This window comes from Neophocaena asiaeorientalis, unplaced genomic scaffold, assembly GCF_003031525.2.
Source record: "Neophocaena asiaeorientalis asiaeorientalis breed wild unplaced genomic scaffold, Neophocaena_asiaeorientalis_V1.1 scaffold119, whole genome shotgun sequence".
Taxonomy (NCBI): domain Eukaryota; kingdom Metazoa; phylum Chordata; class Mammalia; order Artiodactyla; family Phocoenidae; genus Neophocaena; species Neophocaena asiaeorientalis.
Genome location: NW_020175821.1, coordinates 8825677 through 8938431, shown reverse-complemented (window position 1 = coordinate 8938431; position 112755 = coordinate 8825677). Strand labels below are relative to the sequence as shown.

The 112755-nt window shown below is 41.1% G+C and overlaps 2 protein-coding genes across 4 annotated transcripts; both read right to left on the bottom strand.

Moving 5' to 3' along the window:
- Window positions 1-10711: 10711 nt before the first annotated feature.
- On the bottom strand, window positions 10712-64021 carry SCG5 (secretogranin V). 2 transcript variants are annotated; one of them, XM_024732514.1, is made up of 6 exons: window positions 63926-64020; window positions 62213-62445; window positions 25466-25615; window positions 21660-21772; window positions 15155-15208; window positions 10712-11290 (listed from the first exon to the last, which is right to left on the bottom strand). In XM_024732514.1, the coding sequence occupies exons 2-6, from the start codon at window positions 62436-62438 to the stop codon at window positions 11195-11197; spliced, it is 639 nt and encodes a 212-aa protein (XP_024588282.1). In that variant the 5' UTR covers window positions 62439-62445; window positions 63926-64020; the 3' UTR covers window positions 10712-11194. The 2 variants fall into 2 exon arrangements, with proteins under 2 accessions (XP_024588282.1, XP_024588283.1); XM_024732515.1 differs by having other exon boundaries at window positions 10911-11290; window positions 21660-21769; window positions 63926-64021.
- A 2673-nt stretch (window positions 64022-66694) lies between these two features.
- ARHGAP11A (Rho GTPase activating protein 11A) lies at window positions 66695-88970 on the bottom strand. 2 transcript variants are annotated; one of them, XM_024732630.1, is made up of 11 exons: window positions 88905-88970; window positions 87021-87117; window positions 86235-86488; window positions 85397-85560; window positions 85084-85230; window positions 76671-76745; window positions 75712-75876; window positions 73001-73130; window positions 72422-72530; window positions 69629-69767; window positions 66695-69227 (listed from the first exon to the last, which is right to left on the bottom strand). In XM_024732630.1, the coding sequence occupies exons 3-11, from the start codon at window positions 86297-86299 to the stop codon at window positions 67642-67644; spliced, it is 2580 nt and encodes an 859-aa protein (XP_024588398.1). In that variant the 5' UTR covers window positions 86300-86488; window positions 87021-87117; window positions 88905-88970; the 3' UTR covers window positions 66695-67641. The 2 variants fall into 2 exon arrangements, with proteins under 2 accessions (XP_024588398.1, XP_024588397.1); XM_024732629.1 differs by lacking the exons at window positions 87021-87117; window positions 88905-88970 and having other exon boundaries at window positions 75748-75876; window positions 86235-86395.
- Between the last annotated feature and the right edge of the window lie 23785 nt (window positions 88971-112755).

Genomic DNA, 112755 nt, shown 5'->3' with positions numbered 1-112755 from the left:
AATACTAGCAAATAGAATCCAACAACACATTAAAAGGATCATACACCATGATCAAGTGGGATTTATCCCAGGGATGCAAGGATTCTTCAGTATACACATATCAATCAATGGGATACACCATATTAAAAAATTGAAGAATAAGAACCATATGAGTATCTTAATAGATGCAGAAAAAGCTTCTGACAACATTCAACACTGATTTATGATAAAAACTCTTGGGAAAGTGGGCACAGAGGGAACCTACCTCAACATAATAAATGCCATATATGACAAACCCACAGCAAACATCGTTCTCAATGGTGGTACCTAAGGAGACAAAAGACCTGTATGCAGAAAACTATAAGACACTGATGAAAGAAATTAAAAGATGATACAAACAGATGGAGAGATATACCATGTTCTTGGATTGGAAGAATCAATATTGTGAAAATGACTATACTGCCCAAAGCAATCTACAGATTCAATGCAATCCCTATCAAATTACCAATGGCATTTTTTTACAGAACTAGACAAAAAATCTTAAAATTTGTATGGTGACACAAAAACCCTATGGAAGCTCCTTAAAAAACTAAAAACAGAATTACCATATGACTCAGCAATCCCACTACTGAGCATATACCCAGAGAAAACCATAATTCAAAAAGACACATGTACCCTAATGTTCATTGCAGCACTATTTACAATAGCCAGGTCATGGAAGCAACATAAATGTCCATCAACAGATGAATGGATAAAGAAGATGTGGTACATACATACAATGGAATATTACTCAGCCATAAAAAGGAATGAAATTGGGTCATTTGCAGAGTCATGGATGGATGTAGAGACTGTCATACAGAGTGAACTAAGTCAGAAAGAGTAAAACAAATATCGTATATTTACGCATATATGTGGAACCTAGCAAAATGGTACAGATGAACCAGTTTTCAGGGCAGAAATAGAGACACGGATGTAGAGAACAAACATATGGACACCAAGGGGGGAAAGCGGCGGGGGTTGGGGGTGGTGTGATGAATTGGGAGATTGGGATTGACATGTATACACTGATGTGTATAAAATGGATGACTAATAAGAACCTGCTGTATAAAAAAGTAAATAAAATTCAAAAAATAAATAACTTGGTCAAGGTCACTCAATATGGAAGTAGCAGAACCCAAGGTCAAATGTAAATTTAATTACAAAATTTTTGTGCCTAACTACTCTGATGAACTCTGATGGTACAGGGTCAAATACATAATAATAGTGTACAAATAGCTGAAGACTTTTTATTATTTGTTTATTTTGCTACAAAGTACATGAGGGAAAAGTCTACATCTTATACATCTTTGTATAAGAAGACTCCCAAATCCCAGAGTATGGCTCAGTATTTGGCACCTAGAATAGTTCCTTGATAAGTTACTGATGAAAGAATAAATGAATTAATAAATGAACGGTATTGTGATGAATACTACCAAGGAAAGTGATACTAAAAGATGACAATTCATATGATGGCCTGCTTGTGGTTTTATTAAATTGTCAGACTGGTTTTATTAAGATGTTTCTCACTCCTCATGTGTTCAATTGCCTCTACTAAGAGCTATTACAAATATTTTTCTCTTTCCTGTGTGTATATTTTTAGTTTCTGTTGGGAGGAATAGCTAATCGACAAGCTCTCCTGCCTCATCAAAGGCATCAAACAACAGAACATTCAGTCTGTTAGGATGGACTTCCAGGTCTATTTATCTCACCCCATCTTGTAGCAGTTCTTTCCTAAAAAACCTCTTTTCAAGGACCTGTTTCTACTAGAACCTTTGCAAACACCTTGCCTTTGCTTCCGAAGCCAAAGGGTGACATCCACAAATCTCTTGCTAGTTTTCTCCAGTGTTTCCTCTGTGCCCATTAGCAATGCAGTTTTCTTTCACTAGTTATGATAATTTTCTGCCTTCTTTTAGGGCTGAGAGCTCCCAGATCTGCTATCTTCTATACATTTTCTTTTCATTGCCAAACCCATGTGTATTGTAGGAGGAAATTTGATCCATCTCTTTCTGATTCATCTACAACTCAGTCACCAAACTGGGGAGAGCAGCCTGACAGCCACAAAGTCCTGGTAGAGTCTCTTTTTTCCTTTAGAAACAGGAAGTTATGGATGTGAAGAGCGAGCACTCCTACTAGGCTCAGGCTGTTGGTAAAACCAAGGTTTCGGGAGGCTTCAGGGAATGATACTTTCTCAAAATATATTCCTCTTTAAGTAGGGCTGGCTTTCATTATTTTTTGTGATGAATGTCTTGGGAGCTGCTTTTGAGGGGTGATGGAACTGACCCACCCTCCTGACTTCACCTTGGGGCTCCTCTGTGTGCTAAGCAAGCTTCCATGGATTGGCCAATGTTTCCCAAGGTCTCACTGTTCTAATTCCAAAAGCAGTTACGCGGCACTTGATATAGTTAAAGGCTGACATATGCTCTGTGTGCTGTCCACATGGCTACTGGATCTTCCCCTGGTCAGAGGAGCCCTGGCTGTTGAGAGGCCGTGGCACAACCTGATGCTGAGGCTGCTCAGAGACCCGCCCTTGTGGTAAGCAGGACCACTACACTGGTCTGGTCTATTTCCCTGATGATTAAGTCATGCACAGCCATCGTTTGAGTACAGCAAATAAAGGTGCCTGACGCTCCCCAGCTGTCGACATTTGGGCGGTGACTCAGGGAAGTAGGGAGCAGTCGTATCAGATGATTTTTAAAAGGACCTGACAATCGTATACACAGCTTATTGTCAATCTGTCAACCAATGCAAAGTAAGAGGTAACGCCAGTAATACCTTTCCTTCTTTTTTTTTTTTTTGGCTGCACCGAGCAGCTTGCGGGATTTTAGTTCCCTGACCAGGGATTGAACCCGGGCCCCAGCAGTAAAAGCGCCGAGTCCCAATGACTGGACCACCAGGGAATTCCCCCACCCTTCCTTCTTTATACATTGTCTAAGATATTCAACCTTATATGAATTTTAAAAACACTCCATAATATCCATTCACTCAGCAGTTATTGCATTTGTCAACACCTAGGTAAGTACCATGATAGAATGAAAAATAAGACATAGTCCATGGCCTCAAGGAGTTTATAACCCTGTAGAGTGAGGCAGACACATAATAAGCAAACAAGTATTGGGTAGCCGTGCGGTACAAGGAAAAGAGTATTAACTGCAGAGATGAAGAGACTAAAATTCAATTTCCAACTCTGCCACTTACTAGTTGTAGAGTTTTGGCTAAGTTTTGTAACTTCTCTGCCTCAATTGCTTCATCTAGAAAATGTAAAGCAGAAGAATTAAATGAACCACGTATACATAAACTGCTCTACATATATAGTAACTCTTATTATGCCCTGTTATAGGGACTGAGTGGAAGTATGTGTGGGGTCTCCTAGGAACACAAAGGGTTATAAAAGGGTCAATACTACTTGATGTTGCGGGGGGAAGAGGGACCTCTGACCTGACTGTATTTCCAGGTGAAAGTTGCTGGGAAGAATATCTACCCAGTATGTTGGAGTTCATATCCTCTTAGAATGAGCCTTAACTATTCTGACATAGTGAGGTGGAGATGGTACACTAGCCCAGCCCGGAGTCCGCTTAGCTTTACAAATAGCTCCCAGGCATCACAAGACCTGGAATTTCTATTTGTCCTGACATTTCAGTATTTCTAGTTCCCTTACCCCCTTCTCCTGTTTTTTTCTTGTCTAGATTATAAACTTGAACAGCCTTTGGCCTGGTCCATACACTATCACCAGCGATCTTTCTAAAACATGAACTTGGTAATGTCCCTACCGCTTATGAAATCCTCCTGGGACTTTTCATCCTTCGGGATGAAATCCATAATCTTTAGTGTGGCCCATATGGCTCTTCATGACTGCCTCTTCCTCCTCACCAGACTCCTCTCTCAGATTTCCCCTCTGTGTTACCCTTAAAACCATCACCAAACTGGGCTCCCTCCACACGCTATTGCCTCTCTCTCCTCTGGAGTTTTGAACATGCGCTCCCTTGCCTGAAATATTCTGCCTTCCATCTCCTTCCTGGTTTGAAGAACTCTTTTGAGACTCAGCTCGGGTGTGACCTTCTGGCTTCCTTTCCCAGTAGCCCACCAGGTGCCCCTTGCAGTTCTGATGGAGCACCTTTCCCTCTGAAATAGGTGTTCACTGACTCCCAAAGGGCTCCAGGTGAGGTCTGGCTTAACAGGATATAGCTAAACTTAGAGTTCTTAGGTGTCAGAGGAAGCGCAGTATCTATTTTCTTTTGGGTTGCTTTAATTTTGGGGGAATCATGAGATTACTAGAGTCTAGAAGTGAGGGCTTTTGCAGATATGGAATAAACGAGGCTCTGAACTGCAGCTGCTACAACATCCTGCCCAATCTCCCCGCTCCACCCCCAGCCCCAGCTCGGCTCCAAGACTCCATCATCTTTATTCACTATTCCACTTGACTCTGCAATGTCACCCCAATAGGTGGGTGTGGGCTTGTCTGAACCTTTGCATTGGCAAACCATGCCTTTGCACTCTGCATTGGCTTTATTGCTTTAGTTTTACTGCTGCTACCCTCCCATCTTTTAGTAGTGCTCCTCTCCACCCCACACACGTTATACCTAGATCGGTATTTTCTGTAAGTCATTTAATGGAGAATCCCCAGAAACAGGGCTTCTCAATCTTTTTCAACCCACACCCACTCCTATGTTTTCTCACTCTTTCTTCTGTGCATGCCCGCCTGCCAAGTAGTAGGTATCTTGTTCTCCTTGTGAGTGTGTTGGGGGAGAGGGTGGGGATCTACAACCATCTTCCTTTTTTTTAAGATCCTTGGTTGAAGCATTGTGGAAAAATTGATAGATCCCAGAGGTGAGGTAAAGACCCTTCCAGCACCCAGAAAATTTAGTATTTCTGCTGTAGATGCAGCCCAAACTCCACCAGGAGGAAATGGCCTTTCTGAGTCTATCTTTCTGATGGAGGGTCCCTTTCTTTCCTGCCTCAAGTCGTCATCCTCTTTCCAGGAGGATCTCTTCTCCTCCCAGGGACTCTGAGCCCTCACCATCCAGCTCACCGCCACCACCAGATTCTGTCTCCTAGGAAACCCCCTGCTACTTCCTTCCCCAGCACCCCAGGGAAACATCAGTCTCTGTTTTTGCTTCCCCACATTTTCCACAGCCTTACCCAGTAAAGCTTTATACCTTGTCTGACATTGCTATTTCACCATTAATTGTGGTTTTATTGTGGAAAATTTCAAATATACCCAAATGTAGAGACAGAAGTTCAATGAACCGCCATGTGCCCATGACCCAGCTTCAACAATTATCAATTTATGGCCAATCTTGATTTATCTATACCCCCAATTCCCTCCTTCACTACCACTATCATTGGATTATTTTAAAGCAACTCCAAGATATCTTATCATTTTATCTGTAAATAATTCAATATTTATCCCTAAGAAAATTGTTTTTAAAAAATATAGCCATATACAGAAGCAGACACATGGAGCAATGGAACAGAGTAGAGAGCCTAGAAAAAAGCCCACACACCTACAGTCAATTAATCTATGACAAAGGTGGCAAGAATATACAATGGAGAAAAGACAGCCTCTCTAGCAAGTGGTGTTGGAAAAACTGGACAGTCACATGTAAATTAATGAAGTTAGAACACTCCTTCTCACTATACACAAAAATAAACTCAAAGTGGCTTAAAGATATGACATGATACCATAAAACTTCTAGAAGAGAACTTAGGCAAAACATTCTATGACATAAATCGTAGTAATGTTTTCTTAGGTCAGTCTCCCAAGGCAAAAGAAATAAAAGCAAAAATAAATTAATGGGACCTAATCAAACTTAAAAGCTTTTTTACAGCAAAGGAAACCATAAACAAAATGAAAAGACAACCTACAAAATGGGAGAAAATATTTGCAAATGATGTGACCGACAAGGGCTTAATTTCCCAAATATACAAACAGCTCATACAGCTCAATATCAAAAAAACAAACAACCCAATCAAAAAATGGGCAAAAGGCCTAAACAGACATTTCACCAAAGGAGACATACAGATGGCCAACAGGCACATGAAAAAGTGCTCAACATTGCTAATTATATGAGAAATGCAAATCAAAACTACAATGAAGTATGGTATCACCTCACACTAGTCAGAAGGGCTATCATCAAAAAATCTACAACCTGGGCTTCCCCGGTGGCGCAGTGGTTGAGAATCTGCCTGCCAATGCAGGGGACACGGGTTTGAGCCCTGGTCTGGGAAGATCCCACATGCCGCGGAGCAACTGGGCCCGTGAGCCACAACTACTGAGCCTGCGCGTCTGGAGCCTGTGCTCCTCAACAAGAGAGGCCACAACAGTGGGAGGCCCGCGCACCGCAATGAAGAGTGGCCTGCCCTCGCTGCAACTAGAGAAAGCCCTCGCACAGAAACGATGACCCAACACAGCCAAAAATAAAAATTAATTAATTAATTTAAAAAATCTACAAACAATAAATGCTGGACAGGGTGTGGAGAAAAGGGAACCCTCCTACACTGTTGGTGGGAATGTAAATTTGTACAGCCACTGTGGAGAACAATATGGACATTCTTTAAAAAACTAAAAATAGAGCTATCATGTGATCCAGCAATTCCACTATTGGGCATATATCCGGAGAAAACCATACTTCGAAAGGATATATGCACCCCAGTGTTCATTGCAGAACTACTTATTATACAATAGCCAAGACGTGGAAGCAACGTAAATGTCCATCGACAGACGAATGGATAAAGAAGATGTGGTACACATATACAATGGAATATTATTCAGCCATAAAAAAGAATGCAGTAATGTCATTTGCAGCAACGTGGATGGACCTAGAGATTGTCATACTAAGTGAAGTAAGTCAGACAGAGAAAGACAAATGTCATATGATTTCACTTATATGTGGAAACTAAAAAAAATGATACAAGTGAACTTATTTGCAAAACAGAAACAGACTCACAAACATTGAAAACAAACATGGTTTCCAAAGTGGGAAAATTAGGGCTAATTTTAGGGATAATGAGAGATAATAAAAATTAGGGATAATGAGAGGGATAAATTAGGAGTTTGGGATTAACAGATACACACTATTATATATAAAATAAACCACAAGTTCCTACTGTATAGCCCAGGGAACTATATTCAATACCTTGGAATAACTTATAATGGAAAAGAATCTGAAAAAGAATATATATATGTATAACCAAATCACTTTGCTGTATACCAGAAAGTAACACAACATTGTAACTCAACTGTACTTCAATAAAATAAATAATAAAAAATTAAAATCTCATAATATCTCATAATACCTAAATACCACCAAATATCCAGTCATTACTCAAATTTCCCCAGTTGTCTGATCAGTGTCTTTTTCATTTGAGTCAGGATACAATTAAGACTCACACATTGTATTTGGATTGTATGTCTCTTAAGTCTTTCTAAATCTATAATAGTAGTTCCCCATCTATTTTTTTATTCCTGCCATTTATTTGTTGAAAAATGCTGGGTCGCTGGTCCTGTAGAGTCTCCCCGATTCTGGATTTTGGTGATTGCTTCCTAGTGGTGTGTTTAACCTGTTTCTATTAGCAGGGAGTTAAACCCAGTGGTTCAGGTAAGATTGTTTGGGCAAGAGTATTTCATTGACAGGGCTTCCTATTAATCACACCAGGAGGCACATATTATCTGTCTCTTGTTTGATCTGATTGACTAGTGGGTTCAGGTGCTGCTGGCCTGGTTGATCTATTAGCAATGAACTCTTTGGTCTTTCACCTGGTGGTTAGAAGCCATTGACGATTATTGGCCACGACAATTTTCTTTTGAAATCCACATAAGAGAAGTTACTCTACCCTCTTCTTTCTTTCTCAAGGGTCCCTCACGACAAACTTTGCTCTTCCTCAGTGATGACCAACGTAGCTCACACTACTGCTCTCAGCAGTGATTTCTAAACTTTTGTGAGATCACAGATCCCTTTAAGAATCTGGAACTTCTAAAGAAAAAAAACCCCACCAGGTATGCATGGGTATGCATAGGCATGCAGAATGCCAGTGTCAGAGGCTCTTGGACCTCAGATTCGCTTGCACTCTACAAGCTTGTGGGCAGCTTTGACCTCATACGTAATCTTACTCCCCTGACCTCCCCCTCTAACTCGAAGACTTTACCTCTCGCATTTAAGTGATCCTGTCTTTTGTTCTCTGACTTTACAATTTTTCTACTTCCTCAAGCCCATTGATCTTCAGCTCCACTCAACTCTATTTCCTGTAGTTGTCACAAAGGGGATGTCATTCATTGTCGCTCGAAATTTTTCCTTTGCCGAGAATCCAGACTCCGCTTCCCTCAGGTAACCAACGCTTTACCTTTCCCTCTTGTTTTCTTTTGTACCTATTGAAGCTTATTTCAAGCCACATCATTTCCGCTAATCTTCTGACCTTTCTCAGATCATTGATCCAACCCGACCCATTACAGAGCCTCATGTCTATAATGGGGCATCTCAGGGTTGCTTTCCCTCATGTTTTAGAATCTTGACTCCTTGGTGTTCTACCATGTGCCAATCTGTGGGGCCCACTCTCACGTCTGCCCTATCTGCCCTTCCTCCCAAGATGCTGACAGTGGATGGAGAAGGTTACTAAACTATGTTGGCAGGGTCCTTACGAATTCAGACTAAGTTATTAACTGGGCTCTCAGTGCAGTTCATGCACTTTCATTCATCCTCTCCTAATTCCCTCTTTCTTTGCAACTCAAGATGTTGCCCATGGGCTTCCCTGGTGGCGCAGTGGTTGAGAGTCCGCCTGCCGATGCAGGGGACACGGGTTCGTGCCCCGGTCCGGGAAGATCCCACATGCCGCGGAGCGGCTGGGCCCGTGAGCCATGGCCGCTGAGCCTGCGCGTCAGGAGCCTGTACTCCGCAACGGGAGAGGCCACAACAGTGAGAGGCTCACATACCGCAAAAAAAAAATGTTGCCCACAGACCAGCATCACCAGCATCACCTATGAACTTATAAGAAATGCAAAATCTAAGGCCCTTCCTGGAACTACTGTGTCAGAGTGTGCATGTTTAACGATATCCCCATGTGGATCCTATTACATTAATGATTGAGGAGCACTGTCCTCTTTGTTCTCCACAATGCTTGTTCTAAATTTTTCTCAGAATACTAAAACTTATCCTTGATTTCCCAAATGGATGACTGCATCAGTCAGGGACCAACCAGGAAAACAGAAAACACCCTAAAGATTTGAAACAGAAATAATTCAATGTAGAAAATGGCTTATACAGGTGATAGAAAGGCCAGGAAGCCAAACAGGAGTTGGTGAAATGACCCAGAGATTAACAATATGACAGAAGCCATGGCCTCCTTAGGCTGCAGGGACCAGTGGAAGAGGTGACATGACTGGGCCCCAGGGGCCAGGCTTACCTGGCAGGAGATGGAGCCTCAGAGAAGATGCAGCTACCAGGAGCAAAAATGAATTACCTTGTTTTCTCCCATTTTCTCACCTACTCCGCCCTCAGGGACCTCACATTAAACCCAGCCAGAAGTCAGCTGAGAAGGCAGCCTGTGAAACAGGGGAGGGCAGAAAAGGCATTGGACGGCGAGCAAGCCTAACCCAGGCACAATGACCTCCCCTTCTACTTCCTTCCTCATGACCTCAAAGCATGTCTTTAGCCATTTTCCTTCCTTCTGTCCAATCTTGGAGAAAGAGATGTCCTTTGTCCTTTTTCTAAGAGGACTGGAACTGGTATAAAATGTAATTAAAATGCCTACAAAACACAGAATCCATAAAGGAGACCCTCCCAGCTCTATACGTCTCTAGGACATGAGGGAACTCTCTCTTAACATCAGGTGATAATGATGCTTCTGGAATGACACTACGGGTTGTGGAGAAATTGCCTGGTGAAGCCCTCTAGGAGACATGCCTCCTGCCGTAAAACAGGGGCCAATACCTTTCTTGATTTGTATAAGTAATAACAGACTCACATGCTAACTAAATACGGACAAGCTATTTCTATTAGACAAGTCACTGACATTTGGATTTAATATGCAGTTATTAAAATTAAAATCAAGAATGATCTCTCTTCCCTGAGTCCTTTCTCACTGCTGTCTCCCTCTTACAGACAACGAAATTGAGGCCAATGATATCAAAGCCTGAAACCATCATCTCTTTTTACAGTGAGGAGGTATAAAGAGCACGAGAATAATCTCACCAGTGAACCGATTCCTGCCAGCCTTTCACTGATTTTTCTGACTTGGGAGGACTCGGCTGAAAGAAAATTGCCTGCCTCTTCAGAAGCATGTAGGAGAGCACGTCTGCGTCTGCCATTCCAAGCTTTGAAAGCAGCATGGAGCTGACTGACCTACTCAGAGCTCATGCATTGTATGCCTTGCTGCCTGAGGACCTGGCTGGTGTCAGTGTGAGTCCCCAGTGTGCCCCCCGCCAGAGCCCAGCCCTGTGCCTGGCACATGGTAGAAACAATGTTTGCTGAATAAAAACTCAGAGCCAGCAGACCTTAGTCCCCGAATACTGACTGTGCCATTTTCAGCTTTTCGTGGAAGCTGAGTCTCAGTCCCACCATCTGTAAAATGGGAATAATAATACCCCCCGCCATTTACTTCACCGTATTATTGTTAAGATCAGATAAGATCATATTTGTGAGTCTGTTCTAGTAAGCAAAGAGTTTTTATAATGCTCTAAATGAACAAGAAATTCACATACTCATGCTTGCATACACATTTGTTAAGATGCAGCCAAGTGAAATGTGTCAGCTCCTCCTGGGTACAATCTTCTTTATTGGTGTGTAATAATGCCCAAGGGCTGGATTAACTACATAATCAAAATCAAATGCCAGCCTTTTACAGACTTGGCCAAAACAGTGCCACCCGAAACACCATTTTAAACTGCAAGAAATCGGAGGACATTTCATTCATTTGCTTTTTATTGTTATTGACACATACATTTTAATTTTAATGCTCATTGCAGCTCCACATTTAAAGGAAAAAAGCTCTTATCCTAATTTAGCAGAAAGCAGAGCTATCAGTGTGAAGGACAATAGGATATCAAAATACAGCTGCTTTTCATCCATACTTGTCTAAATTAGAAACATGCTGCCATTCACAGGGGCTCTGACAACGAGTGCACTTAAGCAACGCCAAGGAGGTCTGACAGGTCAGGTCGTGTGGGTTTCCACTCAACATCTTCACTTTACTCTGGGTCCTTATCCTCACCTGAAAAATGAGGGACTGACTTCTTTGCCACAACATTGTCCAGTCTCTGTCCTTGCAGATATGGATTGACACTCTGAAAAAAAAATACATGGTTGGAGTCATACGTGGACATCGGATACAGACATCGCACAGAAGAAGTGAACGAGAATTGTTTCTGGCCTATTGGGTTAACAAGGTAACAGTGGTGCCTACTACCTACCAGATGATTCCTCCGGTGCATTAATCAATACCTCAGTGGCCAGAGAAACACTGACTGACAGATGTGCCTCTGTCTTTCACACAACTATTTCACACAGCTAAGTATCACATACAATTTGGTTCCATCCCCTTTTTTGGCATAAAGATTTGAAGTGAACCAGCTAAGAAACCCTCACTATTAACTTAGATACAAAGCCTCACATGAAACAGAATTATTATCCTATGGCCTTATCTTAGGGGAGAGAGAATGTGAACCGCATTAAATCATTTTACAAGAAGCATGTTCTAAAGACGATGACAGAGCAGGGCCAGATGGGGATTAGTATCTGCAGGGTGGTCACAGATCACCTGTTGCTGTGACTGATTCTTTCAAAGCAGTGTTCTACTTAAAGAGGACGCATCAGGGGCTCTAGCAACCATTTTCACCTTCCCTCAGTCAAATTCAAAACACGAAGAAAAGAAGGAAGTTATACAGAAAGCTCCTTTAGTTTTGACTCAAGACTCCACCATCTGAAATCCTTTTCAGCTGTTGGTATTCTGAATAAGTCAAGGTTTTTCCATTCCTTCCCTAATCCATATCTATGTTTTGAGGTTTGGATTTGAACTAGTAACTGGAGCTTTACAACACAGTATTTAGCAAGCAGAAAAAATTCAGAAGTTTTGGAAGATATCTGTTTATTGAAGTTGCCTGCCAATAACTGAACAAAAACATAAGAAAGAAGCTGTAGTTACAAATAATCAGCTATCCCATCACACCTCTAGTCCCCATGGATGCATGGAGGCATTTTGCAGGGGGTCTCTCTTGCCCACGGGACATTGTCTGCCATAACTTTCGAAGGGTGAGCAGACATTCTCCAAAAGACAAGGCCTGGAATCTGAGTTTAGTATTTAATGAATGTCCTTCCACATTCTGACAGGTAAAAGCATGAATGATGAAAGGTCCCACACATTCTGCAAAGATGCATCACCAACAAGCTGAGAATTACAAAGTATGCAATGTCCTCATATATCTGAAAAGTGATATGTCACCAAATAACAGTACTTTGCTGGGAAGCATCTTTAAAATATTTTAAATAACTAAAATACCTTTTTATATCAGGAATTGTCAACTGGAATGGCCTGGCCTATCCCAGGGAATCGTATCAGAATCTCTGGCTAGATGGAGCGTGTGTGAACTGAAAAAGTGTATTCAGGATTATAAATATTTTGATTGTTTTTTAGTAAAAATATATTTTACTAAAACTTCTAATATATTTTAAAAGGATATGAGATATTCATGTTATCAAATATGGGAATAAAAGGTTGATAAACTCTTTAAATAATAGATCTCAAAAATCAATAAGATACATCTTAAGAGTTAGTTTGCGAAGTCATTTAAAAGGTGAATTGACCTTTTACTCTTGAAGCAACTAGGAATTCAACCAGATTTGAGCCAGTATAGAAATTTGCATAAAACCACCTGAGGCTCTGTTGTAACTCTGGGGAGAATCCCTCCTGGCAAGGGACTGTCATGGCAGCAAGTCCTTTGGCCCAGACCCGGAACATGCCAAATGATAGAGGGCAGGGGAAAGTGAAGTAATGGGGAAGTAACAGGAGCAATCAGTTGAACTTTTTTTTTTTAATTTAAACTACAATAGTATTTTTAAAAAAATATTTATTTGGCTGCACTGGGTCTTAGTTGCAGCACGCGGGGCTTGAACTTTCTTGATAAATGTCTATGAGTATTGAATCCTACACATAAGAGTAATAATAATGATGATACTTGGTTTTAATTATCCTCTGAAGAACTCAAGGCACTTAGATATTTACCTTCTCCCTTGGGTGAGAGACTGGCTAGGTTACACAGAGAACATTATTGCCCCTTCACAACCGGCAGAACCATTGGGATGGGATCCCTGCTTTTAGTGACCTCTGGAAACCACAGCAGACGCTGAGCTCAGTTGGAGAAAGCCTTGATTTTTCACAAAAGCCCATAATTTCTTTATATTGATTCGCACACTTGAGGGAGTCGTTTCAAGTCTTCAGTCAAGGTGGGAACACCACCTGAGGCCTGATGACAGGGGAGGCAAGTTCTGTTTCTCCACCAGACCTGAAAGACCCCTGGTTTACGGCATGAGCGTGGATCTTTGTATCAATAGACGCCCAAGAGTAGGAAGAACTTGATACCTCTGGGTCAAAGTGATCGTTATTTTCATAAACTCTAAGCCTTTCCTATGTGGAGGAAGTTGAAGCCAAAGTAAAATCCTTTATAACATGTATTCTAGCCAGAGTCCTGAGTTTTGGTAGTCACTGGTCTCATGGAAAAGTGACCTAAATCATGACCCACAGTCATTAACTGAGTCAGGGCAGAAGGAATAGTGAGCGAGGAAGGAGAGGCGATTAAAGCTTCATGCTAAGTTACTCATTTTGGTACGGTCATTGGTCTGATTTGGAAATATCCTTGTTGTGCCATGGGGAGATGCTCAAGCCATCTTACTGGTAAATTATGGGTATTCTGAGCTCTTGGAATAGAATTTCTTGATGTTCTCTCAAGACCACATTATACCTTTTGGATCCTTCCTGCCATCATCTGCCACTAGAAACTGTAATCACCCAAGAAAAACCCCTAATAACATCGTTAACTCTCTGAAGATCTGTTTACAAGCAAAACTTTGTTTCTCAAATAGAAAACTGGCCACGGGTCTTCTGTATTTTGTCAGGGGCTTGGAATTTTCTGTTTCAGGTGACCTGAGGAATTAATGCTGAGTCCAGAAAACCCACACCTCTTAAAACATTCTCTGCCTGGATTCGGCAAAACTATTCAGAATGGCCACAATTACCACTGTCCAGATTCCCAAATTTTGCCAGGATCCAGGCACTTGCTATTCTAAATAAACAGTCAGTAGCCTTGGGTATACAGTCTGGTTTGTATATTTTAACTAAAACGGTGACTCCCTGGTAGCACTTTGCTATGTAATAAGCAGGACTTTAACTTTTTCCTCCATCTGATCCAAAACAAATGGCAGGTGGTTTTGTCTAGTAAGGCACCAACCACTGACCACTTGTTCAGTCTCAACACCATAAAACGCATTGTAAACCCAAAGCAAATTGACATCAGCTTTACGAGAGGCATCACTGTAGTGGGTAAATGCACAGCACCTTGGGCAGCTCAGAGACGGTTAATAACTAAGCCTGCAGTGAATTCACCAGTCAGCGAACAAATATAATGGATCTAGTGAATTTTTACATCAATCTGGCTAGAGCAAGGGAAAAAAGTATGTAGAAGGAATGAGGTTTGTTCATCTCATTTTCTGCCCCTACATTCCTTCAAAATTACTGCCTGGAGCAGGCAGTTCAACACTTCCTGGCTCCTGTCTAGAGTTTTTATATAATTGATGCAGAGGTGTGAGCAGTTTCCCCCAGTGGCCTACAGACCCTTTGAGGAAAGACATACCCTCCTGTACTCCCCACGTCCCTACACCCATGGTAGGGATGCAATTAACATTTTGTGAGTGCAATGGAGCAGGTAGAATTGCCACAAAACTTAGCATGCCACTAAAAATTACATGCTAAAGCTTGGGGAAGACATCGCAGAAACCAAGGGCAGACTTTTTAGGCATGGCCCCTGTCACTCGGGACCACTGTTCAGCATATGAAAGGATTCTGCTACTTTCCAACCACTGAGGCTAACAGCCTGTCAACTGCCCCCGCTCAGAAAGCTCCAGGCATCCCCACAGCCCGCCAGCCAGTCAGGCGTTACCCTCCGCTTGCGTCTCTGTCCTCCTTTCATCTTCTCATAAAGGAGCTTCTTGTTCTAGAGTGGGGAGAAAAGAAAACACAAATGCAGAAGCATGGATCACATTTGGTCAATGTCTATTTTACACCTGGTGTGTCCCCCTGGATATTTGCATACACACATTTTGGAAACGAAGCCAGGTGAAAGGAACGTCCTGGCAGAAAGATAGACCACAAGAGAAAAGCCAGTGGTTGTACAGTTTTTAATAAGGTGCTCTGCAATGCCCCGAGGCACACCAGTGTCATCAACAATCACATAAACAAGAAAATACGACATTCTAACACACAAGGGGCACTGGAGACCCATCTCCTCACTTTGAACAGGCTTTGTTTAAAACAAACAATTTTATCTTATTTTACTTTGGTATCTAACTTCCTTTTTATGAGCTGTACACATAAATCGTTCTCTAGAGTAGGGTCTGACTATTAGTAACAATCCTCTGTGTAAGCAAATGAGACACCTGACTTCTGTGACCCTTCCTCTTGTGGCTTGAGTCAGTGCCCCCAGTCAAGGCAATCGGAAAACCATTCAGTCTATAACATTTTTACTAGAGTGAACCTTTTAAAAACTGCCAAAAAACTTCTTGGCAGAAGGAAAGTTGTGTTGGGGCTGGGCGGTGGGGACAGGCTCCGTTACCACAGTTTGTGTAAGTGTTGCCTCACGTTGCCAGATTTCAAACACGTAGTGGACTTAAATGAGCTCTAGGATATCAGACGCTGAATAGATTTCCATTCTGTTGGGATTACAAGAGACAGAACACTTAACCCGAGGGAGAACGGGAGAAGGGGAATTGGGGTTCTTAGTTGTTGTTTTATTTGATTTTTTAATCAGAAGGGAGATAATGTATAAAAGAGGTGATTCATCTTACTCTAAATAAAATACCCTGACATTGATTGAAAAAAAAAAAAAAGGAGACGACAGAGTTCTGGTAAGGAACAAGTTTCTACAATCCTAGTATCTCCTGAGTTGTCTGGATATCAAAGTTTTTTTCATGATGGATTTGCAAATGAAAATGACAAATGCCAAGAACGAGCTTCATAGTTTTCATGTTCATTAAAACCTACTCCACCCACAATTTACAATGTGCATCTCTTGCCCAACCTCAACTATGCACGGAGGCTGTGCCAGGGCGTCAAGGAGCCTCCACAGCCCCAAAGGCCGGCCCTGGCCGCAGTCTCCATCTCATGCTCATTTGGAGAACTGATCAGTTTAATCTCAGAAGGGAGAAAAGACGGACTTGCAGATCATTCACTCGAGGAATGAGGATATTGCTGTGAAGCTCATTCCCATTGTCTGTACTTGCCTTTCTGTGGATGAAACAATTCCTGATGCAAGAGAATGTCCTGGGAGTTCGTGCTAAAGCTGGGGAAGGGGGTTGGGAGATAGGGGGCCAGGAAAGAGGCTTCTTCATGTGTAGCACCGGGATCAGCTGCCTGAGCGGGAGGGAGGGCACCGGGGCCCACGAGCTGGTACCATGGGGTGGGACAGACAATCAGCCATAGCAGAGGTCCGCTGTGCCGCCAGCAGGGTTAAAGACAGCAGCATTTTAGTTACTCCCCTTTAGAAGGTCATGGGACAGGTTATACTCATAAGAGCCTTCATTCAAAAAGAAATGCAAAGGTCTGTCAAGTCTTCCTCTCAAAGATGGTCCCTGTGTTTCCCTAAGAGCACAGGTTAGGATTAGCAGGATGTTTTCCAACCCCTGCCTGACAGTGGCCTTGGCATTCCCGATTAGCCCCGCTATCGTATGGATTTAAAGGCAGGGACTGGCAGGTGGGTGAAAGAAGTATACGAAAACGAATGAGAAGAAACCAGCCCCTCTCTTGACACCCATTCCCTGTAGGTGGGGTGGGGAGGGGCGAGCAGTGAGCCTGTTTTCCAGGTGAGTAGCAGGTTTGAGTTCATGGAGAGAGCTTTCCATGGTGCCATCCAGATTTTGGACAACTGCCCAGATCTTGGCTTCAAATTCCATTCCTAAATGGAACCAGAGAGGCTTCTTAGAGAAATGTCTGATTCTAGGGCTAGGGCAGGGAAAGTACAAGGATGAATTAAGTTGGGATACCTAATTGGGCCAGAAAGTAAGGAAGTACTCAAAAAGTGATGAGACATAGTGAAAGGAAAGAAAAGCCAGCCTGCAGAGACTCCCACTGGCTAAATCTAGGACAGTTTGAACAGCAAAATAAATAATAATAGGAAACAATGAATCTATACTGATAATAAATTTTAAAACAAATAAATAAATGGGGGAGCAGGGAAAAAGTCTTGCTTAGAAAAGAATGCCAACCAAGAAATGCCGAAATAGTAGAGTTTTAAAAAAATCACCATTTACAGCTACCATAGTTATCATTGATTCTGGTGAGCGTCATCAATGGATACTAAAATTGTTAGTTGAAAGTTTAATGGGTACAGAATATTTACACAGTCTTGAAGTAAATCCCCATAGATCAACGATTAATTTCGAAGGGAAAGATACTGATTTTACACTGGAGAAACTTGGCAGACACCACGTTGCCCAAGTCACCACCAATTCTGGGACAAACTGGCTTCATGGGCCTCCCGAGGGAAACACTAAGAACACATCAGAAAGGCATAGCTCATGTCTAATGACACGGAAACATGAGAGAAACCCAAACTGAAGAGCAGGTGACTCTTCAGACACACTGAGGGCATGAAAGATAAAGAAAGGCAGAGGGTCCTGTGTCTCATTTCTCCCATGGCTCAGGTTCATGGCTCCGTTCAACTGCATCCGATTAAAGACCTGAGCTGCTGATGAAAAGACGTGGAAAGCACTTGGAAAGGAGAAACGTTTGCTTTCGAGACAACTTTTGCCTAAGTGAGTAACACTCAGCAATGAATGTGTGGAGGGGGAGATGGCTGACATCTATGGTAGCCAGCCTTTGATATGGCCGCTCAATGCCGTGGATACACACATCGTCTGAAAGACAACCAGTCCTAGATAGGACTCGACAGGACCGCTGTACAGGACACACTATGAGCGATGAGCCAAGAAAAGATACGGAATTTATCCAGTTTTTACAGAACTCTCAGAGTTGAATGGTCTGGTTCAAATCCCAGCTCTGCCAATCATCAGCTCTTTGGTATTGGGCAGGCATTTCAAACTCCCTAAGCCTGCATTTTCTCATCTATAAAATGAGCATGATAGGGAAGGGCAGACTGAATGAAATAATTCATGTAAAGTATTTAGCATAGTGTCTGCCTCACAGTATGGTGCTCAACAAATAGGACTATTGACTATCTTAGTATAAAATACAATGACTATTATCATCGTCTTTGTATTTCCATCACCTAACACAGGGCCTGGAAGGCATATGATGTGCATTTAATAAATGTATCCTGATGTATTAACAAAGAGAGAGGAATGCAGGAAATTAGACAGACACTGATATTTATAATATGTGAATCACTGCTCAAAACCCAGCTGAGCTCCAGCTAATATCAGAGACAGGGAAACATTACTAGCAAATAAGGAATCAGGGTCTTGTGTGCAGGTCTCTTGTGAAAGATAATTCCTTTGTTAACTTAAAGGGTAGTGGAGCTTAAGACAAGCTTGAGACCATCATTCTTTATAAACACTAAGGAAAGCTTCGGGACCCCAGCTTGCAAAAGCAAGACATACTCAATTCACACCTCCATGCGAAGATCAAGCAAATCATGTTTGACTGCCGGGTGGTAATGAGAAAATAAATGAAGGAAACTTAAGTTTAAACAGACACATAATTACAGATGAGAAAGGTGTGTAAACATTGTTCCTGGTCATTGATCTGTAATAGTCCTAACTTCTAGTCTTTAGCTCTGATGTAGACAAAGAATGGGAGTGACTGAGAGAAAACAAATCAGTATTTAGAGAAGGAAGCAAGAAAAGAATGAGAGATGGTGGCTGGCCTTGCACTGGAGTGCTGGGAGTGAGTGGAACGTGATGAGAGAAATCGTTAAAGGTTTTCAAGAAGAGATGAGGAAAGTTGGCAACAGAGAAGTTTCCATCTCTCCCACTTCCTCAGTTGGGCTCTCTGCCCTCACTCAGACTGTTCTCCATTTCCCCCTTGCATCTTTTCCCTCATTTCAGGCCTATCAGTCACGCGAGGTAGACATGTCACCCTAGAATTCAGTGCTGCCCTTTTTTAGTGTCTTTGACGTCCTCAATTGTTATCATACAATTGACCACGTGAGTCCTCAGTCCTGGGTCTTCCTCTACCCTTCTCTTCCATTTTCCCCCAGTAATTTAACCTGGTATACTCATGCTATAGCTGAATCAGGATCAGGAAGCTGAACAGTGCTAAGTTGGGTTCATTTTATTTTCATGCAATTCATCACAAGATGGCAAGCTCATCGAAGACCACTACCATGTTGATGACTACTGTATATCAAGAACCTAGCACAGTGCCTGGAACAAAGCAGGTTCCATCCTGGCCCTTGCTTCAGTTTGGCAATACTTCTGCTCATCTCTTATGGATTGCTTCCCAGTGCTCTGCTGTCGTCTTCTACTTTTTCCTACCCTGTCTCTGCTTCCTTCTTTCTCTGCTACCTCCCTCTCTTCTTGCTTTCTTTTTTTTTTTTTAATTCCCTCAGAGGAAAAGTTCATACCTTCCATTTCTTATAAACCTGATATAGCTCTTTTTTCCTCCTCATGCTATGTATATGCCAAATACCAATTCTAGTCAGTTCCCTGGCCCCCTTTGAAATGTCTTGGATTCTCATTGTGTTGGTGAGATTCACTTAAATTCTCTATGTTCACAGCCTTCATAAATAGAATTACCTTCTCTGTTTTTTTCCTGCCTTTAGTCTCTTCTCTATATACTTCATCATTCTCTATGCCACCCTAATAACTTTTATAGAAGACTTTCATGATTTCAGTCTCCTATTCAAGAACCTATAGATGATTGCCTATGAAATTCAACATATTTAAACACTGCTAGTAGGCTTCAGGACGGCTCTACAAATTCTCCCTAACAGAACTGCTTATGAAAAAGAAGAGAAATAGAATAATGCATAATGGAAGAAGCAAAATTAACTTGTTGCTTTGTTGCTTTAAGACAGGAAACATGTGCATGTTGACAGGAGAGGGAATCAAACTGCTTGGATGATGGAAAAATGAAAGTGGTTATTAATGAGGAAGGACCTCTCTCTCTGAAACAATGTAAAAGGAAGTGAGAGAATTTAGTCCTGAGATCACAGTATTCCTAGTAAAGTAGGCAGCAAGCCGGCTGCCAGTAATGACCTGAGAAGAGACCTATAATTTTAGAGGGGCTTAGGCAATTAGGAGTATCTCCTCATTCCTCATTCACTCACTCCTTCCACAGACGTGATGACCACCTATGTATATGCAAACTAACACTTCTTAGTATTTTTCCACTTTGCTCACATGGCTTCAGCATTTGATTACATCATCCAAGCCACAGGAAGATAGATCTCTCTCCACTCAATTGTGATCTTGTTCAATTCATTGTTCCAGCTTGTTAGGATCTTCTTGAATCCCAACTCTGTCATTCAGTGCTCTCCCTTCCAACTTCATGTCTTTCTGAAGAATCTGATAAGTTCATGTTCTATAGTTTTTATTACAAACATTTATAAAAATGTGGAGTGCAATAGCGCTAAGACACACAGGATACCATGTGAAATCGCTCTCCCTCTTGACACGGACTCTTTAAGAAACTCCCTTCTGATAATTTTCTCCTGCCTAGGTTGTATCCCTCCACTTCCTCAAACAGGAGATCATGAAAGAGCTCATCAAACACTTTGCTGAAGTCCAAATGCACCATGCTCACTTCATTTCCCTCATCAAGCTGGCAAGTAAATGAATAATGCTGGCAAGTGGAAGAATACAATTAGATTGACAAAACTTGTTTTTTAGCAAACCTACACCAAATGGTCATGATTTCTCTTCTAAGTGCTTATAAACAATCTCCTTAACTGGCAGTTACAGATTCTTGCCTGGTATTGACAGCAAGTTCACTGCTACACATTTTGGAATTTATCTTCTCTTTCCATAGAGCAGGATTACATGTCTGTTTCTCAGCTTCTGGCATAGTCTTCCCTTATTTCTGAAGAGATCATCTCCCTCAGTCTAGAGATAAAACTTGCAAATTTTCTTAGTATCCTTTTTTTTTAAAAACAAAAATATCATATACTTCCTATAAGAGCTGCATGAAACACTGATAAGACTTTAGGACGTGTTGTGACACAGGCTATGGAGTAGACCAGAGTAGAAGCCTCTGGGACTACAGCCGATAAGACTGGTTCAGGTCCCTGACTCTTCAGATGGATTGGTGTATTGAGCCCTAGAGAGTGAGTGTGGTTTGGAATTAAAGTCCCTCTCAACCAGAGATTTCTGGAAAAAATCAGCTTCTAAGCAATTTTCCTTCTCTCTCCCCACCCATGTTGCTCATCTCTGCCATCAGTACCTTTAGAGTACCAGAGTATAAGACCTATTAGCAATTAAGATTGGACTTACCCACTTGCCCAAGCCTGGATAGTCATGTTCTGGATCAAAAAGGTGCTGGTGTAACTGGAATTCTCGACTGAACTCTGCTGTGTCAGGGGTGTTTTCTAGACATCCATCATCTACTGCAAACAACAAAAGGTTTTTGAGGAACAGCCACGACATCTACTGTTATTCTAAGAGTTAATTTATTAAAAACAACTAGGCACCCAAAGGTCAGAATCTATTCACATCAGTCACTCTAAGTCACTTTCCTTCTGGGATTTGCTCATCCCAGACTCCCACTCCTCTCCTACCCATGGCAGAGACTGGTCGGCTGCTCCCCAAACCCACTTCCTATTCCCCGTCGGCACATGGCTAATTTCCCAGCCTTGCTATGCAATCAGGTGGAGTCATATGCCTGGGTTTGGGCCAATGGAATGTGGGCAGAAGTGATGTACTCCACCTCCAGGCCTGACCCATAGAAACCTTCTATATGACCCCCTCTCCTTCTCTCCCCAACCCCCCGCCTTCTGTCGGTCTGCTTGCTACATGTTGCTGACCAGGGGAACTGTAGATGTCAAGTGCAAAGATGAAAGATGGCAGTCTGCGTTGCTGAACCATCCACCCCTACCACACCCTCACCCACCTTTGGCAGGACTTCACACAAACGAGAAATAAACTTCTATTGTGTTAAGCCACTATTATTTTTATCTGTCATAACGGCAAGCATTTCCTTCACTGGTATACTTCCATTCCACATGACTCACTCTGTTTTCTCTTGGGTGGGCTCTTTAGAAATGATTCTGGCTTCTTGGCAAAAGTCCATTATATAAGAACAATAATTATTAGACAGTACTTGATGTTGTGTGTTGTAGTGGTAACAGGGTAAGCTTGGAGTCAGAAAGCTAGACCCAAGCTCAGGGTTCAAATCCTAACTCATGAGTGATAGATGGGTTTAGTTTCTTGGGAAAGTTAACATAGTCTAAGTCCATTTATTCATCTATGAGATGGGAATAATCAAATCCTTACCTTATAGGGTAGCTATGAGGAATAGAGATGATCATATATAGAGCATCTGGCACATAATAGGTTTCCTCCATGTTTTAGTTCCCTTCTCACCATCTTTCTTTAAATGACAGTTCATATTATCAATGCTCTTTGAAATAAAGCATGTCTTCCATTCAAACCCAAGAAAGGTTATCCCTCTTGGCTGCTGCTTTTACCTAAGCCCTATCATTAATAGACACAATACTCTGAAAATAAGCCATTTTTTTTCTGTCTCTAATGTGTTTTAGACAACAGCTTTAAAAAGGGGGGCTGGGGGGCTTCCTTGGTGGCACAGTGGTTGAGAGTCCACCTGTCGATGCAGGGGACACGGGTTCGTGCCCCGGTCCGGGAGGATCCCACATGCCACGGAGCGGCTGGGCCCGTGAGCCATGGCCGCTGAGCCTGCACGTCCAGAGCCTGTGCTCCGCAGCGGGAGAGGCCACAACAGTGAGAGGCCCGCGTATCGCCAAAAAAAAAAAAAAAAAAAGGGGGGGGCGCTGGAGAGGGATGTGAATTTTGTGCAGGACTAGAATGAAAGAGACTTCCTTTCAAAGGGATAGGGAGGCATCAAAGTCAGTACTAAAGGGGGTCTAATACAATCAGTCAGGTAGTCTGGTCTCTTGAGACTGCTCTGACACCTTCCAGCAACTTTAAGCATCCAGTCTCTCAGCCCTTAACAGCATGAAGCTCCTGAGGAAGGCACTAGCATTTGGAACAAATCCCTAGTGTGGCTCTGACGTGGCTCCCCACTTCTCACTGAACTATTTATCTAACTTCATTTAGAGCAATTAACATGGAGGAAAGGGATAGCAAAGCAAGAGAGGTCAGGCAGTCTGCATATGGCAGTGTATGTTAGCTTAATGAAAAGACAGGGAAGGAAATGGCAGGTAATCTCAGACAAGAAAGGTCCTGGGAGCTGGGTCCTATTATCCAACTCTATCAGCCCACCCTGATTGCTCCATCTCGGAACTCCTAAGTACTCCTAATTATTGCTTGATCACATAGATCTATATATTGCTTTTCTTTCAGGATAAGCTAGGACGACACTGAATTTTTTTTTAAGGCACTGACTATGTCTTCATTTTACAGATGAAGAAACTGAGGTCCAGGGAAGTAAACTGATACACTATGATTAGGACAGAAACTCAGATCTCTTGGCTCAACCTCTGGTTCTCTTTCCATTCTCCAACAACAGTTCTCAAAACTTTGGTATGCTCCAGAATCACATGAAAGGCAGGTTAGAAGATGAATTTCTGGGTCCTATCCCCGGAGCTTTTGATTCAATATGTCTGGAGTAGGGCCTGAAAATCTGCATTTCCAGTAAGTTTCAGGTAATGCTGATATTGCTGGGACTATATATTAAGAACCACTGTATCATATGATATGGAATCAATTTAACCAAATCTCCATGGAGCCTGAATTGGCCTTCCTTCCTTCCCATCCAAAGTCCCACAAGCAAGTAAAAGGTGGCTGATTCAGATTTTCCTGTGGTCCTGGGCCAGCATCCCTGCACTAGCTTGGCCACATCCAAATACTCTGGTTGTTCCATCCCAGGATGAAGCCTCTGTCCCCCATGGAAAACAGAGATCTCGCCCTAAATGAAAAGAGGAATATCTTTCAGAGAGAGCCTGCATTGTGTTTTAGCAAAGCTGAGGGGCCAATACTGACCGAATTTTCAGAGCAAGACATCACGACATGGTGGTTGCATGCACAGTCCTGAATCAGGTAGATCCGGGTTTGAGCCTTGACTCAACTACTTGCTACATGGATAACCTTGGTGAAGTTACTTTCTAAGTTTCCTTATATGTAAAGTAGGGATAATAAATACTACCTAGTATTATTATTAGGTTGTGGGGAAAAGACTACTCTGTTGCTGGAAGCGAGTACAAGCCCAAGGAAAGAGATTCATTTCTTACTAGTGGCAAAGCTATTTATAATCAGGATGACATTTAATGAGTCCTTACTCTGTGCTGGGTGCTGTACCAAGTGTTTAACATGGATAATTTCATGTAATTCCCCAATAACCCCCATTTTGCACATAAGGAAACTGAGGTGCAAGTGGTTCACTAACTTGTTCGAGGTCACATATCTTGACCTTGGGCTTGAATTCCAGTAGTCGTCAGTCTAGAGCCACTACTCTGAACCACCAAGGTAAACTGCTCAAAGCCCAGCATAAGTGTAGCACACTCACCATTCATTCTCTTTGGAATTGGGTGGTAGGAAAGTGGGAGCGATACATGAGGAGCAAGGAAAGTTTCAACCTTCTCCCTTAACCAACTTCTTCCCTTCCAGGGCCCCCCCCTCTCATGCCGCCTCCCAGCCCCCAAAGAAATATTTCAGGATAGATGCTCACTGGTTACAACATAGTTGAGATATCGATTGTCAAGAGAAGGTAAGGAAAACAAATGAGCATGGATCATCCACATACTAAAAAGTTCCAAAGACACTAAAAGTGTGCAGCGATTGTATCATAGAAGAGGCAAAAAAAGAGAAAATCCGCCTCCCTTTTATTAAAATTGGAGCCAGTGCAGAAAAGAGCATCAACTCCCAAAGAGGGAGAGAGACAGAAGATAAAGCCTTGGCTAGGGGAGTCCTCTGTGGGTGTATCGGAACACCAGAACTCACCAAGGGTTCTAGAATCAACTTCCCTTTCCAACCCACATACAGATACACAGGGGCTCATCGGAATAGAAATACTATTTCTCTGAACGTGTGCAGCCAATGTTAGAATTTTTAATTTCCCCCCAAAGGCTCTACCTTTCATGAGAACCCAAGGGCATGCCCACTACCTGTTTTTCCAACTGGACAGGGATTTGGAGGGTCTGGGTAGCCCTGATCTTCACTGAAGTCCTTGGGAATGTTGTCACCGGTCAACTCTGCCACAATGTTTGGGATGTTGCCAAAGGGACCCAAGTGCTGAAGACCTTCATGAGCTCCACCTGCCAGGGAATCATAAGTAGTTCATTTCAGTGCAATGACATTCATTTCAACTAATATTTATTCGGGCATACCATACAGACAAAGCACTGTGCCCTATGCTGTGGAGAGAAAAAAGGAAATCCAACAGTTCCTACCCTCTAGGGGGTTAAAATTTTAGTTGTGGAAACAGACACATACTGCACATATATCATTTTCACACAGGGCACACTGTATATGTGCTATAATAGACATGTTAAAATATAGCATTGGGAGCAGAGTAAAGGGAGTGTTTCATTTGGCTGATAGGATGGGGAGGGCTTCTTGAATGAGTTGGAGCTTGAGTGGCACTGACACAGATGGGCTGGGGTTTGGAAGCTGGGCATGGAGCTCAGGGAAGAGGATGCAACTGGCATCCAGGTAAAAGAACAGGCTGAATGACAACCAATGACCACAAAAAAGGGAGATGAAGGAATAGGTCTTTGTCCTCCTGCCATTCTAGATCAACCACTTAAAACTGGGTGCATTTGCTTCAATTTTCTTCTCTGCACATCTTTTTATATCTAAGTGTTTATTGGTTTTCCACTTACTATTAAAGCATGTGGCTGCATGGTCTCTATGCCCTTGATAAATGAATATGTAGTCTCCTATCCAGTGGCTCTACCACAACATTTTAATCATTCCCACTTTGTGGGATGTTTAGTGTTTCCCAATTTACTCTTGGGCATTTAACTTTTTCCATATTTTGGATTCGTTTTCCTCAGGAGAGACTCCCAGAAGTCAAATTACTGGGTCAAAGGCTATAAATATTTTATGGCTCTTTATAGTGTCAAACTGTTTTCCAAAAAGGAGGTATCAATTAATAAAATATCATCAACAAAATCTGAGAATACCATTTTTATAACATCTTAACCAGCATTGGGTTCTACAAAAATAAATTTTTATGTTGTCTTTGCTAATTTAAAATCTTTTAGAAAAATTACTGCTTTATTTTGAATGTCTTTGATTACTAGCTCAAATATTTTTCCATGTGTTTATTTACAAGCTTTAATTTCTTTTCTGTGAGTTGTCTGTTTATGCTCTTGGAATTTTAGTGTTTCTCTTATCAATTTGCATGAACATTTTACATAATAAAGATATCAGGCCTTTGGCCATTACATTTCCTGCAAACACTTCCCCATGTTGTCTGACTGAATTCTGGTTATTAAATTTGTAATATCGATAGTTTGCTAACATAAGTTTTTAATATTTATTCACTCAGATTTGTTATCCTTTGTGATTTCTCCTCACCTTCTAAACTTACAAAACTATTGCCACTTCAAAAGTACTATCAACATTTAGATATTTCTTTCAGTTTTTCTGTTTTTAAAATTAACTCTTTGGTACAGCCACTATGAAAACAGGGTGGAGGTTCCTCAAAAAATGAAAAATAGAACTATCATATGATCCAACAATTCCACTCCTGGGTATTTATCCAAAGAAACTGAAAACACTAATTCAAAAATATATATGCAGCCCAATATTCATTGCAGCTTTATTTACAACAGCCAAGATATGAAAGCAACCTAAGTGTCCATCAACAGATGAATGGATAAAGAAGATATATATATCTTTATATATATATATATATTTTATATATATATATATATATTTTATATATATATAAAGAATATATCTACCTATCTATATCTATCTATCTATTGAGAGTCAGTGGAATATTACTCAGCCATAAAAAACGAAATCTTGCCACTTTTGACAACATGAATGGACCTGGAGGGTATTAAGCTAAGTGAAATACTGTATGTTTTCACTTATATATGGCATCTAAAAAGCAAAACAAATGAACAAATATAACAAAACAGAAACAGATTTGCAGATACAGAGAACAAACTAGTAGTTGCCAGAAAGGAATGGGGGTGGCAGGGGGTTGGGTGAAATAAATGAAGGGGATTAAGAGGCACAAGCTTGAGGTTATAAAATAAAAAAGCCACAACGATGTAACGGGCAGCATAGGGAATATACTCAATGATATTATAATAAATTTGTACATTGCATAACCTATAAAAATATTGAATCACTGGGACTCCCCTGGTGGTCCAGTGGTAAAGGATCTCCCTTCCAATGCAGGGGATGCGGTTTCGATCCCTGGTCGGGGAACTAAGATCCCATATGCCGCAGGGCAACTAAGCCCATGTGCAAAAAACAGAGCCCATGTGTTCTGGAGCCCATGCCACAACTAGAGAGAAACTCAAGCAGACTGCATGCTGTAATGAAAAAGATCATACATTCCTCAACAAAATTTCCGTGTGCTGCAACTAAGACCCAACGCAGCCAAAAAAAAAAGGAAAATAAATAAATATTTTTAAAAAACATCGAATCACTATGCTGTGCACCTGGAACTAATATAATATTGCAAGTCAACTATACTTCAAAAAAAAGAAAAGAAAGAATTAACTCTGTAATCTATACGCTATGTGTTTTAGTGCCTGTAAAATAATTAACCATTTTCGCATTTGTTAAGTGATTCTGTTCTTCCCCACATATTTCATTCCTTCAGCAAATATTTAGGTGCCCCATAGATACCAAAACCTGCTCTGAATATCAAGGCACAGCAGTGAAGACGAGCAACTTATGTTGTGTAACTTGCTTTACTTAAATATAATGCATATCAACTTCCGGACTCTCCTCTTGTAGCCTTAATATCCTATAAGGTTCAGGAACCCTTACTTTTCCAACCCTAGAGCAGCCATTTCAGGAATGAATTCCTATTTATTAACCTTATTGTGACACAGCTCCCTTGATGCACAATCACCCTGTACCTAGACCTATACACAAAGGGCCAAATCAAAAGGTTCTTGTTTGATGTGCATGAAATTAGAACAAAATCAGGCTAAGGTAACCATACTTCCACCGTCATGAGAAGAATGGTCTTGCCAACAGTTTATATTACCTAAGTCTAGCTGGGTGAGGCCCTATTTTCCCCTGGATGAGCTGAGCCAAGGTGTGCCCTCTGACACTTGCTTTATATTTTTCTCTTTTTTGGTTGAACTAGCTCCCCTTTGGATCAACACAATTTTTCTTTGGAAATATTAATATATTCAGTAGGATCATGGCTAGCTCTTAGTGTCCTGGGAATCATATTGTCTCTTTGAAGTGACATTGTATCTTTTTGTCTTAATTTATTATGTTTAACATTTATTCTTTTTTGTTTGTTTCTTTGTTTTTTTGACCTCACAGCGTGGCACATGGGATCTTAGCTCCCCAACCAGGGATCGAACCTGCATCCCCTGCAGTGGAAGTGCGGAGTCTTAACCACTGGATCACCGGGGAAGTCCAGATTAACATTTATTCTTAAAAGGATAATTGTACCTCCTTTAATTCCAAATTCCTCTATCTTCCAAATATAGAAACTGTAAAGTAACCGGGTTGTTTTGTTTACATTTATACAATATTTCACTGCTTTGTGAGCAAGCCTGCAAAATGTCTACATTTAAAGAAAAAGATATTATTTTTATAAATTTTCCTTGTGAGTATTTAAGATGTATTTTTATATAATCCATAAACATCTAAATACAGCCAAGGGCTTCCCTGGTGGCGCAGTAGTTAAGAATCTGCCTGCCAATGCAGGGTACATGGGTTCAAGCCCTGGTCTGGGAAGATCCCACATGCCGCGGAGCAACTAAATCCGTGCGCCACAACTACTGAGCCTGCGAGCCACAACTACTGAAGCCCACGCACCTAGAGCCTGTGCTCTGCAAGAGAGAAGCCACCACAATGAGAAGCCTGCGCACCGCAACAAAGAGTAGCCCTCACTAGCTGCAACTACAGAAAGCCTGTGCACAGCAACGAAGACCCAACACAGCCAAAAATAAATATATAAAGTAAATATGTTAAAAAATATATAGCCAATTATTCAACATTCTTAATCATATTCTTTTATGTCCTTATTCATATTTTATCTCTTTATCATAATCTGATGGCTACGTGTTAAAATCTATTACTACCAATAAGTGTCTGTCAGTATCCTTTATTTCTCACCGTTTTTACTTTAGCATTTTGATGCTATGCTAATTGGCATGTCCAAGAGTATAAATTCTTCATTTTAATTGTTATTAATGGGCAAAGTAAAAAATTAATGGACAAATCACATCTTATTTTTAAACATCTTTATTGGCGTATAATTGGTATTCTAGGAGGTGGGTCAAAAAGGATCTTGCTGTGATTTATGTCATAGTGTTCTGCCTATGTTTTGCTCTAAGAATTTTATAGTGTGTGGCCTTACATTTAGGTCTTTAATCCATTTTGAGTTTATTTTTGTGTATGGTGTTAGGGAGTGTTCTAATTTCATTCTTTTACATGTAGCTGTCCAGTTTTCCCAGCACCACTTATTGAAGAGGCTGTCTTTTCTCCATTTATATTCCTGTCTCCTTTATCAAAACTAAGGTGACCATATGTGTGTGGGTTTACCTCTGGGCTTTCTATCCTGTTCCATTGATCTATATTTCTGTTTTTGTGCCAGTACCATACTGTCCTGATTACTGTAGCTTTGTAGTATAGTCTGAAGTCTGGGAGCCTTATTCCTCCAGCTCTGTGACAAATCATATCTTGATACATATTTCTTCGATTAGCTTTGCCACTCTCATTCTGTTGTTTTGTCTGGTGAATCTTTGATCATTCTTTTATTTTTAACCTTTCTTTATCTCTCTGATGACTTTTCCAATTCACACTGAGGTGCCTGCCTTCAGAGACATTCTAGAAATTCACATTTATTAACTCACATTAACCCAAGACCTGCAAAAAGTTAGAGAGACAGATCAGTACACTTGGTATTGATATATTCGACGTTCTGTACAATCTTGGCATTAGAGCCACCACTGTGCTTGCTATAGGGCATGCCTTCTGGTGTGTCAATACATGTCTCAACTTTTGAAAGCACCCTAGCCTTAAGTGCCAGGAATTATCCAACTTGGCTTCAGGAAGAGTGCATATCTTAATGCTCCATTAGTAATTAATGAAAGAAGCAAACACAGTTTCCTTTATGGAAGACCTGCCAAGGCTCTGTTTACCTCTGTGTACCAGTGCCATTAGAATGAATGGCACTCTTGTTAGGAAGCAACAGATGTTTAGCACCAGGCAGATACATTATAACACAGGCTCTTTTAAAACTATATTTAATGACATCAAATCAAGAAATACTGAGGAACTATGGGAGATAGATGGAAGTAAAACCAAAAAAAAGCTATCCTTTGCTCTCCAAGAGCTTGAATTTTATAGACAAGTAACCACATATAGAAAATAATTAGAAAAAGATATAATTGAGTATACAATCAAATGCTAGTTATCTGGTTCAGTATAATGTTTAGATTATGCTGATCTATTGCACCTGAAACCAAGTCAACCAAACTGTTAGGATGCCATGGATGCTATTTGGTCCATTCGTCTCATACTCAACCAAACATATTTTTAAATCATTATTCAGTCAGCTTAAAAAACTATGTACTGAGTACATACTACACATCAAGACGTGGACTAGAGGGCCAGTGATGAACCAGGTAAATATGGGCCCTGCTCTCACAGAACTTACAGTCTGTAAGAGATACATAATGAAACACATATTTAATGATACAGATGAACTTATTTACAAAACAGAAATAGACTCACAGACATAGAAAACAAACTTATAGTTACCAAAGGGGAAAGGGTTAAAGAGGGGAGGGATAAATTAGGAGTTTGGGATTAACATATACACACTAATATATATATAAAATAGGCTACTCTATAGCACAGGGAACTATACTCGATATTTTGTAATAACCTATAATGGAAAAGAATTTGAAAAAGAATAGATATATATATATTATATATATATATATAGGTATATAACTGAGTCACTTTGCTATACACTTGAAATTAACACAACATTGTAAATTAACTATAACTCAATAAAAAGAAGAAGCACAGATTTAAGATGCAGAGTTGTGATGCACTTATAGTGTAACTGGGATACAGTGAGATGTCACAGGTGTGTAGAGAAGAAACATCTAACCCAGATCTAAGATGTGGAGGATTGCCTGCAAGAAGCAATGTACCAATGATTACGTGCAGTGCTGTAGAAGACACAAACATAGAAGACACGATTCCTGCTCTCTACTTGGTTCTTCATTCTAGTTGGTTGTTTAACACCAACACAATAAGCCAGTGGTACGTGATAAGATACATTCCCTGATATAATTCATTATGGCATAGACTATAAATGATGTAGACATTCAGGAAATAGGGAACCTTCCAGGAAAACTTCCATGGAAGAGGTGACACTTAAGTTGAATCATGAAAGGCAGGATCCATCCTTATAGGTGGCAACGAAAAAAACCACACGCGAGGGCACAGAGGTAGGTGTGAGCATGGGATATTTGAGCACCAGCGATGAGCACTGCTGGGGAAGGGAGAAGCTGGATGGGATAGGAGAAGGCCAATGCCAAGCCGAAAAGTATGAATTGATATAATAACATATAGCAACCAAAGCTTTCTGGGCAGGAGAGTGATATAATAATTGGATGTTGTATAGAACATTAATTTATCAACAGTTTAAAGCCCCCTTTCCTACCTCGGGGTGCACATCAGTATCACTTGTGGAGTTTTTCAAAATTCCAATGCCCTCTACTCCAGATCCACTGCACCCAAGCATCCTCCTGAAGACCACTGTACATAGGTAAATTGGAAGGAAGTTAAGAAGACCTAATAAAAGGCTATTGCTAACAACTCAGGGGAGAAGCGATAAGGATTGGGGTTGGGGTGGCCACAGCATGAGTAGAAATAAGAGAAATTTCAAACAGTGCACAAGGGAGAGATGAGTCAAGAGTCCATGAGGTTTCCAAAGTCTAGAGCCCCCTTGATTTGGGAAAATAACGCCATTGGCAAAGACAGGATCTTTCATTACAGCTTTTAAATTATTTCAGGCAATTAATTATTTCTATCCTGTGATGATACATTATTTGTTTCCGTCACAGCCACATGTTTCTAGAATAGACAGAAAATATTTAATTCTTGCCAAATAAATTATAAGCCCTTTTGCTTTTATAAACCTTGCTTTATACAATAAAACTGGGACCACCCAGCTGTTTATTTTCAAATTCTAGATATCAAATCATTGGTAGGTTTTCTCTGCATTGTTATGGCAATAACGTGCCAGTCAGTTGTGATGTTCAGAGGCAAGGGAGAGCAGGGAAGGGGAAGAAGGGAAAGAGACCTGGGTTGGTCTGACCTAGGCCAAGGCCCTTCAATCTCCTTCTTGGCCTGCACTGGAGCCCTCCATAAAAATCTGCCAAGGCTGTTTCCACATCTTGGGGAACTTCTCCAACATCTCTCAGCTCTTTCCTGCACTCCCATCCCTGCTTTGTGCTGGGATTCTCCCTCCTCTGCGTGTCCTTTTAGTTTGGCAATTCTGATGGGTGGTTGATCTTGTTGGTTTCAGACAGCTCTCTGGTCAGCCTCAGCTCCATGCTTTGCCACCTGTAGCCTTGGCCGGTCTCAACATGGCAGCTCCCAGCAAGACTCCAGAGGACCACCAGCCGGGAGCCAGCACCACCAATAATCACTTATCCAGGAAAAGGCACTCACTCTTCTAGTTAATTAAAAACTCCATTCAGTTTCAAATCCATTTTCCTGCCTTAGTGATTCTGAAGATCAGTTGTCATTATCTAGTAAATGAAAATACGAAAACTGAATACTACTTACTGATCCCTAAAATTTTACCCGGCTCTGGACAGTCATGGTTTTTTTTTTTGTTATAACAGTTGAATTTTTTAGCTGTTTAGTTATGCAGTAAATCTTCTGTATCGCACCTTATCTTGATGTCATCTCACTCTCCTAAATGTAGTGCATAAAAAACAAAATCTGAATAAGAACCTGCTGTATAAAAAAATAAATAAAATTCAAAACAAAAACAATAAAATCTGAGCGAACTGGGGTTTCCAATTACAGTAACGTCTCGCTTATCTCTTTACTGGAAAATGTGGTTTTCCACATAGTATCCAGATCACTGAAACACCCCCATGAACATCAATATTCATGTATTTAACCACTTTAAGGGGAAATTTTCACCATGAATTTTAGGTAAATACTGTAAACAGCAGCTTTGAAATATGGCTTTACCTCTTCTTGATAACGTGGGCCTAGTATTGGGAATAGCCGTGACTATGTAGTTTTGTAGCAGTGTGTTCTCAGGGCATCAAAATGCATATAGCAATGCAACTGTATTAGGCGGTCCCGGCTGCTAGGGCTCTTAAAGTTCTTTGTCTCCTCCCTCTTTGTAAGCTATTAATCCCAGTCATCCCCAGTGCTTTTCATAATAAAGCTCAGTGCGTAAATAAATAAACTGAGTGGGTCAAGGCCCTGTAAGTCCTGTCTTCAAACTGGCTTCACCACACACATATGCATCACACGAGGATCTCGTCAAAATGCAGAGTCTGATCAAAAGATGGGGTGGACCTGCCTCTGCCTTTCTTACGAGCCCCCAGGTGATGCCGATGCTATTGCTCCATTAACCCCACTTTCAGCAGCAAGGGCTCGAAAACCAGAGGGCCAGACTTATTCGAATCATATGCAAAATAAGAGTCAGCACTGAGAGAGACCTTGGAGTGACCACCTTGGTTCATGGAGTTTGTGACATTCAGCATGGCTGCTGAGAGGCTTTTTAAAAGTCACTTGAGGTTTCAGATAAGGGAGCTCTAGCTACAGCTGAAGTCCCTTTATTTAAGGTTGTATTTTAATTGCAGAGGCACTCGCACCCACTTCACAAGGAAAGGAACCCACTGCACCCTTTCCCATTCTAATTAATTCTGTGGGCACTGGAAGTAAAGACCTGCTCATGAAGCACGAAGGTATGTTCTCAGGGAATAAGCGACGTCCTCCGCGGAGCCCGTTGGTTCGCGCCACGATGCAAGAGCCCGGGGCTGAGGGGGCTGGTTTTGGTAGAAGTCAAGGTTGGTCAGAAAAGAAAAAAATGAACAGGGGCTGCACCACTCCCCCGCCTTTTTGTAACGCTCTGATTTCAACACTTTCAAAGTACTTTCATCTCCTTATTAAAACCATTTTCGTGAGGTCAGTGGGACGAGAGTTACTACTCATAACTGTGAGAAAGGGAGTCCTAGGAGATCGTTACTTGCCTAAAGCCGCTCAGCGAGTCAGTGCTATTGGGAGCCTGGGATCCCAGCGCTGTTTCCAGGCACGAGGAGAGCCCCCCGGGGCCTCCTGCCGTCCAACCAGACCCTTTCCAGCAGCGTCCATCATCCACAGATCAGCTCGTGCTCCCGAGCAATAGTTGGTAGCACGGCCTATCCGCATAAAAGGGGCCTCTCTCGTATTTTCTAGCTCACTCCGAGGCTCCAGAGTGTCAGCGACCAGGGCGGGGGTCGACGGCTCCCCTCGAGCCAGGCACCAGCGGGGTGACTCTAAGACAGGGCTCCAGCCGCGGGCCTCACCACCGTGGGTCCCGCGTGTCTGAGCGCCAGCCTCACGCCAGAAGGCTGACAGCGGCCAGGCACAGCCCCTGCCCGGCAGACTCGGCTTCACAATCCGGCAACACCCTGCCAAGCTCGCAGCCAGGAGTCTCACCCGCAGCCCCGCGCTGGGGCCGCCGGGGGGACCGTGCGACGGGGCAGCCTGGTGCCAGGGAGCCGGTCACCTTCCTCCTAAAGAAGGAGTTCCGTGAGGAGAGTTTGGCAGGCAGCGGGCACACTCGCCTGAATACCAGCCATTCGGCTGAAGGGAACGGATCCAGCAGTTTTCACTTATGTTACCACAAACAGCAGATGCTAAAAATACACTGCGGTCTGGGCCTTCATTCCAACCGCGTGTCTCCATATATCATTTATAAAGCGATGTCCAGCTTTCCTTTTGTTCACGGTCTGGGAGACTGAAGCAGCCAGAGAGGTGATCCCAACTAATGCTGCCCTCTTTTGGTTTGTCCCTTTGAAGGGGCAAAGGAGGGGGCAGCTGAGAAAGGGGAAAGAAAGCCGAAAGACAGCAAAGGCCCCCGGCGGGGGCTGAGGAGGAAGGAAAAGTGAAGCAGGCAGGGCCCCTCATATTGGTTTCCGAGGCCACAGGGCAGGTGTGGGTGCCGTGATCAGGTAGCCCCGGCTGGACATGAGGGGACAGAGGGGGCCTTAAGGAGGAAGGGCTGGCTGGCCCCAAAAGCTTGCGGGTTTTTCCCCACAACCTATAAACACACTTTTACAAAAAATGCCGTCACTTCTCAGCTTGGAGTACAACAAGCGGGCCTTGGGGATGTGGCGGGTTCAGTTCCAGACCACCACAATCAAGCAAATATCACAATAAAGCCAGTCCCACAAACGTGTGGGTTTCCCAGCATATATAAAAGTTATGTTCCCACTATACTGTAGTCTGTTAGGTGTGCAATAACATCATGCCTCAAACAAAATGCACAGACCTTCATTAAAAAACACCGTCTGGGGCTTCCCTGGTGGCGCAGTGGCTGAGAGTCCGCCTGCCGATGCGGGGGACGCGGGTTCGTGCCCCGGTCCGGGGAGATCCCGCATGCCGCGGAGCAGCTGCGCCCGTGAGCCATGGCCGCTGAGCCTGCGCGTCCGGAGCCTGTGCTCCGCAACGGGAGAGGCCGCAACAGTGAGAGGCCCGTGTACCGCAAAAAACAAACAAACAAACAAAAAAACGTCTTACTAAAAAGTGCTAACCATCCTCCGAGCCTTCAGCAAGTCGTAGTAGTAACATCAAAGATCACTGATCACAGATCACCATAACAAATACAATAACAATGAAGAAGTTTGACTTATTGAGAGAATTACCAAAATGTGACACAGACACAAAGTGAGCAAATGCTGTTGGGAAAACGGCACCGATAGACTTGCTCATCACAGGGTTGCCACAGACCTTCAATTTGTCAAAAACGCAACATCTGTGCTGTACAATAAAATGAGATATGCCTGCAACCTGTCACCTCCCGTACAGCCATGCGTTTCTCCTTAGCGCAGCGTTCAGGCAAGTTTCAGGCAAGCACACGACTGTCTGCACTGGAGCAAAGACAGAAGCAAGGAGAAAGGGCTAGAAAGAGACAAACAACTTAGCCCTTATTAACGGGGGAAAAACACCTGAAAGAAATGGCCAACTTAATGGGTGAGATTTTTAAATTTTTGATGTCTGACACTTGTTTCTTCTTCCTTCAAGCCCAATAATTTAAGTGGGATAAAAGGAAGAAATGAAAACAATTAAGAGTCGTTTCTGCAGATTCACAGACATAGAGAACAGACTTGTGGTTGCCAAGGAGGAGGTGGGGTGGGGGAGGGAAGGACTGGGAGTTTGGGGTTAGCAGATGCAAACTATTATACATAGGATGGATAAACAACAAGGTCCTACTGTATAGCACAGGGAACTATATTCAATATCCAATGATAAACCGTAATGGAAAAGAATAGGAAAAAGAATATATATGTATATGTATAACTGAATCACTTTGCTGTATAGCAGAAATTAACACAACATAGTACATCAGCTATACTTCAATAAAATTTTCTTTTAAAAGTAGCTTTCTGGGGCTTCCCTGGGGGCGCAGTGGTTGAGAGTCCGCCTGCCAATGCAGGAGACACGGGTTCGTGCCCCGGTCTGGGGGGATCCCGCGTGCCGCGGAGCGGCTGGGCCCGTGAGCCAGGGCCGTTGGGCCTGCCCGTCCGGAGCCTGTGCTCCGCGACGGGAGAGGCCACGGCGGTGAGAGGTCCGCGTACCGCAAAAAAAAAAAAAAAAAAGTAGCTTTCTGTACCTGTCCATTCTCAAAACTAACTCTGTGCATTAAGGCCTTTTTTGCTTTGATTCCTGGTGAGAAATGAGAGTCCTAAAATTCAAACATAGTTATGAAAAACAACTAATTTTCATTTACTAAGACCCACAGACAAGAGAGCACGTTTTATATAAAGAAGCTTTATAGCCTCCCTTTGTTCGGGCCCTGGGTTCAAATCCACATGCTGTCGCACATCTGGTGACATCCCAAACTCTTTTTCACTTGGGCATAATTTGCTAATTGCATAGCTAAGTGCCTGGAATGTAGTAAGAACTCAATAAATGTTAACTGCTTTCATTAACCAATCCATGTTTCCTAACAGCGCAATTAACAGAGCCCAAATTCACGATCCTACTTATTTTTCATTCTGATGCCCACAGTTCTGTATTTGGGGCAGTGAGAAACAGGGGCTCAAAAACAGTTGAACTTTTTACTTACAGCAGCGCCTCCTCATCCACTAAAAACTAAAAAATTAATGCTTGAACTCATTCTACTCAGTTTTTTCAGGGCAAGCACCCCTCTGCCTCAACCAGGCAGCATAATCTCTTTCTCAAGGCTTTGCCATCCACTTACAGGGGACAAAACACATCCACATAAACACATAGAGGTGCCAATTTCATGAAACAGACCATGAGCACAGTGGGGGAAAAGAAATACGTATCCTAGAATGAGAAAATGAGCATCTGATCATGTACAATTAGAGATGGATGTTATGTCCTCAACTCTCCTCCCTAGTAACAGAATGTAGTTTAGGCTGTTCAGAACGGTGAGGACTTATGTTGCAACATTCACATTCTCTAAACTCATGACAAGTGACCCCAAAGCACACAACATTTGGTAATTGAGAAAAACAAAGGAATGATTCTATCTATGCTGAACTGGCTTATTCATCGATTTGCCCCAGGGCAGGGGGCTGGTCCAGGCAGCTTGCTAAAGCTATCCTAATGCTCTGAGTGCGAGCCTGGTCCCTCAACAGGGACTTACCCACGTAGCCTGCATCACTGGCAAATGCACCCCATTTCAGCGGTATCATCCTATACATACCGGACAGATCTGAATTGAGTTGCGCCTGTTGGCAAGGAAGCAAAAATGAAACTCACTGTTGATATTTTGTCTTGAAAGGCATTTGTTTTCATGGCTTTTCTTTCTTCTTTTGCTTCCTCCCTCATCCTAGGATCTAAAAGACTCAGGCTCCTTTGGGACCAAAGGCAACATTATCAGCTTCTACTCGGGAGGCACGCAAACAGTGAAGGCAGAAAGTCGGGGTTGAAGTGTACTGCGTTTGTAGCTTTCACATCTCCATATGGTCCCAATTTAGGATCACAAGCAGAGTTGTTTATTTTAGAAAAGCTTTTTAGTTCACTTTTAAGGTATTTTGCTTAGGCATTGCTTGCTTTTCAAAAGGAGAAAATGTGTATTTTTTTCCAAAGTGGTGTTTGTTTTGGCTGTTTACTCATTTGCAAAAGTTCAGATTCTATTCTGTGAATTTAACTCATTTTCCTGCAGCCACAAGCCCCGCCCCTGCCCAACACATACACCCCAAAACTCCAAATTAAAGCAAAATACATTAATTTGAAAATGAGGCATTTTAAGGGTAGCTGTGAATTTTGTGGGTTTTGAAAAAATCATTTTAACAGGTAATTTACAGTAGCATTTTCAGTCCCTTCATGTAACTTCACTTGCTGCCTGAAATGAAGTCTCTATTTGGCAATTTGTATGGAGGCCAGGTATGTTTTTGTACTGAGGTTAAAACCCATTTGGGGTCCTTTAAAACCTGTAGTCTATGATTCTTGCTGAAATTATATGACTTAACTGGGAGGCAGTGGAGCTTAAGTTGAGGTATCAACTAATGTTGAAAAATGGGACATACAGACAAAATTGTGGGGGGATTGGTATTAGGTGAGGATATTGGTAAAAAAGTCAAACTATGAACTTGGACCCTCTAGCACCTGGTTCCATCCAGGAGTCCTGCTGTCTCCAACTATTCAAAGCCCCCAACTGCATCTTCCTTTCTGAAACTTCACTTACTGATGACATCCTCTGTCCAGAGCCTGGGCGTCATTCCTGACACAAATCCTGGGTGTCATTCCTCTACTAAGAAGTATGAATTAACACGTGGTACTCTGCTCCTGTATAATATATTTGCACCTTAGAGAATTCTTGGGATCATTATTTTAACTTAAAGTCATAACTCCACTGACAGGAGTTCCAGTCCCCCTGGTGTACCAGCTAGAGACAAGCAGGCTATGTCAGGTTCTCAGGTCAGGAGAAAGGACAATGGCAGTGACGATCCTGATAGGCAGGCAGAAATCAACGTAAGGAGGACATCAGAGGCCAAACCGGAGCCAAGTAAATGGCTGCAAGGTTCATGATTAGTGATTAAGCATCCAAGGAAATAGCTTCCAACACAAAGGGAAAAAAAGGAGGTCTGCAGAAGTGTAGAAAATAGGGAAGCAATGACTGGGTGAGCAGACAGGTGACGTCAACGACAAGCCATTTCGGATCGTGGAGGTGGTCCCCTGCTCCAGACTTAAAGCTCTTTGATAATTTCTTTCCCACCAGCTTGAGTGTTACAGGGGCAGCAGGTCACTAGGAACACAGGGCTGAGAAGGAGGCGTGAATAAGGGGTAGCAGAGGCCATGGCGGGTCCATTCTGGATGGGATGGAGATGGGAGGTGACAGGGCTTGGCAGTCATGTGCTCGGTGTCAAGAGTCTCCTTTCTGAGGTTCTGTACTGGCCAGAGGAGCAGCAACCTAGCCCAGAAGGTACATGCCCAGGAATGCAATCATTTCCTATGGCAGTCCCCTTGTCTGCAGATTAAGACAAAGGGACTCAATTCCGGTCAGGGAAGGCCTCTGGGCCATGACAAAGAACGATCCCACCTGGTCTTACCAATTGGTATCTGCATTATCAATCCCCTATTTCCCTTTCTCCATCCAAAGCTGCTGTAAGTAACTAAGCATCTTATAAAGAGCTAGCATAAACATTTGTTTTGGACAAACAGTGATCTCCTTATAGGACATTCTTTTCTGAGTTTCTAGCAGTTATTACCTTTTTTCTTTCTTTTTTGTTTTTGAATTGCAGCCTCAGGAGGAGAGGGCAGGTGGTGTGTGTGTTGGAGGGTTGGTGGGCAGGGGGAACACCGGGACTAAATCCTCCGCAAACATTTGGTATAGTTTTTCTGGCCTGTAGTTTTCCCATCTCACACACATATTCCCAACTTCTTCCTTTTGTAGCCACGTAATCTCTGCCTGGCGATGTTATTAAGAATAAAACAACATCGTCACACACTGTGGATGGGAATGTACTAGGATACAGCTGCTTCAGGACACAATCTGGCAGCTCTTCAGATGGTTCAACAGAGCTATCATATGACCCAGCAATTCCAGGTCTAGGTATATACCCAAGAGAAATTAAAACATACACCCACCCAAAACTCGTACTCAATGTTCATAGCAACATTATCCATCATAGCCAAAAAGTGGAAATAAACTAAATGTCCATCAACTTTAAAAAGGAATAAGACAACGTCAAAACCAACAAAAAATGCTTAGCTACTTACTGAGTATAAAATAAGTGCCAGGCACCATACCTGGAGCTAGGGGCCCATGGCATGCTGGAGGAGGCACAAAGTTGGTTGTCACAAAGCTGTGTGGAAAGTGGAAGCAGCTCCCACCAGGGAGGACAGAAGAAGGGCATATGCCATGCAACACTGAAGTCATAACTCACGCGTTTCTTCTGAACCTTGAAAATGGCAATCTTTCTTACCCACAAATGGTAACAGGAGTGAAGAAAGCATAATTCAAATTCATTCATAAATCCAGACTTACATTTTCAAATAGCCTTAAAAAATAATTTAAAAGATTTTTAAATGGCTTCAGCCTCCTCACCCACCTTACCAACCAAAATTTTAACTAGAACTACTGATGAGAAACAATTAAATTTCATTGTCTCTCTTTACTTGCAATAGTAGATAGCAGCTCTGTCCTATAGAAATATAACGAAAGCTACATAGGTAATTTAAAATTGTCTAGTAGTCTCATTTCAAAAAAATAAAGAGGAACAGATGAAGTTAAATTTAATAACTAGAAAAATGTATTCCAAACTATGCAAATTGCTATATCAACATGTAATCAATATAAAAAATGACTTATATATTTTGCATTCTTTCTTTCTTTCTTTTTTTTTTTTTGGTACTGCCTTCAAAATCTGGTGTGTAGTTTATATTTAGAGTACATCGCAATTCCAAGCAGCCATATGTCAAGTGTGTAGTAGTCACCCATGGCTGGGGTCTGTGTGGACAGCTCAAGTTCACAGAGGAGGTGAGGCATGGTGGGCAAAAGTGGAGGCTCTGCAGTCTGAATGCTTGAGTTTGAATCTTTGCTCCATCACACTACTGTATGACCTCATCTGTAAAATGAGAATACAAATAATGCCAATTTGAAGGGGTTGGTATGAGGATAAAATAAAAGTAAAATAAATAAATAATATTAAAAAATCAAATAAATTTTAAAATAATAAAATAATTTAACAAATTTAATTTCAAATTAAAAAATAAAACAAATAATAAAATAAAAATATAAAAACTAAAAAAATAAAATATAGACCTTGTGAGGTTTTTTGCATGGATCTTGGCAAATATTAAGTTGTTGTAATTTTACAATACATGTGCTCCATACTTAAAAACTTAATGTGATCCTGGACAAGTTATCTTACCCCTTTAAATATTCATTTTCCTTTTCTGTAAAACAGAGGTGATAATAATACTTCATTAAGAAGATTAACTTGTACAAACATAGCACTTAATAAATATTCGTTTCTTTCCCCTTGGATTCAGGTGTCAACAAACAGAGAAATAGTCAAAGGGCCAGCACAGTTGGAACAGAGGTAAACGGGCCTGGGTAATTGGCAAACTGGATCGTCACAAGGTAACTGCGACAGGCAGGCATCTAGATGGTTCCAGCCTACCTTGGGCAGTTTGAGAGTGCCCATGAGATGTGCTTCTTTTGTAGTCCCTGTACTAGAAGCCATCTAACAACAAGCAGGCTCACTGTTTCATAGACTGATGGAGGATGGATTTGCATCTTATATGATACGTCGTTATGTATGCCCAATTCAACAGACAGCCATTCGGTATTTTAAAGCTACAGCCATGACTTGGTTCTCTTGGTGTTAATAAGAAGAAAACCAAACTATTTAGTTACTATATAGTTCAAAATCTCTATTGGTAATGGCCTTGACTGCTTTCCTACTCCGAGCCTTGTTTTTTTCATATTTAATGTCTTATACGAGATTTTGAGAAGGAAAACTTAAAAATTTTAATTAGAACCATATCCTAAATATCCTTCTGCTCCTCTGCATATTTGTTTATTTTTTCTTGGGATTGATTTGTTAAGAGTTTTGGAATTACCGGAGAAGAGCTTTTGAGGATGTTTGAAATCCATGATTCAAAACAGGGAAGGTCACAAGAGTGATGGGATTGGTTATGACACCAGAAGGATCCAGCCATTCCTCAATCCAGGGGCTCAGAACACTCCACCCTGCACTTCAAGGAGATGTTGTAAACCCTCCCAAGGTTTTAATGCCCCTTCGTGCTTTAACGTTCCAGAAGGCTCATTTCTGAATAATAATAAAACTGCCACGAAAAACAAAGTGAGCTTTGGATGATACCAAGGGCTCAGCCATTTCTCCCACCAATGGAAAGGGAAATTTCGATAAGACACGAACAGTACTTGATTTTACCTAATGGGACTCACAGCTCTGACTCCTTCCTTCTCTAAGAATTCAATAAAACTAAGTGTAACAATAAAAAATGAAATAAAACAAACATCACAAAAACACCCTCCACTAAACTAGGTCCCCTCGTGACCCTAGATTTATCTCTGTAGCCATGTTATATCTTTCAGAAAGTGGCAAAAACCACTCTTTTTTTTTTTTTAAATACAGGAGTTAATGCTGATATGATCAATTAAATAAAACAGAATTGGGCACAGACAGATGCCTTACCAAAATGGAAATAAATATCCTGAGAATCTGCATAGAGATTATTCAAGATACTCATGTTATTCTAACTACTTCAGTGGCATCAGGCACAGTTTTAGGGAAAAGGGGCCCTGATGAACAAATGTACTTTTAATTCATTTAAAGGCAGTGATTTGAGATTTAAGGGACTTTGGGGTGAGTTGAGGAGGGGCGTGCAACCACAGAAATGTCATTTACACCATGAAAAGCTTTTCATCCAGAAATCCCAAGGGTTTTACTTATGTTGATGTCTATTCCCCACCTGATAGAGGCAGAAGAATGATTACGAGAGGAAGAAGGGTCTCTGAGACCCAAATTGGAGGCACAGATAGAGGCTGGGTTTCCTTAGGCATCCCCGGCCCAGCCCACAGTTGTGAAGAAATTGTTATGGATTTACTATTATGCTTTGGAGCCTCATCTCCTAAGTGAGACTGTAGCCTCCTTACCTCTCTCTGTCCCCTTCAGTATTTTTTTTGGCCGCACAGCTTGTGGGATCTCAGTTCCCTGACCAGGGGTTGAACCCAGGCCACGGCAGTGAAAGCCCAGAATCCTAACCACTAAGCCACCAGGGAACTGCCCCCTTCAGTATTCTTTACGTACAGCAGCTATTCAAGACATATTCGTTGATGGAATGGCCTCCGTTCTGTGAGACTGGAGGTAACTAAACGGTTCTCAGCAGGTTATGTGTTATTTATACAAACAAAAAATTCTAGCAGAACACACATGACTAGTTGCTATAACTGCTCCTAGAGGTGGATTTACAGTGAAGTGAATGAAGCTGAAGATTCAAAACCTCACATTTTCATAAACTGCTTCCAAGGCCCTGGACCTAATTTTGTAATTTGGTGTTATTTGCCCTAAAGAGGGTTTCCAAATTACATAAGCTTCAGGCCTCACAAAGCTTGGATCTTCTCTGAGCTGTTCTTAAAAGCCTTCCATGAATACCACTGTGGAGTTTTTATCTGCCATTATTTTAACTCCTACTTATCCAAAGCAAATATAAATCAATTAGCTCTGGAACCATGGACAAATTAGGCCTGGGTTTCCTCGCTTCTGAAAATGACAAGCAACTGCATAGGATTTTCCTCAAGTCCCAAAAGAGAGAGATGCGGAGAAGGTACAGTGGGAAAAGAAGGCCGCAAAGGACCTGAGCCCCCAGCCCCAGTCCCCGCTGCACTGCTAACAGCTGGTATGTGACCTTCAAGGAGGAACTTCACCTCTCCAGACCACAATTTTCTCCACTGTGAAACGAGGCAGGTGGACAAGATGCTCTCTGAAGCCCCATCTTGTCCTGTGCTTCCAATACCCTAATTTATGCCGTAGGCCACACCTCTCACCTACTCTCACCAGATGCTCACAAGAGCCCCAGGGAGTATTCAGTGGGGTATTCTGGTGAGCTTCTGGCTTCTAATTCAGTGTTCTTTCTGCTACACCCCACTGCAGACATTTGCCAGCCGAACAGTAAATAAGGCTGATGTCACCGGCTTTGATGGCCTTCAAAAAATGCGCTGTTGTCATGCCGAGTCAAAGATGACGCTCTGACATGAACCAGCCCCGTAGCGTGTGGACGTGGTGATCACAAGCGTGCAGCTCCCTTCCCACGAGAGGCAGTGGATTTGAAGCTGCAGCTGGTACAGCTGGTCTGCAGGGAAACGTCATTTTTTTTTCTCATGCCTCCATTCCAAACCAGGTTTCATTTTCTCCATTACTTGACTGTCCATTGCTGACAGCTGGACAATCATTGGAATCACCTGGGGCACCCAAAAAAAAAAATCCTCAGCAGCCCCAACTCCCCAGAACTACCAAATTCACATTCCTGGAGATATTGGGGGCCAGGGATCTTTAATTCTAAAAGCTTCCCAGCTGATTCTGATTACCCAGCAGGTGAGAATATCGCTGTTCTCGGTAGTTTTCTCTATCTTAACAGGCCTGGAAATGTCACAGCACTTGAAACAGTCTATCCCGCTACTCTGATGCCCCTTGTTACAAAGTCAGCTGGGGCAGTGTTGGCTGGGACAAGTAATAGCAGCCAGAGAACACCCCTATCACAAAAGACACGCATTGTACGATCCCGTTATATGAAGTGTCCAGAGTATACAACTCCATAGAGTAGATTAGTGGTTGCCAGGGGTTGGGAAAGGGGAATAGGAAGTAAAGGGAGGGGATGAGGCGGGCAGAGATGGAAGGAGTGGTGCTGGCTAAGGGGAATGGGGTTTCTTCTGGGGATGATAAAAATGGTCTAAAGTTGACTGTGGTGATGTGAATATGCTGAAAACCATTAAAATGTATGCCATAAATGGGTGAATTGTATGGTATGTGAATTATATCTCAATAAATATATAAGTAAATAACCAGCCCTGGGCTTCCCTGGTGGCGCAGTGGTTGAGAATCTGCCTGCTAATGCAGGGGACACAGGTTCGAGCCCTGGTCTGGGAAGATCCCACATGCCGCGGAGCAACTAGGCCCGTGAGCCACAACTACTGAGCCTGCGCGTCTGCAGCCTGTGCTCCGCAACAAGAGAGGCCACGACACTGAGAGCCCCACGCACCGCGATGAAGAGTGGCCCCCGCTTGCCACAACTAGAGAAAGCCCTTGCACGGAAACGAAGACCCAACACAGCCAAAAATAAATAAATAAATTAATTAATTAAAAGAAGATTCAACATTTAAAATAAAATAAAATAACCAGCCCTAACCTTCCCTTCCTCCTCTGCACACACACATAAACACACACCCACACACGTACCATGCCAACTTGTGATCACTGGCAGGTTAATCACAAACACCCAACAGGTGAATGTCCTCCGTGTTTGGCATTCAGCCGCCTTATCACCTCACTCACCTGTGACCACTTGTTATGACCCTCCTCCCACCCTCCCAGACCAGATCCCAAATTGTCCCAGGCCAATGGCACCACCTGGTGGCCAACCCAGGAAATCTCTGACTAGGTATTTCTGAGCTACCTCCTCTCTCATTGTCTGAGGACCTCAGGCATAAGCCATTCTCTCGTTTTCTCCTGCCAACTTCAGGGTTCAGTTAATTCTCATTTAGGTAATCTCCAATTTATACACAAGCATTCCCTTCCATCTCTTCTCCCAATCCTTTCCCAGAGTCCAACCCTTCAACTGCTGCTAAAAAGCTTAAGGAACTTCAGTTATAAGCCTTCACTGTGAAGAAGGCAAAATCTGAAAGTGGTTAGTCACAATCCGATCTAATAAAGAACAACGCACCTTATTAACAAATATTTTGGAGAATATGAAAAGCAAATAGCTACATAATAGATGGAAAGATGGTCAGTTTTGCTGGTAATCAAATAAATACAAGCTGAAACAATGAGTGTCATTTTTGCCTGTCAAAAGATTTTAAAAGGTAATACTTATAGTTCACAAGGGAGACAAGATTCCCACAAACAGAGGAAGAGAGAGCAGCCCTATTACTCCAACATTTACAGAAATCAATCTGACAGTAGGTAGGAAATGGAGCCTAAAAATATGCATGGAGCTTGACCCAATTTTTCTTTTCATAGAAATATATACCCTAGAGAATTTATCAGGAGTCTACACAAAGATTCATATGCAAATATGATCACTGAAACAATGTTTTTGATGGGGACAAACTCTAAATGTCCTGTATTTGGGGAATACTTAACTGAACGTGGGATAAACATATAATAGAATATAATTCAGTTACTAAGAATAATTACAGTGATTTTTAAAAATGATAAACAAAAAGGCTCTTGATATCATATTAAGTATAAAAATCCAGATTAAAATATTTACAGTATGGGGGGAGGGATAAATTAGGAGGTTAGAATTAATGCATACACACTATTACATATTAAATAGATAACCAACAAGTACCTGCTGTACAGCACAGGGAACTATACTCAGTATTTTGTAATAACCTATAAGGGAAAAGAATCTGAAAAAAAATATATATGTATGTATAACTGAATCACTGTGCTGTACACCTGAAACTAACACGACATTGTAAATCAACTATACTTCAATAAAAAAATATTTACAGTATGATTTTTAAAAATTACATATATATGCATAGAAAAAGAGACTGGAAAGAAGCACAATAAATGTTGAAAGTAGGTATCTCTCCGTGGTAAGACTGTAAATATTTTCCAAATCATCCACAGTGGCCTTTATTACTTTTTTAAAATTACTTTTATAATAAGAAAAATTACTGTAAATATAAGTAGTCCATACCACCTAGAGAGTCTTTAAAGGTACCCCAAATTTCCTTCTGAAATGTGCTGCACCAGGAAAAATAAAGCCTGCAGAGAAGTGGTTCTCCACAGGGGGCGATGTTGACCCAAAGATGACATTAGTTCTGGTCGTCACAAGTCAGGGAGTTCTGCCGGCATGTAGAGGGCAGGTGCCAGAGATGGAGCCCTCACAGCAGAGAAGTCTCTGGCCCAATGTCACGGGTGCTGAGAGTGAAAACCCTGCTCTCAAGTCAAACTCACACGATTTGAATCCAGACCTGTATCTGTATCCCCCTTAGCTGGTCAGTCCTGGCCAATTACTCACCAACTCTGCACATCAACTTGCCCTTGTGAGAGAGCAGCATCTGCATAAGATTTCTGAGGGCAAAAGTAAGCATGTATATATATATATATATATATGGTGTCTGGCACATAGTAGATGCAAAATAAACATTAGTTCTCTTCCCCTAGAACCACATTTAAAGGAAAAATACTATTACATATTCAATTTTGTGTTTCCTTTTGTTAGGTATTATAAAAAGAGAGCTTCTTAACCTTTTAACTAACCTCAATTACCTTTTTCAAACGTACATTTGGAGTCAAGTCAGCTTTGATGTGCTCTCCCCAGATTCTAGAGCTTTAATATCAGGTTGATAGGATGAAAAAAAGTGAATTCTTGAATCTACCAAAAACTCATGGAAGCAAATGTTCTAAGTACTGGGGCTAATGCAGGTGAAAAGCTGATCTTCTGTCCTGACACTGCCCACTGGGTCCACCCTGGGGTCTGGAGGGGGACACAGGTCACCAAAGGACACACAGGTGTTGCGTGTGCATCTCTGCTTAAATCGGAGGGAGGCTGACGGTCATCACGTGCTCTCCTCGGTGCTGTAAGTGGGGGTGAGGGATGAGATCTGACTCATCTTGGACCACAGATGAAGGCTCTGAAGCAGGGTGGGGAGGCCTGGGTGGGTAGGCGGGCTGCAGAGAGGGTTGCGTGGGTACCAGGTACCGATAGCTTACTCTGCTCAAGGCCTGGATCTGGAGAGCTGGGAGGAGCTGACCACTTCCTGCCTGCAGGCACGTCTTGCACAGCCCAGACCCCCAGGCTCCACAACTCTGCCTGTAAAAAGAAGCCAGAGGCGCTGACCTGGCTCCAGAGTGCTGTATACAGACCCAGTTCAATGAGAACCAACTGCCAAAAATCCTCTTCACTGACCCCATGTGAAAACAAAGAATCCTTCTGATATTAGTAAAATGCATCATTTACCGTCAGAAGAACTGCTCTTTTACCCTTCCCTTCGGAAACATGTTCAGGCAATAGCACCTGCACTGTTGCCATATTTTTGCACACTCCAGCGACCAAGGGCTATTCAGAGTCTGGACAAACTCAACAAGTGGTCCTTCCCGTCAAATGCTGAAGGATTAAAAAAAGAAGGCAGGCAAGCAAGAGACAGGAGAAGCGACCCGCTGGTTCAGTTCAGGAGACGGGTGTCTGCGGTAGTTTACAGCAAAGGGACTCCTCCCAGCAGGCCCAGCCACTCTTGCTGCTCAGGTGGAGAACGTGAGTCACTCACATCTCGTCCAAACCGTGCCGGGCTTGTTGACACAGGCCTGCTGAGCTCTCGGACCAGGAAGGTCCCCTAGGCCTCTACAGGGCAGGCCACTCTACTGGACTGACCATCTCCCCAGCCACAATCTGTCTCACGCAGATAAACTCGGACAGGCCTCCGGGGGAGATGGCCAGTAGTGCCCCGAGCCTGTCACCTTGGTTGTTTCCAGCCCTGGGGGGAGTATCACCCTGCTTTGCTCAGGCCAAACACCATGCCAAAGTTCTCACTGCACGGTGTGCCACACCCACTGGGCACCAGCGTCCTCTGAAGTGCTGGGAGGGGTCAGCCTCTGGCCACCTGAGAGCTTACGATCTAGTGTGTCCAACACAGAACAGGTGGAGCAGCTAGAGGAAAGAGCTGGTCCACAGACCATCCAGCCTGTGCTGAGGACGGTGGGAGGCACGCTCCCTCGATTCTCTCTCTGACGTCCACACGTGCTGAGTGACTGAAGCAACACCCACCTCCGTCCCCCGAGATCCCAATGGTGTTGGTGCCTGATGCGCACGTATCTGACCAAGACACAGAGAAATACCCCACCCACCTCCCACCTAAAACCACCACCACCGCCGTTGTCAGCCAGGCTCGGGGCAGCCTTTTTATCTGCAAGGAGACAGAGGAGGGTGCAGGACACTCTGCAGAGAAGGGGGACAGGCAGAGTCACACGCACCATGTACCCCTGTCCCCGGATGCTCTTAAGTAGAAAAACTCGGTGACAACCCTCAAAGTGACCAGCTGTCCTGTCACCTCCCCTCCACCCCTAACCACCCTGCACTCAACACATTCTGGATAAAATGTCTATTTCTTCCCGCCTCCTCCTGCCTGAACCTGAGTCCCCATGATCCACAAGATCCTTCCTCAGGGAAGCCCAGCTCAAGTTCAACTGACCTGCAGCGTTTTTTTTTTTTTTTTTGCGGGGTTGGGGGGTGCGTAGGGCAACGCCTTACCTCCCCTCGGAGCTCCTGCGTGGTGACTGTGAGAGCCACATTCTGGACTCTCAGCTCCTATCCCAGCGTGTGGAAAGTGTGCATTTCTGTTTTTATGTCCCTTTCCCTCACCTAGACTTCAAGCTCCTCAGACAAGGGCTGCTATAGTCACAGTTAAGAGAACACGGGCCCGGCCGCTCCCCTGCAGCTCCGCGGATACCAGTCTGTATCACACCCATTTAACTGACCCACTCCACTGGAGCGAGTGGGTGTATGAAAATACAGTTTATCATTCCTGATCTTGCGTGTGTTTTCTCATTCTCACCCCTCTGGAGCACTGACGGAAAATGCATCCGGGGATGGGGTGAGGGGAAAGGCAGTCTAGTCCTGTTCCGTCCCCGATCCTCGGGAAAACTACCCAATTCCTCAGGTCGGAGTTTAACTTTTACTAACAGGCTAAGAGAAGATAATGACTGACTCTTATTTCACAAAGATCCTATGTAAAAAAATTAGATGTGTGTTGGTTGGTTTGAAAATGTATCAAGGTTACAGCACCTGGCATGCGGTAGGCACTCAGTAATTACTTATGGAGTCAGTAAAAATGGAAATGTGTTAGATGATATTTTGATAGGATGCATGGTTCAGGGAAGCATACTGATCATGGCCTGCTAGTCACGCCAGCACGTGGACAGTCTGCTCTCAAGCGACTGAGAACACGCTTTCCAACCCGTCTGCACACCATTCTCACACCAGCATCTCCTACATGCACACAAGCGTGCTTCGCTCTTGGCTCGGCAGCTGACTAAACAGTCAGTCCTCTTGACTTTTAAGATGTTTCTATAACCCATGTCATGGCCAAACACAGGACATATAGTCATAAGGATAAGAAATAGAACAGAGCATGGTTGGGTACGGAAAAATTGCTATTTACTGGTTTTTAGGAAGCATCTCTCTTCACTATAGTCACTAAGAGTTCCTAACTCTTAAGGTCAACACTAGTAGAGCACTTCATAGGACTGGGGGTGGGGGGATTGGGGGGGATGGGGACAGTACTGGTTCCTCCAAAGTCTTACATGCAGCTATGGTGGGCAGTTTCCCCAGGCCAAGCCTAGGAGGACACAGGGAACAGGGAACATAGGATATGACCATAGACATGACCATCTTCCAGCCCTGAAGCCATTTATACCTAGAAATATACATGGTAGAATGAAACAGGTAATGACCATGACAACAATGCTTCCCATATGAGTAATATCTCATATTGTCCCAAACACTTTTATATGTATGATTTAACCTGACTGCTATATCATCCCTGTGAGATGGCCTGGGTAGCTTACCTCCATCTTCAGACTGGTAAACGAAACTTCATAGAGTTTAAGGGACTTGCTTAGTGCCACAATGGCGGGTCTGAGCCAGGACTCAAACCCCTGGGCTTCGAGCCTCGGTGCTTTTCCTGCTACACCACGTGATGTTCACGTCCCCCACCATCCACACCACGTGCCCCTTCTGCCACTCCAGTCCCATGGCACACCACGGGTAAAAGTCACACTTAGTTTTCATCGTGGTGCCAAGCTGTGGTCTGCTAAACCCTCCCAGCCGGCTTTCACAGCTTGCTTTATGAACCGTGGTGCCCAAGGTATTTGCATCAATTTGTTCCAAGAGGGCAGTTTGTCGGAAAATTTGCTTTCTGAAGCTCCACGTCCCTGAAACACCATCTGCCCCAACCCGCCTGTGGTTTACCACGACTCCCAGCATCATAACAGCTTCTCAGCTAAATATCACAGGATTAGCCAAGTCTACGGGGATGGAAGACAGCTGGTTGGAGAAATTCAGTCAAACCTAACACAGCTGGCTTGCCAACTAGATCGAAAAGCTCAAGCTGTGTGATTGTGGGCAACTTGACACTTTTTTTTCACTGTTAGAAAGGTTATATCAAACGAGACAGGGTTTGGGAAAGTAGTTTTGCAAACCATAAAGTATTATATAAGATTTTGTTACCACTATTCCATTTCCCATATGTGTGTGATCTGCTTTGTCCATTATCTGTGGAAATCATGTCCTGTGGTGACTCAGAACGCTGCTATTGCCTTGCCCTGTCTCCAGATGGCAAGTCTCAGGTGACCAGGTCCCAGCTTGAACCTGCTCTGGGCTTCAGATAGGGCAGCTGTGTCTGGGAGGACACCGGCCAGAAGCTATTTGCAGGAGGAACTGAGATGCCTCCTGGGGAAAAGCTCAAACCAAAGGAAGGAGGAGTCTGGCCCACAGACCCTGAGGCACGGATAAGTCCTGCCTTTGTGGTTAGTGGGCGGGGTGGGGGAGGGATTGTTAACCCCTACGGTGCCTGATGCCTAGTTAGGTTTCTCTCCCTGTGCAACCTCTCCTGTGATCTATGGAGAGCAAGGTGGGGGGCTGGGTGTTGCTGGAAACTGAGAAATAAAATGGAAAGCTCTGTTTTCCTAAAACTCTCCAGGGTTTAGGGGCACACTGACAGGGTACACTGACAGGGCTCCCCATGCCCTCACCACCCAACACTTTACGACAGGCTCCCTGAGGTTGTAACAGCTCAATGCTCTGTGTTCAGAATCATACGTGGATTTAGGGCACTTTGCAGGAGCTGAGGTCCTAAGTGAGTAGGTGGGAGAAGAGCCAGTGAATTTTAAATTATTAGGGTTAAAATGCTCGAAATAGGGAGTTCCTGGCGATCCCGTGCATCCACTGCAGAGGGCAGGGGTTCAATCTCTGGCTGGGGAACTAAGATCCCACAAGCCGCGTGGTGTGGCCAAAGAAATAAAAAAATAAAAATAAAATAAAATGCTCAACATATAGTTACAGGCTGGATGATCTTGACTGATCTAACTCTAGTTTCACCTGCTGGCATCTCAGAGGTCAATGGTGTTTCCAAAGAGCAAATACAGTGAGAGGTTCTTTCAAAAGATATTTTGTGAGCATCTATTATGTGCCTGGCCCTGTCTAGGCTCTGCAGATACAAAAAGCAGGGCAGACATTGTGTCTGCTCCTGCAGATCTTACAGTCTGGTGAAAAAGGCAAGCAGCAACCTCATCATAAATGCCAATTCACAGGCAGTCTATATAGAGCAGCAAATTCAAAGAAAGATCAATAATGAGCCCAGGAACAAGGATCATCCTTAAAGATAAACCTACTTCCCCAGTTTGGTCCAAGATCAAGCCTGTCCTCAACCACACCATTAATCAACTAGCGTAAGAAGTGTACACCAGGGTCCAGCTCAGGCTCTGAAACACATTCAAATACTAGCTGCAACCCTGGACAAGTCACTTCTCTGACCTTCTGCTTCCACATCTGTAAAATGTGGCAAAGAATGAATACCTGCCCTCCTTGCCTGAATCAAGGAAGCAAGTGTGAGGGGCAAACATGAACTTCACAGCATCCCGACATTACTTCTGCCTCTTCCCTTTTTTCCCAGCTGAGGAAAGACCTAAATCCAGGCCTCCATCTGAGCTCCCGGTTTCATCTCCCACCTCCCCAGGAATGTTCACCCCTCAGTCATCTGCTCTTCATCTCACATCTTTAACTCTCTCTTGGGTCTTGCCAATTAGCACTTCAACAAGTGCAAATCTCTAAAACAACCACCTACACAGAAACCTTCCTCATCTCTACATCACCAGCCCCCCAACCTTCCACAACTGTTACTCATTCTTCTCCCCACTACCCGACATCCTGGAACAGATGTTTATGTCGTGTCTTCTCTCCTGTTTCCTGCACTGTGGTTTCTGGCCCCGCTACTCTGCGGAACCCGTTCTGCCCAAGACCCCCGGGAACCGGGAACTTCCGTGTTGCTACACACAGTGCACACTTCGCACACCATGGTCCTTACTTCACACGGCCTCCCTGCTGACTTTGACAAAGGTGACCGCTGCCCTCCCTGACACACTCTCCTTGTTTACACTGCACATCACTGGTCCTCCTTAGTGCCCAATCGATCTTGGTTTCCTTCACAGATCCTTCTGTCTGGCCCTGCAGACTCAGTCGTCCGGGCCTTTTCTCAGGTGTCTGCTCTTTTTTTTTTTTTTTTTTTTTTTTTTTTGCAGTACATGAGTCTCTCACTGTTGTGGCCTCTCCCGTTGCGGAGCACAGGCTCCGGACGCGCAGGCTCAGCGGCCATGGCTCATGGGCCCAGCCGCTCCGCGGCATGTGGGATCTTCCCGGACCGGGGCACGAACCCGTGTCCCCTGCATCGGCAGGCGGACTCCCAACCACTGCGCCACCAGGGAAGCCCCTGCTCTTCTTACTTGATACCCACCCAGGTAATCTCATCCATTTCTATGGCATCAGCTGCCACTAATATGGGGATGACTCCCAAACCCCTTCCTTTACCCAGACAGCTCTCCTGTGTCAGATACATCTGAGTGCCTTCTGCACACCTGCACCTGGATGTCCCAGGGCACCTTAAACACAACAAAGTCATCATTTTCATCTCCTTATCCTCCCCCCGCCACCAGAAAAAAAAACACAGACCTCCCCCTATTCCTTTTCAATTTCTTATCACTATCCATGCAATTGCCTAAGACAAAACACTGGAAATCATCCAGGGAAATTTTAAGGATTTGAGTTCAGGGTGGTCTCAACGGAACCCCAAAGGACATGGGCCAAACTGGAGGCCCTGGTCCACTGAAAGACAACCCTTCAAGCCCATTGCTCTCATTGGCTCTCCCAGGATGAGGATAACCTAGAGAGATTTTAGTCAGGACACCCGGGTCAAGAGTCAGCCCCACCCCTTCCTCCAAATGCCGAGAGAGGCTAGCCTGAAACTGAGAGGCCCAGGTCGGTTGTTCAATGTTAACAACTCTTCCCTCCAACCTTCAAATGGGAAGCAACCATTGCCACCCTGTGGCCAAGTGGAGGCACTACGGCTCCTTTACGAGGCCAAAGGTTGGCCAAGTAGAGACTCCTTAGGATGTGCCCCTTCAAATAGACCTTATCTTACAAAGACTCTCCCCCGATATTTATTAAGAAAATAATCTTGGTTCTCTTTATTTTAAAATAAGAAAGATGAAGCCCAAAAGTTAGTGTTATAAAAAGGAATTTTGATATTTTTAGGTTTGGCAATACTGGTTTAAATTTAATCAGGATCCATCAAGTGGCTTGGTATCTGGGGTTATCGTGTGGTCTAGAATGGTGGGGAAAATGAACCAGTGGTATTGAGGAGACCCTCTTTTACCTGAGGCTGCTATTCTGAGGACTGAAGCACGTTTTCCGGTTGGATTCATCAAAAGCTAACATTAGTGTCAGCTGGCAGAGCCACTTCTGATTCCCACGCATCTCTATCCCATAGCTAATGGCTCTCTGAATCAATCCCTTGGAGAGCTGGTGGCTTTGTTTGTTTCTGAGGATAACAGCAGTAGCCATTTAGCTATGTCATAGGGACCAATGAGCCACTTTGAGCTTGGAGGGAGGTGGGCACTGCTGACATACAAGGTGCACTGAAACACAGCCGAACTGCACTGCTCGCTGGGGGAGTCACCCAAAATAATATCAGGGAAAGCCATTCAAGACTGGAAGCGTGTTCCTGACATCCACAGAGTGAGAGGAGGCAGGCCTACATTCAGTTACTAACGGAACCCACTTGTGAGAGCGGGCTGAAGCCCCACTATGAGAAAACCAGGTTCCAGAACAGTCGCTGAGATCACACACAGCTAATAAATAGTATGGTTAAGATTCAACCCGTGACCACCTAGAGGGCTGGGGTAGGGAGGGTGGGAGGGAGACGCAAGAGGGAGGAGACATGGGGATATATGTATATGTATGGCTGATTCACTTTGTTATAAAGCAGAAACTAACACACCATTGTAAAGCAATTATACTCCAATAAAGATGTATTTAAAAAAAAAAAAGACTCAACCCCGCTTTTCTTTACCATCCAAGCGTGTTTTCTTCTCTATAAAACAAGTTGGTGCCTGTTTGTCTTTACTTTATATTTTTGTTTTGCTTTGGGTTAAGAATTTACACATTTGATGACCATCCTTTAATAATATAGTCTCTCTCTCTTTTTTTTTTTTTTTTTTTTTTTTTTTTGCGGTACGCAGGCCTCTCACTGTTGTGGCCTCTCCCGTTGTGGAGCACAGGCTCTGAGGCCACGGCTCACGGGCCCAGCCGCTCCGCAGCATGCGGGATCCTCCTGGACCAGGGCACGAACCCGTGTCCCCTGCATCGGCAGGCGGGCTCTCAACCACTGCGCCATCAGGGAAGCCCTATAGTCTCTCTTTTTCCCCAGACAGAAGATGAGCACAAACCACAACTCTCCATTAATTACTTAATGGTTAGCAATTCTCATGCTAGAAGATGTTTCTCATACAAATTTTTTAACTCCATGATTATTTTCTCTACACTATATGCAAGGTTATGTAAAATCAGTTAATTTGGGGGCAAAGTATGATTAATCCTCACAATGTTTATAACATCATCAAAAATCTTTACAATTGTAATTAAAGGAATACATTTATTTATGAAGTTTCAAAAAAAGAAAAAAATAGAATTTACACATTTGAAAGATGCTCCTTACCAAGTCATGTTTAAGGTACCTACGGAGAAGTGAAAAATAACCTCCAACCTCTTAGGATGTTTTGGGCAAATGCTTCCTCCCCAGGGACCACTTAGAGCAGGTCAACCAGAAGGCTGGCTTAACAACGAGTGACTTAACAACCAGGAGGCTGTGTACCAGGTTTCAGGAATCCTCTATCTATTGCCTCAAGTCTAGTTGGCCCCCTGCTGGTTTCATTCCATAACTGCAAAAAGCCTTTCCCATTTCTCAATAGGCCCCTGTACAGAAGGTTCAAACCTTGCACCCTGGTGATCAGTCATAGTCAAAGTAAATAGACCTTTTGCCAAGCACATTATCACTGAGTTCCTGGCAGAAACCTCTAGGTAGATTTTTTGAAACACAGAACAGAAATGGAATATTTTCCTTGAACTGAAAGGAATAGAGTCTCAAAAGATCCAGAAGTCAAATAGAATTTATGTACTTATTGCTGCCAGATATACTTATTTTTAAAATATTTATTCAAATATAGATTCATTCTTCAAATATTTACCAAGTGCCTACTATGTGTCTGGGTATAAAGCAGTAAATAAAATAGCTATTGCCTCATGGAACTGCCATTCCAGTGGGGAGACAGACAATAAATAAGCAAGGAAACAAACATTCATTATAAATTTTTTAAATGCTATAAAGTTTTAAAAAAACAAAAGGGCTCTGTGGCAGAGAATGGGGGCCACTCAGAGAAGCCGGATAGGCCTCTCTGAGTGGATGACTTTGAAGCTGAGCCCTGCAGAGGAGGACAGGTATACGCAGAGTGGAAGGAACAGGTGAGAGCCTGGAGGAGGGAAGACACTGGTGTGGGTGTGGGGCTGCAGGGAGGTTGGGAGGGACGAAGGCAGAGTGCAGGTGAAACGGGCAAGGAAGTTGTTGGCCTTCACAAGCACAGCCTAAAAGGCATCTCAACATTAACCTGTGCAGGGCTTCCCTGGTGGCGGCAGTGGTTAAGAATCCGCCTGCCAATGAAGGGGACACGGGTTCAATCCCTGGTCCAGGAAGATCCCACATGCCGCGAAGCAACTAAGCCCGTGCACCACAACTACTGAGCCTGCTCTCCAGAGCCCGCAAGCCACAACTGCTGAGCCCGTGTGCCACAACTAATGAAGCCCACGTGCCTAGAGCCCGGGCTCCACAACAAGAGAAGCCATCGCAATGAGAAGCCCGCGCACCGCAATGAAGAGTAGCCCCCGCTCGCCGCAACTAGAGAAAGCCCGCGCACAGCAATGAAGACCCCACGCAGCCAAAAATAAGAAACAAAAAAAACAAAGAAAGTTCCTTTCCAGGATATCATGCCAATATCCTGGCGTCACCCCTGGCTCCTCTCTGTTTTTCAGTTCCTACCTCTAACCCACCGGCAAATCCTATTGGCTCCAACTTCAAATATATCCATCCTCTGACCATACCTCGCCACTTCTCTAGCTGCCATGATAGTACACCCCTCACCTGGATTATTACCTTAGTCTCCTAACTCATCTCCCCCATTGCAGTCCTCCCTCCCTACAGAGTATTTTCAAGACAGCAGTTGGAGTGGTCCTTTTCAAAGGAAGGCAGATCACATCACTGTCCAAAGTCTCCAGCGGCTTCAGATACACGCTCAAAGGAAAAGCCAAAGTCGCTGTAGGACTGTAAGACCCTATGACACGATCTGTCCCCACACACCACCTCCCACCTCCCCTTCCTGCCCTTACCCCAGTCTCATCTCTTCCTGCGCTCCTGAGTCCTGGGCTACAGCCATACTAGCCTCCTTGCTCTAACCTTATGGCTTTCGCATTTGCAGCCCTCTCCATCTAGAAGGTCATGGATCACACAGCTGACTCTCTCAACTCTTATTTTTGCCTGTCTTCCCAGTGAGGAGTCCCCTGCCCCTATTTTGTTTCCTCCATCCCCCTCTTCTGCTTTATATTTTTATAGCACTTATGACCATTTGACTTATTACATATTTTACTTATTTCTTTATGTAATGACTCTATCTCCCTTGTCCTGCCAATCTTTCAGGTTCATGTTCATTTCTTCAGTACCTAAAACAGTGCCTAGCGTTCAAAAAATGCTTGTTGACTTGACAAATGAGTGGTGAGAACAGTGGACTACAATGGACTAGGAGAGGACAGGAGGTCAGGAAGTACATTAGCATGTGTGGAAAGGCTGCTGTGGAAGAAAAATGGTAGAGTAACTCGAAGGGATATGGGATCAAAGGAGGAAATATTTTTTTAGCGGGATATATGACCCCAGTGACCTAATAGTAAGTTACACTGATGACTATATCCTATTTTAAAAGGAGAGTTTATAATGCTATGTTTGAGAGCTTATATACATCTTCAATAGTGAGATTAATCTAAGGATTATACAACTAATTAATCAGAGTAGACACAATAAGAGGAAATTGTCTTCCATGTGCCACTTATTAGACAATGAACAGCGCTGCATGCAAAGAATTGAAGAGTCCAGTAATAGTCACCTAAAATGACAATGATGATTCATTTAGAAATGATTTCATGGTAGAATAGCTGGAGTATGCTAAAACTTTACTTTTGTTTCTCTGAACTGGAATATTACCTGCTTGCAGGTGAAGAAATTTAAATCCTACCCCCAAGCTAAATGGAAGCTTCAAGAAGTAATTCACTCAAGGTCACGTTACTGATAAATGATGGAGCTGCCGGTTAAATCCAGATATCTTTGGGAACAGTTTATGTTAAATGTGCATTAAAATTGTGTGTGTGTGTGTGTGTGTGTGTATATATATATATATATATATATATCGTATTCTTTCTATAAAAATTAGAAAGAAAAACTTTCTAACTTGGTCCTTCATAACAAAATACTAAAATAAATGTTGAAGGGATATGGAAGATACCCCATGTATCTGTCAGACACCTGGGAATTAGCATGAATGAATGTCAGCAGAGACAATGCAAATAAATGGATGAGTTGAAACAATCCTACACTCACATGAGAAAATATTAGACCACCCAATAAATTAAATGCCAAAGTCCAGGACAGGGAAAAATCCCAGGCGTATTTTGTTTCCCTGTTAGCTTGCACCCAGCTGGCAGAATTCTAAGGTGACCCCCAAGATTCCCACCTACCGGTGTCCACGCCCTGCATAATCCTCTGTCTTTGAGTGTGGGTAGGACCTGTGGGCTATCACTCCCTTGAAAACTGACAAAAGTAATGAGATAGTCACTCCTATAATTATATTGTATTATGATTAGCAGACTAAAGGGATATTCTCCCTCCAGATTTAAGGAAGTAAGCTGCCATGTTGTGAGAGGGTCAGTGGCTTACAACCAACCTGAGAGTGGCCTCTGAGAGCTGAAAGGGACCCTGCTGACAGCCAGCAAGAGAAAGGGGACTTTGATCCCACAACAGCAACAAACTGAATTCTGCCAACAACCTAGATGAGTTTGGAAGAGGACCCCAAGCTCCAGCCAAGACTGCATCTCCTGTCAACACTGTGATTTCAGCCTGATGAGACTGAGCAGGGGGCCCAGCTAACCCATGCCTGACTCCTGACCAAAGGAAACTGTGAGCTGATCAATGGGTATTGTGTTAAGCTGCTAAATGTGTGGTAATAGAAAACCAAAACACAAGCCGATATTCATCCCTTCCACAGACACTGAGGAGACCCAGCATGGCTATGACGTCACATTACCCCAAGGTAATAATGAAAGCAGTTTTTAATTCTGAATTGTTCTAATCCATGCTCTTTCACACCTCCAATGCCTTTTCACTTGACATTCCCTGATGAATTCCTATTCAAACTTCAAAACCCAGGTCAAATGTTGCTTCTTCAAAACAGCATTTCCTTACAGACACCCCCATCAACTCCCAAGCAGAATAAATTACTGTGTTCTTTACTTCCATGGCAGCAGCTTGCCTGTCCATCTATCAAAGCACTGGCCATGATACACCGTAATAACTTCTCCCGGCTCCCACCCCGCAAGACTGAGAAACGTTTAGGGCAGAGCTGCCTCAGTCTCCTGCACGGTGGCCGGCACAGAGCCGGTGCTGAATAGCTGGCTACTGAGTAAAGGAAAGGAGGCTGTGGATACACGTAGGCTGTTGATGCCCAGGGAGTTGCTGTTTCTTTTCCACACAGATGATCAGGCCTCCAGTATTAATGGAAACCTAGAAAGCCGTCTCCATGACAACAGCTGGGTGACTAATCAAGCACTTTTACTGGTCAAAAGGGCAGATATTTACTGTCTTGAAAGAGCTGGTCTGAAATGGGTATGTGTATTTGAAGCCAGAGTTGGCAGCAGATGCTGGAAAGGGTTTAGATTCACCCCAGAAGGGGTGGTGTGAAGCTCTGTCTGATTTGTTCTGCCTCAAGCCCTGTGCTAGATTTGCATGCTTCTGATTCAAATCATCTGTGTTAATCCATTCCTGAAATCAAATGTCAGCCTAAATAGACAACGACTCCACAGAGTTAGTTTTACTCAATGGTTTAAAACTATGGGTAACAAGACAGAAATGAGAATCATATATCAACAATATCCATGGCATTCCCAGGACCCCCAAAGCAGATAGCTGTTTTAGAAAATTATAGACTCAGACAAAATTATACAAAATCAATGCACAGGAAATAGTATTTTCTGGGTGTGTGTTTTGACAAAACTCAGAGAAAGAATTCATGTTTTTCCTTAGGCCCCACTCCTGTGGGCAAACACTTGAAGTGCTCTTTTGTGTTCAGACTAAATGAACCATGCTACTGCTTTAGGGCTCCAACTCGGTGGAGAAAGAGAGCATTCAGAATCAGAGGGATACAAAGCAAGGCATGGAAATAAGGCACCTGCTCTTAAGAGCTGCTCATCACCACCTCATAAGAGCGATTCCAATTCTCTCTATAAGTAAATCACTAAACAAAAAAAGTATCACTTTCTAATAAAAGTATTACAATCATATTGCCAGAAACTTAGAGGAATTCAGGTGGCAAATGGTCTTATCACCCTAAAACAGTTAACTTAACATCTGTTATATTAAAAAAACTTTTTTTAAAGTTATTGACATAAACTCTTAACATCAGTACCTCTTTTGGTTCCCTTGGGTTTATCTGACATCATCCCTAAGAATCAAATCAGATCTTTTAGGTCCTATATTTTGAAGATCTTTTACAAATACTGGCTGGCAGTGGCTCAGAGGCAGCCAGCTGGGGACACAATTTCCCAAAGATCAGTTTGGGAGAAGACATGGGGTCTGGGTTCTAATCTTTTTTTAGTGATAATGCTAGATGCTCCTTCATTCACTTACTAAATATTAATGTACCAGATTTTGTGCTAGATGCTAGGGCTACAGCTGTGAATTAGATAAGGTCCCTGCCCTCACAGGACTTACATTCTCATGTGTATGTATGTATCTATATACTGTGTAGCATAAGAAGAAAGGGAAAACAGAAGGAGGAAGTAGAGTTTCTTCAATATGCATTAATTATTTTACTGCTAATGGAAACTGCAAACTGGCAGAACACAGTAAATACCTTCGATGCTCTGTGGGCCCACAAGGTTCATGGCCTGGTGAGCTGGATACTCTACCCGTGGCCTGGCAATGCCCAGCTGCTCCATCACACCATGGAGCAGCCTCTGGATATCTGTTTCTGAGACCCGGTCAGGGGTTCTCGGGCTATAAGCAGCTGTTGCAGTCCATCCAAATGTCAGCCAAAACACGAGGCCAGACAGCATGGTAGAAACCATCCTGGCAACCATTTTTAACCTGCAGAAAAAAGACCAAACATGTATCGATTGGCCACAACTGGCAATTGTGATGATACAATCATGTAATCACTCCAGGGAGTGATTCAAGGACCTCCCAGGAAGGGACTGCAATGAAAAATTCTTAAGGATTTGCTTAGGCCTTATGTGTCCACCCTAGCCAGGACATCAGCTGTGAGAAGGTATTAAAGAAACAGAATAGTCTGTCTGAGATAGACAATTCCCTCTGTCCCCACATTCTTGGGAAGACTAGACTATAATGGCACTTCTCACTCATTTTTTATTGTCCTTACAGCTCCCTGGAAGCTCTGCATTACGCCTACCCCACCACTCTCTCCCTCCCTTAAACCAACAAAAACAAACAACAAAAAAATTTGCCTCAATTTTGAGAAAGGGAGAGGGAGAGTGACATCTTGACTCTTCTAGTCCTGGTGAAGAAAAGGCTCAGGGGAAGGAGTTGGAAGACACAAATGGTAAAGAAGCATAGAAAGCTTAGGCGTGGTACAAGGGAACATCAATACACACAGCTCAGGCCTGCCCTCTAATCTGGGAAGGATTCTTGCTGCACCACATGCTGGCAGGGCGAACTTGGGCAAATGCAACTTCCTTCTCTGCAAAAAGGGATGAGAAAAGCATCCGTCTTATAGGGTTACTCTGAGGTTAAGTGTGAGGGCACATGTAAGAGGACTGAAAACAATGCCAGACACACAGCCACCCAGATTGCTATTATTATGTCGGCAATATTGCCTTACTGTTCCGGAGGATCGAATTTGGGGAATCGAAGGGTGATGAGAGAGAAAACAGAACAGGTGAAGGAGACTGAAGAAACCTAGTCTGGGGAGTCACCTGTCCTGAATGTTGGCTTCCACGCAACCAGAAGCCTGCAGAACAAGAGAACAAATATTCACGCAAATTCCCTCTGCAGCTGCTGAACGTTAGGGTGGAGACTGCAGGCAGTGGCTATGCAAACCCTCTTTTGACCACCCTTCTATGGGAGCGCGCGGAGGTGGGGGGTGGGGGGAGAAGGTGGTGGCGGCATGCATTTCTTCCCTGAAACCGAAATATTTATAATCCCCAATATCTACTTCTGTAAAGGAAAGGCTTTTTAAAAAGCCACTCAGATGTAAAACCCTGTACTACAAAGAGCTGAGACAGCAAAGCCTGCAAAATCTGACGAAAAAGGCCAGAGGCAGACACCAGCCTCTCCGGCCATCTCCATCTTTCCCTCCTCCGCTCTGAATGCAGGATGTCTTTGTTTCATTTACACCCCCAGCCAACAGCGTTCTGATTTGATCTCCTTCCTCGGTACTCTTTCCCTCTTATTTAGAGCCGAACCTCCGGTTCCCACACCCATCCTTTGTCTACCCCCAGCCTCCAGCTCAAGGATTTCAGCCCGACGCCCTCCCCCACTCCCGATCGTGAAGAGCCTGTTGGTCTGGGTGGGCGTCAGGAGGTCGAGCCGGCCTCAGCGCAGCACTCACCGAGCGGCAGCCGGAGGAGCCTGCTGCGGTCTGGGCCTCGGTGGGGGTCGGGCGCGAAGCGGGGAGATCTGGGTCTCTGGTGCGTCACCTCCCTCCTCGTCTTAGCCCCGCCCCGTCCCTCCTCCAGCAGGTGGAGGTCGCCTGGCCAGGACTCCCCAGAACTCAAACTCAGATGCTGGGGCCTTCCGTCCACGCATTCCACATACACATCTCACAGAGACCCTCTTCCTCTATCGACCCCTGTGTAAGTAATTAACCTTTTCTCAAGCAATTATCCAAACAATGTGCCAGATCGCCTCGCCATTTCTGTCTTTCGTTCTCAATAGCACACCTTCCAGCTTTTTAGAAGTGTTTTAGCTTGAAGAGAAAAGCAGCACTGGGGCAATAGAAGAGACAAAAGTTGAAGAGGCCTTAAGAGCTTTTAATGATGGCAATGATTAGGTAAATCATGAGGGCTTTCAGAAGCCTTTTCATTGAGCAGGAAACCTATGGGGATATTTAATACAAGCTGATAGAAATTTCCGTTAAAGTGATAAACCAAAACCACGTGAAAACCGCTAGGAATATTAGTTCTGAGAGCTACTTCTAAATTTCCACACCAACAACTATCAAGTAAGATTCCTTTTGCTGGAAGAGAAACCATACTCCCTGCACATTGCGGAAATGTATCCAGGTAGATCCAGAATACCTTCTGTAAAAGATTTATAGGGCAACTTTGAACATTTGAATTTTGTTCAAACACAAGAATTGAAATGGAAAACCATACAATGAATATAAGTACTTAAATTTCTTTCGTCAAGCCTGGGGATTGAGGGACTTCCCTGGCGGTCCAGCGGTTAAGACTCCCCCTTCCAATGCAGAGGGTGCGGGGTTCAATCCCTGGTTGGGGAGCTAAGATCCCATATGTCTCTGTGGCCAAAAAACCAAAACATAAAACAGAAGCAATATTGTAACAAATTCAACAAAAGACTTTAAAAATGGTCCACATTAAAGAAAAAATCTTTAAAAAAAAAAAAAAAAAAGACTGGGGATGAGTAAAGTACCTGGAGGTCCAGGAATAAGTACCTTGAGGAGGTTAGAATCCAGAACTCTGTACATACCCTAGCTCCATTCCCCAGATCCATTATCATCTACAGCAACTTTATGCAATGAAGAGGGGGCCTGCAAAATTCATCCATGGCCTTTTGGTTTGAAGCCAACCTCCTTCCTGGCACCTTTTCTTCCATGGATGCTCTTCCGTTTCCAGCTTTTTGTTTCAGTGCATGCTAAATCAGCTGGACAAATATTGTCTATTGGTTCTAGGCTCAAAAGACCATGCTGGGGTTTAATATTTATTATTCACACATACTGAGGTTTTATTCAATTCTGAATTTTAAATTAATGTTGTTTCACTGTTATATTCATTTTGTGCTTGGAAAAATGGAGAAGCCGTTATTACAATTTACCACCTTCGTGCTGAATGGAAATTTGACTGAAATACACTAAATTGTTTATGCTTCATATGAAATTTGATTTTCTAAAAACATCTATTATATGTCCTGGGCTTGATGATTTTCAAAATCCTATATCAAGTTTTTAGTGATTTTAGAAAATTGCCAAGCAGTCTATTAAGTTCTATGTATAAGTGTATTGTTTGTTGCTCATAATAATCAAATTAATATTATTAATTTATTTACTTGTAAGAACAAAGTAAAAATAGTTTTTGGAGTTACTACACATGTCCAGACACTTTAACTTTGTTAAGTATGTTTGTATATCATTTGATCAAATATCCCCATGAGATTGGTAACATTATCTCTATTTTTTATAAGAAAAAAATGAAAGCAGGAATATTAAATCAAGTCTAAAACTCAGCTTTCATGACTCTCCAATTACCTCATCTCCAAGGTTTGCACCTTCATAATCCTTTAATCTGTATTGCAGCTTTCAGCTAACAAAAAATGGGAGTGATATATGGGTAGTTTTCTTTTTTAAATAAATATCTTTCATTATTGATTAATGATTAATCTCTCAGAAAATCCACTAATTCAGGTGATTTGTACAGTTAATTTCCTACGACTGCTTACTGAATTAGTCTTCCAATTCAACATTTCACCTACCCCCATGGATATAAAAGGACACTGATGTATTTTTAAAAGTTTAAAAGCAAAGTTTAAAAAAAATGCTTTGAACCAGACAACGAACATCTCAGAATTTATAAATATTTTCTATATCCACTTACTCTTCGAAATACTATAAACATCTGAAATGCATACCCAGTCTACATTAAAAACCTGTTTTCATGTCAGATAAACATGATGTTTATATATCTACAGATTTTTAGTCTTTATATAAGTAAATACTTACGAATTCTGAGAAAGGGTCGATTCCTAGGTAGTGAATATAGAAACAGGAAATAGCTTTGAAATAAAACAGATGTACTGCTATTAGGGAGAACTTGGTAAAGCAAACCTCTGATGACTTTAAATTCCTCACACAAATTCATGCTGCCTGGTTGCTCCGAATGGTGTGCAGTGTGGTTCTATGCTGCCCCAAGCTTGAATGTGGCACCCTAACAACTGACCTGCAAAACTGTCTTTAGTGGTTGAGTCTGCATGCATATTCCTTCCTCCAAAACTCAGAGAATACCCTCTACTGTTGATATTATTCTTTCCTTAAAGATCTGTTATTTCTAATAATTTAAAATATAAATTTAGATAGATTTGCTTGACAATTTGGGTCAAATTCTAAAAGGTTATTTTGAATTTCATTAGAGTCTCAGGCAAGTCATTTTCCAGAAAGTTATCTTTAATGTCTTTGCTAAATAAATAACATTTACACACACGACAAAACCATCACAGGCTCCTGTAGGAATCCAAAGTGTAAGAATCCAAGGTAAATGTAGAGGTGCATCAACTATATCAAAGTCTAAAATCAAGCATCTGTATATAAGCAATCACTTTGATTAAAATCTTCCAAGCTTAATTACTCCCTCTTAAAACATTTTAAATTCTATATTGGACAAAACAGATATAAATGTACTTGTGCAAATTAACTTTAAAAAACATAGTATGGCTTTAAAGTCACAGTTACTTCTGCAGCATCATACTATATGAGCACACTTGAGTCATCATTCTGCATTAGCCATTATTCTTAGTTCAAGTGAACACACTGTCACATCTATAGACAATATATGTCTAATTACTCTGCACCCAAAAGGAATAAAGGATTAAGATGCTATTGAAACAAATTAATTTCACGGGACTTTGATAAAGACAATAAACATTAACGGAATTTGGGAAATAAGATTTGCAGGGCTTATCTCTCTCTCTCTCTGTGTTAGACATTTCTTAGAGAAACCTCATCTGATTTAGGAGTAACAGGAAATAGGCACAACTCATTCCATTCTTCTATCGCATGTTAAAAAATAAAATTCATGCAATTTTCAAAAATTAATTTCTTATAAACCCAGTCAACAATTTCTTTAAAAAAGTAAAGTGAAACCTCTGCTTTGAGAGATGACAATAAAATTATTAAGTTTAAATATTGCCATAATTAAGAAAAACAAAGTCATCATTTATACAAGCTTAAGAATTCAAGTTGCTTGTGCAATGAAATTAAAATTGACCACACACCAATCATTCTGAGCTATAAACTAACACATGATTACCTTGCAAGTCATATCACCAATTGCTAATTTTATTTACATTAATGACAAGTAGTATAACATTTACCAATTACAAGTCTACAGGTCTACTTGTTGGTAGTAGTTGAGCTTTTCCAATAGGATTTTTTGGAGAACCTTTATACCAGACCCTCTCTTTATCTGATGGTCTTCTAAGGACCCTGTTATTTATGCCACGAGAAAAGCCCATATCATTATTTACAACAGATTTTACTATATCATGATTTGTCAGATCATCCAAGGGAACCTTAATTTGGCCATTAGATATCACTTCCTGCTTACAAACTCTGGTGGACCCAAGAGAAGCATTTCCAGAGTTTGGGTGCCTCTTCATTTGTGAGAAAGATGTAGAAGTTACCTCCATGCTTGATTTTGAAATCGTATCAACATTCGACTGTTTGTATGATGTAGACTTCTGTTCTTTAGGACTTGACCTGGTACATGGAATAGAGGAATCTTTTGATGTACATTCTACACGAGAGGGAAGAGCACTATCACAGCTCACTGATTTAACCAGAGGAGAAGCAGCATCACCAAGACTTGCTAATTTATGTCTTGGAGATTGTCCACCATACAACAACAAAGAATTAATTCTTCTGACAGACTGACGGACAGGCATACGCTGAAACTTAAGAGGTGACTTAACTTTTGTCCTATTTGGTTCATTTAAAGAAAGATTGTTAAACCACTGTATGTGGTCTGAAACCTTTCCGTGCTCTGTCATTTGTAAATGTTCAGAAACCGTTTTATCACATGTTTCCACCAGTGACTGCTGTTTAACAATTCTCACAGGCCTAGGTTTTGACAGGTTTGCACTATTACACGTAATCTGCTCTGAGGAAGAGGCGCTAGCCACGTCCTCTCTAGAAGCTGCACATTTCAGTAAGTTCTCTTCAATCATATTTTCATTCTCCTTTAATTTAATATTTAGTGTATCCCTTGGGGACTCTTGTTTCTTTATTTGCTCATCACTGGACAATTCCTGCTTGCTTAAATAATCTTTTGGTATATTCGAATGAATGTTGTCTTCTAGTTCTATCTTCATCTGAGTTGAGTAACATTTTATAGTGGCTTCTCTACACAATTTTTGAGTTTGATGTAGTGAGAAGTCTCTTTCTGAAAAACTATTTTCATCTTTACTAGTGTGGTGTTCACTGGATTCTATCACAGTGAAATTATTAATTTCAAATAGATTTTTTTCTGTGCTACATTTGATAGAAGATGTTTCATTAAATTTTACTTTCCCTACATTAGTTAATGATGACTGCCTGTGATTTATCAATGCATGAAGATTACTTCCAGATTCAGAAAATGCTTTCTGAATTTTCACCACAGTCTCTGTGGTCAGGTTATTTTCATCCCCACTAAGAGAGCTGCCAGTTACGTTGTTATTATGCCTACTGTGTACATTAGAAGGGGTAAGCTCATATGACCTAACAGGTGACTTTTCAACCATCATATCGGGCTCCAAGGAAGAGTTTTCCATCTCAAGAACTGCATCTATTGGAGAAGCTTCATTTCCATCTATTTCTTGAAAACTTGAATTACTAGGTCCTGTCCAAGACATCCGGTAATTTCTTCCACCTAGTCGCTCTGGAGTTAGTAAGTTTTCCTCAGACTTACTGATCTTTTTTGAACCTAAAATAAAGCAGTTCAGTGTTTTTAATCATTTATATCTGACCTAGTTTTGAAATGTTATTCAAATACATGACAAATTAAATACTAAGCATTTAATTCCGATAAACTAGATTTGTGTTAAAAGAGATAATTTTTACCTATAAACATGTCAAACATCTTTATATTTACATTTTTAAAGATCCTCCAATTATTCATAGAAAAATACATTGCAATTCCAATATTTTCATTATTCAAACACGAATTTTCAATTTCTAGAATAGTAAATTACTTAATATATTTTATCATTAAAAACAACTAAAGGTTATATGTCAACTATATCTCACTAAAATGGGAAGAAAATTTTTAAAAAAACAATTAAAGTAGGCTTTTGGGATAAAACTAACAATATCATGTAAATATACCTTTTTTTGTTAATCTTTCATCAATATATGGGCTAAAAAGCAGACCTGTTTTTACAGATTCAATCCTATTTTTTAAACTTTGTTGATTTGCAAGTCGTCGACCAACATTTTCAGATCTATCGACACCAGAACACACATTCTGTACAGAACAAATTGAAAAAGTTTTGGTTAAGAAATAAACCTAGTTAATTCAAAATATTACTTTGTAGTTATCAAAATCCTCTACAGCTGATTTTAAAAGGTGTGTACATAATTGAGGAACAATTTTATAGCAAACACAATATACTTGCATGCATGCTGATGAAAATTATAAGCATTTGACTTGGCTATTAGTGGATATTTTATGATCTAAAATAAAAACAGCCTCACACATTAACTTACAAAACTTTTTTTGTGTGTGATGACTGTGCCAGTACCTGTTCACAAGAGTGAAAGAAAACAGAAAAACAGAACAAAATCTTACCTCATGGAATTTACATTCTTGATGGGCAGATTTAGACCAGAAGAAGACAGACAATAAACTATAAAGTATAATATACAATACATAAGGTGAAAAGTGCTAAGGACAAAAGCAAAGCAGGGTAAGGAGGATACGGAGTGGTGAAGGGTGGGGTATAATTTTAAACACAGTGAACAGAAGATGATTTGTGAGTAAAGAAAAATGAGAGCGACAGTCATGAAGGTATGAGGGGGAAGAACATTCCAGGACAGGAAAATGCCAGTGCAGCCTCTAAGGCTGAAGCAAGGTCTGGCACACTTGAGAAACTGCATGAGGCAAAAGTGAATGAAGCTGAGAAGGCAAGGGAGGGTGGCAGGAGGAGAACTCCAAGAGGGAGGCCAGGAACAGATCATGCAGGGCACTGCAGATCAGTGTAAGAACTTTGGCTTCTCTTTTTTTCCCCTCAGAGTGAAGCAAGGAGTCACTGAAGGGTTCTGAGCAGAGGAGTGACATGAGTGACATGATTTAACTCTGGTTTTTAGAGGATAATTTTGGCTCTAGTACTGCAGCAAGGTAGAAGCAAGTATACCTACTAGTAGGAACTTGTAGTAATCCAAGTTCCAGATAACATAACTTAGAGAAGGTTAGAAATGTAGTACTGGTGAGAAATAGTCAGCCTGGATAGACTGAAAGCAGAAGTTAGACAGGATTCCCTAATGGTTTCGACGGTACATGTGAGAGAAAGTGAGGGGTCAAGAATGTCTGCATGCTGTTGGTGGGAATGTAAATTGATACAGCCACTATGGAGAACAGTATGGAGGTTCCTTAAAAAACTAAAAATAGAACTACCATATGGTCCAGCAATCCCACTACTGGGCATATACCCAGAGAAAGCCATTATTCAAAAAGAGACAGGTACCACAATGTTCACTGCAGCACTATTTACAACAGCCAGGACATGGAAGCCACCTAAGTGTCCATGGACAGGTGAATAGATAAAGAAGATGTGGCACATATATACCATGGAGTATTACTCAGCCATAAAAAGAAACGAAATTGAGTTATTTGTAGTGAGGTGGATGGACCTAGAGTCTGTCATACAGAGTGAAGTAAGAAAGAGAAAAACAAATACCATATGCTAACATATACATATGGAATCTAAAAAAAAAGTGGTTCTGAAGAACCTAGGGGCAAGACAGGAATAAAGGTGCAGATGTAGAGAACAGACTTGAGGACCATTTCCTCTCCTTGGGGAGAGGAAAGTGTAAGCTGGCACGAAGTGAGAGAGCATGGACATATACATGGCATGGATATATACACACTACCAAATGTAAAATAGATAGCTAGTGGGAAGCAGCCGCATAGCACAGGGAGATCAGCTCAGTGCTTTGTGACCACCTAGAGGGGTGGGATAGGGAGGGTGGGAGGGAGACGCAAGAGGGAGGGGATATGGGGATACATGTATACGTATAGCTGATTCACTTGGTTATATAGCAGCAACTAACACAACAATGTAAAGCAATTATACTCCAATAAAGATGTTAAAAAAAAAAAAAAAAAAGAATGCCTGCATGGTTTTTGGCCTAAGTGATTAGAAGAATGAGTTGCCATAAGTGAGATGGTGAAGACTACAGGTAGAATAGAAGTGTGGGTGGAGGAGATGGGGAGGAGTGGAGAAATACCAACAGTGGAGAAGTGCATCTTGGGAGCTCTATTTGGGGCAGGTTACACTTGAGATATCAACACCTCCCTACTTGGGATCAACACCCAAGTAGGGAGGTCAAGTAGGTAGGTCGGTTAAACAGTCAAGTTGTTCAGGAGAGCATTTGGGGCTAGAGATATAAACTTGAAGTCATAAGTATATACATGATGTTTAGAGCTGATGATCACCCTGAGTGAGTGGAGTGAGAAAAGAAAAACCCAAGGGCAAATTTTTGGGCACTCCAATGTAAAGGAATTAGAAAACTAACTGACAAAGAAGGAAGAAAATCATGAGACTATATGTCCTTGAAGCAAGGAAAGAAAGTATGCCAGAGAGGAGCAAGTCATCAGCCAGGTTACATGCTGCTGACATATCAAGGCTAAGAGGACTGGTATGAGCAATGCTCAATTCATGAGTGATCTTATGAGAGCTGTTTCAGTGAGTGTTGGGGATGAAAGCTTCACTGAAATTGATTTCAGCAGAATAGAAAAGAAGGAACTGGAGATAACAACTCAAGTGTAAGGGCTGGTATAAAGAAGAGCAGAGAATGGGACAGTAAATGGAAGAGAGGCAGGGTTGAGAGAGTCTTTTAGCATCAAGTCTTCAGCTTTATCCTAATATAAACTTCAATGAAATCGTGAAAGGCACTTACTCCATCTTTGCTACTTTTCCCTAGATTAAATTTCAAACGAAGAGATCTTCGAACCTTTTCTTTACGGCTGATTTTAGGAGAGAAGCAGTCTGCTTTTCCTGATTCCACCCTAGAAAGAGTCAAATTAAAAACATCAGTTTATAGCATAAGAACTGGAATTCCTACAAAATAAAGTTTGAAAGTCCAGAGCAAATCACATTGTTAGTAATTGAATAGAGTAATCGTTTTTTAGGTTTAAGATACTATATAGGAACACATTGTATTTGCATAAAAAATACAAATATTTTATAAAATAAACTTTCCTGTTTATCACCAGTTTAGTCACTTATAAACCAGAATCATTAGGGTAGACTAGCTTTTTATATTAACAGGAAATTTAAAAATTACACACGTCAACATAAAATAGGATTTTAAGCAAGCAAAATGGATTCAAATTAGGAATCTTTCTCTAGAGGATATGCACTTGATTAATAAGACTATAAAGGCAAAGGGCATTTTTAAAAATTATGATTCTCAGTAGAAAGACACAAAATATTTTAACTGTATATACCAAATTTTTATCCAACCTGGATAAATTACCTGCAAACTTTTTTGCTTGCAAGCCTTTTACTTCGCCTTAGCACACCTGTACTGATCAAATGGTTTCCATTGACGGCGACAGGAGAGAGTGAACCCTGAGATGACCCTTCTGGGCTTGTATCAAAGTGAACTATAAAAATAACCACATGTGATAGACCACACATACTCATTTTCTTTTCAAAGTATAAAATATTAATAGCAATTAGATTTGAAGTCTTAATTTCCACCCCTAAACAACCACAAAATCACATAATTTCTGGTTAGAATCTTCAGGGGTCAAATAACCCAAGTCAACTGAAAAAAAAAAAATCTATTTCTTACTTTTTAGTTACCAATTAAAGGTCAGATTAAACATTATTTTTATATTAGAGTTTTGCTTTAAACTCTTTTAATACTACAAGGGAGAGGTGGGTGCTGTTGCAGATTGGATAAGGAGCAAGCTTTCGAGACAGACTTGAGTTTGTCCACCACTTACTAAATGGCTTTAGGCTCTAAAATTGGACTTCTATGGTGAATATAAATATTACTGTAACGTATATAAGATGTCTAGCACAGTACCTGGTACATAAGATTAATTAATGCTGTTATCAAAAATAAACTACTGAAAAACAATTTAGTATCTGAGTATCCAGTATGTACCTGCTAGCCAACTTGCTGTCTACCTGACTCTGGAGTGCAATTTGTCCAAAATTTTTGGCAAACAAACAAAAACCGATGATCTATAACATACACCTAACCACTTGGCTACTGCCATGTTCCATGATAACAACTGGAGGTTACAACAGCTCATTTTGATTAAGTTATTTAACACTATACCATGAAACCAACTATAATAAAAAATTACGGAAAAGTATAATAGTTATGAGCAAAGGCTCCATATACATTTGATTTGTATTTGAATATTGCCCAGGATACATTCAACAAACATGAACCCTCTCAACTTATCATTGGTATTGATAAAGAATTCACACAGGTCCCCAAACAGAAATATCCATGTTTTTTTCAATTACAAAACCAGAAAATAATACAACCATTACAGTGACTTTTTGGGTGCATTTGGCTAAAAAGAAAGCTTGGAGGCAATATGATATATCCAATGTGACATAGGTAGCTTTATTCTAGGGCTGCAGTCTAGTTATCTTGAAAATATATCAGTGGCGACAAGGAGGCACAGTCAGAATAGATGGAATAACACACAGTTACAACACATATTAGAAAAAAATTAAAAATAAGTACACTATGGATTGTAGATTAATATTGTTGCCTACATATATTAAAGAAAAGCATCATATCTGTTATAATCCAAACTTAGAAACCAACTCATTTTCAATTTTGCAGATGCAATTTACTGAACTGTGGCTAAGAAAGGGTCAAAGAAAAATGGTGAGTTAAAATAATAGAATTACTGATGCTGAACTTGTTAATTTTTTTATAAAAGAAGTTTCGCTAGTTAAGCAGGCTCATACTAATGTTACAGTAACATAATGTTTAATCTATTTTTGGGGAACTTGGAGAGAAGGAATCTGCAGGTTCATTTCTTGGGGAAGATGATGTATTGTCAATAAACAAAGGCAGGTAGAACTATGATTCACATCTGTCATTTGGAAGTAGTCCTCCAAAGCAGAAAGCCTTTAAATACTAAAAACACACTAAGTTACTTTAAAGGAGTTTAAGTCTCCAGCCTGTGAATACCGATAGAACTACAGACATAGCTTCAGAGTTCTTATCATTACACTTTAATGAACCACAGAGAACCTGAAGGACCATAGAGAACAAGTTGCTATTCTGTTCACCTTTTTAATAAAACAAACAAGGAAAATGTAAACCTTTCGGATAACAAAAGCGAAAGAGAGGCTTTTGGGAAGAAAAACTCATAACCCAGCTAACAAATTCAAACTGAAACTCTTATCATTGTGTGAAACCAAAGAAAATCTAAAAGAATCAGAGGCTACTCACATTTTGTCTAAATGTGACACAAATATGAGATGGAAGACTCTGGGCTTCTTAGAGTTTCAATTCATTTTGGGTTGACCACAGGTTAATACGAGCCAACTTGTATTCTACACATGCTAAAGGAGCCGACTCAATCCAAGATCACACTAACAAAAATTTGGTATTCAAATTAGCATGATTATATTTTTCTCTGAAGGCTCTGGTTGGCCACATTAGGAACTTGTATTTCATTTGGAATAAAATGGCTGGGCTGGTAAGGGATGTGGAAACCATGCCATAAGGATGGCTTTTTATAAAAGCCACTTGAGTATAAAACTTTAAAAATACCACCCTCCAAATTAACCCACAATGGTACTTCAATGGTAACACCCCTACTCTGTATTCAGAGATGCTCAAATGCTGGTGACCTCAACTCAACAAAAGACAGCAATCCAGCCACATCTACAGATCCAGAAGTAACTAAAGTAGAATTTAGGATGTTCAATCACGTAAAACCTGAGCACAAGTGCTATCCTATCCACAGTGACCCATAACTTTCAATAGGTATGGCAGTAAAACACACACACTCACACACACAAATTATACTGAACCACTGTCTATTTTAAAAGTTAGGGGACTTTATAAAATTCAGAGATCTGACAAAACAGAGAATAAAACTCTGGCTCCTAAAGGGTCATATTAATATGAAATAGCACTTTGCCCAGAATAGGCACTCATGTTAATGTTTATAACCCAATTATATAAATTCCATTTGTTACCTGATACTGGTGTAGAAGTGCTACTGAAGAGATTACCTGGCAACAACTCAAAGTTACAATTGTGCTTGATGGACTTCCTTTTCTTACTTGAGAAACCATGGGACTCTACCGGTAGTTTACGCTTAGCATTTGGTGTAAGAATCATTGGTGAAATGGATAGCTGGGCTGAAAAAAAGAAAACTTGTTTTTTCTCCCACAAAGTTGATAAAATACAAACACTTTATATAATTTCTTCTTATAAAGCTATTTCTTAGAACCAAAAATGGGGGGGATATGTTTACATTAACATTATCAAATATATATTATAAAACTAAATTAACACTATGCAATTACTGAAAATAAAAACAGTGAAGTTGCAAAGAGGCCAGACTCTTAGTAACTTCAACACCAAATAGACTAAAAGGTGCATATAATTCACATTAAAGAGTATTAAATAGGCAAGAAAAATTATAATCAAGGTGTTGAAACAAAAACTGATCTAAATATTTTTGATTTTCATCATAACTGAGTATTAACCAGTTAATGTCTTCAATCTAGAAAACAAAACAAGCAATCAAATTTTCTATTACTGGGTTGAATAATTTCAGGCACAAACAAACCAAAAAAAAAAAATTGGAACAAATATTAATAAACTTCTGGTTCTAAAATAAAAATGAGATTTATTTTCACATGTTCAATATCATCCAACTTACAAATGGAAGAACATGATTCAGAAGATCAAAGATATAAAATAGACTAAAATAAATTCATACCTACAATTTTAGGTTCATTATATCCAATGTAATTATATATTATGTATTACATATATATATCCAATGTCATAATATTATAGTACAATATCTTCACTGAAAATTACATTTGGAATTGATTAAACAAAATAAGTTAGGTAATCATTACCGTAATTAATTTTTGTATAATATATATAAATGTCCACTTAAATAAATATATATAATACCTACCAGTTCTTTCCTGTTGAGGTGTAATAGAGGGTGTCCTGTTAGATTTAAGTTTATTTAATGCTCCACTAACAAAATCTGAAATGCAAGGCATATTTATAATCATATAATCAATTATAACAACATTTACTTAACTTTTATCAATAATTCATATTGCTATTTGTGGTCTTTTAGCATCTAAGTTTATATCAGCTTATATGTTTTAAAGTCACTTAAGGTAATATAAAAGGAATTATTTCAAAATAGGCAAAAAATACTAAAGGATATATTTGTATTCCATTCCCCTCTTATACTCCCATATCTCTCAATAAATAAATAAATAAATAGATAGATAAATAGGAAGACATTAAATACAGAATGAGAGACTTCCCTGGTGGTCCAGTGGTTAAGACTTTGCCTTCCAATGCAGGGGGTGTGGGTTCGATCCCAGGTCGGGGAGCTAAGATCCCACATGTCTCACAGTCAAAGAACTAAAAACATAACTTTAAAAATGGTCCACATCAAAAACAAAAACAAAAAACATACAAATAAATACAGAATGAACTGTTAAACAAGTATCTACAATGTATAGAAAGAGTATGGAAGAGGAAATCATTACCTTTTGAGGAAGGAAAGAAATGGCATTAAGAGAGGAATCTTTGCAAGGGAAATAAAACCTGGACAGTGTTCTGAAGGATTTGTAGGTGTTGATTAAGGTGGAAGGTAGAATTCAGGCAAGGTGACTAGTATATGCAAAGGTATGTAAGAAAAAAGAGAATTTATGTATACTAGAAACCAGGAGTTTGATACTGCTAGAGCAAATAGTGAACAGTGGATATGGTAAGAGATAAGTCTTGTGTATTAGGCAGAACAGGGCTGTGTATCATTTTGAAGAACTTGAACTTCTCCAAAGGCAAAAAGGAACAAAGTCATCATTTCTGCACTTTAGGAAAATCACTAAATCTGCAGCAGTATGACAGATTTTTTGGGGGGTAAGCCTCCTTGGATGGAGACAAGCAAACTAGCTAAAGTTTATTCTAAGTATGCTATTCAGTCATTCAACAAATATCTATTTTGTACCTATTATGTGTCAGACACAATGAAGATACAACAGTGGCCAAAATATGAAACAGTGACCTTTACAAAACTTATCCTATTGGAGGAAACAAACATTAATATACTAAGGAAATAAATACCTATTGACAAATGGGTAAATAGTGTGAAGTACAAATATAACAATGGATTTAGACTGTGGAGTTAGAGGAGGTATCCTTGAGGAACTGGTATTTAAGCTGAGACCTGAAGGAAGAGTGGGAATTAGCCAGGCAAGAGAAGGTCTTAACTGAGGTAGCAGCTATGGAAATGGAGGCATTATTAAAGGTATTTAAGAGATCAAAGTGATAAGACTTGGTAGACTTAGTGGGATGTTCGAATGAGGAAAGAGCAGATAAGGACGTCTAGAATTCTGACTTTGATGACTGAGTAGACAATGGCGCCATCCAAAGAAACTCAACAGGCCAGGAAAGAATGGAATGACATACTCAAAATATTTAAAGATAAAAACTGTCAGCTATATCATTCAGATATGAAGGAGAAATAAAGGGTTTCCCAGATGAACAGAAGCTGACAGACTTCATCAGTGCTAGACCTGCCTTACAAGAAATGCTGGAAGGAACTCTTCTACCAGAAAACAAAAAGGCAAAAGTAAACAAAATTTTGAGTAAGATGATAAACAGAATCAGAAAATTGCAACTCTATATCAAAATAAGCTGTCAAACAATTCTATAATAAAGGTTAAAGGGAAAAAAGCAGTAAAACTATAGCTACTTCAATTTGGTAGAGAACACAAAACATAAAGAGACAATTTCAGACAACAGAGAGGTAAAAGGAAAAGGATGAAACTCATATAGGCAAATGAACGTAGTAAGATGCTATTGGCAGAAAAAGGACTTTTATCTGTAAGACAATTTACACAAACCTCATAGTAATCAGAAAATATAAATCTAGAGGGACTTCCCTGGTGGTGCAGTGGTTAAGAATCCGCCTGCCAATGAAGGGTACATGGTTTCGAGCCCTGGTCTGGGGATCCCACATGCCGCGGAGCAACTAAGCCTGTGCGCCACAACTACTGAGGCTGCGCTCTACAGCCCACATGCCACACTACTGAAGCCCGCATGCCTAGAGCCTGTGCTCCGCAACAAGAGAAGCCACCGCAATGAGAAGCCCGCGCACTGCAATGAAGAGTAGCCCCTGCTTGCTGCAACTAGAGAAAGCCCTTGTGCAACAATGAAGACCCAACACAGCCAAAAATAAAAAAACAAAATAAACTTATTTTAAATATATATATACATATATCTAGAGCAGAGACACAGAACATAAAAGAGAAAACTGAGAAAAACATCATAGAAAACCATCGAACCAATATGGCAGACAGAAACACAAAGAAAAAGAAACAATGGAGATACAGAACAGTCAGAAAACAAAAGATAAAATGGCAGTACTAAGTCTTCATCTATCAATAATCATCCTAAACGTAAATGGATTGAATTCACCAATCGAAAGACAGAGTGGCTGGATGGATTAAAAAACAAGACCCAACTATATGCTGCCTCCAGGAGACTTACTTCAGCTCTAAAGACAAACATAGGCTCAAAGCGAAGGGATGGAAGATGATACTCCAAGCAAATGGCAGCCAAAAGAAAATGGGTATAGCCATACTCATATTAGACAAAAATGACTTCAAGCTAAAAAAGTTAACAAGAGACAAAGGTGGACATTATATAATGATAAAGGGGACAAGTCACCAAAGAAACAACAGTTAATATATATGCACCTAATATATGAGTGCCCAAATATATAAAGCAAGTATTAACAGACCTAAAGGGAGAAACTGACAACACAATAACAGTATGGACTTTAACACTCCACTTACATCAATGGATAGTTCATCCAGAAAGAAAGTCAACAAGGAAGTAGCAGTTTTAAATGAAACATCAGACCAGATGAACTCAATAGATTTATACAGAACATCCCATCCAAATACAGCAGCACACATTCTTCTCAAGAGCACATGGAACATTCTCATAGATTGACCATAACTTGCGACACAAGTCTCAATAAGTTTAAGAAGACTGATATCATATCAAGCATCTTTTCCAATCATAATGGTATGAAACTAGAAATCAACTACAAGAAGAAAGCTTGAAAAATCAGAAATATGTGAAGACTAAACAACATGCTACTGAACTACTGGGTCAATCAAGAAATCAAAGGCGAAAAACAAAACAAAACAGGTGAATGCTACCAAACATTCAAAACAGATTTAATACCTATCCTTCTCGAATGCTTCCAAAAGACTGAAGAGGAGGGAGCACGTGCTAACTCATTTTATGAGGCCAAATTTCCCTGACACCAAAACCAGGCAAGACAATGCAAAAAAAGAAAATTATAGGCCAGTATCTCTGATGAACATAGATGCAAAAATCCTCAACAAAATATTGGCAAACTGAATACAACACTACATTAAAAGGATCAAACACCCGCAAATCAATCAACATGATACACTGCATTAATAAAATGAAAGATAAAAATCATATGATCATCTCAATAGATGTAAAAAGCATTTGACAAGATTCAACACCCATCTGTGACAAAAACTTTCAATAAAATGGGTATAAAAGGGAAGTACCTCAACATAATAAAGGCCATATATGATAAACCCACAGTCAACCTTATACTAAATAGCAAAAAGGTGAATGCTTTCCCTCTAATATCAGGAAGAAGATAAGGATGCCCACTCTCATCCCTCTTATTCAATACAGTATGGAAAGTCCTAACCAGAGCAAGCAGGAAAGGAAAAAATAAATAAAAGATATCCAAATTGAAAGGAAGAAGTAAAACTGTCACTATTTGAAGAGGACATAGTTTATATATATATATATATATATATATATAAAACCCTGAAGACTCCACTAAAAACCTATTTGAAATAATAAGAAAACAATCCCATTTTACAATCACAACAAAAGGAATAAAGTACCTAGGAGCAAATTTAACCAAGGAAGTAAAAGACCTGTACATTGAAAAATGCTAAGACGCTGTTGAAAGAAACTGAAGAAGACACAAAGAAATGGAAAGATACTCTGTGTTCATACATTATTAGAATTAACACTATTAAAATGTCCATAGTACCTAAAGCAACCTAAAGACTCAATGCAATCCCTGTCAAAATCCCAATGACATTTTTCATGTCAACAGAATTAAAAATCCTAAACTTTCTATGGAAACACAAAAATTCCTGAAAAGCCAAAGCAATCCTGAGAAAAAAGAACAAAGCTGAAGGTATCACACTCCCAGATTTCAAATTATATTACAAAGCTATATAGTATTCAAAACAGCCTGGTATTGGCAGAAAAACAGACACATATCAATGGAACAAAATTCAAACCCCAGAAATAAATCCATACATATATGGACAATTAATTTATGACAAAGATGGCCAACAGGCACATGAAAAGATGTCGAACATTACTAATTATTAGGGAAATGCAAATCCAAACCACAATGAGATACCAGCTTACACCTGTTAGAATGGCTATTATCAAAAAGGCAAGAAATAACAAGTGTTGGAGAGGGTGTGGAGAAAATGGAACCCCCATACACTGTTGGTGGGAATGTAAATTGGTGCAGCCACTGTGGAAAACATTATGGAGATTCCTAGAAAATTTAAGACTAGAACCACCTTATGATCCAACCATTCCATATGAGGGTATTTATCCAAAGAGTATGAAAACACTAATTTGAGAAGACACACGCATCCCTATGTTCATCGCAGAATTATTTTCAATAGCCACGATAAGGAAACAACCTAAGTGTCCATCATCGGATGAATGGATAAAGAAGATGTGGCACATATATACAGTGGAATATTACTCAGCCATAAAAAGAAACGAAATTGAGCTATTTGTAATGAGGTGGATAAACCTAGAGTCTGTCATACAGAGTGAAGTAAGTCAGAAAGAGAAAGATAAATACCGTATGCTAACACATATATATGGAATTTAAGAAAAAAAAAAAATGTCATGAAGAACCTAGGGGTAAGACAGGAATAAAGACACAGACCTACTAGAGAATGGACTTGAGGATATGGGGAGGGGGAAGGGTAAGCTGTGACAAAACGAAAGAGAGGCATGGACATATGTACACTACCAAATGTAAGGTAGATAGCTAGTGGGAAGCAGCTGCATAGCACAGGGAGATCAGCTGGGTGCTTTGTGACCGCCTGGAGGGGTGGGCTAGGGAGGGTGGGTGGGAGGGAGGGAGACGCAAGAGGGAAGAGATATGGGGATATATGTATATGTATAACTGATTCACTTTGTTATACAGCAGAAACTAACACACTATTGTAAAGCAATTATACTCCAATAAAGATGTAAAAATAAATAAATAAAATGGGGCGGGGGGAGGAAACAACTTAAGTGTCCATCAATGGATGAATAGATAAAGAAGATGTGGTATATATATACACAATGAATACTACTCAGCCATAAAAAAGGACAAAATCTTGCCATTTGTGACAATATGGGTGGACCTTGAGGGTATTATGCTAAGTGAAATAAGTCAGACAAAGACAAACACCGCATGCTTCCACTCATGTGGAATAAAAATCCCAAACAAACTAAAACCACCAAAATAAATGAACAAACCAAATAAACCAAAATAAACACATAGATACAGAGAACTGAGTTATGGTTACCAGAGGGAAAGAGAGGTGTGGGAAGGGCGAAATGGGTAAAGGGGGTCAAATGTATGGTGATGGATAGAAATGAAACTTTTGGTGGTGAGCACACCATAGTGCATACGTAAGTCGAAATTTAATGTCCACATGAAACTTACAATAATGTTATCGACCAATGTCAGATCAACAAAAATACATAAACAGTAAATTTTTAAAAGGGGGGGGAAGCTTGCTGGATAAGACATTTAGGCTGGGTTTTGACAAGTGGATATTATTTGAACAGTAGAGGTAAATGGAAGTAAAACATTATATCAAAAAGTATAAGCAAAAGAACAAAGTGTCTAAAAATAATGAATAAAGAAAGCAGTTTGACTAAAGTATAGACTGCATAAAGGAGAGATAGGATACAGTAGAAAGGCATGGTAAAGCAATCCTATGAAAGATCTTTAATGTCAGGCTACAGATATCAGTATTAATGAAAGTTTCTGAAGGGTATGCATGTGAGATACATGATTAGAGTTATATATTAAGAATATCAGCCTTGACAGCAATAAGCAGGGCAGATTCAAGGAGGAGGCACAAAGACCAAGAAGGAAATTCTTACAGTAAACATGCAGTAAACACTGCAGATAGAATCTTACAGAATCTGAAAACTCTGTGAATACAGACGGTAAAGTAATAGTTAGGCACCTATGGCTTAAAGCTGTGACTACAGAATGGTGGTACCATTAATAGAAAAAAGAATTCGAGAAGAACCAGTTTAAAGAAGGTGAAGATGATCATTTCAAAATGCTGAGCTCAAGCACCAAGGAAAAGCAGAAGTGTGATGTCTGCCTAGTAGAGACTTTTACTAAAGTGGTTTGACATTTGTGAGATAACAGTGGTAGAGATTTAAGTGTTCATCTATTTAGATGCAATAAGTGAAACTTACAGGAGTGAATGAAATCACAAAGGGAAAAGGGTAATAAAGATGATCTGTATCCAAGAATATCTGAATTTGGGGTAGGAAGTTTTATGGGTTGAATTGTGTGCTCCAAAAAGATATGTTTAAGTCCTAACTCCCAGTACCTGTGAATGTGACCTCATTTAGAATTAGGGTCTATGCAGATGAACTCAAGTTAAGATGAGGTCATTAGTACACCCACTGGTGCCATGACAGTTCAGAGGCCGATCATAAGAGGCCAAAAAAGTGGGTGGTACTCCAACTCCTGGAAATCCCCATCCCTCCTCCAAGATAGTTAGAATATTCCTCCCACTTGTTAGCCTATGAAATTACCCAGCCCATAAAAACTAACGACCCTCACACCTCAGGGCCGTGCTTTCCCTTCAAGACAGTCTACCTATTGCCTTCTGAGATGGCCCACACTCTGTCTGTGGAGTGTGTATCTCTAAAATAAACCTGCTTTCACTTAAAAAAAAGAAAAATGAGGTCATTAGGGTAGGCCCTAATTCAATGTGATTGGTGTCACAGAGAGACACCTAGGGAGTTCGCCATATGACAACACAGGCAGAGATTGAAGTGATGCAGCTGCAAATCAAAGAATGGCAAGAATCGATAGCCACCACCAGAAGCCCGAAGAGGCATGAAGATTCTCCCTTAAAGGTTTCAGAGGGAGCATGGCCCAGGCAACACCTTGATTTCAGACTTCTAGCTTCCAGAACTGTGAGACAATAAATTTTGGTTGTTTTAAGCCACTTAGTTTGTGGTACTTTGTGGTACTTTGTTACAGTACTGTACTGTACAGTACAGTACTTTGTTACAGAACAAAGAAGGCATAAGGGAAATCTACAAAGGAGGCAAAAAAAAAAACAGGAGGAGGCAAAACCATATCAGCCAAAAGATTCAAAAAGGCATTGGACAGTTAATAGAAATTGGTTCTGATACGCAAAAGATAAGAAATTTCCTAAGGCAACTGGAGGAATAGTCTGTCTTCCCAATCAAGAAGATTAAGAAGTCTCATGATTGATTCCACCAAGAGGAAACTTTGGTTCTTTTTGATTCTTCCTTGGTAATGTTTCCTTCATTATTTAGTTCATACTGCTAATTCATATTATTGTTTCAAGTCATGATCTCACACATGGACTACTGCCACACATTTCTGACTATTCTCCCTACCTCCAAGTCTCAATTCTCCAAACCAGATGATTTTCTAAAATAGTGTAATCATGTTATGCCTCTCTCCAAACCTTCAATGGTTCTCCAATACCCAGTTTAATGTTCTAATTCTTAAGTTTATCATAATACCGTCCTAATCCCTAGGATGAGCCACTCAAGTCATGCAGACATAGATTACTTCTACCTTACAGACACAGACATAGATTACTTCTAGCTTACGCAAATCTTTCTCCATAGCATCCTCGAATAGGATACAAATATTCTGACCCTCCACCCAGTTCTCCTAGATTCTACCCATTCTTCAAGAAGGTTCAGTTTAACTTTCTTTTTATAGTGTCCCTGGTCATTACAACCAGGGAACTTTTCTCCCTGGAATGCAGTTTATGTTTGTGCTAAACATCTAGCACATAATATCAGATTATATTGTCATTTTTATTTTTCACATGCATATGTCATGCCTCTCCAACTATGATGTAAGCACCAAAAAGGCATACACCATAGCTTATGCTTTTTTATGTTCAAACACATTTCAGGCAAAAGCAAATTGCTGTACGTCCACAAACAGGACTGCCATGACCGCTTACCTCCTACACTTTGTCTTCGCTTTCTCTTACAGTCACCAGGAGTTTCATAATCACCTTCTTCAAAGCCTTCTAGTGATGGAGTAGCACAGAGATCATCAATACCCAACATAGCTGGTATCTTTTCTAGGATAAAATCTGGAACATGTCCTAAACAAAAATGTTCACAATTAAGATTGTTCCTCTACTCCCCCTCAAAACATTTCAATAGTATATAGCCACTTTCTAACAGTTGTCTTCATAGTTCACTTAGAAAAAGCTGGGCTCTCCCTCATTTAAACAAATCCCATTATTTAATAATGCAACTACATCTTACCAATATCTGATGCATAATCAATAAGAGTTTGTACTACTGCAGCCTGTAATCGTAGCTTTTTTTCTGTGTTAGCAGACATCTTCTCATGCCCTTCACTTGTCTGAAGAAGATTTGGTGCAAATATCACAGCAAGATTGCTGCTATCCATCTTATTCTCACTGCACCTTAAAGGAAAAAAGGTTTTATGAGATGGAGCTAAAGATAAAAATACAGAGTTAAAATAACATATTGGGCACATTTTGCAGACCTCTTATTTTATCAGTTAAACACAAATCAAGATACAGTGATCCTTCATCTACCCATCTACATGACTGGCTTGAAATAAGACAGAACCAGAAATACACAGCCTCTCTGTGCTTAAATATATGTCATAAAAACATTGCTACCCATAGAGTTCACGCTTTGTTTTTCCACACAAATTGAACACATTTCTTTGATTTTTCAAACCCACACACAGAAAATTCAAAGTACTGAAGGCAGCCAAGTATGTCTAAAACAAGCAGTCTCAATGACAGCAGGGAGAAGGGAAAAATTTGAAAAGTAAATCGCAAATATTTTAGAAACACAATAATCTGAAGCCATTCAATGGACTAAGAAGCCTATAAACACCAATAAGCCATTAAGGCATCCACCATGACAACCCTAAGACAGCAAGGAAATATTATATTTGGTATATTGTTTTTTTAAATGATACAGGGTATACCTCTTATAGTAAGGAAAAATATAATATTTTTAAGAAAAATTTCCATGCCAAACAAAATTTAATTTATCATAAGGGTAAATCTAGCTAGTAGAGAAATTAAACTACCATCTCCCAAAACTTTTAATTACTACTCACCTAAGAGAAACTTTCCTGAGAAAGTTAAAGAAGTATCTTAATATATCAATTGTGTGGTCAGCCATAAGACAGGAAAGCAACAAGGTAGCTTTATTCTTCTCCTCTGTTCTTAACTGTTGAGCTTTGAAAAGTGCTTCATGCAAATCAGCTGGGAGAATGGGCTCTGGCAATTCCCTAAAAAACTGCTTAAGAAGCCCTGCAATATCACAAGGAGGTGCAGAAGACAGGCATCTTTCACCATGATCCAGTTTATTCTGAAATAAATACAACAATCTTGAGTGTTCGGGGGCTTAAGAGTTTAATGCAAATAAAGTATCCTTTCTTATACTCTAAAGAGCTTTATTTAATAAATTTCTCTTAACTCTTGTTTTAGTATTTATCACTTCTCTTTAGAAGGCTAAAAACAAAATTAAAAAAAAATTTTCATTTCATATAGTACATTATAGGAACAAGGACCATGAATCTGAAAGTACTGTAAACTTTTAAAGCATTATATAATATAAATGGCTTGATTATGACAATCATTTCACAACATATACATATATCAAAACATCAGGTTGTACACCTTAAATGTATTTGTCAATTATACCTCAATTTTTAAAAAAAGCATTATATAAATGATATACATTTTGGAAAAAAGAAAAAGGGTTCTTCTGCCATGAAAAAAAGCTTTCTGCAAACTCAATTTCTGTCCATAATTCATGTAATAGTTCTAAATATTTCAATCCTAAAAACCAAATTAAAAAGTGGTACAAATGAAAATTTATAGTTCAAGAATATGCTTACCTTTAGTGCTTTTAGACGAATAACAGATCCTGATTTCCTAAAAAGCCCTTCTGTATGAATATGCTCTTCTAAAGATGTGCAAGCATCAACAAGAAAACTGAAAGAGAGAACTCTTTTTAGGTGGTAAGACACACATCTCACTAAATCCTATTCTCCTGCCAGAGACTACACCCCTTTCAGCTCTGATGCTACAAATCCCTTTAATCTCTGTGATAGAAGGTTACTTTTAGTTTTCCTTCTTGCTTCCTAAATTCTTCTCTAAAGCCCATCTTTTTACCCATGACAACTTCAGTGAGCCTGCTCAATCCCTGATCCTTGCCAATCTTAATCCATTTCTCTGCTTCAGCTCAGAGCACAAGATTTGTCTTTTTTTACTGCCTTCACTTCTTCATATCCCAGTCTTTGCTCAACCCTCTGCAATCAGACTCATCCCCATTACTCCATCAAGATCACTAATGGCCTCTGCCTTGCCAAATCCATGGTCAATTCACTGTCTTTATCTTGCTTGTCCTACCAGCAGTTGATACACTCGACCACTCCGTGATGGCCCTGAAAATACTCTTCTTCACTACACTTTTGGAATTTCTGCTGTCTCCCTGACTGCTCTTTCTCAAACTTTTTCTGGCTCCTCTTTTTCTGCCAGACTTCTCCATCCTAGGATCAACCAGGGCTCTAAGGCCTTCTCCATTTCTTTACCTATTCTCTCTCCACAGGTGATCTTGCACAGCACACATAGCTTAAAAAACCTACCATCAACTACATTTGCCCAAAAATAAGGCAAGACTTTTTTTTTTCTCACCAACATTACCTGTCAGAAAGTCAGATATATCCATCCCAGTCCTTACAATCCTTCACACATTTAGAGGTGTGTGCTCAATTTCTTTATACTGAATAATTTTTAACAATCAATATTGGCTTTAGACGCTTAGGTAACAGCTGGTAACAAAAAATTTGAATGGATGTCAGCTGCAAGTAAATGAAAGCATTGTACTGGTGCATAGTGGCTGAATGTTGCAGAGTAACTGATAGAAAAACTTTCTTTTTAAAAAAGCAGACAAAGAAACTACAACAAAGATTTAGTCATTATTACTAGAGATATGACTGCAATTCTAAACGCTGAAAATCATCATTTAAAAAAACCTTTCATAGGCCATTTAAAAAGCAAAATAGTAAGTGGTTACCTCATGAAGATCATGAATCTGTATCTATAGGGTGAGTGAGGGAAAATTGTTCTAAGGCAGCAAGGTGTTCAACAAATACTTTCGGACAATGCACCAATTAAAAACCTAAGTTATTAGACTAGAGTAGCCAGAATGAACCTTACTTTGGATAGAGGGGAAATGAATTAGTAAGAGCTAAGGTAGTATCTTTCTACTATGCATTTTTAAACTATTTTCTTAAGCCGTAAACTTCCCTAGCAACTTCTGATGCAGTTAGTCCAAAAGGTTATTTACAAACAGTGACACAGAAAAGCTCAAGTGTTAAATAATTTATATTCACAAATACTCTGATAGCTATTCTTTTGTCCAACATTTCTAAGATAAAAAATATTAAAATTATAAATGAATTGGTAGTTTAGTATATTACTGAGTATCATCAAAACAGCAATGAAAACATCGGTACACAACAGAAAACTCTGCCTTAGAACAAAAGTAATTTGCTTTCTAACATTTATTCATTACTAAACCTTAAAATTCAATCCTGAAAATGAGTACAAATTAAAAAGTTAAAATATGCAAAAGTTTAAAAAACAACTTTTAACATTAGTTGAGAAATAAAATCATTTGCTAGTTCCAACTAATTTTGTGCGCCATTCAACTATTTATTGTTAAACATTCCAATACCAGTTTGAAATATTTACTCTTCATTTCAAAGTTTGCTCACCTTGGAATATGTCCATATTCTGGAACAACAGACTGGGGCAATGCATTAAAAGGTACTCCAAATATTTTACCCTAAAATGACAAAGTCAGTTACTCTAACACAAATATTAGGCTCAATATAAGTTTTCTTAAACATTAGGCAAATTAAAAACCTCACAAAATAAAACAAGACAGCAGAAATAAACTATTGGTCGAGACACAGAAAACAATTCCATCAAGTATATTTGTTAAAAAATAACTACTTTATACTAGATATTATGCTAGATGCTGGGAGTACAAAAATGGTCAAGTTAGAGTCATTGCCCTTAAGCAACGCAGCAAATTCCCTCAGTTTCCAATCCCACAACAGAAAATCAATCCATTTAGTGTTCAGTAAGGAAATTCTTAAACAGAATTTGGCCCAATATGCTAACATTTCTGGAAAATACTACAAGCTCCTTTAGTAACTATATAAATACTGACCTTAAACTTTCTGTTGGTCACCTTATAAATACTAACTTGAACAAAAGGCCAAATTGGCCTATAACAGTAATTCCTGTCACTCAGTACTTCCTAAAATTATATCAGGGTGGTTCCTTTTATACCTGATTATCTTTTCCACACTCTATGGGAGAGTACTAATCAAACTGTTCTGAGGTATCCAAGGAAGGGATTCTGCAAACAATCTAAATTTCACGTCGTACTTTCAAAACCAATTTTAAAAAGTCAGAGTGGAATGTATTACTCGCATTCAAATTTTAATACATTTGAAGATCCCAAGAGCACATTTGTATGTTGGTTAACTTGAGTGTTTGTGCACACCTCTGAATAAAGAATCTGCCACTATCTTTGGGCATATATTCAAACTTCTTAAAAACGAGTCACTGATTAAGAAGGTTGTAGCTTTGCCTTGGACTTAAATGTAAATTCAAGGGATTCCCCTGGTGGCTCAATGGTTAAGAATCCGCCTGCCAATGCAGAGGACACAGGTTCGAGCCCTGGTCCGGGAAGATCCCACACGCCCACTAGTGGAGCAACTAAGCCTGTGCACCACAGCTACTGAGCCTGTGTTCTAGAACCCGCGAGCCACAACTACTGAGCCCGTGTGCCACAACTACTGAAGCCCGAGCGCCTAAAGCCAGTGCTCTGCAACAAGAGAAGCCACTGCAATGAGAAGCCTGCGCACCACAGCGAAGAGTAGCCCCTTCTTGCCGCAACTAGAGAAAGCCCGTGCCCAGCAACAAAGACCCAATGCAGCCAAAAATAAATAAATTAATTAAAAAAAAATTCAAGCCTGTATATGTCTGCTTATATGAAATTAGATTAAGTGGGCATACCTAATCACTCATATTGCCCAGCAACAAAGACCCAATGCAGCCAAAAATAAATTAATTAATTAAAAAAAAATTCAAGCCTGTATATGTCTGCTTATATGAAATTAGATTAAGTGGGCATACCTAATCACTCATATGTTAATTTAGTTTAGATACATCTGCTCTCCATGAATGCTCTTGAAGCACTTGTGTTGTAAGAGTACCTTATTTAACCTGTTATTTATAATAAGACATCATTCAGGGAATTCCCTGGCGGTCCACTGGTTAGGACTCCACGCTTTCACTGCTGTGAGCCTGGGTTCCATCCCTGGTCGGGGAACTAAGATCCTGCAAACCACGGTGCAGCCAAAATCATTCAGTATTCTTAATGATTTGACAAAATCTTACTAGTCCTTTTTCAAGTAGCTGGCTCAATTTAATTGACAAATATAGAAAACACTGTGTAGCATAGTGCTTAAGTGAGCAGGCTCCTAGTGGCAGGACTGCCAAGTTTTAAATCCTGGCTCTTCCATCCTTTCAGCTACTTACACAGACCTCCCTTCTTTCTTCCATATCCTTTCGGTTCTCACCCTGGCCCAGTCGCCGGACCAGCCGGCTGTTCAGGGGCCTCTTCCAGTCCCGGTCCCCGCCCGGGCTGGTGGCCGCCGTCACCCTGTTTCACAGGCTGCTCCCTCCCTCCTCCATCAACCTGCCTGCCGCCCCGGGCCAGCACATCCGGGTGCGCTCACTGAAAGTCAAGTGTCCCTCCTCATGCCTCCGCCCCACCGCCTCGACAGACAACCGGAGCCACCTCGGCCGGCCCACCTTCTGTTCCAGTCCAGCCTCAAATGGCAGCGCCAAAAAACGTTCCACACTCTGATTGGCCCGCTCCTCTTTTCAAAATCAGGACCCCGGAAGGTGGCCAGAAACTGCCTGTCTAGTGAGTTAAGGGCAAAGGGGCGGGACCACGAAGGGTGTGGCGGGCAAAACTAAGAAACACGAAAAGACGAGTTACACTTGCTCCTTCTTAGCCATATTTTGGAGGAAAATACTTTTTATCGTGTATTTTAAAACACCCGGCCTGCGCCTGAGACAATATATTCGGGGATATGTAATAGACACCTCATTCTCATTTTTTTCAGAACTTGGCCGAGGCTGAAGGCCTTTTTACAGAGAAACCTGTTCTACGGAACCGGAGGGGAGACAATTTGGGTCAGAATTCACAAACGCTGATCTTAGTAACCCTCAGCTGGGGCGTTTGGTGGGAACTTCGGCTATGGGAACTGGTCCATACTTGGCTTGGGGGCTGATGGTGACGCCCAAATCTTACCTCTTAGGTAAATACAACAAAGAAAACCCGTCATGAGAGAGTATAGAGTGCGGGAGGAATGCGAAGTTCGCGAAAGGCGGCAGCTGCATAAGCTTCATTTGGTGGAATGATTTAGGACACCAGGGAGGAGCCTGGCTCCGGGCCCACACAATGCAGAAACCTTGCTTATCTTGTTGACAGGCAAGATTACACATACTAGGCCCTAGTTCCCGGGCTGCTTTTCCATTCTCAAACATCAGCAATCCCATCAGGGTGTTTTCTGTTTTGGGGGGATGTAATTTGTTTAGGGCTGGAGACTTGGACTCAAATACTGCAGACAATACAGCATACATTTACTACCACCCTTGCCTCACTCCCATGTAAACTTGGTAAGAGTATCAACAGAACTTTATCTGCATTATCCACTTGTGTGCCTATTACCTAACTGTGCCAGGGGCCAAATGCATATTTGCGGACGTGAACGGATTTAAGTGGGAAACAGTTTTCTTAGAACCATTTTGCTCCTTTTGGAGTTGAGGTCTTTAGGTGTGCTACCTTCCCAATCTAAAGAGGATTCTCTGAAGAAGTGGGAACAAAATGGAAATTAAACATTTTGCTTTATCTTAACAGTTGTTTGTTGAGCCCCTATCATGCAGTTTGGTATAGGATGATGAGCAAAACCAGACACAATTTTGGCCCTCGAAGGGAGCGGGGAAGAATATCAACCAAGTAACTTATGAATGGGGGCATAATTATTAACTGAGAGGCGTGCACTAGGAAAGGAATATTATTCCATGACAGGGTACAATGAAAGATCCTTGATGGGGGAGGGGCAGTGTACCAATTGACTGATCTGAAGAATCAGCAGAAATTAACTTAGTAAAACGTGAAGGTGGGATGGTGGACTGGGACCAGCATTTAGGAGACAAAAGGCACGGCAGAAAAAGCCATCAGTTTTAACAGGAGCCAGTACATCAGAGGCTATGCTGAACCCATTTCTCCTCTTTTCCTTCAGACATAACTATAAATAATTACTTATGTTATCTTTAGCCTCCTCCCGTCCCCAAACTTCACATTGTTTTGGGCTTTAGGACCCCCTATGTCTCTTAATATTAATTTTTCTAACTATGTATTAATGCTTTTTTAAAGCTGAGCTCTTTGATTTTGTGTTTTGTCCTTTAAGATGAAAATATTAGTTCTTAATGATATTAACATAATTACTTAAATTTGCTTTATCATGTATATAAATATATACACACATATATATATATAAAACAGAATAGGAATAGCAATATTGCTAATGTAAGGCTGCTGAATGAAGTTTAAATTTGTTTGTTTTTTTTTCTTCACATTATATCCCATTGGAAATGTACAGACAAAATATTGTGTTTTAAATGAACTGGACGTACATCTTCTCTTTGGTTATTATGGATGTACCGTAGTTTAATCAACCAGACCTATATTGATGGATACATGGGCTATTTCCAGTCTTTGCTATCACAAAAAGTTACTTGCTAATGGATCTTTAGCATAGATTGGGACAAATGGGATTACTAGGTTAGAAAGTAAAAGAATGTTATTTTCTTTATTATTCCCAAATTCACCTTCATAGAAGTGGTGTGATTTTGTATTCATACCAGTAATATATGAGTTCCTATTTCCCCACATCCTCTCCCATAGAATGGATTGTCAAACTCCTAGATTTTTGCTAATATGATAGGTGAGAAATGGTATCTCAGTATAGTTTCACATTTATCTTTTTATGAATGATATGGAGCATCTTTCTGAATGGTGCATGAATAAAATGAATACATATAATGAAATGCGAGGATGAATCTGTTAAGGAATATGGAGGATATACAGCTATGAAGTGGAAAAAGCAAGGCACGGAAGACCGTGTGCAGTATGTATGTAAGAAGGGGTAGAAATACATACACAAATGTAAACTTGCTTACATTTTTAAAAATAAACAATGGAGGGGACTTCCCCAGCAGTCCAGTGATTAAGACTCCACGCTTCCACTGCAGGGGCCACAGGTTTGATCCCTGGTCAGGGAACTAAGATCCCACATGCTGCATGGTGCAGCCAAAAAAAAAAAAAAAAGATTAAAAAAATGGAAACGTAAATCAAAATCTAATAAAAATGGGAACCAATAGGGGAAGAGCAAGGGGAGGGAGAGAGCAGGAATGGAAGCTAGATTTCTGAATATATCTTGTTTTATAGTTTGACCTTGGAGTCATGTAAATGGTTAACATGTTTAAAATACAAAATAAAGTTTAAAAGCAACCACTGAGTGGAAAACAAACTGAAATAAGTGAATCAATCTTTTCATCTGTTTCTTTTTATCTGAATTTTATTTCTTTTTATTTGACTTGTCAATCCATTACCTATTTTCCATCAAGATGGCCTTCTTTTTTAAAAAAAAAATTCAGAAACTTTTTATATATTAGCCCTGTGTGATATGGGTTGCACTTTTAAAAACTAACCTTTATTGGACTTTCTGCTTTGCTTGTTTGTTTAACTTATAGTTAAGATAATCAACCTCGTCCCTGAGACTCTGAATGATAGGAATGTTTTCTCTACTCCCAAGTTACAAAATAATTTATTCTTTTTTTAAAAATGCCAGTTTTTAAATGCCAGGTTTGTTTGTTTCTTTTAAAATATTTAGATCTCTGATCCATTTGGAATTTATCCAGTGTAGAATAAAGAATGGATCAAATTTTATCATTTTCCATATGGCTACCCAGTCCTAGACATTTTAATTTCATCTCACTTCAGCAACCCCTGACACCTGCCTCTGAAAGTAGCAGAACACTGCTACTGAATGCCCATAGAGTACCTTGACTGGGTAAGGGGAAACTGCTTTTACTTGAACATTAGATTATGCTTTTATTATTTTATTTTCATTTTTATTTTTGGCTGTGCTGCGTGGCTTACAGGATCTTAGTTCCCCTACAAGGTATCGAACCTGGGCCCCCAGCAGTGGCAGGATGGAGGCCTACCTACTGGACCACCAGGGAATTACCTAGACTTTGCTTTTAGTTAGTGCCACTAGATGGCACACATCTTTTTCTTTAGATATTTCACTTAGCTCTCTTTACTGTGACATAAATCACGTATCTGCCAAAGGGCTTCCCTAGATTTTCTTCTTGCACCCCTGCTTGGGAAAAGGTGACTCAGGTAGCTTTTCAAGTCAGATACAGAGCGTTTCTCTGTAAATCTAAAGTGATTGTCCTTGAAATCACTGCCTCCAAGGCCTGGCACATTGCACAGACACAATTTCAAAAACCAAAACATTTGGGGAAATCTCTAAAATTCAGACTTGACTAAAATAGAAAATAATACAATGATTTTCTCAGGTCACTGGAGCTCTCACCAGAATAATGGACACAGTGATGCTTCACCTAGATCCCCCTCCAGGGCTGAGGTGCTTGCTTTCCCTGCTTGCAGGAATTTTGGCTGCAGATGGCTCAGAGCCAAGTCCCCTGTGAGAAGTGAGAACTGCTCTCACAGAAGGGAGCTGCCCCACCTCACATGATGCCTCCTGGGGGCGGTCTGCAGTGTGCTTACCGTGTCTGGTTTGTATGGGGGTCCATAGGCTTGGCCCCTTGCCTCAATTCAGGGCAACTGAAGGGCCTCCCGGCTCCAGAGCTTCCTGTGGGATGGGCTGAGGCTTATGTGGCAATCGTATCACAGCTCAGCCTTCCCATCTGTCCAATCCTACTTTCTTCACTCCTTTACTCGTTATTCCAAGAATTTGACCCAGTAAGACTCCTGCTCACGAATCTCCACCTCAGTGTCTGTTATTCAGGCAGCCCAACTTAAGACACAGGGTTGATGGTTTTCCCTAACCAGTGCTCTCAACTAGAGTCTTGCTACCAAAATGTGGTCCATGGACCAGCAGCATTGTTGTCAACATGGAGAAGTTAGAAAAGGAGTAACTCAGGTCTCACTCAGACCTACTGAATCAGAATCTGCCTTTTGATAAGGTTCCCAGATGATTTGTCTGTACACTAAAGTTTAAGAACCTGTGGACCAGGTTCAAAGGACAATGGTCTAAGTTGAAAAATGTTTCTTACTCTGGGTTGTTAGGTGGGAAAACCAAACAAAATGTTTTGTTGTGTTTTATATTACACAAATTAAACAAATAAAAGTGGGGGGCACCCAGAGAGTAAATGTCATCACCTGACTAGTCAATTATAGGTCTTTTAGTCTCAGGTCACAGGGTTTTCTCTTGCCTTTAAGGTTGCCTTGTATGGTGTTCCAATATCCAAAAGAATAGTCCAGGACTTGTGCCAACTCTGAAACGACTGACAAAAAATGTCAAACAGAGAATAACAGCCTTCTGAGATTTGTGAGTGGAAGAGACACATACAAATTTCTGTTCTGTTCTAGAGCAAGAAATTCAAGCTGCTTTTTGGGGGGGGGATGGGGAGCATGGGGGAAGGTAGGAAAAATGAGATGGAAAAAGATAATGATAGATAAGCCAAAATGATAAAATAAAAACTGTAAGTACAGAAAAGCTTAAGAATTTTTCTGTCTTTGACAAAACTACAAAATGGACAGTTTAATAGTGCCACCAACCACAGTACAGGCTTGATTAGATAAGTTATTGTGTACCAATTACAGAGATATATTTATATTTATTGATTTGGAGGGTATCCAGGATATAATTTGAGAAAAGGAAGTCACAAAGTTGTGTGTATAATATGATTGCTGTGCTTTATATGTGTATATGCAAAGAAAAATGGAAAGATATTAACAGCAGTTATGTCTGAGTGGTGACTTTGCAAGTGACTTTTTTTTTGCATTCTTCTTTGTGCTTTTCTGCTATTATCATTTGAATATTTCATAATGGGTTTATTGTTAGGGGTTGAATTGTGTCCCCCCAAAAGATGTGATTTCTTAACCCCCAGTATCTCAAAATGTGACCTTATTAGCAGATGTACTTAGTTGAGGTCATACCGAAGTAGGGTGGCCCCTTAATCCAATATAACTAATATCCTTATAAGAAGAGGAGAGACACAGCCATGTGAGGTGAGAACGCATTTGATGATGGAGAGAGAGACTAAAGTGCTGCCTCTGCACACCAAGAAACACCAAGGATTGGTGGCCACCGCCAGAAGCTAGGAGGCAGCGAGGAAGGGTTCTCCCCTACGAGTTGCAGAGGGAGCACTGCCCTACCAACCTTGACTTCTAGTTTCCAGAATTGTGAGAAAATAAACTTCTGTTGTTTGAAGGCACCCAGCTTGTGGTACCTCGTTAAGGTAGCCCTAAGTGACTAATACACATGTTACTTGATAATCATTAAAAAGTAAAGTCACTGCCATTTTGAAAATTTAATGGAGCTGTAATTGACGTGAAGGAAGATGACACTTGTCAGCCAGCACAAAGGTGACTTCTCTCACAAAACCTTCCCTGACAGTTCAGAGGGCAACACTAGAGTCCTTGTCGGGAGCAGCTATTTGCACGCCTTACATTTTCTCCTCCAGGTCTAAGTCCCACAAGTGGGCAGGGGCCAGGTTCATGTTCACTTCCCATGAAGTGTAGCCCTGAATTCTGAATAAAGATCTCAATGAATCCTTTTTGAATTACTGAATGAGGAATTCCTATTAGCAAGAAAAGCTTTCCCTCCCACTCTTACAGAGTAGGATAAACAAACAAACAAAAGCAACAAAACACCTAAAGGATGAAAATTGAAAGACTCTAGATTTGGGAAGAGAGGAAGGCAGGGGAACCGACATGTCTATGGGCACAGACTCCAGATTCCTAGTTGTGTGGAATGTTAAAAAGATCTCCTGTCAAATAAATGTGGGGATTTAAACCAGTTTCCTTACCATAGGGTCTCTAGGGGCCTTTAATACACCATTGTGCACTGGGACTTTCCAATAAGAGGAGGGAGTTGGACTGCACTTCCTAGTTTCACTGTTAAATTATTCTTTTTCTCATTATTTCAAAGCACTTGGTGGTTAGTGTTTGAGGAGTGAGCTTTGGTGCCCTGTGCACCCATTGAGACACCCTTCAGCAATGCTCTTCTCATTATTGGTGGGCTTTCCTATCTCTATACCCACACCGGGTCTGCAAGCTTTAGTCAAATGTTTATGTGGTCTCTCAGATCTAAGAAGTTTGGACATAGTTGTAGATCATATACGTTTCCCATTAAAGGAAAGCGAAAATAGAGTGGGTATGAGGAAAGTAACTGTTTGAAATCATCCAAAGCCTTTCAAACACAGATGTTCCATCAATCTAAATATCCCTGGCAATTCTTCTTTTTTTTTTTTTTTTGCGGTACGCGGGCCTCTCATTGTTGTGTTGTGGCATCTCCCGTTGTGGAGCACAGGCTCCGGACGCGCAGGCTCAGTGGCCATGGCTCATGGGCCCAGCCGCTCCGCGCCGTGTGGGATCTTCCCGGACCATGTCCCCTGCATTGGCAGGTGGATTCCTAACCACTGTACCACCAGGGAAGCCAGTGCCTTTGGTTTTTAAATAAAAGTGAAAGACACATTTTTCATTTTCACCAAGAACTTTATTGAACAACGTATTCATCCTTTTGTTCCACTACCTTCTGCCATTTTTCAGGCAACTTCATAATTCTATCTTCCCAAAACTTTTTATCTTTTTGAGCAAAGAACTGTTCCAGGTGCCTTTTGTAGTCTTCCAGGGAATTGAAATTTTTTCCATTAAGAGAATTTTTTTCCATTAAAGACTGAAATAAATGGAAATCCGAAGGTGCAATGTCTGGTGAGTACGCAGATGAATCAGAACTTCCCAGCCAAGCTGTTAACAGTTTTTGCCTGGTCATCAAAGAAACATGCGGTCTTGCGTTTTCCTGAAGGAAGGTGATGCGTTTTCTATTGACTAATTCTGGATGCTTTTCAATGATCGCTGCTTTCAGTTGGTCTAACTAGGAGCAGTACGTGTTGGAATTAATCGTTTGGTTTTCCGGAAGGAGCTCATAATAGAGAACTCCCTTCTAATCCCACCATATACACATCACCTTCTTTGGATGAAGACCGGCCTTTGGTGTGGTTGGTGGTGGTTCATTTCGCTTGCCCCACGATCTCTTCCATTCTACACCGTTGTACAGTATCCACTTTTCATCGCCCATCACAATTTGTTTTAAAAACGAAACATTTTCGTTATGTTTAAGTAGAGAATCGCATGTGGAAATACGGTCAAGAAGGTTTTTTTCACTTAACTTATGTGGAACCCAAACATCAAAGCGATTTACATAACCAAGCTGGTGCAAATGATTTTCAATGCTTGATTTGGATATTTTGAATATGTCAGCTATTTCCCGCGTGGTATAACACTGATTTTCTCAATTAATGTCTCAATTTGATCGCTATGAACTTCAACTGGTCTACTCGACTGTGGAGCATCATCCAGAGAGAAATCTCCAGCATGAAATTCAAACTGAAAGAATTGCATTGTAGAAAATCTTTTCATGATTTTCAACATGATTTTCTCTTACAGTTTTAAAAACACAATGTTTCTATCAACTTTTTAAAAATTAAGCACTATATTAGAACTTACCAGCAGAGGGGAGTAAAGGAACACAAAACACCTTTCAGTTTTAGGCTAATTTTTGTGCATAAACAGGGCAGAAAAGTCCTCAAATCCATGCTTTTATTAGCCAGTGGACCCACATGAACACATTAAATTTTATGAACAGCCCAGTCTTTGACAAACAGACAAACAGATCTGTAGGCCACAAAGGCATTGACTTTTGATCAAAAGTTATGGTTGATGAGAAGAATGAGCTACCTTAGTGCATTTTTATGGCCAAGTTTGCCAAGTGTGAAGTTTTATTTTCCAAGTTTCTTAGAACTATGGTGAAATCAATTTTACTGTATTAAAATCAATTTCTTTTCTTAATTTTGCATGCCTAGTTTTGAATACTCATTTAGAATGAAATTCCAGTGAAATGCACTTTTCAAGGCAGCTCTGTGTTATTGTGGGTGGAAATCTGACTCTCACAGACTGTATCTCAGACATATACAGTCTTTATTCAGATGAAGAGGGGATGTGGGAACACAATCTGATGCCTGTTCAAAATGTATCAGAAGCACATACGCAGACACACCTTTAAGAAGCCAGTTATTTACCTCTAGATGGATGGTAGTTAATGTTCCAAAATCTCTTTCTCTGGATCTTGAAGGAAGGTGACTATAGATTAGAAGGTTTGAACCCTTTCCTAGAGGGAAGAGATCTCAGGGATCATTGTCAGCAACCCGACATATACATTGAGCGATTCCCGTGCTAGGCATTAGAGACACAGCAATATTGAAGAGGCCATTACCTTGAGAGGGAACATCTAGTTGAGGAGGCAGACCAGAGTATATTTTGCAGTGAGATATCCCTTGAAGGAAAGAGAAGACCAATCACCAATAGGTTAGAATTGCAAAAGCAAACCAAGGTATTATTCACCAAGTTTTCCCCTCACATTCATTCAGTCCATAGTTTTCGTAGAGTGGTGTTAACAGATAAACTGAGGCGTATTAAAAAAAAAACTTAAGAGTTTATCTGAGCAAAAATATATTTGAATCAGACAGTGCCAAACCAGAAGTGGTTAGGAGTGCTCCACTAACAGGAGCTCAGGGAAAGACTTTTATAGAGAAAGGGTGGAGCAAAGCAAGGAAATTATTGATCAGGTATAGTTGAAGCCTAGTTGGCTGTCTGTGATTAGCTGTCCTTAGGCTTTGATTTTGTAACCTGGAGGCATTTATAGGCTAAGACCGCAGTTTACTTATGTGGGCCACAACAGCAGTAAAGCCACCTTGGCCTCATGGTCTCCTTGTTCAATTAATTTAACAGTGGTAACCAGAGTTTTGTGCTCTTACCAGAGAGTTCCAATCTGGTAGGTGAGAGAAGGAAAGTGATAGCTTTAGATTTCATCTCAAGAAGTGTCCACTCATCAGTTTCATCTTCATTGGTTATTTTTTTATACAGGATCTAGAAGTAATACCATCCTCTTTCCTTTAATGAGTATACGGTACACATTGTTATTTACCTGTTTAGCAGCTTTGAAGTTCTTCTATTCATATTGATATTTTCCAGTCCCAGAATATCAAGTATTGATAGAGGTCTTGATAGAAGACTTGATATCTAATGATCCATCATAGTTCCAGCATGTGTTGTCAGTTGATAAGATAGGCTTGATTTGTTAGTGGCCTTAGTGAGGGCCTAAGTCAGCACACCAGACAATCAAAGAGTTCTGGGACTGTTGGGGAGGTCCTGATAAGAAAATGGAATGATAGCAGGCTTCAAAGGTAAGATAAGAATAAAGAGCATTAAAGGGGGAATAAAACACTCAGTCCAGGGAGGAAAGTGCTTGGTAAGTAAGAAAGCAGTTATATATCAGGTGAGTTATAAAAAATGATGAGTACGAGAGGGTTCAAGTAGTAGAGATCACTTAGTCTTCTGGAGTTTAAGAGACGCCCTACCTGGAAAAAAGAGAGGAGACTGTCCTGGATCTAACACATAAACCTGAGAGCAACTCCAGTAGATGGCGGTTCCTCAAGTAGATAAGGATAATAACTATTTCACAGGTTTGGGAGATAAATGAGATTATGTGCCCAAGGTTCCCAGCCTACGAGTGGGACCTAATCAATATTAGCTCCCTTTCCATTCTCCCAGTCATCATAATTCATCTTAGAAATACAATTCTCCTCAAAAAATGACAGTGGGTAAGCATTAAATGTTATCTCAGTATTACACAAAATACATTATTATCAAGAATTTTAATAATAAATATAAGCATAAATAAGAAATATTGTATTCCTCTACCACCTTCTTGTGCTCTATGCTCAAGAAAATAGTACTTTGAAGCTCATAAAAAATGTTCATACTTAAATCCTATCTATAATTCTTTATGGCAGATCTTTTTTATTTTTCCCTAGCAGCAAACATGATGCAACTGTACAATGGATGGGAGTGTTTCTAAATGAGGTCACTAACAACTCTTAAGGATTTCCCTGATTTCTGTTCTGGAATGGACATACGCACTATTTTTGCATCGTGGGCTAAGTGAATGCTGAAATTCCAGTTAAGGAAACAAATACCCTTTGTGTTTTATGGCAAATATTCCCTTTCAATAAAGACCACCAAATTTATGGGGGAGGGGGAGACAGCAAAATGAAGTAGGGAGTTATGTTCACACTTAAAGTCAGGTTATTTTCTGTGTCAGGCCATTGTGGTAGATAATATTAGATAGTGACATGGTTGCTTAGCAACCTTGACATCAATGAACTTGGGATCCCTCTTTGCTGGGAATTCCTAAAGAGTAATGCCTAGGAGAGTCCTTCTGTTGTTTTTGGATCACTCAAAACAAAGGTGATTTTTACAAAAGATTTAACTATAGTTCAAATGACTAAGAGAGGAGTAGAAATTATAATGGAGAGAGGTATTGATCCTTTTTCCATCTTTGCTGAGAATTAAGAGACTTGCTGTAAAGAATAAGGAATGATCTCACTTACATATAGGGGTGTGTACCCCAGAACATCTTTTTTCATTTTCTTGTAAAGAAGGGACCCTTCTTTTGTCCAATGCTAATGTCTTCACTTGCACTTTTGAGCCCATCCAACTTTTAACTTTAGCATCTTGTTCCATCAGTTTTCCCCCTTCTCTTCCATTGCCAATTTTTCTTTCTCCACTGGTTCCTTTCTCCCAGCCTAAAAACATATTCATCTCAGAAAAACAACAAAAAAAGTGAAAAATAAAAACTTTCTTTCAGTTCTCCAGCTATGCCTCCTACCCTCTCCTCTTCTTTTTACAAAAACCTTGAAAGAGTATTCTACATTTATGGTTTTCAGTCCTCACCTCCCTCAGGTCACTGTAATCTGAGTTCTATGGCTATTAATCCACTGAAAGTGCTCTTGCCAAGGTGACAATAACCTGGTTGCCAAATTCACTGGACAATTTTCAGTCATTATGTCACTTCTCTGGCCAACCAGAGTACCCTTTTCTTCTGGCTCTTCTAAAGTCCTCCCATGTCTCTCACCCTGTGAAGACTGGGCTCCCCGGAGTTTTGTACTCAACCTTCTCCTGTTCTGCGTGGTCTGCCTGAATAATGGCATCCCTTCCCATGGCTTTACTAATTTATCAGTGGTGACTTCCAAATGTATGCTATTCTGGCTCAGACCTCATTCTGGGACTCCAGGCTCATTTTTCCAATGACCCCTTTAAACATCTCTCTATCTGTATCCTACAGGTGTTTCTTACCTCTCTATCTCCTTGTCATCCTCCTAGAGTCCCACCCCAACAAACACCAAACAGCCTGCTTGGCCTTCTTCCTATATTCTCATCTCAGTTAATGCCATCACCATCCACCCAAATCAGAAATATGAGCCATCCTAGATTCCTCACCTTCCATTATGTACCACATCAAGAGACTCATCAGAGCCCATATATTCAGCCAATAAGTATCTTTTGAATCTGGTCCAACATTAACATCTCTACTTAATTTAACCTGTATAGGACAATTGAAGTTTCTAAATTGTCTTCCTTATCTTCAGTCTTATCCTCCCCACTGGTCCTCCAACTCCATTACATTTTGCATCCATGTCACTTCCCTGCTCGTGGAAGTGACATCCTCTTCTAGAGCATGACACACAAGACTCTTCACATCTGGCTCTTGCCTACATTTTAGCATCAACTCTGCCGTTTCCTTTGTCACACTCCTTTGTGCCTTTGTCACATTCCACAACATATCCTATGCTCTTACCATATCCAGAGAAACAACTGGGTTTCCTAAACTTGAATATTCTTTCATTGCTTTGTACCTCTGCAAATGGAAACTCCCTAAGCCTTTCCTTTCTCGTTCTCTGTCTAATGCTTCAAGAATCAGCTCAACCATCATTTCCTTGGGGTTCTCTTCCAAGTAGTTAAGTACTCACTCCTTAGTACTGTCTTGAAACATTGTACCTGAGTGTATTTTGACACCTACCACATTGCTTATGTGATATAAATATAACATGTTATATCACATGTAAATACATGATTATCTACAGGTCTGTCCCTGATGAGACTGTCAGCTCTCTGATGGCATGCAAGATGTCTTTTTAAAAAGTCTTTGTATCCCCTATCCCCAGCACAAAGTAGGCACTAAATAAAGGCTGAGTGAACAATTGTAAACCAAGGTATTTCAATAGTGAAGATTACAGGACACTAAAATAGGCCCTAATAGAAGTTATGGAACCTGTTAGTCAAAAGTCAGTAAGACTCATACCCATTAGGATGGCTACTATCGGAAAAACAGGAAAAAACGAGTGTTGACGAGGATGTGGAGAAACTGGAACCCTTGTGCACTGTTGGGTAGTACTGTAAAAAGGTTCAATCACTACGGAAAACAGTATGGTGGTTCCTCAAAAAATTAAAAATACAACTACAGTATGATCCAGCATTCTCACTTCTAGGTATGTATCCAAAAGAATTGATATCAGGATCTCAAAGAGATATCTGCATGCCTATGTTCATAGAAGCGCTACTTATAACAGCCAAGAGTAGAAGCATTCAAATGTCCATGATGAATGAATGGATAAACAAAATGTGATATATACATTCAATGGAATATTATTCAGCCTTAAAAAAGGAAGGAGGGCTTCCCTGGTGGCGCAGTGGTTGAGAGTCCGCCTGCTGATGCAGGGGACACGGGTTCGTGCCCCGGTCCAGGAAGATCCCATATGCCACGGAGCGGCTGGGCCCGTGAGCCATGGCCGCTAAGCCTGCGCGTCCGGAGCCTGTGCTCCACAACGGGAGGGGCCACAGCAGTGAGAGGCCCACGTACCGCAAAAAAAAAAAAAAAAGAAAAGGAAAGAAATCCTGTCAGATGCTGTGACATTTGAGAACATTATGCTAAATGAAATAAGCCGGCCACAAAAAAGACAAATTGTATTATTCCACTTATATATCTAAAGTAGTCAAATTCTTAGAAATAGAAAGTAGAATGGTAGTTACCAGGGGCTGAGGAAAAGGGGAAAGGGGGATTGTTGTTTAATGGGTATAGAATTTCAATTCTACAAGATGAAAAAGTTCTTCAGATCCTTTGCACAACAATGGGAATATACTTAACCCAACTAAACTGTACACTTAAAAATGGTTAACATGGTAAATTTTATGTTTTGTGGTTTTTGCCACAATAAAACAAGTCAATAAAAACACAATAGACAGTGCATCTGACATGAAACAGATGCTGCCTGGAGGCCAAGTGTTTGAAAGGAAGACCAAACATTCATGACTTTTGTTTTTATAGGTCGCATCAGGCTAACTGTCTTTATCTCATCTATCCTGAATGCATTATTTTTTTGGCAAAAAAGGCAATACTAAAAAAACATAATATTTTAATATAATAATAAAATATGACAATGTACATTGCTAATATGAATTATAATATGATATGAATAACCCCAAAATTCCAATTCCCTTTTCAGGAAAGGTTCTCTGTCTTACACTATCTCTATTATGCTTATGTTTTAAGCACCATATAATAATATAATTCAATACTCACAGACCTAGAAGTAGTCCTCTTAGAGCTTATGATTCAAAGAATATGATCCCAATGCAGACAATTATCTAGAAAACTTAGAGAGTTGTCCAAAGAGAGCACATGAAAATATACACACGTGCATGTGAGCATGCATGCACGTGCGTGCACACACACACCACACCACTTGCTGGCTGTAGCTCATGAAGCATTCGTGAGTCGGGTTTTTGAATAATTAAGTAATGTTGAGAAACTAATTAAAGAATTCCATAAAAGGCAGATGTTGCGAAAATGTTTCCAAAGAAGAAAGTAGAGCTGGAACTTCAAAATGTCTCTACCAATCTTCATTGACTTAAACAGGTTGACATAAAGTCTCTAAGTAGCAATCACCAGTCATCCAAAAGGTGGACCTCAGTTTGAGCTGATTCTTTAATCTTTAACAATCCATTAGCAGCAGGAAACATCTCAAACTTTCCCATTAGGGTTTCAGAAATTTCCTTTTTGTGAACATACACATTTTAATCTATCCCATGGAAAACATAAACACCAGGGGTGAAATGGAATTTAGGATTCTTAAATGGTCCTCTACTCTAATATGCCTCATTTTCCATCATTGAACCTCTGGGGTTACTTTAATAAAAAAGCCTGTTAGCCACTGAAATTGGGTAGCTGATTCAAACTGGTTAAACTGACAAGGAGAAGATCTGTGAAAATTGCCATGTGTCTAGGGTGCAGTAGAAAATCCCTGATATACTACTACTTTCCTCTATATCTACTGACTGGAGACTCAGCACAACCCCCAGGCCTGGCTTCTCACCCCTTCCAAATCTGCACGAAGTGCATCTCTGCTAGTCTGAGCCCTGCCATTTGAGTTGCCTGGGAGCTATAGGAAAACATCATTAACTCAATCTGTGTTAACCTGAAATGCTGAAAATAAAAATAGCATCTAGGAGGCCACTTCCCTAGATTCCTATTATTTCATATAAAGGTTTTATTTTTCCTTAAGCTACTGTTGCTTGCTATCTTCCTCGTTATAGCTACTCTTTTATTTTTCCAGCTTTATTGAGATATAATTGACATATAACATTGTGTAAATTTAAGATGTACAAGGGGATGATTTGATACAAGTATATGTTATGAAATGATTACCACACTAAGGTTAATTAACACATCCATCACATCACATAATTGCAATTGTGTGTGTGTGTGCACTGAGAACATTTATGAGCTACTTTCTTTGCAGCTACTCTTTTAAAATTTCATTTGCATCCAATTCTGCCTGTAAGTAAATTTACTTGGGAGAAGGGGAAGTATCCTTCCTCTCTCTGTGCAGAGGCAGGAAGTGGAAGGGGATGCCGGTCCACTACACTGTGGGATCTCCTCTACAGGCTCACATATATTTATGCAGACAGAGCAAGTAAAATTCAATTCCTTTAAAAAGCAGGTTTAATGGGAGAAATCACCAAAGCTAAAATCCTTTAGAAACCCTTTGAAAGAACAAGGAGGAAGAGAGATCAGGTGTGATACAACCCCAGGCACTTGGACCCAGGGATGGTGGATGTTTTCTAGGCTGATGTTGTCTGTGTGTTTGCATGTGGTACAGAGACCTATAACAATGTACTAAACCTTGCTTTTTATTTGTTAGCGTGCTCATTTGTTGTGTGGTATGTGCTTGCCACACTGCCGCGGACGCCTGGCTCCTTTTCTCCTTCAGCAAATCACCCAGGGAAACTGTTCCTTGATTTTCTGATCCCAGCTCGAAGAGGTTTCTTGTAGAGATGCACGTTACCCCAACTTACCTATAAAGATGACTATATCACTTCTCGTATAAGTCAGAACACATTTCAAAGTTAAAGTGGGCACTAAAAAGAATGAAAAGACAGTAACTGATCTACAATAGGTGAAAACATATGGTCAGTAGTTTACCACTAGGCGCCTGGGTAGTGGCAGTAATCCAGATCCAGAATCAGCCCAATTCAGTCTCTAAGAGGGCTTATGGGTGATACTGTCTTCCTCCAAACACCCTAAAACAAGGGTGAAACTGTAGGATCATTGGGTCATTTTATTTCTGCTTCACCCTGTAGCCTCAAAAAGAAGTCTCTTATTTTATTTAAGTGCTTATTAATAATTAATTATTAATATATGTATTAATTTGCTAGGGCTGTATTGGGGTGCACCCCACAGGCCTTCAAGCCTTCCAATTGCCCAGCTGCAAGACCAAAGAAAGAGCACAGAGACGGCAATAGGAGACATCAATGGTTTGTTGAATAGGGAATCTTACAAGTCTGAAGCAAAAGGTCCTGGAGCAACACCCCACTGTGAACAGCAGACAGCAGGCAGGACAGTCAGCAATCTTTACTACTCAGGGGGAATTAATGTCAGGTAGGCTCATCGGTTACCAGGGAAACCAGTGGCTGGGGCAGGGAGCAAGCACATAGGCAGTTACTGATTAAGCTGCATAGTTAAGTGGATTGGATAGTCATGTGAGTGAAGGGACTAGTCGAGCAGGGGATGCACAGAGAGCAGGAGAACAGCCATCTTGAATGGCCTGACCATACAGGCTGCCGTAACAAAATACCACAGACTGGGTGGCTTAAAACAGAAATTAATTTCCTCATATTTCTGGAAGCTAGAAGTCCAAAATCAAGATGCTGGCAGGATGTTTCTTCTGAGGCCTGTTTTTTGCAGACGGCTACCTTCTCTCTGTGTCCTCACAGGGTCATTCCATGTGCATCCCTAGTGTCTCTCTGTGTGTCCTAATCTCCTCTTCTCATAAGTACATCAATCAGATTGGATTAGGGCTGACCCTAAAGTCCTCAACTTAATCACTCTTTAAAGACCCTATCTCCAAACACAGTCATTCTGAGGTACGGGGGCAGTGGGGTAAGGGTTGGGGGGACACAATTCAGTCCATAATACTGTCTCTTCTCAATCTAGCTCTCCAACACGTGAGGACACAGCAGTAAGGCATTCATTTACAAACCAGGAAGAGGACGCACCAGTCCCCAAATCTGCTGGCACCTTGGTCTTGGACTTCTCAGCCTCCAGACTGTGAGAAATAAATGTTGGTTGTTTAGGTCCCCCAAGTCTATAGTATTTCTGTTATAGCAGTCCAAACAGCTAAGACACAATCTGATCATTTTGCAAACTGCAAATACGTGGATTTACCGAGAAATATGGATGAGGTGCCAAGGTGTTGTGACAGGCCTCCAGTGACAGTGGTGACACCACCAAAACTGAGCCAGGTGCTGCAATAGGATAAAATGTGAACTGGGGGAGTAAAATCATCTCAAAATACTACAGTCAAGTTTCTTGGATGTCAGGTGCCTACTGAAATCAGAAAGTCTGTCTGTTTTCATTATAACCCAGAATGAGGGAGCCCCATGCAAGCATTCCAAGCTGATGATGCCTTGATACTAGTCAGTGTAACAGCATTTATTATCCTCAGGGGGTGGCAGCAGGGGAGCTCCTGGTGACATTTCATTCTTTCTGTGAGAGAGATTGTAAACATGGTCTCCTCTGACACAGAAAAGTGACTCTATGGGGATCAGAAATTTGAAAAGAAATCATTCAAAAAGTATTGTTTAGCTTTCATTGTTGGCATTTATGGGCTACAAATAATTAAATCTAGGGATAAAACCATGAAGTCATGAGAACTGGAAGAACTTTGATAGATTCCAAATGTGTTTTCCTGTCTTCAAGAAGGACTATACCAAACCATGACTGATGAAGGATGGGGGAATGGCTGATAATGGGACCTTTTGGCCTAAATGGCCAAATGTGACTGATTAGTGGGTTTGATGTATGTTTTCTAACATCACCAAGCAATTCTCCAATTCTCAGTGGACACTGACTGGGTGTCCTGAAAATTTAACTCAACTCTGACACTACATACCTGGAGATTGTCAGATCCCACAGGCTGAGGTCTCAGTCCTACAAGAGTGTCCCACTTCAGATGGCATTCACAAGGGCAAGCTGTTACCTGTGCTTCTGACCTACCGGCTATAAACTGGTGGTTCCTGTGATTCCCTCCTCAGATTCAAGCATTTTACTAGAGCAGCTTACAGAAGTCAAACATTTACTTACTTTTATCAGTTTATTATAAAGGATATGATAGAAGATAAAGATGAACAGCCAGATGAAGAGGTACATAGGGTAAAGCTCAGAAGGACCCTGAGCACAGGAGTTTCTGTCCCCATGAAATTGCGGTATATCACCCTACCAGCACGTGGATACATTCACCAATGTGGAGGCCCATCAACTGTTGTGGTTCAAGAGTTTTTATAGGGCTTTATCTGCAGCCATCCGCTTCTAATTCCCAGAGGTCGGCGGGTGAGGCTAAAAATTCCAGTCCTCTAATCGCCTAGGCTTTCTGGTGACCAGTCCCTTCCTGAGGCTCCCTATGGGTCTCTAAGTCACCTCATTGGCATAAAATCAGGTGGGCTCAAAAGGGGCTCCTATCACTCAGGAAATCCCGAGGGTTTTGGCACCTTTGTGCCAGGGACTGGGGACAAAGACCAAATATATTTCTTACTGTACCACAGTGGGGAAAGGATGGCACATAGTTTTTCAGTCAATTGTGTTTTAAGACACAACAAAGCAAAACAAAAAAAATCTTTTATTCAAATAGGTAAGCAAAGGCATTTGTAGTTTGTGTCATGGGCTGAAAAGAATGTCCAAAATAAAAGCTTGGTTGGAGAAGTGGATATGAAAGGTACAGACATGAGGTATGCACAAAAGGAATCATCTGAAAATCTCCATTTTAAGGAGGGATCTGGATGTGACTTTTAGCTGAAAAGAAGCAGATTCAGAGTTGGCAAGCTGAAAACAAAGCCTAAAGTGTCTGCCAAATAGGCGGTAACAGGCACACTGCGGGAATGGACCAAAGTTTGAATCCAGTGAGTCTAAACAAACTGGCTTAGATTAGCTCCAGAGGACCAGGGAACCCAAGGAGATGGCCAGGGAACAGACAGGCCAAGCCTCAGTACAGAAGGGTAAGCTCCATGCTGCCAGTTTAATAGTTATCTGATCAATGATCAGACTAGCTGCCTTCTCATGTGTCATGTTTTGCCCAGGTATGGGTAGACAAGGCATCTGTGAGCTGGTCTGCAGCCACTCATCCAGCCTCATCTCCCAGCCTGCAGTCTCTACTTCAGCAGGATCTAGCTGCTTTTTCCTCAGGGCCTCTCTACTGCTGAAGTGCTGTTTATTCTGATTTAAACGTCCTCACCCTTCTTATCCACCTGGAACACTTATCCCTCAAGACTCAGCTCAGGAGTTACCTTCTGAGTGAAGCCTTCACACACACATGCACACACGCATGTCACACCTACCAGGCACATGAACACTTACACATACCACACACTCATGCACCAATCACACACTCAAACACACACCCACGTACACACACCTCACACAGCCCCACCACCATCGCAAAGCTAGACACCCTTTCCTCAGTGCTAGCAGTGCAAGTTGACATACCCTTATTGTTACACATATCATACATTTTAAACAATAATTTCCTTATAATTATATTTTAAAACTATTAGAGCATTTCAAGTGTTATGAATTCCAAAGTGGTTTGCAACCACTGCTTAATTCTACCTCAACCCCCCACCCCGACTACCCTAGAACTGTAATAGTTTTAGGGCCCTAAGCCGATGTCAGTTCAAAATCTGTTATAGGTGGGTAGAAGGAAGCCACAAAGTACTGACAGCTCATGATTTAATCAGCAAAATTTGCTTTCAAATTCCCTTGGTTCAAGTAAAAAGAGAAAGATCTCAAGCACATGAAAAAAGCATATCATTTTCTTCTTAGAGAAGGAAAATGCCATGATATCACTTTCCTGTTAGAGAAGAGGTGCTTGGCTTCTGATTTACTTCTCTTCACCTTAGCTCTTTACCCCTGAAGCTTCGTTATTTTCAACATGACACCAAGTATCTCCTTAGCAACTATCTCAAATAGGATCAGATATAACTCTTGTCTGATGAAGATTACTTCTTTCTTTAAAAAAGAAGAAAGCATTCCTTTTATAGTTTAAAACCCAAGCCTAATAGAACATGCTTTTTAAAAAGCAAACAAAAGTAAAATGTAGTTTTATAATAGAAGACCCTGCAAGCAGAGGTCTAATTATACCATACAAGATATAATTAGCCTAGGGATGAAGTCAGCTATGAAATAGCCGTGAAAGGGCCAAAAAGCAGACCGCGAGGAGGAGTAGACAACGAAAGAAAAACAAGAAGCCTTGGTAATTGGTCCATGAATCATCTAAAAAGCTGAGCCTTTCCACATTAATGTGGAATTTTAGCGTTTCTGCTGGAAAGAAAATGAAGATATTACATCCTCTAATTCCATTTAGCGTCACCCTGAATACAAGGGCTGATGTTACACACCTTAAAGGGCAGAACAAGGTTTTACAGTTGTGGGTTTGGAGAAGGGCTCGGTGTTCCATCTTCCAATTCATTACCACACATTATCTATGGCTTTTGGGTAATTGAGCAAATAATGCCCTTGACAACAATTCTCCCTCTTTAACTCCAAAGCAAGGTAATTAATTAGGGCCAGAAGGGGATTGTTAACGGTCGTTAATGAACCACAGTTGAGGGAATTACTTATAAGAGCACTCTTAGAGACTATAAAAGTACATGAACAAGAGTAGCTTGGGTGTCTAATGTTCTCTGTCCTTCCCATCACTATTCAGTCATGGAAGGACATAATAAATGTGAAACAACTGGGGAATTTCCACAACATAGCCCTGTCTGATTGTACTTGTACAATTTTGAGTGGCTATTTATTTTCAAACCCCATGATAATTTCTGAATAAACTTTTCTAGGACACACACGTCATGTGTAGCACACACCAAAATATAATGACACAGACAATTAACTGATTAACCCGTACTGATTCACTGCGGGGTGATATGATTTAAGCATCACACACACATATTAAAAAGGATGTGAGGGGAGGACCTTCAAGATAGCGGAGGAGTAAAACGTGGAGATGACCTTCCTCCCCACAAATACATCAGAAATAGATATACATGTGGAACAACTCCTACAGAGCACCTACTGAACGCTGGCAGAAGACCTCAGACCTCCCAAAAGGCAAGAAACTCCCCACGTACCTGCAGGGTAGGGCAAATGAAAAAAGGAAAAACAGAGACAAAGAATAGGGACGGGACCTGCACCAGTGGGAGGGAGCTGTGAAGGAGGAAAGGCTTCCACACACTAGTGAGCCCCTTCGCGGGCAGAGACTGCGGGTGGCAGAGGCGGAAGGCTTCGGAGCCGCGGAGGAGAGCACAGCAACAGGGGTGCGGAGGGAAAAGCGGAGAGACTCCTGCACAGAGGATTGGTGCCGGCCAGCACTCACCAGCCCGAGAAGCTTGTCTGCTCACCTGCTGGGGCGGGCGGGACTGGGAGCTGAGGCTCGGGCTTTGTTCGGAGCGCAGGGAGAGGACTGGGGTTGGCGGTGTGAACACAGCCTCAAGGGGTTAGTGCGCCACGGCTAGCCGGGAGGGAGTCCGGGAAAAAGTCTGGACCTGCCGAAGAGACAAGAGACTTTTTCTTCTGTCTTTGTTCCCTGGTGCGCGAGGAGAGGGGATTAAGAGCGCTGCTTAAGGAGCTCCAGAGACGGGCGTGAGCCGCGCCTAAAAGCGCGGACCCCAGAGACAAGCATGAGACGCTAAGGCTGCTGCTGCCGCCACCAAGAAGCCTGTGTGCGAGCACAGGTCACTATCCACACCCCCCCTCCAGGGAGCCTGTGCAGCCC

What these genes read in the sequence shown, in the direction of transcription:
- SCG5 (XM_024732514.1), bottom strand. Translation starts at nt 62,438, where the DNA reads ATGGTTGCCAGGATGGTTTCTACCATGCTGTCTGGCCTCGTGTTTTGG. An exon ending in GGGCCCACAGAGCATCGAAG is followed by an intron (nt 25,616 to 62,212) that starts GTATTTACTGTG and finishes ATTCCCTGGCAG; the next exon opens with GTGGAGCTCATGAAGGTCTT. An exon ending in CTGTCCAGTTGGAAAAACAG is followed by an intron (nt 21,773 to 25,465) that starts GTAGTGGGCATG and finishes TGTTGTTTGCAG; the next exon opens with TAGATGATGGATGTCTAGAA.
- ARHGAP11A (XM_024732630.1), bottom strand. Translation starts at nt 86,299, where the DNA reads ATGGCTGACCACACAATTGATATATTAAGATACTTCTTTAACTTTCTC. An exon ending in ACCTCAACAGGAAAGAACTG is followed by an intron (nt 75,877 to 76,670) that starts GTAGGTATTATA and finishes TCTTTTTTTCAG; the next exon opens with CCCAGCTATCCATTTCACCA. An exon ending in GGAAAAGTAGCAAAGATGGA is followed by an intron (nt 69,768 to 72,421) that starts GTAAGTGCCTTT and finishes TGTTCTGTACAG; the next exon opens with AATGTGTGTTCTGGTGTCGA.